Here is a 133,212-nt window from a genome sequence, read left to right as displayed (position 1 = left end):
TCTTGAGCCATCCATTTGTGCTCTGACCTTGCTTGGCACAGAGTAAAGGCTAATCAAGTCGATAGGACTTGAGTCCCAGCACAGGGCTGCCTTCTGGCCGCTGCTGGGTGCCTATCCCTTGCACTCTTCATGCCTGAGAACCAAGAGAAAGACCTTCTTCTTTGGGTGGGGTGGAGATGGGGTCCATGCAGAGTAAAGGAATCAGGCTTCTCATGAGGCTGGAGAAAACTGTTCTGTACCTGTGCTGTTTACTTGTAATCTACCTACCTGGATATTATTTGTACCTAAGATTGTGGTAAAGAAGGTCCTGAGTGTTTTTTTTTTTTTTTGGTGAGGAGGACTAGCCCTGAGCTAATAACTGATGCCAATCCTCCCCTTTTTTCCTTGAGGAAGATTGGCCCTGGGCTAACATCCGTGCCCATCTTCCTCTACTTTACATGGGACGCTGCCACAGCATGGCTTGACAAGTGCACAGTGCATTGGTGCGCACCCGGGATCCGAACCTGCGAAACCTGGGTGGCTGAAGCGGAGCGTGCGCACTTAACTGCTGCGCCACAGGGCCGGCCTCCAGGTCGTGAGTCTTAAATGGCTACCTGTATGATGTGCATGATGATTTCCTGTGGAGGAGGGCCGCTGGCCAGGTATGAAGAACAGAGGAAATAACCACTATTTGGACACAAATAGCCTTCAATTTCAACCAGCCTGGTGGGAAATAGGCAGAAAGCCAGGGGATTCCAACCAGAGGGCTTTATTACAACCCCAAATGACTGAACATCCCACTTCGTGCCATCTACAACTATGGGGTGTCAAGTGAAATAAAAGGAACACACAAACACTTTGAGTGAGTGAGTGAGATTGAACCAAAGTGCCTCCTGGCAGACGGAAACACACATGCTGCTGTCGAGGCATGGGAGCAGCACCTGGTAAGGCCCACTGGGCATTTCCTTCCTGCTGAGGAGGGCGCCAGCCCCATGCTGGGCACCATCCTTTGTGATAAGGACGGGGCTGCTTCCACTGGGGCTCTGGCTGAGGGGCCTCAACGGGATGCAGCGCAAGGGAGGAATTCTCGCCTGAGACAGCAGGAGACCCTTGGGCCAGAAGAGGAGCAGAGCCAACACCTGAGCAGGAATGTTAAATGCCAAAATTCTAGGAGAGGAGTTAGAGTAAGTGATATTATTGGAGAAGGGGGGCTGAGGTGAGTATTTAAGTTAAGAGAGTGGATTCAGGTGTTCGGAGGCAGTGAGATAAAGGGATAACAAATATTTACTCAATTAACAAATGTTAATTAACTCTTATATACAAGCATTGTTCTAGGCTCTTGGGGGTACCTTTGTGAACAAGACAAAGTCAACTGCCATCATGGAGATGACTTGGAGATCAAATTAGATGGGAGGATTGTTTGGGCATGTGTTCAATCCTGTGACATCATCTTGGAGGTTGTTTTTGTGAGCCACCCAGGAAGGTTGTATGGGCTGACTGACCCTGCCTAAAGAACTAGAGGTGGGACAGACACTGGACACTGCAGATAAGACAGTGGGGTGGGAGGGAGCCACTTCTTGGGCCATCGACTGCCTTGTCTCTTGGGATTCTTTTTTTCTTTACACTGGTATTAAAATATATTTTTTTAATTTATATATAGTCCAAATCACTGTTTTCAGTGTATACATCTATGATTCTTAACATATGCATAGATTTGAGGATAGATCAGGATAGAGAACAGTTCCAACACTCCAAAATATTCCACATGTTGCCCCTTTGTAGTCAAACCCTATTCCCACCCCAACCCCTGGCAATCTGTTCTCCATTTCTAAAGTTTTGCCGTTTCCAGAATGTCATATAAATGGAGTCATGTAGTATGTAACTATTTGGAATTGGATTCTTTCTCTTAGTGTAATGCATTTAGATTTATCCATGTTGTTGCATGTATCAATAGTTCATTCCTTTTTATAACTGAGTAGTATTCTATTGTATGGATATACTGCCATTTGTTTGTCATTCACCTATTGATGGACATTTGGGTTGTTTCCAGTTTTCAGCAATTTTGAATACAGCTTCTATAAGCATTCACGAACAGGTTGTCATGTGAACTTAAGTCTTCATATTTCTAGACTAATACCTACAAGTGGCATTGTTGGGTTATATGGTAAGTGCATGTTTAACTTTATAAGAAACTTCCAGGCTTTTCCGGAGTGGCTGCACCATTTTACATTCCCACATGCAGAGTGTGAAAATTTCAGTTGCTCTGCATCCTCACCAGCACTTGGTATTTTTCAGTTTTTAAAGTTTTTGCCATTCTAATAGATGTTGATGGCACCTAGTTGTAGATCTAATTTGTATTTCCCTGATGACTAATGATGTTCAGCATCTTTTCATGTGCCCTTGGGATTCTTGGGAATTAATCAACCTGTACCCCAACTCAGAAACCAACATACAGTGCCAGAGAGACTTATATAGATTCTTACTTGGCCTGACATACTGGAACATTCTAACGGCAACGCTCAGCAGATGACAACTGATTCAAAGCACATATGCCAGATCTGTCAAGCCAGCAAGCAGGTGGCACGAGGCTCCTGGCTGCTAAGCACTTTCTTCTGTTCCAGGTTTTGTGTAAAGGAAAGCATTCTATACCTTTGCCTTCGGGATATGCACCCTGTCTGCCTCTTTATCGTTCTCATTTTTGGTTTTTCTCCTGGACCTCCTATTTATCATTCTCCTTTCCTTCTTTCCTTTGCTGAATAAATGTTTATTGAATGCCTACTGCATGCCAGGCACTTTGCTAGGCTCTAGGGTCACGAACTTGAAGAAGCTGCCTACTCACAAGAATTTCACGTTCTAACAGAGGGATTAATGTAAAGCATATTTTTAATACAATGCAGTAAGGGCGTTGATGCACCCGTGTTCCAGGACTTGGGGACCTAGAGGATGATACTTAACCAGCTAGGAGTCAGGAGGGCTTCCTGGAGGAGAAAACACTGAAATGAGCCCTGAAGGATGGGTGAGTATTAGGCTAAGAGACACAGAGAGGGCATTCCAGGCAGAAGGGACAGCATGAGCAAAGGCCTGGCAACGAGAAATAGCATGCTGCATGTGTATGTGTCCATGAGAAGTTCAGTTTTACTCAGATGTGTGAATGGAGGTGGGAGTGACAGGAGATGGGGTTGATGAGGGATACAGGGGCCAGATCATGGAGAAGCAGATGCTGAAGCATTTGAATTTATCCCCAAAGCAATAAGGTACTTTTAAAAGTTAGCTTTTGGTTTCAGAAAAATGTTCCTGGAACCCTGCCCTGGTCCCTTCCTTTTCTGCCTATCGATTCTAAGTCATCCTTCAAGGTCCAGCTCAAAGGCCACCTCCTCTGGGAAGCCCCCTTTAATTCTCCTAGCCAGAAAGATCAGCTCTTTCCTGGTGCTCTTTGCCCTGCCTTGTACTTACTGGTCAGTCTGCCTGGAGGGTAGTAACTATAATTTACCCCACTGTGCATGGGGTCTAGCACATAGAAGGTGCTAATGAATGTTCAATGACTGTGAATGAGTTTGTGAATGAAGGAAGTTTTCTGGGCAGTTCGGCTCTGGAGTCCTGTCAGATTATGCCAGTGGTTCTCAAACTTGACCATGCATCAGAATCTCCTAGAGAGCTGTGGATTGCTGGGCCCTGTCCTCAAGTTTCTGATTCATAGGTCTGGGGAGGAGGAGGCCAGAGAATTTACATGTCAAACATGCTATGTAAGTTTCTAGGTGATGCTGATGCTGCTGGTGGGGACCACACGCTGGATGATGCATTTCCCTCCTGTGGCTGTGGTTACAATTCAGGTGCTTCTCACAGCCAAGCCCAGGGCTGGGTACTATCAAGGGGCCGTCATTGCTGCGGTTCATCACAACAATCTGACCACCTGGCCTCTCAGGGATTTCCGTGGTCTTGACTAGTGTCCCACTTGCTTTGAGCTGGGGCTGGGGATTACTCTACCCTCTCCTGGTCCTTTTCTCCCAGGGACTCCCATAGGGCTTCTCAGAGGGGCCCTGGTCACATGGGTTCCTTAACTGGCATCCTTCCCGCTGAGTGGTTCCACCATGGAGCCCCAGAGGACAGAACAAATGCTGAGCATGACCTGTGAAGAAGCCCGGGATATAGGAAGGAAGGATAGAGTGCCGGGAGCAGGGGAGTCTGCTGCAGCTCTTGGGACAGCCCCCCAGGCAGACCTGTGACGTCCTTGAGAGGGTCAGAATGGGGTCTTGTCTCCTTTAAGAGCCTCTGCTCCCTGAACCTCTGCAGCTCCTGTCTCGCGGGCTGAGGGACTGAGCCACTTAATCAACAGCTCCACTTCCTGCAGCACCTGGGGCTCCCTCCTCCCCTGAACCCCCACCACCTCCCTGTGGGCTTCCCAGGCCAATTACCCACCAGGCAACAGCCTTCAGTCTTCAGCTCCAGGGGGCTGGAGGCCAGAGACTGGCCTGGCGGGGCCTCAGGGAGAACTGACTGGCTCAGAGAGGCAGCCCTGGGGATGGGGGCAGGAAGGTCTCCGAAGGGTGGAGACCATCATTTGGTTGGCCCATTGTCTCTTCTTCTTTGCCTGTTGGGTGTCTGGGTCACAGCAAGACACCCAGTGACCACCCAGGTGTGAGCCTTGTAGAGCTCAGGGAGGTGGTGGGGTGGGCTAGGGTGGCTCAAAGAAGCCTCAGAACCCTTCTGGGCTCAGCTTATACCTTGGAGGCCTTTGTGCATTTAGTAATGAGAGCTGATTCCTGCAGGTGGTGGCTGCAGAACAGAAGCAGAGAACCCCAGCAAGGAGGTGAGAGAGACTCCGGAGAGACCCCCTCAGAAGAGCACTCCCTGGAAAGGTTTTGTGTTTGGACCCAGCTGGGAAACTGAGCCCCTAGAGAATCCTCCATGGAACCTGTTCTAGACTCCTGTTCTAGACTCCCAGGCCCGGCCCCAGGGAGTCACCTTCAGGAGGCAGGCAGCACTCTGCATTTGTACCAAGGATCCCAAGTGACTTTTGTCTTGATATAAAAAAATATATATTATGAAAATCTTCAAACACACAGAAAAGTTGAACACCCACCTCCTAGACTCTATCATTACAATATAACTCTTCTTATGTCATCACATATCCGTCTGTCTATCCATCCTCTGTCCATCCATCAACCCATTATTTTTTGAGACTTTTCAAAGAAGTTACAGACATCAATATACTTCTCTCTAAATACTTCAGCATGCACATCATTAAATAGAGATCAATATCGATTTCCAAGTTTTTTCTTTTGACATAAAATTTACATGAAGTGAAATGCCCAAATCTTAAGTGTACATTTGATGAGTTTTGACAAATGCATATACCTCTGTGACCCAAACCCCTATCAACACGCCAGAAAGTTCCCTGTGCCCCTTCCCAGTCAGTCCCTGCCCCGCCTTCCACCCCTGCTCTGGAGGTTACCACTGTCCTAATTTTTTCTCATCACAGATTGTTTGCTTGTTTCAGAGCTTCATATAAATGAAAGCATATAGTGTGTGCTATTTTGTGTAAAGCTTCTTCCACTCAGCATAATGTTTTTGAGATTTGTCCATATTGCTGCATAAGTCCAGTTTGTTCCTTTTAATTGCTGAGTAATATTCTTTTGTATGAATATACTATAGTTGATCCATTTTCCAATTGATGGACACCTGGGCTTTAACTGGTTTTTGGATATTATGAATAAATCTGCTATGAACACTCTTTACAAGTCTTCTCGTGGGCGTATGTTTTCATTTCTCTTGGGTAAATACCTAAAAGCGGAATTGCTGTGTTGTCAGGTGGATGTATGTTTCATTGTGTAGACCTTTTCCCCAAGTGATTGTACCATTTTACACTCCCACCAAACATATGTGAGTTCCGGTTGCTCCACATCCTCACCAACATCTGGTGTTGTCAGTCTTTTATTTTCGCTATTCTGGTGAGTGTGCAGTAGTATTTTATTGACATCGGTAGTTTCATACTAATGATGTTGAGCACTTTTTCATGTTATTGACTCTTCATCTGTTTTCCTTTGTGAAGTATCCATTCAAATCTGTTCTTTTCTGCCTTCCCCAAGCAGCTGGATGGCCCTGGCTTCTAACTCAGGGCAACAACTCGCCAATGTCTCTCCATGTGGACTCCTGGCTTTGCCTCTAAGCTGCTGCAGCTCGGTATCCAGGTGAGTGCAGATACTTGTGAGCCAAACCAGTCCGTCTTCCTGTAGCCATATTCATTCATTCACATCCCCACCTGCATTTTTGCCCAGGGAGGAAATAATCGGAATAAACAGACACCAAATGTAACTGTGTGCCGGGCCCTCTACCAGGGGCTTCCCATGGACCACCCCATTTATCCTGCACCCAGCATAGCAAGATAAGCCTTGTCGTGAGTCTTGTCTGTATAGATGAGCAAACTGTCTCTGTTATGTTAATTTACCTAAGGCCACACAGTAAGTGACAGAGTCGGAAATGGAAGCTGGTGTGTGTGGCTCTCCGCTCCACGTCAGCTGCCCCCCGCCCCCGGCATCTGCCAGTTCCTGCAGAGATGAGGGTCGTGGCTAAGTCCCTGCTAGCTCCTATTTCCCCTGGGCCCCGGCCCTGGGCCCCCTGCAGCTTGCTGGAGCACTCTTCAAACCAGTAGGGCTTTCAGAACTCTGATGTAGTCACTGCCTGCAACCTCAATAGCTGTCCCCGGCTTGCCATCTCAGACCCACCTTGGGTGTTGCTGCAGGTCTAGATCAAGCGCCTTTGTGCCCTGGGGCACTCTGGGGAGGAGGCAGCCCTGCAGCTGGGTTAGGTCCCCCAAGGCCCAGCCTACTCCATCCCCACAAGCCTCCTCTCTCTTGTTTCTTGGCCCTTCTCAATGCTATTTCTTCCTTTTGCCTGGAATTCTTTCCTTGCCGTATGACTCCTCACCATCACCTAGCCAACTCCTTGTATTAATTATCTATTGCTGTGTAACAATTTCCCCCAAAACTTAATGGCTTAAAATGATAAACAAGTATTACCTCACACACAGTTTCTGTGGGTCAGAAATCTAGGAGTGTTTTAGCCGAATAGTTTTGGCTTGGAGTCTCTTATGAGGTTGCAGTCAAGAGGTAGGTTGGGGCTGCCATCATCTGAAGGTTAGATTGGGGCTGGAGGATCTGCTTCCAAAGCACTCACTCACACTCCTGGCAAGTTGCTGCTGGCTGTTAGCAGGAGGCCTCAGTTCCTAGTTGCCTGGACCTCTCCATACGGCTGCTTGAGTGGCCTCACAACACGGCAACTGCCTTCCCCCATAAAAATAAACAGACTATTTTAATTGTTTTAATTATTTCCTTTGACTTACTAATTTCCCTTCTGGAAACCTAGCCTAAGAAAAGAATTCAAAATGTAGGGAACCATTTCTCCACAAAGATATTCATCATGAGAGTATTTATAGTGGTGAAAAATTTGAAACAGCCCAGTGTTCAACAAGGGATGGGTGGTTAAGTAAATGACGACATATCCGTGAAATTGGCCTGTTCCACAACTATTACAGTGGTTGTTTTATGGAGTAATTAATGACATAGAAAATGCCTAAGATATTATATTAAGAGAAAATTTCAGGATACAAAATTTATATACAATAGGATCCTAACTGTGTGAAGAAAATAACTCATAGGAAATATGCTAAAATGTTAACAGTGGCGTTTGCTATGCTCTTAAATTTTTTTTATTTTGAAATTATTATAGATTCACAAGAAGTTGCAAAGGCAATACAGAGAGGACTGTACACTTCATCCACTTTTCTCCCATGGTTACATCTTACATGACTTAGCACAATACCAAAACCAGAAAATCATCATTGCTGTAAAGTGTGTACATAGTTCTAAATCATTTTATCACATACGTAGATTCGTGTAACCACCACGTGCAGGATACAGAATTGTTCCATCACCTCAAACATGTAACCCCTTATAGTCACACCCACCCCTCCCCCAACCCTACCTAACCCTTTGCAACCACTAATCTGTTCTCCATCTCTATAATCTTGTCATTTTGAGAATGTTACTCAAGTGGAATCATACAGTATACGGCCTTTTGAGATTGGCTTTTTTCACTCAGCATAATGCCCTTAAGATCCATCGAAGTTGTTACATGTTATCTGTAGTTCATTCCTTTTTTTGCTGAGTAGTATTCAATGGTATGGATAAATTTTCCCCTGCTTTTCAAACTTCCTACTGAGCATGAAATGTCTTAATTCTTAGGAAAAGAGAAAAGTATTGCTGGGGGTGGGGGGGGGGGTCTATGCAGAGAGAAGCAGTTCATGTCTTCAAGGAAATTTTGTGTTGAATTAAATAATAGAATTTTAGGCTTGGAGTACCCTTGACAGTCACCTGGGTAAGTTCTCCATGTTGCAGGAATCCTCCTTGCAATATCCTGTCAGGTAGTTGTGCAGCCTCTGTGTGGATACTCCCAGTGACAGGGAACTCACTACCAAATAAAGAAGCTCATTAAATTGATACAAACAAAATATGCCTCTCTTCCTGGAGCTTAGGGATGACTCAGGAGAGAAGGTCTTCTGTCATAGGTTATTTTTACCCTGCCTGGAGTCTCTTCCCTGTCTCTCCTAACCAGATGAACACAAGCCCAAGAAAGTGAGCAAAGCCTGCAAGAGCCTGAGCAAGCTGTTGGATATACTAGATCCAGGACTGGCCTCTCTAGGGAGATTTCAGCCTTCACTGGCTTGGAAAAACAAAGATCTTCAGACTTTTAAAATGGAATGAAATTCTGCATGAACACACACACAGATACCCACAGTCCCCTAGGAACAGTCTCCTTCCTGCATGTAGGACTGCTCCCCAGAAGGCACTGAACCACTAATCCAAGAGGAAAGGTCTCAGATTCTCTCCTGCCTCAAGTCCCCTGTACCAGACCAGAGATCTCTCCCTTTTCCTCTAGCCTTCCTTGAGGGGAGACTCTGATCTGTCCATGGTTCTGATTGTTAATGGATTTCACTTGGGGGCAAGGCATGGGTTCTTTCATTCATTCCTTCCTTCTCAATAACTAACGTTTGCTGAGCACTTACCATATGCCAGGGACTGTGATATGCTCCTTACATTCACTTCTTTTTATTGAAGTATCAGGCATAACAGAAAACAGCACAGATCACAAACATACAGCTCAATAAAATTTTCATACAGTGACTACATTCATGTAACCATCAAAGAGATCAAGAAACAGAACATTACCAGCACCCCAGGAGGCCCCTTGGGTCCCCTTCCAGGTGCTAGCCTCTGACTGTAACCACTACCTTGACTTTTAACAGCATAGATTAGTGTTTTTCTACTTTCAAACTTTATACAAATGGATCATACAAACTGTCTCCTCTTTTGTGTCTGGTTTCTATAGCTCAACATTATGTTTGTGAAATTTATTCATATTGTTCCACACAGTTGTAGTTTGTCCCGTCTCATTGCTGTGCAGCATTACTTTGTGTAAAATATTCCACAATTTATTCATTCGACTGTTGATGGGGCATTCGGGTTGTTTCCAATTTTCTACCATTATGAATGCTGCTGATATAAACATTCATGTCTTTTGGTGAATATATGCTCTTCTATTATATATATAATATATATTCACATATATATGGATATGTATACACATACACACATATACATAGAGTCAATTGCGGGTGGATGCATTTTTTAATTCCCATTTTTCAAATGAGAAAGTGAGGCTTGAAGAAGTTGAGCCAGGAAGTAGTGGAGCTGGGATGTGAACCCAGGCCTCTTTGGCACTGGAGCTCAAGCTCTCTAACCATCATGCTTTACTGCCTCCCAATCCATGGGCTGTTTCAAAGTACTCATGATGTGCCAGACTGGTTTCTGCCACTGAGGGAGATGAGAAGATAGGAAGGCACAGTCACACAAGAAGGGAAATGGTAGATGCCGGTAACAGGCACATAGGTGTGATGAGGTGCCTGAGGAAAAGGGGGTTGTTTTCATCTTGGAAGATCACAGGAGGCTTCCTAGAGGTAGAAGCATTTGAAGAGGAAGGATGGGGGCAGATTCTGGGTGTGCAGGAGTGATGAGGGAAGGAGGGCCAGGCTGAGAGAACTCTGGGGGCTCAAGAAGAGGAGGCCCTCATGGGTCATCTCACCCAGCCCTCATTGTCCATCCACCCATCTTTATACGGCTGGCTTTCACTTTTATATACCTAGTCTTGACTATTCCTCTGATCTTCAAACTCTTTTCTATCAATTTGGATGAGAAATAGGCATCTCAAATTGAAGATGGCCAAAACAGGACTCTTGATCTTCCCCCACCCCCCACTCCAAACCACTCCTCTCCCAATTGTTCTTGGTCTTTGCTCACCAATTGCTCATGCCCCAAACCACAGCATCATCCTTCCTTCCTTGCTTTCCCCATATCCAATCCATGAGCACTTCCTGTAGCTCTATCTATAAAGCACACCCTGAATCTGACCTCTTCTTACCACCTCCCTGCTACCACCCTGGTCATGGCACAACTGTCGCTCACCTGGATGACTGCAACAGCCTCCTCACTGCTCTCCCTGCTTCCAGGCTCCTTCTGAAGGCCATAGGGGAGAAGCCTTCTTCGCCTCTTCCAGCTTCTGGTGGCTCCTGATGTTCCTTGGCTTGAGGCTGCCTGACTCCAAATCTCTGCCTCTGTCTTCACAGGGCCTTCTCCTCTGTGTCTTCTCTTCCGATTATTGGTGACCTCCTTTTATTGGTCATAGGATTTAGGGCCCACCTGGTTAATCTAGGATGATCTCCTCTTGAGATCCTTAACTTAATTACATCTTCAAAGATCCTTATTCCAAATAATGTCACATTCACAGGTTCTGGGTGGACATATCTTCTAGAGAGCCACATTCAACCCACTACAGAGGTGAATACCAGGAAAAAAAGAGCTAAAGGAGTTTAAATTGAGTTTAAACTTTAGTCCTCCAGTGAGTGATTACTTTTCAAAGCATAGACAACTCTTAGCCTGCACAAACTTGCTATTTCAGCACTGACTGTCCGTGCATCACTTCAAAGGTCATTCTGAGGAGGGAGCGTCTGCATTGCTTGCTGCAAGGCTAATGTGAGGCTGTGAGTCTCTAGCCGGGGGCCTTGCTGCAGCCCCAAACCCACCATATCCTTTCTGCTCACTGCTGGGGGCATGGCTACTGCTGCCAAGGGGCCAAAATTGGGTCCTTCTGAAAAATGGCCTCCCCAAAGAAAGCCAACTGCTAGAGCTGGTGATGAAAAAGAAGGGATCCAAGAAAGTGCTGCTCCTCGCCCAGGACGGTAGGCAGCTTCCGAGATGAATGTCCCCCATAGATCCCCCCTCCTGATTTTTATGCCCTTGTGTAATCCTCTCCTCTTGAGTGTAGGCTGGATCTAGTGACTTGCCTCTACTGAAGAGAATACAGTAAAAGTGACAGGATGTTATTTATGAAATTAGGTTACAAAAAGACCGTGGATTCTGTATTGCTCACCATTCCTCACTCTCTAGCTTGCTTGCTCTAAAGGATGCCTGCTGGCATGTCAAACAGCCTGAGGGAGAGGCCCATGTGGCAAGGAACTAATATCTCCAGCCAACACCCTGTAAGAACTGAGGTCCTCAGTCCAACAGTCCTCAAGAAACTGAATCCTGCCAGAACCTTGTGAGTAGGCTTGGAAGTGGACCTTCTGAGGCCTGCAGACAGCCACATGAATGAGCCTCCAGGCAGATCCTCCCCAGTTGAGCCTTCAGATGACTGCAGCCCTGGCCAACACTTTGGCTGGAGCTATGAGAGAACCTGAGCCAGAGCCACCCAGCTAAGCCACGCCCAGATTCCTGCCCCACAAAAACTGTGAGATAATAAATGTTCATTGTTTAAGCCATTACATTTTGGAGTAATTTGTTATGCAGCAATAGATACACCCAGATATAGATTTCTAGGATATATTCAACCACGGGGAAGGCTTATGCTATAGTGGTAGCTGTGTTTACAAATTTGAGGATTCACAGATATGAGCTCATTTCCCTCCTCAAGAATCTACAACTCCTCCCACTCCTTTGATTCTGTTTGTATTTTTAAACAAACATAATGTCAAATTATAGTGGCACCTACACATTCTATTTTTTCTGCTTAATATGTTGTGAGCATTTTCTCACCTCATTAAATATTCTTCAAAGCTTCCTTTGTTCTTACAGTTCTTTGGTAGTGTGTCATAGGAGCATACCAACATCAATTTAGTCACTCTCTTATTAGTTTTAAGCTTAAGGTAGGGTTTTACCTTCTTGGGTCATGTCTATCAACATGTGTCGGCCCCTCCATGCAGGGCCTACAGGGATAGTATGGGGAAGACAGAAGGCAGGACTGGTTAAGTGCTCCTCATGTTGCATCAAGTCTATACTATCTCCTAGCTATGTGACCTTGGGCTTGTTACTTAACACTCCAGGCCTCAGTTTCCCCTTTTGAATAGTGGGGATAATAACCATACCCACTTCACAGAGTTATTAGAGGCATCATTGAGTTAACCCAAGTAAAACACAGCACAGTGCCTGACATATTTTAGGGTATATAGACACAAGCCAGACCATAGTATCCTCATTCCCCCATCAAGTCCTGGTCCATGGTGCATATATCAACTCTTGTCCCAGACTCCAGCTTTCTTCCAATAAACAGCATCTTGGCTTCCCTCCTGCTACTTCCTTCCTCTCCCTGAACCTGTGGTGACCCCAGCTCGGCCTCCATCGACAATCTTGCAACCATCACACCTACTCTTGCTGTGTGACCCTAGGCAAGTCCATCCCATCTCTGGGCCTCAGTTTCCTCATCTGCAATATGGGAGGGGGAGTTAGATTAGGAGGTCCACGAGGGATTGCCCACTTCTAAGATTCTAGACTATTCCCTCCTCTTTCAAAGGCCCTTTGGTTTCAACAGTATACAGTACAACCAGAGCTTTAAACAACTGGCCAAAGCAAAAAGAATTGGAAAACGCTTTAATTTATTTACCATATGTGCCAAGACTTGTGCTCAGCATCCTGGAGTGTGTCAAACACTTGCATAGTGTCCGCTTACATGTGTTTGAAAATCTGGGTGAAGAGCTGGAGTTTCTCGTCGCAGGCCCCTTACAGTGCTTGTCCTGGGTCTGAAACAAGAACCTGCCTTGGAGCAGACACTGCAGCTGAGTTTCCACCTGGTCCCGGCCTCTGATCTTCCAGCTGCCATCGAACCAAAGAGCAATGAGGGGCGCTGCTCATAGAAGCCGAGGGCAATGGGGGCCAGGGGCTGCCCAGGGATGGAGGTGGTCCCAGAGAAGACACAGGTCTCCCTGCCGCCAGGTTCAGGTCCAGCACTTGCTTAAACATAACCTTGCACCTGACCCTTCTCTTGGTGTTTCCTTAGGCCTTTCGTGCATGACATGAATGGCTCTCAGGACCCTCATGGCTTGGTGGGAGGAGGGAGGCAGGGTGCTATTTGGGAATATCCTGGAGAGCTGACCCCGCAGAATGTCCCTGAAGTCTTGGTATGGCTACAGGTACCCCTTCTGTAGACATCCCAGGAGGACTATTCCAGGCTTCTCACCAATTTCAACCCACAGGTTCAGCTCCTTGGTACTGAAAACACTGCTGGGGAAGAAAGAGTCCACTTCTGGGCTCCTGCTTGGCCTCACCCGCCCCCCAGGCTTGGACTCTGGAGCGGCCCCAGCGAGGGCGAGGTTTCAGGAACAGCAGGGCTCTGTGGCCCTGGGAATCACAAATCAGAAGCGACAGCCCCTCCCTGCTCCCAGCACTTAAACCTCCTCACACCAGTCCTCAGTTTCTAGGACGTCAACCCCTAGGGTGCCTGGGCCATGATCCCACCAGGAGAAAGACAACAGATGGTGGTGTTTCAGATCCCAAGAAAGGCTGTGTGAACTTGGACAAGTCACTTGGCTTCTCCAAGCCTCTGTCTCCTTATCTGAAAAAGTGGAGTGATAATCTGGATTTTTCAGGATGCCCCTGAGGCTGAAATAAGATAGTAGCAGTGACAGGGCCTGGCAGAGAGGTGGGCATGCAGTGATGGCTTCCCTTTCCCTGGTGAAATCCTGGGCCAGCTGGTCAGCCAAGGACAGCCTCCAATGGCAAGGGAAGAGATGCCCGTGTGCTGAGGCTGCTTCCTGAGCCCAAGGAAGGGGCCAGCCCGGCTCCAGGGCCAGGTTAGAAGTGAACTTGAGCAGAGGAGAGCAGGGGGAAGGCCAGGAGGGGGTGGGGGCTGGGATCCACATCCAACCCTTGCAGATCTGCTACTGAGAAAACAGGCTTATGCTCCCTATCCTGCAGACAGGTCAGCCCCAGAGCAGACAAGGGGCTGTGGGGTGAGGACTCCAGCTTCCTCCTGGTGCGGTGCTCCAGCCCAAGGGGCTGTGGAGGGGAAGTTTGGGTTGGGGGGCTGGGCAGGAGGGCATTGAGCTTGGAGGAAGGTCTCAGCAGGCTGGAGCCAGTGAGCGAGGCAGATTCAACAGGGCTGGAGGACAGCTGGACGGAAGACGCAGTGACTGCAGTGGAGCCAAGGGACAGCGAGGGCAGAGGGGACAGGAGGGGGCCGGGGGAACCATGAGGCTGGGGATCTGGAGAGAGTTGCTGAGCAGAGGGAGAGGAAAGTGGGGTCTGGAACAGGCCTGACTGCTCCAGGCAGCCATGCTGTCCGTGGGGCACAGGGCCTGGGGGCTGCTCTGCCTGAGTCCAGCAGCTGGGGGGCATGGGAGCCAAGCAGGAGACACAGTCCATCGGGCACAGGCGCTCGTGCACACACAGGGTCCGACTCCACCACGCCAGCTCAGCTCGCAGAGCCTGGATCTCCTTCCGCAGGGCGTGGTTGTGTTTCTCCAGTGACTCGTGCTGCTGGAGGGAGATGCAGACGGGCAGGGAGGGGGTGTCAGCCAGCATCAGGGGCCCAGCATGAGTCCTGTTCCCCACCCCCAGGGTCCTCAACTTAGGAGTGAAGATACTATCACCATGCGCATGTCCAAGCTGGGGCCCCTTGGTGACTCTCTGGCCAGCTCGACTATCACCAGCAAGTCTCCCCCATTCTACCTCCTAATGGGGCTCAGATCTGCCTGCTCTCCTTCCTCACTGCCAATTCTCTGAGCCAGCTGGTCTCTGCCAGCCTACGATCTCCACTCGCCTGGGAGCTCCACCAGCCTCCTAACTGGGGTGCCCCCCAAAACCACCTCCTTCTCTTGGCCCAAAGGAGCCATTCGGCAACTGTGTCAATAACCAAACAGCACAGCACGACTCCCTGTGTGTGGCGGCCCCAGCTCACACCTCCAGCGTTATCTCTCCAATATCTGCTGCTCCCTCTCACTTCCTGTCCCACAGATGGACTCTGCTTCCTCGCCACATTTCCTGACTCCTCTGCCTGGGCACTCTTCCAGCACCCTCTTCCGGGGGCTAATCCTGATGTTGCCTTCTCATGGCAACTTAGACATCCTTCTGTCCTGGACACCTCTAAGCTGCCTAGAGCCGCTGCCAGACCTCCCCAGCGCCCAGAGCTCGCCCACCGAGGCTCTGTGGGAGGAGTCTGGGGTACTGTTTTACAAGTTGGCAGCATGGCTGTGTTCTATTCAGCATCCCTGAATCAGCATTTGTTAGGTTCTGTTCTGCTGAACACTGGGTTCTGAGAACCTACCAGGACAATCATCAACGTGCAGTTCTAAACAACCATTGATGATGACAACAATGGTGGAAAATGCAGAAAGAACTTTATTTCCACAACTCATCAGGCTGAATGACATAAAAATGTTGCTCAGGCCATGGACTCAAAGTTCTAACAGGCCTCAAAGCCACCAGCAGCCCCACTCTCAGGCTGGTCTCTGCATGTGGAATGATGTTTTTAAAACATGTCATTAGGAGCCGGCCCCGTGGCTTAGCGGTTGAGTGCGCACGCTCCGCTACTGGCGGCCCAGGTTCGGATCCCGGGCGCGCACCGACGCACGGCTTCTCCGGCCATGCTGAGGCCACGTCCCACATACAGCAACTAGAAGGATGTGCAACTATGACACACAACTATCTACTGGGGCTTTGGGGAAAAAAAAAAGGAGGAGGATTGGCAATAGATGTTAGCTCAGAGCCGGTCTTCCTCAGCAAAAAAAAAGAGGAAGATTAGCATGGATGTTAGCTCAGGGCTGATCTTCCTCACACACACACAAAAACAAACAACAACATGTCATTAGGTCACCCTTCACCTAAATTCTCCAAAAGCTTCAAGTCACCTTTAGAAAGTGAGTCACTCACTCACTCATTCGTTCATTCATTCATTCATTCATCTGCCTGGCTCCTCCATGAGAATATGAACCCTGGGGAGCAGGGGTGGGTGGGTGGGTTTTGGTCTGCTGTGTTCACAGCTGTGTCTTCAATGCTTAGAACTGTGCCCATCACACAAGAGACACTCAATAGGCATTTCTGGAGGAAATGACTAAACAAATGCATGAAATTTCTCCCCCTGCCAGGCAGGCACCATCCTGGGCATCAGTCCTCGCTCTCATGAAATCTACAGGGTGCTGCTCTCTCACACCGTGCCAGCGCTATTTCATTTGCCTGCAATGCCTTTTCTTACCTTCGTCCATTTGGAAAACTCCTGTTCATCCCTCAAGACCAGCTCAGACTTCATCTCTATATCACTTTGATGCTACTACCTGTGTGTTGCCCCCACCAATGCGTTCCCAGAGCACTTTATTCTAACTCTATCGTTCGCTCCCCAGGGAATTACTGAGTGTCTCCTATTTGTCAGGCACTGTTCCAGGTGATGGGGAAACAGCAGGGAACAGAAGAGTTCCCTGCCATCGTGGTGCTTACAGTCTGGTAAGGGAGATAAGCAATGAACAACATCTAAATATGTAACAGGTTAGTGCTAACAAGAAAAATAAAGCCGAGTAGCAATAAGAGGTCTCTTTAGATCAGATGGTTTAGAGAGGCCCTTCTGAGGCAGTGACATTTAAGCCAAACAACCGGAAAGAAGTGATGATCTAGCTGGACCACTGTCTGAGGGCTGAGGGAACAGCCAGGGCAGAGCCCCTTAGGCTGGATGCACTTGGTCAGTGAAGGAACAGGGAGAACAGAGCTCAGGATGTCAGGAGAGGAGGGCAGACAGGTGAGGGCGAGGGTTGCAGAGAGCACAGGGCCTTAGGGTGCAGAGCACTGTGACTCTTACTCATCACTCTAAGGACTAACATGTATGCAACCCCCCAAGGGCCAGGTCTGAGCCCAGGTCTGAGCCCAGCTCTTAATTCTCCTGCTGGGACAAACCGGTGGTACACTTTCTATCTACACAGAGGAAGAAGGGACGCTCCAAGGGTCAGGTTACCATCCAAGGTCAACTTGCCATGCCACGTCAAGAAGCAAGTGCAGGTGGAGCCCTCCCCTGCCCTACCGGGTTCCTTTGCCTCCTTTAGTCTCCACAATCCTGCCTGTGGGCCTGGATATCGTCCCCATTTTTGGATGAGGACAGTGAAACTCAGTGAAGGAAGTGACTTGTAGCTAATGAGTGCCACAGCTGTGACTCTAAAGCCAGCCCATCTTCACCCTGAACTAGAGTGTGTCACAGTGTGGTCCTGGCCACCCACATCAGGACCCTGACAGGCAGGGAGGGGGAAGGGGCAGGGATCTGCATTTTAACGAGTGTCTGAGCTGGTCAGGTGCTGGGTTCTCCCCGTTTCCCTCCACCTCCCGTCTCCTCCCCCTAGACTGGGGACACCTTGAGGGCAGAGCTGGCTGCGGAGGCACCTTTGTGTCTCTGAAGCCCAGCATGTATTTGGCACACAATTTACACTCAACACCCAGGAATTTCCAAATCTCAGTCGCAGAGCCCTTCCCTCCTCCCCAACTCAGGTGGCCTGGGAACACACAGCAGTGTAGGGAGAACTGCTCATAGGAGGATGGAGAAGAGGTGGCCGGGCCAGGTGAGTGGAGTCAGGGCCGAGAAGAGAGGCGTCCCCCACCTGATGCAGGGCGTCTGCCTTGTCCGTGTGCTTCCGCCGGCTGCGCTGGGCAGCCGCTCGGTTCTTCTGTTTCTTCTTCAGCTGCCTCTGATGCTCCTTGGGGTCCTGGAGGGCGGAGAGGGAGCTCAGGGTCCAGGCAGGGGCTTGTGCCCTCCCTCCTGGCTGTCTGTAAAGCCACGCCCTTCTGGCTCCCCGCCCCCTGGCGCCCACACACCCCATGGGGCCCACACACCCCATCGCTGCCAACACAGCACACCTGGTTGGAAAGCCAGCCTCACCCACATGTCCTGCTCACAGCATGTTGGGGGAGGACAATTGAGGAAGCTGGGAGCCGATATTTGAACCCAGACAGGACTGACTTCACACCCACGCTCTCCTTACTGGCCCTGTCGTTCTGGGCAAGTCACTCCTCTGAGCTGAGGCACCTCATCCGTATAATGGAGGCACCTGTGCCTTCCTCACAGCCCATAAAGCAGGCAGCCCAGGGCCAGCCACGAGCCAGGGGTTAATAGAGGTCAGCTCCTGCTATTCTGGTTGCTACTATTTCCCTAGCCCTGAGCTCCATCTGAGAGGGCAGGGCTGAGGTCTGATTCAGCTCCACATCCCATGCCCAGCTCAGGCCCAAAGCTGATCTTCATGTCCTCAACAAATATTTATTGAGCACCTACTGTTTGCCCGGCACTGACTGAGGGGACACAGCAGCGAACAAAACAGGCAAACTCCCCGCCTTTGTGTTGCTCACATTCTGGGGGGAGAGCAACCTCGAATGAATGAATCGAGCATCCTTTTGACAGGACAGTGGACTCAAAGTTGACACCTGTGACCCTGGCTGAGGTCGCTATGCTCCTAGGTTCATGGCCACAGCAGGCCCATTCCAGGTGACTGGAACCTCGGGGCAAGACCGGCAGTGAAAGAAGAGGGGTGGCTTCCGTGCCTGGGTCCTGGGAGAGGGCCAGGGCCTCCAAGGGGAAACATGCTGGAGAATTTGGAGAGGGAGACGGCCATAAGGGCAGTGAGGGGAGGACAGGTGGGTTAGGAGAGAGCAGTATTCAGAGGCCGGGTTCTAAGCTGGAGGCTGGGATCTGCAATATGAGACCTGGAAAGCCCTCATTCCAATCCCCTGGGGAAAGTGAGGCCCAGAGAAGGGGTGTGTGGAGCCCACGGTACACAGCTCATGTACACAGAGCTGGGACTAGGGGCTCTGACCACATCCCTCCCTGCCTGGGCACTGGGGACCCTCGGGCACATTCCCCTTCTCATCCCTGTCCCTGGTCCCTGTACTCACTGTCCCAGTCTGCAGCTCATCCTCCCCGCAGAGGCGCATGGCTTGGCCAGGGGTGCAGAGGCTCACATCCAAGGTGTTCCTCGGTGCTGTGACCTCCCAATGCCCTCTGGGGGCCCAAGGAAGTGGCAGCTCTTTAAATCACCAGTGACCACCCCGCCCCCAGCAAGCCAAGTTTCAGTTTCTCCTAAAGCAACCGGCTGCTCAGAATCCCTGGCTCGGGTTGGCTCACGTGGCTGGAATTTCCTAACATGAACTGGCCTTCCGGTTGGGCCCCTTCTCTGGGAGGAGGGCAGTGGAGGGTGGCCAGAGGAGGGGAGATGGAAGGTCAGGTGTGGGGAGGGTGTTCTGGGGGAGGGAGGGCAGGCTGCCAGGGACAGAGCCAAGAGGAGAAGTCAAGGGGGACTGAGGGCTCATGTGGGATATGAGAGCACCTCTAGGCTGTGGAATTGGAGGAGTCCAGGTTCACAGCCCACCTCTGGCACATTGGAGCTGTGCAGCTTTGAGAAGCTGATTCACCCTCTCTGAGCCTTAGGTTCCTCATCTGGAAAGGGTGTGAAGGGATGATACAAATATCCCCTCACAGACTGGATGTAAGAAGGAACCAGCAAGATAGTACAACCACCCCCAAACCCTCTGAGACCAATGTTGAGGCATGTCTGCAAAGATAAGCAATGGCCTTAAAATAGGAGGACAGATGGTTAAATGACTGTGTTTTCATTCAACAGACCACGCAGCAATAGAGAGTGACGTTCACCAATTAGGAGCGCGGCTTCCAAGCTATGTGACTTGGGTACATAATTTCACCCTTCTGTACCTGTGTTTCCAAATCTGTAAAGTGGGGATAAAAAGAATTTTGCTGTGACTATCAGATGAGTTAAGGCAGGTACGACACCTGAAACCATGCCTGGTGCAGAGGAAAGGCTGAACAGATATTCGCAACGTATGACATGATGGAAGATTCAAAGCTGCCCCTAGCATCGCACCTACAAGTCCACAACATCCAATTGTATGAAAATAACAAGCTGCCACAAGATCTGAACAGAACTTCTGTAGGGTTTAATAATATGGATTTGTAAATATGTAATAAAAGTATAAAAATATGCATAGCAATAAGAAACACAAAATTCGGAGAGTGGTGGCCTCAGTGGGGGACTGAGGGTGACACACAGGGACTTCAGTTATGCCTGTGGTGTTTCGTTGCTGAAACTGTGGGAACACAGTTCTCTGTGATGACATTAGTATCTGCACTTTGGGGTATACCTGAAGTGTTTCATAATAAAAACTTCTATTCAAGACCTGGAGAACCCCACAGCCCCAGGCAAACCTGCATGCTTGTATCTCTGAGAGAGACCATGCTGGGGAGGGACATCTGTTTGGGGGATGGAGGAGCCAATAGCCCCTCTCCAAGAACCGTGTGGCAACTGATGTGCAATGCATTCCTGTGGTCTGGTGCGAGCATCTGGTGGTTGTGCCTGAGTCCTGAGGGCTCAAGACTGATGGCGTGGGATCACAGGAATGGCAGATACTGTGGATTTGATCTTCTGATAGGTAATCGTGTCTTGGAATACTGTGTTGAATTCACAGCTGCCTCTGAGCTTATTAGAAAAGAGCACTGCAATTGATTAACAATGTCTGCCATGCCATGATTGATTAGTGATGTCTGTCATGAGCAGGGCATGGAGATTGTCAGTTTCTTGCTATGCCTAGAGCTGGGCATCATACCAGTTTGGGCTTTAGAGTCAGAAGACTTGACTGACTCCTGACACTCTATTTGCCAGGTCTATTGCCTTGAGGTGACAAATCATACCTAATTTACAAAGTTGTTTTGAAGATAAAAAAGAATGATGAAAAGAAAGCACTTTGCATACATTATTGTAAAGTACTATCCGGCTAGAATCCATTCCCATTCCTGAGATTTGTGGAAATGCAGGATTAACGCAGGCTCATAGTTTAAAAGGCTTGAGTGGGTGGGACCCGGCATGATAACCCCTCCTTGCTTGTGAGGGGCCTGGGAACAGAGGCTGAAGTGGGGCACCCCCTGCAGAGAGGCATCCCCAATTTCTCTGAATTATTTTTGTTTGCCAGAAACCAGGAGGGCTGGGGCTCTTGCCTGAGGCGGGCACCTGAGGGGCTCATTAAGCCAGTCCATGAACTCCCCAGGGAAGGATCCAGGGGAGGCAAGTGCATGACATAACCAAGAAAAAACATCTGGTGGGGGGAGTGGCTAGGGCCCAAGTGTTCCCCACTCCACCCCAAGCCCCAGACCTGAACCCCCCCCAGTCATCCCCTCTCAAGACCCTGGCTTCGGGTGGAAGAGAGACAGCCAGCAAGTGTGCCTGTGGCCCCTCCCAGGAGGCTGTAGCCCTGGAGGAAGACGGAAGCGTTCATGGCTTGATCTCCCTGAGGAATGGCAGGGAGGGAGGGACAGGGAGTGGGTAATGTTTAACCATGAATGGCTATGTCAGGCTTCCCCGCAGAGGTGGATGCCCTCCCAGGCTGGCAGGGCAGGCTTCAGGGCCATCCAGTCCAACCTCTCACTTAGAAGGCAAGGAAACTAATGCTCAGAGCGGCTAGGTTGCCCTGCGGGAGCCGGGAGAGCTGGAGGGAGGACACATCTCTCTCCCCCAAGCTCTCAGTCCTTCTCCACACCCAATGAGGGAGGCCTGGTCCAGAAGTTCAAAGCCTGCAGCCCCGGTGGGTGAAGGCTCAGAGGTCTCCCAAAACCAGAGCTGCAGACTGAGCTCCTGGGCAGCAGGACTGTTGCCGGTCTTACTCTCTGAAGTATCCCCAAAGCCCCAAGCACTGCCTCCACATAATAGGTGCTCAACTAATGAATAAGCAAATGCAAGTCCAGCAGGCAGCTTGCCAGGAACCCAAAAAGCTTCTTGGACGAGTAAAGAAAATTCTGCTTTACTCATTCCCACTGGACCTGCCCTGAGTTCCCGGGGGGGGCCTCTCCCTAACCAGCCTCTTCATTTCACCAGCTAGGAAACTGAGGCACGGGAAGCGGACGGTCACACGGCTGGTCTGGGAGAAGCTAGGAGGCACTGATGCATCCTAGCTGTCCCAATTCCTTCCCACACCTCTTGGGGTTGGAGAGATGCCGGGGTCTCCAGCTGCCCAGGATGAGGACCCTCTTTCTAGGTCCCCCATGTGCACTCTTCGTTTGAGGCCTGGTCTCCTCAGGGCACCTCGAGGGAGCTTCAGATGATGGACAGCAGAGAAAGAGGCCAGGTGGCTGCTGGGGGGCTGAGGCTGGCTATCGACTTCCCACTCGCAACTGTGGATGGGCCTGCGGGGGAGCTAAGCCTCAGCTGGGACAAGTTGACAACCCAACGGGGTGTGGGGCACGCCCAGCACATCGACTGGGAGGGCAGGGCAGGAGGGTAATGGCCTTCTGCCTCTGTGGGGACATCTGCGGCGGGCAGGGGGCACTTCCCGTTGGAGAGACCAGAGAAGGCTTTCCAGAGAAGGAGCTCTTTAGGAAAGACATTGAAGGATGGGCAGGCTCGATCCTGGGCCTGGAACTTGATCTTGGGCAAGTGACTTAACCCACCTCTTTATGCCTCATCTGTAAAATGGGGATAACAATGTAAGGAGTTGACAAAGTCATATATGTAAAGGGCTTTGAACAGTGCCCGGCACACAGTAAGTCACATAAACATTTGTTATACTTTTCACAAACGCACTCAATAAATATTTGATGAATTTTTTGTTCACATAACAACAGGCTTGTATTTTATTTCATTATTATTATTTGTTGTTGTTGTCGAGGAAGATTTGCCCTGAGCTAACGTCTGTGCCACTCTTCCTCTACTTTGTATGTGGGCTGCCGCCACAGCATGGCTGCTGACAAGTGGTGTAGGTCCGTGCCCAGGGAACCGAACCCAGGCAACCAAAGTGGAGCACACCGAACTTAATCACTAGGCCACAGGGCTGGCCCCTCATTACTATCAATTTTAAGGAAAAAATGGTGGAGAGCAAGAACAGGAATGAGATTTTTTCTTCTAATGAAATACCTTTCTAATGAAAAAAAAAGTTCATGACTGAGTCCACAGGTAAGAAGCAGCATTTAATATTTGATGTAAATTGCTCAAAATTTCTCATGCTTACAAAGGAGTCTCAATAAGAGATGGGAAATAAGGATTCTCTGGATTAACAGTTTTATAAATGATCTAACTCAAGCTTAAGACACTGATGAGTCTAGAGTGTACCAGCTTCAGGCATGGCTGGATCATGATGCTCAAACAATGTCATCAGGAGTCAGCGTCTCATGCTATCTGCTCTCTTCTGGGCTGGGTACATTCTCAGGCAGGGCCTGCTCATGGTAGTAAGATGGCCGCCAGAAACACCAGCTTAGCTGCCCCAAGAGGGGACACCTCCCTCCACTCCCTGCCACTTTCCCAACAGTTCCAACAAAGGTCCCAGGCCTGCCTCTCTTTGCTCTGGCTTGAGTCATGTAGCTAATTCCTGATATCAGTCGCTGTGGCCAGGAGCTAAGGGGAGAAGGGCAAGACTGGGGTCCCAGACCCATCCTGGAGCCTAGGGGATAGGGTCAGCCCCATCTTAACCATACGGTGAGGAAGGGCAACTCCCCAAGGGCATCAGGTGCTGTTGGTGGGAGATGCAGGAATGGACGCTAGGCTGAAGCCACCTCCCGCTCAGATTCAGATGCGAGGAAGCTGCTGCTCAGCGGTACACCCCGTGGCCGAGTCACAGCCCCAGGTGGGACGGACTCGATGCCCCATGTCTCTCTGACACCAAGCCCGGCACTCTTTCCATTACTTCACAGGGACCTGTGGGCTGGAAAGCAAAGGCTTGCTGAGGGGACAGTTCCAGATAACTGAACGCCGGGCAGGAACCGGGGCCTGCGACATCGTGGGGACTCCCCAGGGCCTAAGGAGGAAAGGACTGACTTTCACTTCAGCACAGCACCTTGTGAACACTCACTAAAGCCGGAATCTGCGAATAGCCGGGCCTCCCAGGAACTGGGTGACTTCACCGGGGCTCTGTGACACCATCAGTGCCATTCTCGGCAGCAGCTGGTGGACGATCCCACCCCCTAGTCTTGCCGGGCCCTCTGCCACCTCCACAGCTTTGTGCCTCTGATTCTCCACTATTCCTTTAACATCACAGCTTTCCAAGAAGCTGACTCCAACTTTTGGAAGTGGGCAGGGAGCATAAATAATAAATAACTGAGCCCTGAAGCGCTGGTGGGCCTCCCGGGCTTTGCGGGATGTGGCAGTGGTGACCACAGCTCCTGGATTTTCCCAGGTGCTCCAAGTCCCAGACTGGCTTGGGTTCAAATCCCTGCTCTGCCACTTCTAGCTGTGTGACCTTGGACAAGGTCCTTGGTTTCTCTGGGCCTCAGTTTCCTTGTCTGTAAAATGGGGATAACACGCTTGCTCTGCCAGGGCTGTCATGACCCCTGAAACCACATATGGAAAGTGGTTACCAGCGAGCTCCCTCCTGTCCCAGTGTCCCTGGCTGGGCCTCCCTTGTGATGTCACATTCCCACTGTCCACTGCAGATGGCAGAGAACCCTAGGCTGGGCACCCTGCTGAGATTCTGGACCCTGGAGAGAAAGGACTGTCACTCCGGCCTTCTAGGGAGCCTTTCCACCCCTCAAATGGCTCTCTCTCTTCTTATCTTCTCTGTGGGTTCTGAGAAGGCAGGAAGAGCTCCGAGAGGCAGGAAGGCCTCACTCAGAGACCAGTGCGGGGAAGCGGCCAGCCAGGGTTACGAGCAAGGGCCTGGAGGGCTAGGCTGGGGTGGGGGATAAAGCCTAATCTAGTGTGGCCTGCAACTCACAAGCAACAGACAAGAGAGTGCTTGCCTTGACAGACTCAGCCCAAGGACCAGACCAAGGGTGCCAAGAGCTTTGGCGAGGCAGGCTGGCAGTCGGTCATGGTCAGAGGATTCTAGAGATCGTCCATCCAGTCTCCTTGCTTTACAGCTGGGGAAACTGAGGCTCAGCGAGAGGAGGGGATTTGGCCAAGTGCAAGGAGGTGGCAGAGCAGGCAGGCCGGGTTCTGCCGCAGCCCCGGCGTGCTCTTCCCATCTTGCTCCTCGCTGATCCAGCTAATGTGTCCCGGTCCCGGAGTGGAAACAACGGGGACACAAGGCATCCTCGGAAGGGCAGGGAGCGTTTGTACCTGTGGTGGCAACTGCTGTGGGTCAGCAGCGGAAGGATCGCCAACCCACGCTGAAGCACCACTGAAGGTGGGGCCTCCCACAGGTTCCTGAAGCCGGGAGGGGCCCGTGCAGAAGGAAGGCTAGGAAGGGGTCCCAGGAGAACGGGGTTCACCGCAGTTCACACGCTACCGTTTCCTCATATGTAAAATGGAGGACTGTGACAACTTACCTTTCAGGGCCCCTCGTGCTGTGGCTGGAGGCTGGGGCCAGCCGGAGGCCTCTCGGGAGATGGACACCTCTGAGCCCGAAGGGTCCGTGCCATTTGAGAGAATAGAGGGGGCTCTTTACCGAACAAGGGGCTGAACATTGAACTGAGGGTGGGTGCGTGGGCACAGGAGACCTGGCTTCCTCTCCTGGCACGGCCACTCACCTGCCTTCCCCTCCAGGCCTCAGCTCCCCTCAGACACCTGCCGGGAGAGGGTGCCTCTAAGATGTCCTCCTTGGTTTGGGCCTGGTCTGGGAGTTGGCATCTGTGGGATGTCAGAGGGTGGGGACCAGGTCTGCCTTGGTCTGGAGGCAGAGAAGTCTGGTGGTTAGAACAAGGCTGACTAGGCTCTGATGCTTTCTGACCAGGTGAGCAGCTAGAAAGCAGTTAAGGGACGCTCTGCCTCTGTCCCTTTTACTCAACAGATATTAACTGAGCATCTACTATGTGGCAGGCCCTGTTCTAGGGGCTGGGAGACATCTGTTTAAAAAAAAAGACCCAATACCAGAAGCGGAGGGTGGAGGGAGGGGAAAGGGAGGAAAGTGATCAAAAGATACAAACTTCCAGTTTTAAAATAAATAGGTAATAGGGATGTAATCTACAACATGACGACCACAACTAACACTGCTGTACCACATATAGGGAAGTTGTTAAGGGCATAAGTCCTAAGAGTTCTCATCACAAGGAGAACATTTTTTTCCCTTCTTTCTTTTCTTTTTTATTGTATGTATATGAGAAGATGGATGTTAGCTAAACCTATTTTGATGATCATTTCACAATATATGTAATCAAACCATCATGCTGTACACCTTAGACTTATACAGTGATGAATGTCAATTATTTTCAATAAAACTGGAAAAATAAAAGATTCAAATCCCTGTCCTCGTGGAGCTTCCACTCTAGTGGGGATGGAGGGGTGGGGAGAATAAATGTAATACATTAAGGGAATTGTAGATGCTGGCAGAAGGCCTTCCATGTCATGGGGGAGGATGGAGCAAAGTAAGAGATTTGGGGAATGTGAGTGGGGGATCGGGCATTTTCAGATTTAAACAGGGCGGTCAGGCTGGGCCTCACTGAGACATCTGAACAAAAAAATTTTTTGAGGGGCCGGCCCCATGGCTTAGCGGTTAAGTGCGTGCGCGCTCCGCTACTGGCGGCCCAGTTCGGATCCCAGGCACGAACTGACACACCACTTCTCTGGCCATGCTGAGGCCACGTCCCACATACAGCAACTAGAAGGATGTGCAACTATGACATACAACTATCTACTGGGCCTTTGGGGAAAAACGAGGAGGAGGATTGGCAATAGATGTTAGCTCAGAGCCGGTCTTCCTCAGCAAAAAGAGGAGGATTGGCATGGATGTTAGCTCAGGGCTGATCTTCCTCACCTAAAAAAAAAAATTTTTTTTGAGACATTGGACATTTGAGTGAAGAACTGAAGAGAGGGAGATGCCAGGGAGGTAAGGGTTAGGGGCGGTGGGAATAGGCAGGCCTGGTGGGTTGGAGGATTGGTAAGGGGAGGGGGAGGAGGAGGTGATTGGGGGCAGAGTGCCTGGGGTGGGGGTGGGGGGCATTCACGTAGGCCACTGGAGACCTGGGGCTCTAACTCTGAAAGATACAGGACAGTGGAAGGCTCTGAGCAGAGGCTGCTGCAGCTGTCTAGGTGACGGGAGGCCCTGGCTCACCTGTCAGGTGGAGATAAGAGTGGTACCTGGCTCTCAGGTTGCTGAGTGAAGGCCCAGCAACTCCTCCTCCTGATTCCCCAGCCAGGACCTGTGGAGACAAGAAGCATCGGCACAGCCGTGCCTTTGAGGACGGCACAGGTACAGGTGAGGTGGACGTGGGTGCAGTTGTTGGAAGAGCTCAGATTTTCGAGTCGTTCCCCACTCCTAAGGTTCTAGAAAGGTCTGAGGATGTCAGGTGCCCGTGGGTGGCTGGCAGGGGTGTGAGTAACAGCTTATTTTGCCATCTGGAAGTTGGAGAGAATACCTCCTCTGCCTCCCACGCGAGGCAGCTGGGCTGAGACCTGTTACAAAGATGCTAGAACACTCTGATACCATCTGAGGCATTCAGCTATGGCTTGCACGGTGGACACACCCACTGGGGACAGGGCCACCCTTGGATACTTAACGCCTACAGGAAGATAGGAGGCGAGATTTTTAGAGCAGGCCAGGGCCAAACTGTGGTCTATAGGCATCTGCCATTTCAGTGATTAGGTTTCATTCAACCTTCCAGTTCTTTGTTTACTAATTAGTAGGACAAAACCTACACTTGGGTATGCTGCCACCAAGTGCTGGTTTGTGCTTCTGTCATGTGCATGTGGTCCAAAAATTAAACTTGTATCACAGATGTGTCTCACCAGAGAAAAACGGGATTTCTCTTATCAAAACTGTAACTGTAAACAACCTCATATAAACATTATAGTTTAAAACAATCAGATAGAAAATGCATCTAGAACAAGTTTAAAATATTTATATACACAAATAAACACTTGGGTATACTTCTTGCTAATGCTCAATGATCAGCAATTATAATTTAAGCAAGGTCTTCCCCCCCGGCTTTTGTTGTTGTTGTTCCAGAATAAAAAGAGTTTTGTTATTTTTCCTTTATGATTATAAAGGTGATACACGAAGTGGAATGGCTGGATCAAACAGGCTCTACCTCTTAAAATTAAAACGATAATGCCAAATTTTCCTCCCCAGACATTGGGAAATCATGCCTTTTAAAAAGCCATCTTGGGCCGGCCCCGTGGCTTAGCGGTTAAGTGCACACGCTCCGCTGCTGGCAACCCGGGGTTCGGATCCCGGGCGCGCACCGCTTCTCCGGCCATGCTGGGGCCGCGTCCCACATACAGCAACTGGAAGGATATGCAGCTATGACATACAACTATCTACTGTGGTTTTGGGGGGAAAAAATAAATAAATAAAATCTTTAAAGATCAAATTTCATTAAAAAAAAAAAAAAGCCGTCTAGAACCCCATCCTCAAGCTACAATCCATTTACTTAGTCCCAAGAAACTCTCCCTTCAAAAGCAGGTTTCACAGCTGTCAGGATTTGGGTATTTTAATTTCATGATTCTTTCTTGTGAATATATATATTCACAGTTATATGTAACTACAGCTCTATACATCTTCTTGCCCAGTTTTCCTCCAAAGGTATTCCCCATAGATTTTATTTCCTTAAGAGCACTCTTTCCTCCTTTCCACAAGGCAAATGAAAATACGCCTGTCGCTAGGGCCTCACACTTGTCTTTAAAAGCCCCCACCCCACCCAGCCCCCTGATTTCTAGCTACTGGCAATCATTCTTCAAAAGTTAAATACAGGGGCCAGCCCGGTGGCATAGCAGTTAAGTGCATGCGTTCCACTTCGGCGGCCCAGGGTTCGCAGGTTCGGACACCGGGTGCGCACCGATGCACCGCCTGTCAAGCCATGCTGTGGTAGCATCCCATATAAAGTAGAGGAGAATGGGCACGGATGTTAGCCCAGGGCCAATCTTCCTCAGCAAAAAAAAAAAAAAAAAAAGAGGAGGATTGGCAACAGATGTTAGCTCAGGGCTAATCTTCCTCACACACACAAAAAAAAGTTAAATACAGTTACTTCCTGGTCTACTGTTTCAGAGCTTCCAGGTTGTTTTTTTAATTGATATTCATTGTAACCCCACTATGTGGCCCCTGGGAAGCTACAAGGGCAGCTTGGACATGGCAGGGCTTTAACCCTGGCATTGAAACAAGGATTTTAGTGCTAATGGCAGCAGTAAAGTAAAACAATCCAGAAGTGCTTCAGGTAATCATTTTAAGTTTCCCTCAAACCAACTCCAGAGTTAACAGTGGAATTGCTCTGATTTTCACACTTTGTGACTGTGCCTCTCAGAAGTACACACATCCATATAAATATCTGAAACAGACGGTTCAACAAATACCACTTATCTTTACTTCATGGGCAAAGGCAGCAATGTTTTCTGTTCCGTTCATTCTATTTAAATTTTGCTCATGCTACTAGGTTGAACCATACGAAACTGGTATCTTTGTAGTCAAAACGGTCGAATATGGGTGATTTCATATGGTTCAACGTATTTGTGACACCAAAGTAATTTCACAATCTACCTAATGGGCTGCATCCTATAGTTTGAAAAACATTCTTTAGTGGGTTATTGTTATTTTAAAATTGAAATTCGCCTTTTTTACTTAACATGGCACGGACATCTTTCCATGCAGGTGCATTAACACTCCTCCTCACCTTTCTCCAAGCTTCATGGAATTCACCACACATGCATACCCCAAGCAGGGTAACTGATCCCCACTGAAGGCACTTCAATTTTTTCCAGTTTCTTGCTATTCCACACCATGCCACAGAGAACTTCCTTGTCATAAATGTTCACTTGCTGGTGCTAGAATTTCTGTAGCAGAGACTCATGGAGATAGGACGGCAGGCACACTGTGATCTCAGTTGTGTCTTAAAGCCTTTGAATAGGAGTTACGCCCACTTTGTTCCCTTGGGTGTGCTTGGTGGAGGGTAAATAGTGCTGTCCCAGGGGGCCCAGCCAGGCACCCCGTTCTGTCCAGCCCTCCCTTGTCCACAACCTTCTTCTGCAGGATGGGAAGGTCCAGACCACTCCAGATCTCTCCCTCTCCAGACCAACACCATGGAGGGACCAGGAAACGCAGTGCACTTGACTGTCGACCAGACCTGAGTTTAAATCGCTGCCCAAGCTCCTTAAACTCTGACTCCACTATCACATCTACAAAAAGGAAATAAACCTCTCAGGGTTGCCAGGGGGATGAAGTAGAAAGCACGGAGTGCTTTGTAAACAACTACACAGAAGTTAGCCGTTATCTTCAGCCGGTGCCTGACTGTTCTTTCCCACGCATCAGACAAAGCCTACTCTGGGCTGCCTACTCATATTTATCTTGTAGAGGGCTGGAAGGAGGGCTCAAAACAAGACAACAAAGCTCACCCTTCTGAGTTTACAATCTGCCTAGTCCCTTGCCTCAGTTTCCTCACTTTTTCTGGACTTGAGCGCCAAGGTAAAGAACCAAACTCTTGGACAACGTCATTCATTCAACAACAAACCACCTACTATATGCCAGTCGCTGTGCTAAGCGCCCGGTGAGCCTCAATTTTCTCAGTGGCAAAATGAATCGTGCTTCTCAACAGAGAAACGATGGGCATCTCGGGCAGGCCAATTCTTTGTGCGGGTCTGTCCTCTGCCCTCTAAAGGACAGGGACTCTACCTTGCCATTGGGACAACCCAATGACGCCCCTGCACAAACGGCCCCTGGGAGGCATTTTCGCCCTCGATGGAGAACCCTCGGCCCACCGTCTCCCATCTGAGGAGCCAGGGAAAGGGGGAGGCCCAAGATGCGCAGGATCTGGACCACGTTTCCGGGGCACAGAGCCCTATGCTGGCCCCAGGATGAGCTGGTCAACATCCTTGGGGCTCTCGGTTCTGACTCCTGAGTTAGAATTTCTCTCTTTGCAGGCAAGATACAACCCAGGAAACTTCAGGTTTCCATTCCCGGTTGAGTCTGGGATCCTGCTGCGGAGGAATGGCGGTGCCCTCGTCCCCTAAGCCCTCGGGATGTGAAGGGTTAACGCAGGTGGCCGCGCAGAAGCCCCCAGCACCGCTAGAGGGACCGCCGCAGCGGCACCGCCGGGCGACTTCGCGGTCACGTGGGGGAGAGGGCGGGACCAAGCAAGAGGCCGACCAATCGGCTGAGCTGCCGGTGGGAGTGCTAGCCAATAGGAGCAAGGAGAGGGGTCCCGGGACTAGAAAGAAACGGCGGCCGAGAGGGGGCTACCGCGACCATGGGGCTTCTGACCATTCTGAAGAAGATGAAGCAGAAAGAGCGGGAGCTGCGGTTGCTGATGCTGTATCCTCCCGGACGCCGCAGCCGCGGGGGTAGCGAGGGCCCCGCCGGGCGGGCGGTGCCAGGCGCCCCCTACCGGGCGCGGGGGCCACGGCCGGCCGGCCCGTACCAACTGCCCAGTGTGCGTCACGCACGTGGGCCCTACCAACCGCTCCTGGCGGGGGGCCGGAAGGGGGCCGTACCACTGGCTCGGGCGGGGGGTCTCCGTTCCCAAGGCCAAGGGTGTGGGCCTGAAGGCCCGCAGTGTAGGGGGGAGGTGGGGCCCGGAGGTGACCCGGACGCCACTGCCCGTCCGTCTGGCCCGAGGAGGGGCCGGTATCCTCCCCGGCTCTGACCTCCTCCCCTCTGTCTGAGGGGGGCCAAGCCCGGCCCCGCCCTCAAGGTCGGAATCCCTGGGGCGTTTGGAACCCGCCCTCCGCCCGGGGGCAGGCGGGTGTGGACTCCGCGGGTCGTTTCGACCGTGGATCGAACTGTCCCTCTCATTGCTGCCGCTCGGCCCGTCGGTGTCCCCGCGGCTGGCGGCCTGTAGGCCCGGGGCCCCGCCGACCTTCTGAGTCCCATTACCAGGCGTCCGCACTGGTTCGCCCTACTCTGTGAGGGACCCGTGGGGGCTCTGCGATCTGAGAGCTGGGCGGGCCTGACCCCGAGCTCCCCTAGCAGGGGAAGGGAGACATTTATGTGCGCAAATAAGTTAAAATAATAGTCACATCGTGTCTTAAAGAGCTCCCAGAAAGGCACAGAATTCACTTATCCGATCAATATTGAGCGCTTACTATGTGCTAGGCGCTGCCCTAGGTGCTGGGGGAAACAGCAAAATAAAAAAATCCTACCTTCATGGACGTTCTATGATGCTGGGGGGAGAAAGATATTAACAAAGCAAATGAGTAAAATATATAGTATGTATGGAATAGAATGCAGTCTAAATAAGCTGGTTAAAGAAGGCCACATTGAGTAAGTGACAGTTGATTAAAACAGAGAGGTGAGGGATGAACCATGTAGGTATGTGGGGAAGATTGTTTAAGCAAAGGGAACAGCACAGGCAAAGGCCTCGAAGGAGGAGCTCAACTGGTGTGTTCAAAGGGACGTCAAGGAGGGCAATGTGGCTGGAGAGAATGGGCAAGGAGAATACTAGAAGATTAGGACAGAGAGGTGGTGGAAGAACCACCTCCTGTAGGGCCTTGTGGTTCATGGCTTTTTCTTTAAGTGCAGTGCAGAGGGGAGGTGTGATCTGAGACCAGCTAGGCCCTTGCTCTAACCCAGGAGAGACAGCCTGGTGGCTTGGGCCAGGATGGAAGCAGTGAGGTGATGGAAGCTGGGGGACATTTTGACAGTAGGGCCCCCAGGAATTACTGCTGGATTGGCTGGGAGTGTGAGAGGGAGAATGAAATCAAGCCTGACTCCTAGGGTTCTGCCCTGAGCAATTAGAAAAAGAGGAGCCACTTGCTGAGATGGCTCCTCTGAGACATCCTAGAAATGTCAGATAGGCAGCTGGATGTAGGGACTGATGTCCAGGGGAGCAGCTGGGTGGGACGTATAAATTTGGGTGTCATCAGCATAAAGATGGTGTATGAAGCCGTGATCCTGGGTGAGAGCACTGAGGATGAGTGTGGACAGAGAAGGGAACCCAGGCTTACCTGGATCAAGAGGTCAGGGAGATGAGGATGGGTGATTTGGGAGGCAGGTGTACAGGCAAGGGCATGTCCTGGAGCAGAGGAAGGGGCAGGCCGCTGTCTCACGTGCTGCTGATGGAGCAGGAAGACGAGGGGTGAGGACTGCCCGGCCACGGGAGGGCTACGTGCGGGTCTTTAGGGGCTGACCTCAGTGAGAGCAATTTCCAGGAAGCAGTGGGAGCCTCACGGGTTCAAGAAAGGGCAAGAGGACAGAAATTGAGAGGGCGAGTATGGACAACGGTTTTTTGTTTTTTTTTTATAATTTTATTTATTTATTTATTTTTCTCCCCAAAGCCCCAGTAGATAGTTGTATGTCATAGCTGCACATCCTTCTAGTTGCTGTATGTGGGACGCGGCCTCAGCATGGCCAGACAAGCGGTGCGCCGGTGTGCGCCTGGGATCCGAACCCAGGCCGCCAGCAGCGGAGCGCGCACACTTAACCACGGGGCCAGCCCTGGACAACGGTTTTGAAGAGATTTGATATAAGGGGAAGGAAATAGAGGAATAAGTAGGGGGGAGAGGGATCAAGGGAGGGTATTGTTTGCTTCTTCTAAGGTGGAGAGACCCCAGCTTCTCAGCTGATGGGAATGATCCAGCAGAGAAGGAAACGTGGATGATGGGGTTGGGGGTGAGGAGATAATCTGGGGCTGAGGCTGGGTCTCATGAGAGGTTCTCTCTCACCCCCATTTCACTGGTTTGAGTCACTCACCCAGGTCAAGTGAGCAGAAAGGCTGCAGAGGCCAGGGCCTGGGTCCCCCTCCCAGCTGCAAGCCCCCTTAAGTGTTGGAAGGAAAGAGGAGGTGGTTCTCTCCAGCTGGTGAACTTACCCATTCGTTTGCACACTCATTCAGCAGCAAAGGGTTTGGAATATTCCAGAAACAGGTGACGGTGGCTGCCACCAGATACTTGGTTGTGCTGTTCCCTCTGCCTAGAATGCTCTTCCCTCAGTCCTTCAAAAAGCTGGCTTCTTGTAGTTTGCCTCAGCTCAAGACCCTCAGAGAGGTGCCCGAGCTAAAGGAAGCTCCCTGATGGCCGTCTCCAAAAGCTTCTTCGTTGTATCTCTGAAGTTTCCCCAGATCCAACAGGACCTGTTTCCCATTTGTTTGCACTCTACCAACTGTCTCTGCACGAGAGTGTAAGCTGCACAAGGGAGAGGGCTTTTACTCTGGGTTTCCCCTGCACAGAAGAGGGCCTTGCATATAGGAGATATTCAATAAATATTGTGAAATGAATTAAGGAGCCTTTGGTCAGGAGGAGATGATAAGATATTTATTTCTTGATACTTTCACATTTATCATGGTTCACATTTATCATGGGCCGATTGTGGGTCAGGCATGTGCTCAACTCATTTTGATACGTGGTGGGAAAAGATTTGTCCCCTAAAGACAGGGACGCTATAATGATGTCACCGCCCTGCATAGCATGGAGACTGCTCCTTAACCTGTGCCCTAGTGGCCTGGACAATGCTGGCAAAACCACCATCCTCAAGAAGTTCAATGGGGAAGACATCGACACCATCTCCCCAACGCTGGGCTTCAACATCAAGACCCTGGAGCACCGAGGGTGAGCGGGTCCCTGTGGGCGGGCCGGCCGAGAGCAGGGCAGAGAGGGTGGACGAGGGGCCAGGCTGACCCTCCAAGCATCCCCTCCCTGTCCAGATTCAAGCTGAACATCTGGGATGTGGGCGGCCAGAAGTCCCTACGGTCCTACTGGCGGAATTACTTTGAGAGCACCGACGGCCTCATCTGGGTGGTGGACAGCGCCGACTGCCAGCGCATGCAGGACTGCCAGCGGGAGCTCCAGAGCCTGCTGGTGGAGGAGGTGGGCGGGGTGCCTGGCCGAGCAGGGGGAGCGGGCTTCCGCCAGAATCCAGGCCCCGATACTTTACGCACACACGTGGACGTGTGGACACCTTCCTCAGCAGATTTCCTGAGGGGCCCCTGACCCCAGAGGGACACCTGGGGTGGGATCTCTTCCTTCTCTGAGCCAGCACCCTTGGGGAGGCAGAGACCACCTGTATACCTGGTCCAGGGAGGCCCGCAGTGCTGCGGACAGGCCACGCTGTGGACCGAGACCTGGGTTCCCATCCCTTTATGTCCCTACTTCACCACCTTGAGTGTCATCAGGTTTTTCAACTAATGGCCTTTCTCTGTTCCAGGATTTGATCCCAGCTACTGCACTGCATTTAGTTGAAAACCAGGACACTTTTAAGATTAAAGAGAGTTGTTAATAATTATGCAGGGACAACAGGTATAAACGGGACTGTCCTGGGCACACAAGGACCTAGGGTCACCTGGTATAACAGTAGCTGCCTCTCTGGGGTGTCGAGCAAGTCCATTGAAATCAGGGCTGTCACATGCCCAGGCCTGGCACGTCAGGCCCTTCATAAGGGCTAGATCCCCACCCACATGGAGGGACTCCCAGGACCAAACACATATATGGAAATAACTAGAATCAGAGGCAGAGGCCTGTCAGGGTGATGGGACAGTTAAAGGGCTACATGAACTTGGAAGAGGAAGGTCACTTCCAGCAGATCCCATGGCCCCTCGGGACACGCATTCTTTGTGCATGTCAGGTTATGAGATGGAGCAGTCTAGAACCACAGAGGGCTCAGGGATCACCCCCTCCCTGTTTGTGGAAGAGGAAACTGAGGCACGGAGGAGAGAAGTGTCCACTGGGTAGTGATTGGGCTGGAACCAGCACCCTGGCCCAGCCCAGGGCTCCCTCCACCCCATGTCTGGCCGGCCTCAAAGGCCATGTCCACACTGCCCACCCCACTTGGGCCTCTCCCACCTCCACGGGGCCTTGCCCTGATCTTCAGGTTGATCTCTGACCGCAGATGCTCTGGGTGATTAGAGGAGGGGCCGGGCTGCCCTCTGAGCCCCCTCCCCTGGGCCCCTCTGTTTCTCTCCCCCAGCGCCTGGCTGGAGCGACCCTCCTCATCTTTGCCAACAAGCAGGACCTGCCCGGAGCGCTGTCCTCGAACACCATCCGTGAGGTGAGTCCAGGCCTTGGCGCGGGCTCACGGAGGAAAAGGGGCACGCATTTCTGTGTTAATTTATTTAAAAAGCATTTATTAGCCCCTGCCATGCAGCAGGACCTATGCTGGGCACTGGAGACTCAGTGATTAATAAGACACGGTGGTGTCTCGCAGCCTGCGGGCGGCAGCCCTGCAAATAGATTATTCCACAGGTTAACAGTAGCCACAAAGAGTGAGCACTTTCTGCATGCCAGGCTCTTTGCATGGATCAACTCATTCAAGTCCCACAGCAACCTCATGAGGCAGGAACTATTATTATCATTCTACGATGGAAGCAGGCTTAAGAGATCAGGTAACTGGCCCAAGGTCACACAGCCAATAAGTAGACAAGCCAGGATTTAAAAACTATCTGATCCCAGTGAGTGCATCTTAACTCTTATTCTAGAACATGAGCACCAATATGAGAAAGAGTGGGGGTAGAATCTTGGTTCTGCCACTTACTAGCTGTGTGACCTTAGGCAGGTTGCTTAACCTCTCTGAGCTTTGGTTTCCTCCTTGGTAAAATGGCCAACACTGGCTCATGGAGCCTTGGGCAGAATGGCTGAGAGGACATTTGTAGGGTCCATAGCGCAATACCTGGATCCTAGCAGATGCTCGGAGCCTGTGTTGCTATTCCATTTCTAAGGGGTAGGCTGGCGTGGCATGTATAGACAGCCCACATGCCTCCGGGGGCTGACAAATATTCACCAGGGACCAGGGGAAGCTTCTCAGAGCAGGACCTTGGGGGAGGCATGGATTTCCCCTGGGCCTGGAGAGGGAGGGGGGCTGTGAGCGGGCAGGGCCTGTGATCACTGGGCCCCACCAGCGCCTTCCACCCTCCCAGGCCCTGGAGCTGGACTCCATCCGCAGCCACCACTGGTGCATCCAGGGCTGCAGCGCCGTCACCGGGGAGAACCTGCTGTCCGGCATCGACTGGCTCCTGGACGACATTTCCAGCCGCATCTTCACAGCCGACTGAGTCGCTCCAGATGCCCCCCAACCTCGAAGTCCAGGACCCCCCAACCAGGCCCTCACCAAGCACCATCCATGGGGGGATGGGCATCAGCCAGCCCAATTAACACTCCCCATTCCCCTCTGTAACCTGCTGCTGCTACTGCTGCCCGCTGCCGCTCCATGGCCAGCCAGCTCCCACGGCAGGAGGGCTGCCACCTTGGCTGTAACCCTGGCTCCTGACCTGGCCCGCCTGCAGCTGCCACACCAAGAGGAGAGGGCTGGGGCTGGGAGGGGGCTGCCTGTGTTGCTCTCAAGGCTGTGGGCCTCGTCCTTTGCTCAGCTGTGAGAATAAACCATTCTTTGCTCCAGTTCCTGGCTGAGTCATTTATTGATTCAACAGCTTTCGAGACCGCCTGGAACCCACAGTCCAGCAGGGGACAGAAAGAAACAGATCATTTCAATCAGAGGGTTAACTGCTGCTGTGTCAAAGAGATGCGCAAAGAATTATAGAAGCACAGGACAGTGTGGCAACTAATTCCACTTGGAAGAATCCAGGCAGGCTTCCCAGAGGAGGTGACGTTAAAGCTGGGAGTGAAGGATGAGTAGAAGTTTTCTGGGTAGAGGAAGGGGGAGACAGTTTACCAGAGCGACTGCTGCCCTCAGTGGTGTGAATTAGAAAAAGGGACACAGCCCCACATCCGGGCTCACGGCTTATTGAATGGAACGTGGGCTGAATTCCAGCTCCCAATTTCCGGCTGCAGCTAGGAGCCCACATGCAGTGGACAACCTGTGCAGCTATACGAGGCAACATTGGCTCAAGCTGAAGAGCAAGGGCTCCTGGGAAATGGGGACGGGTGAGGACTCAGGTGTAGGAGGATGTGAGCACCAAGCAGGGCTAGCTAACAGGGCAGAGCCGGGAAGGAGCCTTCCCTGAAGGCTATAGGGCACTCTCTGAAGCAGGGGCCAGGCTGGGAAAGGAAGGGAACCAGGGTGACCCCAGAGTGGCAGGACAGATGGATGTTTTCACAAGGCCCCCTGCTCTGGTCCCACCAGTGGCTGCTTAGTCTGTAGGGTTCTGTTTGAGGCACTTACCATCTCATTGAAGAACAGCCCTAAGTGGTCCAGACCCTTTGTATTCCCATTTATATGGGAGCCGAGCCTTCAGGAGGTTATGACTTGCTCAAAGCTACTCAGCTAGGAAGTAGGGGACCTGGGGTTCGGACCCAACACACTTAGCCACTACACTCTACTAACTGTTCTCAGTTTTTGTCTCTGCTCGAGATTCAAATGCCAGGGAGAGGAGGCCTAATGTGTCTAGATGAGGGGAGGGCGGTTTTCCCAAGGGAAAGGCAAGGAAGAGACAGAGATTTACTCCAAACTGGCACTAGGATCCCCTCCTGGAGGGGCAGAGACCCGTGCAAAATCTGGGCTCTGTCAGGACGGAAGAAGGGAAATGGGTGTTGGATGGACAACCTTAGAACATAAACTGTCCTTCAAGGTAGAACATTAGAACCGCCCACCCTGTCCTCTGTGCAAGATGGATGCTGGTCCCCCTGTTCCCAAACCCTGGCGAGTGGGTTTGGGTGTGGCGAGTGACCACACCCAGGCTCCAGAGCCAAACCCCAGCTCTGCCACTCACTGGTTGATGCTGAGCAAGTTGCCTAACGTGTCCGTGCCTCAGTTTCCCCATCAGGGGAAAGATGATAGCACCTACTTCCTAGTGTTGGGATGAGGACAAAATGGGAGGGTATCTTGTGTGTCATAAACACTGGATAATGTTAGCTATAATTATTATTTGAAACACTAGGAACTCTGCCTTTTTCAAGCAGATCCAACCAATGTGAGCCCAGCCATCCACTGATCCGGTGAGTCACCCCAGTGTTCAAGTCCTCCTGAGGGCCCTTAGTAAGCAACATCCTTGATTTAAAAAGCAAATTATACATGGTTAGAGACAAACGAAAATAACAAGGTTCTGCTCATCTCAAAGGCCCGTGGCTGAGGAGGATGAGCCACAGCAGGAAGTGTGCAGCCCATGGTCAAGCGGACCCAGGGGGCACGTGGGGAGCAGGCCCCCTACAGCTGTGTATTTGCAGCTCCTCCCTCTCCCCTGCCTTCTAAGAAGGCTCTTCTGTTTGCTTCTCCTAGTGACGGAACTGGTGGAATTGGAGATCTGGAGAAGGCCAGGGACTAAACTGATTTAGATAGGAAAAGGCTTGGAGGGGACAGGGAGAAAGAAGGGGCAAAGGGGAGAACTGGGAGCTGCTGGGCCAGGGAGTGGGGCGGAGATGATGGGCGAGAAGGAGACTGGAGCCACAGCCCTGCCCAGAGAGCTTTGGAGAGAGGAGCCATGTCCAGAGGGCTCCTTTAGAGAAGCCCTGGGGTGTGACATGCCAGGAGACACCACTCCAAATCTGGGCCTCCTCCTCAACACCTCCTGGATGAACTACCTTGTTTCCAGGCTTCCGAGAGTCTGATTTGGGAATCTGCTTTGTGTTTCTTTCTGGAATGCCCACAGTGCCCACACATCTGAGTTCCAGTAACAAGAGTGGCGGTGAGCACTTGAACGCTTCACCCACATGACCGCATTTAAGCCTCACAACCCGGTGGTGGTGGTAGCAATCGAGGTCCTCGATGGCCTGCCCTAGACACAGATTACAACTGCCTTCAGCAGAAAGGACGCTTCTGGGGACTCAAGGCATTGTAATGGAGGCCGGATGTCCAGGCTTGGGAAATAGAATGCTCCAAAGGCTGGGCAGCCAAAAGCACAGCCAACTCTGTACTCCAGGAACAAGTGGTCCCCTTGCCAAGTCCTGTGCCCTCTGTCCCTCACTCAAGATTCAAGACCTCAGGAGAGAGTCCCCCACCCCGACCTGGGACCTGGGGCAAGGAAAGGAGCTGGCACCTTTGGATTCCAGGGTAGGAGGCTGGAGGTCTACACGTACAAGAGAACTACCTCCAAACAAAGATCTGGTGCTCTGGGACTAACAAAGAAGTGGGAGTGAATGCTGGACAGACCAGTAAAGGAGAAAAAGAAGCATCTCCTGCTGTAGATTCTATTATAAACATCTCCATTCTAGAGGTGAGAAACTGAGGCTTGAGTAGTTAAGGGAAATTCAAACAGCTAAGTAAGAAGTCTGACTTCAGAACCGGTGACACCATCGTGCTCCCCCGACCCTTCCAGAAAACATGAATTAGCGAATCCCATGGAGAGAGACAGGGAAATAACTTGGCTACCTCTTGCACATATTGGACACAATAAAAGTTGGGTGGATGGATGAAAGAAGGGAATTGGGAAGCAGTGAGCAGTCGTTTGGATATGTGTGATGAGGGTTTACGCTCGGATACGGTGGGCTTGATCTCTCGGCAGAGATGAGTGATCCAATCTCCCGAATCTTTACTCTCAAATAACCTAGTTTACGCTTTACCAACGACAGAGAACTTTTTAGACGCTCCCTTGGCCATGTGCCTGGGCCGAGAACTGCGCTGTCACTTACGACCAGCTCCCTGGGCCGGAGGATGAAGGGCGCAGGCCCAGGAGAGGTGGCGACTGGCAGAGGCTGACCTCGAGGGGCGGGGGCGACGCGGCGCAGGCGGAGGCCGGCGGTCAGCTCCGCTCCAGCTCGGTTGCCATGTCCCGCCAAGCGAAGGACGACTTCGTGCGGCACTACACGGTCTCCGATCCCCGGACCCACCCCAAGGGCTACACCGAGTACAAAGTGACCGCGCAGGTGAGGTGGGGCCCAGCGGGGACCTTTACCCTTTTAACAAGAGGTGGGGCCGTGTTTTACCTTAAGGCAAAGGAGCTGCTGCAAGCTCCCTTCTTAGACGACAGAAATGTATTTCCCCTTTAAGGGGAGGCTGCTTTATGAGTCTTCGTTTACTTCTTTAGCCGTCAGGGGGCGGGGCCATGGGAGGGTGCTGTCCTTTTAAAAGGGCGTGGATGGCAGGTCCCAGACCCGCCGAGTGTGGGTGCCCACGCCCTGCGTGCAGTATCTGGGCGTCGGGCTGTGAATTTCTTTAAGTTAACGTGAAAACTCCGAGGCAGCCCAAATATTAGTTCTCCAATCTCTTGGAGTAAGTTTTATTTATTGGTTTGTTTGATATTTACATAAAAGACCTTTAAAGAGTTTATTTTTAATTTTTCAAAAATTAATACTTGTCTCTGACTTTAAAAATTAATACAGTTCAAAAGAACTTAAGGAGTAAGTCTCCATCTTCACGGTCATAGCAGGCAGTCAATAGGTAAAGACTAAAGTTGATATATGAAGCGGTAACAGTGTTATAAGCGCATTGTATAGAGACATGGAGGAAACCATGCAAAGAATTTAAAATAGTAACAGTGTAACAGACTATCCCTAGAATGATATACAAGAACTGGTTGGGGGAAGACTTCACTGTAAATTTTTTGTACCTTTAGAATTTTAACGAGGCAACTATTAAACTGATGCATTAGTAACTATTAAGGTGAAGCAAAGCATAAAGACACTTTCAAAGTGATTTAAGCGCAGAATCCTAGATGTTTAAAATGAGCTTTCCCCAAATCTTTTATAATGTCTTTCCTATGCCTAAAAATACAAATAAAAAGATAGTCCCTGGGAAGATGAACTGAAGGGTGGGAAGGGTCTGTAACATTTTCCTTTAAATCTTTCTTTTGGTTTTTTAAACAAGTAACATGCATTACTTTATGTTTTTATAACTTTTAAAGATAAATAATTGTCCCTCCCTTACCGTCCCCATTCATTGTCATCTTGGGAACCATTGCTGCTAGTTTCTTTTTATTCTTGCAGATAAATTCTACATTTAAAAGCAAATATATGTAGTCACTTTATTACTGTTATTTACACACAGCAGCATTCTGCAGCTTGTTTTATTCATTTGCTGGTATTCCTCAATTTTTTTATTGCTTCACTTTTTAAATTTTTAAAACTGAGATATAATATACATAAAGTAATATGCACAAATCTTGTGTACAGCTCAATAATTTTTACACATGTATACATGTGTGCAAACACCAGTCAGATCAAGATATAGACATTTCCATCACCCCAGAAAGATTCTTTGCATATTTCCAATTGGTAGTCCTCTTCCCACAGAGGTGACCGCTGTCCTGACTTCTGTCACCGTAGATTAGTTTTGTCTGTTCTTGAACCTCATGCAAATGGAATCACACAGCATGTACTCTTTTGTGTCTGGTCTTTTTCACTCCATATGGTGTTTTTGGAATTCACCCGTGCTGTTGCATGTATAAGTAGTTTGTTCTTTTTTATTGCTCTATAATAGTAGTCCATTGTATAAAAAACCACTATTTCTTTATTCATTCTCCTGTTATTGGACCTTTGGGTTGTTTCTAAAAAAATTTTTGTTGTTATGAGTGTAGTTGTATGAACATTCATGTACAAGTCTTTTTATGGACATACGCACTCATTTCTCCTTGATATATACCTAGGAGTGGAATAGGTCATAAGATAGGCAGATGTGTAGCTTTCCTAGAAAGTGCCAGTCTTCCAAAGTGGTTGTACCATTTTATACTCCCATTCTTGCCAGCACGTGACGTCATCAGCATCTTTAATTGTAGCTGTTCTTGGTGGATGTATAGTATCTCATTGGAGTATTAATTTGCATTTCTCTGATGGAGAATGATGTTGAGCATATTTTGTAATCTTATTGGCCATTCAAACATCTTCTTTTGTGGGAAGTGCCTGTTCAAGTACTTTGCCCATTTTTTAAAGTTGGATTGTTTGTCTTTTTAATAGTGATTTGTAGGAGTTCTTTATATATACTCTGGATATGAGTCCTTTGTCACGTATACATTCCTCAATGGTTTTTAAACATAGTTTCTTTTACCCAAAATACTTTAGGCAAGTCTGTTCTGAAAAGCAAAGGCCAGGATTTCAGTCCTGTCAGTTCCTCTTACTGAGTGTGTGACCTTGCACAGGTCACGTCCCTCTCTGAGCCTCTGTTTCCTCATCTTTTTTTTTTTTTAAGGAAGATTGGCCCTGAGCTAACATCTGTTGCCAGTCTTCCTCCTTTTTTCCCTTTTTCTCCCCAAAGCCCCAGTAGGTAGTTGTATGACATAGTTGCACATCCTTCTAGTTGTTCCTTTTCCTTGTCTTTTAAATGGGCATGTTAATCATGTCTGCCTCCCTGGGATCTAGGATAATGAACAGGCAATGTTGAAAACTGTCAAGTATTCCCAGCTGTAGGATATTATTTTTTAATTATTGTGAACCAATTATAATGAAAACGAGTCTTCTTTCCACCTCAGACCCCAGTCTGCTTTTCCCGGGGTCACGACCCCGGTGACGGTTTCTTCTGTGTCCAGGAGCATTCGAGCACAGGGGCTTCCTGCTTTAAGGAAGGAGTGGCTCCTGGGACAGAACCTTGTTTCTCTAGAGAACTTGGGGTTCTTTGGTTTCAGAAGGAGATACAGGGACTTGGCCCTTTGAAGGAACTGAGATAAAAGTTGGGCTGAGGATGGACGGGCTTTTGGGGATCCTCCCATTTCACAGATGAAGAAGCTGAGGTGCATTGTAGAAAAAGTGCTCAAAGTTACACTCAACGCCTTTAAGGCAGGACACCTTGATACCAGTGGCCAGTGGCCAACGTGCACTGCCCCTGTGAGGGGGGCTGGGAGGTGCCTGGGGCGTCCTCAGATTTTACGGGGTCCTCAGCAGTCAGATGTCAGTCTCTGGTCTCACCTGGTTCTTGCCTTTTTTCCTCAGTTCATCTCAAAGAAGGACCCGGAGGATGTCAAAGAGGTGAGGCTCCTGGGAGGAAGGGGGACCATTCCCCAACTCGAGATCTGGAAACAGTAAAGGAGCAGCTGGTAACCCTGCCAGGAGATCAGCCCCGCTTCCTCCCTGTGCCCTAATCCGCACACCCTGGGGCCAGGCTGGGGGTGGGGAAGGCCGCTTCCCACCCTTGCTGGTCCGGGTCAATCTCCCGTCCCTCTTAGGTGGTGGTCTGGAGGCGCTACAGCGACTTCCGCAAGCTGCACGGAGACCTAGCCTACACCCACCGCAACCTCTTCCGCCGCCTAGAGGAGTTCCCTGCCTTCCCCCGCGCCCAGGTGTTCGGTGAGTGTTGATCCAAGCATTCAGCCTCAAGATGGAGGGAGAGTTGGCAAAGGGGACCCTGCTGGTGGGGGCTGGATAGAGGGGGCCTGAAGCTCCCAGCAAAGACACGTTTCAGAGAGCTGGAAGGGCCCTTAGAGATGGCCTCACTTTACGGGTGGGGAAACCAAGGCTCAGAGCAGCCTCGCCCTTATTGACTGTCGGGTCCTTTAACATTCCTGTTGTCATTAGCCCCGTTTTCAAGATGAGGCCACTAAGGCTGAGGGAGATGAAGGGGCTTGGCCTGTAAGTGAACCAGAATTCCTATCCATAGCCGATGTCTCCTCTAGACCTGTGCTGTCCAAAAACAGCAGCCATGAGCCACATGTGGCTGAGGAGCGGCGGGGATGTGGCCAGTCTGAACTGAGATGTTGAAAACACACTGAAAAAAGAATGCAAACTATCTCAATAATTTATATATTGATTACATGTTCAAATGAGAATATTGTAGATATGTTGGGTTAAATAGAATATATTATAAAATTAATGTGTTTCTTTTAATTTTGAAAAATGTGGCTATGAGAAAATTTTAAATTACCTGTGTGGCTCATATTATATTTCTCTTGGACAGGGCAGAGCTGTTACTTGGGTCTGGACTCACATGAGATGCCTTTTGTGGCAAGATGAAGGGTCACTCTTGGCAGGTTATGCCAGACAGCAGGGAGTGCAGCAGGCTGCTCCCCCGGTAGCATGATAACCAGGCCAGAGTTAGAGAACTCTGCGTGATACCAAGAACAGAGCAGTAAAACTGTAAAAATGGGGCAACTTGCTGTGTGACTTTGGGCAAGTCACTTTCCCTTTCTGAGCCTCACTTTCCTGCCCGTTGCATCAAAGTCAGCTGAAATTGTTTGGTTTCTTGTTGGTTGCCTGCCTCCCCCTGTCTAGGATGTGATATCCATGAGGGCAGAGACCTTGTTTCTTTCTCATTCACCCCCTGAAGTTAGCACATACTAGGCACTCAATAAACATCTGGTAAATGGGTGAATAGGGAGATTGCAAGTGCCCGCACCCCGGGAAGAGCCAGGGAAGATTGCTGGGAGAATGGGGAGGGGGCAGTGGGCTACTTAGATCCTCTTGGGTGGAACCAGGAAAAGTGGCCAGAGGCCTCTGTGAGTCACTGCTTCTCTCCCCGCCCTTTGTCTTGGGGGGCTGCAGGCCGGTTTGAAGCCTCGGTGATTGAGGAGCGGCGGAAGGGCGCTGAGGACTTGCTTCGCTTCACTGTGCACATCCCTGCGCTCAACAACAGCCCCCAACTCAAGGAGTTCTTCCGGGTAAGTGTCCCTGCTTGGCCTCCCCAGCACCTGGGAAGCCTGCTGCCCGCCAGGCTGTGCCCTGTGACTTCCCCTGGCTGGTCTTTCTCTCCTACAGGGTGGGGAGGTGACACGGCCATCCGAGGTGTCCAGGGACCTGCATATCCTGCCACCTCCTCTGATCCCCACACCCCCGCCTGATGAGCCCTGGTTGCCCCAGCCGCTCCCTGCAGAGAGGAGAGGCCTGGAGGAGTTGGAGGTGCCAGGTACATCGTGGCGGGGGAGGGAGCCAGGGCTGGAGGGTCCGGGGGGTGGGACCACACCTTCCTCAGGGATCTTAGTAAAAAGCCCGAGGTGTGTCCCAGCTCCTCTGCCACCAACCTGCTGAGGAACTCTGCCCAGGCCATATCCCTTCTCTAGGCCACAGTTTCTTAATCTGTAAAATGGGCGCAAACCCTAAGAATGGGCTTGTCTATGCCCCTGATTGGCGCAAGGATTCAGTGAGAGGGTCATTCTGTTTTGAAAGCTGGGAAATGATACGGGCAGGCATGAATGTCCCCCGTCATCTGTTCCTCAGGGGACCCCCCGCCATCCAGCCCTGCCCAGGAGGCCCTGGGTCTCCTCTTTGACTGTGGGAGCACCGAGGAGGCGTCCAGTTCCCCTGCCCGAGGCCCCCTCACTGAGGCTGAGCTTGCCCTTTTCGACCCCTTCTCCAAGGAAGGTAACAAGCTGGTGCAGGGGTGGGGGCGGCGGGAGGGAGTGCTGGGGCAGGAGGTCTTTAGGGGCAGGGAAGCAGGCAGAGCCACCACCTAGCCTGTGTGGTGCCTGTGTAAATCTGAGAATGGCATGCACGCAAATGGCAGCCTCGATGAGAATTAGAAGCAGATGCCCCTCCCTGGGTGCCACAGCCCTGGCTATGGCTTTGCCAGCTGGGTGCCCCTGTACAGTGAATAACAGTGGACAAAGGGAATGAGTCACTTCCCATGATGAGATCTTCTCCCTGAGAAAGTTCTGGAACCAGCAGGGATCACACTGCTCTGGGAGTTTTAGTTCCTTCCCTTGGAAGACCGAGAGGGGGGTTTCCTGGCTGGCTCAGGGTCCGGCTGCAGATCCTGAAGGCAGGAGAGGCATGTTGGTCAAGGGGGTGAGGCCGGGGCTCAGAGAGCAGCAGGACAAGCCCCTGGAGCGGCTGGCATGGGGGTTACCAGAGATGAAGGGCCCCCATGGAGATCCGGGTGCTGAGCCCCCAGCTCTGAGATCCAGAGATCTGACAGTCCCAGGCTCTGCGACACTGGATCTCTTCGTTCTGAAATCTCTGAGTTTATGCTGTTACAGCAACTGGGGTGTTGAAGTGGCTGATCTCACTTTGGGATCGTCATGAAACAGTTTCATTTTTGATTCCTCAACAGTCTTATAAAGCCTGTTTTGTTGGATTCCCTTCTTCGCCCTTTGGTGACCTCCTGGGCAGACCTTTAGCTTTCTGGTCAGTTTTAGGCGTTTGAGTTCTCTCATCCTCAGGTCCAATCCAAATCAGGACTCGGTCTGCCATCCAGTTTTCAGCCTGGACGAGGCTCAGGCCTGACTGGGTGGTGATGAGGCTGTGAGGAGTGCCCTTTTACTCTGCTTGTTGTGCTCCCTCCCCTCCCTGCTTCTGCCCCTCCAGGGTTGGGGAGAGGAAGAAGGGATGGAGGGGAGAAGTGGAGGTGGTGTTGCTGGGGCTGATGTACCTGGCCTCTGAGAGGCAGGTGCCCAAATACTCTGCCTTGCTCCAGCTGAGCCCCCTGGGGTACCCGGTGGGCTGCTGCTCAGGCAGGACCCTGTCCTCCCACGAGACATTCCCTCGGCCCACAGGAAAACTCCCCAAATCCCTTCAAGGCCTGGAAGTGCATTTTGCTCAGATGCTGCTGTCATGAGCAGCTCCAGTGAGCCTCTCGCCATCAGAATTCTCCAGCAAGGAGCTGGCTCTCGTCTCTCTCTTCATCACATGCACCAAACTCCTGAATTTAAGCACTAGGGTGTCCCAAGAACTCTTCTGTCTTCTGCTCCATTATAACACAGGCGGGGCTGTAGGTCCAGCTGGGAAGTGAGGTGTCATCTTCCCTTCCTACATGAGGCCCCTGGTCTCCTTGTGGGGTCACCAGGACGGGGCTGGAGAGATGCCCACCTTCCCTTTCCAGGACAGTGGTGTGCCATGGTGCTTCCTGCTCCTGCACCTTCCTTTCAAATGCTTTTTCACCAAATCTCTAGCCTTCTTGTGTGAAGCTGCAGAAGGGATGTTTGAGCACCTCTTTGCCAGTCCTGGCCCTTCTTTCTGGAATGTGAGGATCCCTACCACCACCGTCTTCACATTCGAGGCCTCAGCTGAGATTTTAAGACTTCAAAAAAGCCCTGAGATTCTCTGAATCCATTATTCTAACATTCCAAGGCTTGGAGCGTTTCTAACCTTGGCCTCGTGTAGTTGGTCTAGCATCCTTCAGTTAAACCTTGTGGAGGAAATTCTTAGATTTGTAGATCAACTGTAGTGAGGAGGGAAGTAGGAACAGTGACCCAGCGCTTGCAAACTACCGTCAATGTGCATCGAAAGAAATTGGATTGCTCAGACACTGTTCCCCTCCACCAGGGTGGGTTGGTACCCTGATGGGCAAGAGAGGTCTGGGGATGAGCAGCAGGCCCTGGGAAAGGGAGGGCCAGTCTGGCCTGAGTCCTCCATATCTGATTGCAGAAGGTGCAGGCCCCACTCCTACCCACATAAGTGAGCTGGCAGCGATGGAGGCAGAGACTGAAAGGCTGAACCAGGAACCTTGGGAGCCAGGAGGGCAGGAGGAGGAAGAAGATGAGGAAGGAGGGCCTGCCCCTGCCTATCTGAGCCAAGCCACAGAGCTCATCACTCAGGCCCTGCGGGACGAGAAGGCAGGTGCCTACCCTGCAGCTCTGCAGGGCTACCGGGACGGCGTGCACATCCTGCTTCAGGGAGTTCCGGGTGAGTAGGGGTGGATGGGGAGGGTCAGGCCTGGGGTCCCAGATGGTGCAGTGAAGGGAAGGGAAAGTAAAAACCCAGCAATTCAAGGATCAGAATTGCTCCTCACTGGCCAGCTGTGTAACCTTGGGCAGTTTCTTTTCCTCTTGTGGCCTCAGTTTTCTTATTTGCAAAATGGGGAGAATACATTCGACTCCCAGGCAGGGGGTAAAGACACCTGTTGATGCTCTGTGAACTGGAAGGGGCTAGACCAGGGGTTCTGAACCTAGGTACCTGGGCCCAGGGGCCTCAGCTGAGCCATTCTCTCTCCACAGGCGACCCATCGCCTGCCCGCCGGGAGGGTGTGAAGAAGAAGGCGGCCGAGTACCTGAGGCGGGCAGAGGAAATCCTGCACCTGCACCTGTCCCAAGTCCCACCCTGAGAGGGAGTGCCTCCCTCCCCAGGACTCCAGCTCCAGCACTGCCAGCCACCCCCCTCTCCTTCCCCTGGTGCCTGGTCCTGTCTCCTGGTCTTGTAACTCCAGGGGCCATTTCTGTATGTAACTGGACCAAGAATGAGAAAAATAATGAATTCTCAGCTCCCTGACCACACCTGCCACCTTGCAATCAGGGACTCACACTTCTGATCCTGCCTGTCTCTATCTTGATGTGTGAGCAGCAGCTCTGGTCACTAAACTCTCCGTTCACCCATGTAGAACCGGGGTCTCCAAACGACGCCCTGTAGCCACGTCTGGCCCACTGCCTTTTTTTGTAAGGCCAATGAGCTAGAATGGTTTTTACATTTTTTAACAGTTGAAAAAAATCAAAAGAATAATATTCTGTGACAGGTGCAACTTACATGAAGTTTAAGGATCTAAAAATAAAATTTATGGGAACACAACTGGGCTCATTAGTTTAGCATCGTCTATGGTTGCTTTCCCGCCACACCAGCAGAGTTGAATAGGTGCAGAGTTGAGAAGTTGCGACCCGCAAATTCCAAAAGATTTACTATTGGCTCTTTGCAGAAAAGCTGGCTGACGCCTGATCTAGAAAACGGGGAGAATAGTCTCCAAAGGAACGGTGGAGAATAACAGGCCGGTTGAGCCGGGTTACCCGTTTTGGCGAGCGGGCAAGCCAAACATTGATGGTTCAGTGGGCTGGAACATGGAAAGCCGTGGCTCCGCTCCTGCCCCGCCCCTCCTGCAAAGCGATTGGTTGCAGAAGGAACTACAAACCGGTGCATCATGGGAGTGGCCAGACTGCGCGCGGCGCTTTATGGGGGATGTTAGCCTCTCCTGGGCGCGCGGAACAGGTGTGGCGACGCTGAACTACAACGCAGTGCATCTCGGGAGGCCTGCTCGAGGCTTTGTGGGAGGCGACAGGACTCGGTGAGAGCACAGCGGCGGCGAGACGGGCGGCGGGGACGCTTAGACCCGGGCGGGAAGGCGGGCCCAGCCGGGGTCGGCCCCGCCTCGCCTCCCCAGAGCCTCCGCCTGCCTCGGCGTGCTCTCCCGCAGAATGGGGCGAGTGGCGGCCGCCGTCCCCGGGATGCTGAGCGCCCATCCTCTCCCCGCAGCCCACCCATGCCCGGCTGCGAGCTGCCCGTGGGCACGTGCCCGGACATGTGCCCGGCCGCCGAGCGCGCCCAGCGCGAAAAGGAGCGCCGCCTGCACCGCTTCGAGGTGGCGCCGGAGTGTCGCGGGGACCGGCCCCGTGCCGACCCGCAGCGCGCGGTGAAGGAGTACAGCCGGCCGGCCGCCGGCAAGGCCCGGCCCCCGCCGAGCCAGCTGCGGCCGCCGTCCGTGCTTCTGGCCACCGTGCGCTACCTGGCCGGCCAGGTGGCCGAGCGCGCCGACGCATCCCGCGCAGAGGTGGCCAGCTTCGTGGCGGACCGGTTGCGCGCCGTGCGGCTGGACCTGGCCCTGCAGGGCGCAGGCGACGCTGAGGCAGCGGTGGTGCTAGAGACGGCTTTGGCCGTGCTGCTGGCCGTGGTGGCGCGGCTCGGGCCGGACGCAGCGCGCGGGCCTGCGGACCCGGTGCTCCTGCAGGCCCAGGTGCAGGAGGGCTTCGGTTCGCTGCGCCGCTGCTACGCTCAGGGCGCCGGGCCGCACCCCCGCCAGGCCGCCTTCCAGGGCCTTTTTCTGCTCTACAACCTGGGTGAGTCGGGGTCCCGGCGGCGGGGCAGAGCGCGAAGGCGGAGGGCTTCCCATGTAGACAGTGGAAGTCGGGGAAGGAACGAGGAGCTTTAAAATCTCACCGTTAGCTCCCTCCCTTTCCCTAAAGGGACACACTTTTCCTAAATGTGTGTCGAGTCAATGCATAAGATCCACCAAGCCCCGACGTGGGCCTTCTGGCCCTGTCTCTTCCCATCTCTGGGTCTCGGTTTTCTCGTAACAAGAGTGGAGGGGACGGGGTTGGAACGGGAAAGTTGGCCTAGATGGTGATTTTCAAACTTTTTTTAACTTCCAGTTCAGTCAGTGTTGCAAAGCAGCTAAGAACACGTGTGCCCACGAATATATCTGAGACAGAAGTTTCAAGACTTTAGATCCTTTCTATGGATGGTGGATTCTAATAAATTCTATTCTATATTTAATAAAATGCTGTTGACTTCACAACCCACTAATGGGTCAGAAGAATCAGTTTACGAAAGTGGCCCAAGGTTCCAGTGTCCATGATTCTCCTGGAAGGGAAGCGGGGGCAGAATCTCCACGAAGAAATGGCCTTACCAGGCAGACTGGGGAAGGTGTGGCAGAGCAGGCTCCCTAATCTGTGGGTCAGCGGCGGAGAAAGGGCTGGGTTCGAAGTCAGAAAACTTGCATTTGGTTGGTTCTACTACATACGAACCCTAGGACAGTCTCAAGCAAGTCGTTAAATTATCTGGGCCTGTTTCCCTCATCTGTAAACACTGCCTCAATTTATTATGACGATCCAGACTGTTTGAAGGAGCTCTGGAACCTCTGGCATCTCATTCAGATTTGGCTCAGGAAGCTGGGGTGGTGGGGAAAGGGGGAGGGAAGGTGGGCGTGGCCTAGGGGAGGGGCGTGGCCAGACCGGGAGAGGTAGGTGGGACCGAGGTCGGGAGAGGGCCCGAGGAGGTGGGCGTGGCTGAAGACGAGCCGGTGGGAAGGAAGATGCAGGGAGGGGATAGGATGAAAGGCGGGCCTGCTCCAGGAAGGACTGCGGTTCTCATCCCACCTTCCCGCCCTCACAGGCTCAGTGGAGGCCCTTCACGAGGTGCTGCAGCTGCCTGCTGCCCTGCGTGCCTGCCCGGCCCTGCGCACGGCCCTGGCAGTCGACTCGGCCTTCCGAGAAGGCAACACCGCCCGCCTGTTCCGCCTGCTCCGGAGCCTGCCCTACCTGCAGAGCTGCGCCGTGCGGTGCCACGTGGGCCGTGCCCGCCGCGGAGCCCTGGCCCGCCTCGCTCGTGCCCTGAGCACCCCCAAGGGCCAGACCTTGCCCCTGGGCTTCATAGTCCATCTTCTGGCCCTGGATGGGGCCGAGGAGGCCCGGGACCTGTGCCAGGCCCACGGACTGCCCTTGGACGGACAGGAGAGAGTTGTGTTCCTGAGGGGTCGCTACACTGAGGAGGGGCTGCCACCCGCTGGGACCTGCGGAGTGTTGGTGGGGAGCAAACTCGGAGGGCGCACCCTGGAGGAGGTGGTGATGGCAGAGGAGGAGGATGAGGGTGTGGACAGACCCAAGTCCCCAGCGTGAGGAGGGGCTGTGCAGTCTCCCAGAGCCCAGGACTCAGTGTGAGCACTCAGGTTTCTTTTTTCATGATTCCCACCCAATAAAAGGAACTTGTTTTGTAGAGACAACAGCTATTGATTTATTTGGGGGAAGGCAGGGAGGAGTTGAGACACGCCAGGGCTGTGGGGGTAGAGGAACCCAGACTGGGCAAGGCCCTGTCCACCCTGGGCCTCAGTTTCCCTGCTGGTCCCTGAGAGGTGGCCCTGGTAATCTCTGAGTTGGCATCTAAGGTTGGCATTATGCATCCCTTCCTCACCCACCCCCCACCAAGAGCAGTTGGTGGTTTTGCCATTTCCCACTATCCCCTGCCAACCAAGAGCTAGGATGAGGGACTTGTCACTCCCTCAGGTGTTCACCACTGGTGGGACCCCAAGCTGTTGCCTTAAGTATGAGAGGGTCCCCTTGTTTTGCCCTCTCCTGGCATCAGGGAAGACTGGGACACACCTAAAGGAAACTGGAGTGGGAGGGGATTAGGATAAGGGGGGGGGAGCTGAAGAATGAGGGCTGGGGTCAGAGGTCAGCCACAGGCCTCAGGGTGGCTGCTGCAGCCTCCACAGCTGCCACCACAATGCTGAGCTGCCTCTGCACCTCAGCCCAGGCTGCAGATCCGGCGTCTGTGTTCATGGCTGTGGAGTAGGCAATGGCCAGGCCCGGGAACGTGGTTATGGAGCTGGTGAGGGGTGCCCAGAGCACGTGGCTGACAGGAGAAATGGAGGAGGATCAGGGTCATTTGGGGGCCAGGAAAGAGGGGAGCTTCAGCCTGGAACGGGCTCAGCTCCTGTATACAGCTAGGCACAAAAGCACCGCCCCACTGCCTCAAAGGTGAGGCCCTTACAGCAGTGGAGATGTGGGTTCTAGTCCCAGGGTGACCTTGACTGATTTGCCTCCCCTCCTTTGAGCCTGATTTTCCAACTGTCTCAAGGGATGGCATGTGCTCTAAAGGCCAGCGAAACTCATATTCTCCTCCCTCAGGCGGGTGCCCATTGCCCAGCCTCACCCCAGCACACCTCCCCAGACTGGGGCAGGCTCACCTGTAGTAGCGTTCCTCTGGGAAGGCTTGCGGGTTCAGGAAGGACCGTTCCAAGAGCATCAGCTGGTCATTGATCATCCGGACCTGCAGGGGGCTGGAGGTGGCAGGACCTGTGGGTCACCCTGGAGCCAGTGGCCCAGCTGCTAGCCTGCATCCTGCCCTGGAAGCCACCCTTCCAGACACCTCTTTGCTGCCCCTGCTCACTCGGGGGTGCCCTTCTGCAGCTCTGATATCTGTTCATCCAAGTCCGCGGCTGCCCCCTGGAACTTGTCCACTGCGGTCACCAGAGGCTCTGTGGGGAGCAACCGGCATCTTAGCCCTGGCGGTGCAGGGTCCCCCATACCTCAATGTCAGGGGGACTCCGTACCCAGGCTGATGCCGTTCTGCTGCAACAGGTCCCCAAAGTCCTCCTGGGCAGCCTGCAGGAAGCTGTGGAGGGTCTCGCTGTAGTCAGTGATGTTGAGAGGCAGGAAGAGGCTGTCACTGAGCCGAAGAAGTACATTCCCCACCATCCGGGCCACGGCCTGGTGGCTGCTGAAGCCTTCAGGGAAGGTGACAAGGTCAGGGCTCCGTCTTCAGCCCACACTCCTCCAGCCCCAGGATGCCGCTTGGCCCTCTCCTCACCAGGGTCCACAAAGTTCTCCACGTAACCAAAGGTGTCGAAGGCTGTGTGGTAGGTGGGGTAGATCCGGGCTGAGGTCTTGCTCTGGGGGAACAAGGCCCAGAGGTGACAGGCTTGGGATGGGAAGTGAGAGGAGGTGTATTATAGTAAGCTACAATGTAGGGGCATTATCTCGAATAACTCATCGCCACATCCATGAGGAAGGTTCTAGAATTCCCACTTTACAGAGGAGGAAACTGAGGCTCAGAAAGGTTAAGTAACCCTGCCTGACATCACACAGCTAATAAGTGGCAGAGCTGAATTCAAATCCAGCTCCACCTCCCAGGAGCAGTGTGGCCAGGCGGGGAGAAAGGGCATTTTGGAGCATCAAACAGGGAGACACAGGCTCCCTTATCTTATCTCACCCTCACACCAATGCTGTGGATCATCCCTGTTTTATACTGTTATTTATTCTGAGATAAACATTTCTTCACATTTTAAGATCTCTGGAGTCAGATGATCTGCTTCTTACAGTCCGTGTCATCCTACAACTAATTGGCAGTGGTTTTATTCCTCCTGAATAGTGCGTATCATAATAGTGCATCTTACAATCAGTAGTATCTTAAATTTGATAAAATAACGTCGATGACCGTAAACAGATGCACAGAGAGGTTAAGAAACTTGGCGGAGGTAGTGCAACTACTGAGGGACGGCGCCGGGATCACTCTGCACTAGCGCAGGCCGCAGGAGAGGAGAGGGCTGGTGGAGCGAGGTACCGAGCTGGGGGAAGGAGGGGTGCCTGCTCACCCGGTCATAGGTGTAGGCGAGGTCCATGGAGGAGATGCCCAGGAAGTGGATGAAGGGTGCGTAGTCGCTGCCAGCAGCCAGAGTGCCCATGCTGGGGGAAGAAGGATGGTCCTTCTGGAGGGCGCTAGGCCAGCCCGCCCTCCCGGGGCCCCCGTCCCGGCCCTGGGCTCACCTGGGGATCACGCCGTACACCGGGCTGCTACGGTTGTAATATCGGATCCAGTTGTCGTAGATGCTGAGGCTGCTGTGGCCTGGTGCGGAGATCTGGCCGGGAGGGGAATCTAGTCTCGGGCTGGCCCCTCCCTAGGGCCAACAACCTCGCGGGTCCTCCTCCCGGCCCGCCCGAGTCTCCAGCCCAGGCACTCTCGTGCAGGTCCTACAAGGCCCGCCCCCAGCCTCAGTCCCACCCCAGCCCCGCCCACCCCGTGTAGCCCCGCCCCTTCCACCTGTTTGGCTGCGGTGAAGATAACGCTCTGGACCGGGGGCGTCCCCTGCCCCCTGAAGGAGACGTTGGCTGTGGGAGGATCAGAGAACGACTCTCTTCGAGCTCCAGTCCCTTCATGTCCCGCCTTCCCCAGTCAGCCCAGGCGCGCCCCATACCAAACACCGAGATGTCCACGTTGATGTAGGCCACGGTGCGCTCCTGCAGCTTGCTAAACAACTCCTGCAGGTTCGAGAGGCGACATCAGCTCGGCGCTGCCCCGTCCCGGGAACCGTCCCCCTATCCCCTACCCTGCGGGGTTCACTCACCTCCGTGAATTCTGTGGAGCCAATGAGCCCAAACTCCTCTGCGCCCCAGCTTCCGAATATGACTGATCTGCGGGGACGCCAGGTGCCTGCGGGGGGAGAGGGGTGATAAAAGGCTGGAGGACAGGGTCCCCGGCTCCTCGGGTGGCTTAGGGAAAAGGTTGGGGACGTGGAGAAGAGGGAAGGGCTGGAAGGGGTGGAGCAGCTGGTGACAGGAGGTAGGCACCTCTTCAGCCAAGCCTTCCTGGAGGCTTCATCCTCCTTTACCCAGCCCCCCTCCCCTGCTGTGACACTCGCCCCCCAAATTGTCCCCAGCACCAACCTCCCTTGGCCAGGCGGTCCCTTCTGCAAGAAGGCCCTGCCTCCCTCTTCTCTATAGGCATGCTTTGAGAAGACCTCCTGACCCTCCATTCCCACTCTCTCCTCCGCGCAGTCTGTGCAAACTCGCCCATAACCTTCTTCACTTGGTGATAATACATGAAGTTTCTCCTTAGGGCTTTATCCATATTGAGCCAATCCTTACAGCAAGGCATAGAGGGAAAGACTATTATTGTCTCCATTTCACAGTTGAGTAATCCGAGCCACAGAGAAGTTAAATGTCTTGCCCAGGGTTACACAGCTGGTAGGCAGCAGAGCTAGGGTTCAAGTCCAGGGTCTGGCTCCAGAGTTCGGAGGCTTGACCAGTGCCCCACACTGCCTCTCAGAGCCTTCTGCAGCCTGGCTTCCATCTCCAGCCTCTGTGCTCACACTACTCTGGCCACCGTCCCCAGCCACCTCCGGGAAGCGTTGGTGCCCCTGGCTTGCCCCCTCACCTCCTCCAGACTCCCCCTCGCCCTCCACGGCCACATCTTCCTGGTTGTGCCCCCATCTCTGGCTGCAACTCAGTCCCCTTTGATCATTCCTCATCTTTTTGTTGTAAATGAAATTTCATAATGTATAAAATGATTACATTCTTGCAATGACAAATTCCTATACTTTTTCCTGCCAAAAATGCATAATCTGAATCTAATCAGACAAACCCAAATCAAAGGACCTTCAAGAAAATAAAATCAGGATCATGAAAGACAAAAGATGGCTAAGGAACTCTGACAGAGGACACGTACAACTACCGCACATGCAGTGTGTGATCCTGGATTGGATCTCAGACCAGAAAATTATTTTGCTCTAAAGGTCATTATAGGAACAACTGGCAAAATTGTTAATTTCCTGTTTCTGATCATGGGACTGTGGTTATAAAAGAAAATGTCCTTATTTTCAGGAAATATACAGTGATGTGTTTACAGATAAAGAGACAGATTTCTGCAACTTTCAAACACTTCAGAAAAATATATAAATAGAGCAAAAGATGGTAAAGCATTAATATTAGGAGTATCTGGGTGAAGGGCTTATGAGGCTTCTTTGGACTATTTTTGCAACTCTTTTGTAAGTCTGAAATTATTTCAAAATAAAACACTTCAACAGGGGCTGGCCCGGTGGCATAGTGGTTAAGTTCACGTGCTCTACTTCGGCGGCTCAGGGTTTGCAAGTTCAGATCCCAGTCACAGACCTATGCACTGCTCATGAAGCCATGCTGTGGCAGGCGTCCCACATGTAAAGTAGAGAAAGATTGGCACGGATGTTAGCTCAGGGCCAATCTTCCTCAGCAAAGAGAGGAAGATTGGCAAGAGATGTTAGCTCAGGGATAATCTTCCTCACCAAAAAAACAAACAAGCAAACAAAAAAACACTTCAACAACAAGAACAAAGACAGACATTTCTGCACTACCAGAGGCAATACGTCAAAAGCCTACCCTCTCTCCACAAGATTCTCCCCCCACACCCTTATCAGTTGATCTCAACCACACCTGTGGTGTTACAGACCATTTATGCCACCAGCTCCCCAGTTTATCTCTTTTCTGACCTGGAGAAAACCAGCATCTTCAACTGCCTGCCTGCCCTCTCCCCCAGAATGTCTCCTGGGCACCTCAAAATCAATACGTGAAAGGGCACACAATGTATAAAGATGTAATTGGTGACATCAGTAACATAAAGGGGAAAGACAGAGCTTTATAGGAGTAGAGTTTTTGTATGCCATTGAAGTTAAGTTGCTATTGATTCAAATTAGATAGTTATAATTTTAGGATGTTGTGTGTCATGGAAGATGAAAAAGTTCTAGAGATGGATGGTGGTGATGATTGCATAACACTGTGAATGTACTTAATGCCACTGAATTGTACACTTAAAAATGGTTAGAAGGGTAAATTTTATGGTATGTATATTTTACCACAATAAAAAAAACTAAAAAAAAAAAAATCAACATGTGAAGAACCAAATTCACATTCTTTCCCCTAGATCTGTCCTCTGACTCTGTTTCGTTTTTCATAAATGGCACCGCCATACACTGGGTTGCTCAGACCAGAAATCAGAAATCCAGGAGCCTTCCACTTGTCCTCTCCCTCACCTCTGTCGCTAACAGACCCCAAGGTCTTCACACTCTCTCCTTCCCACTGCCCCTGCCTGGTCCGAGCCCCACCATCCCTCCTGGCCTGAGGCTGACAATACCTCTGACTGGTCCCTCCACACAGGGCTTGCCCTGCCATGCCCTTTCCCACTGTAGCAGAGGAAGCCATTTAAAATTGTCCTCTATCACGTCACTCTGTTGATTAAAGTCCCTCACCAGCTTTCTGCCACCCTTGGATGGAACAGCAAACTCCTCGACTGGGCTGCCGGTGGCCTGGCCCTGCCAGCTCTGCCACCTGGTCCAGCCCTTCCATCCCGCATGCCATGCCCTCTACCGGGATCTGCCCCCTCCCTTCCTGAACTGCCGCCTCCACAGAGAGGCCTCCCCCAGCTCTGGCTTGCACCTGGAAAGCCCCTTAGATATTTTTCTTTATAGCACCTAGCACAATTGTCATTTCATGCAGGAACTGGGGTGTTCACTGTGGTATCTCTGGGGCCTAGAAGTGGCCTGGCACATAGTAGGCACGCAGGACATATTTGTTGAGACAACGGTTGTCTGTCATCCCCGCCTCAGCTGACCTCCCCGAGGACAGAGCCGGGGCATTGCCTTGCTCTCAGCAGCATCCCAGCTATGCTGCATTCGAGGGGCACAGGGGGCTCTCAGAAGCTATTACACGAGTTCCCTGTGCCACACTGGGCTGCCGGGGGGAGGCCAGGGCTGGAGTCCATGGATGTCTGCCTCCAGGGCCCTCACTCTGGGCACAAGTGGACACTGGAGAATGAGAGTGAGGAGGTGGGACAGAATGCCCACAAGCTCAAGGAAGAGTGGGCTGGAGGGGACTTCCTGGGGGAGAATCCCTGGACCAGGGGAGGGGGGCCTCCTCACCCTTCTTCAGCAGGGTCCCCAGGGCGCGGGTGACCTCCAGGAGGACAGCAGTGCCGCTGCTGGGGTCCACGGCCCCGTGTACCCAGCTGTCCCGGTGGTTTCCATAGAACACATAGCGGTCTGGCGGGAGGAGCAAAGTGAGAACCCAGAGAAGAGGGCGGAGGGGGAGTGGTCAGGAGCAGGGCCGGTCCTGGGGGCGCAGGAAGCCGTGAGGCGGCGCTCACCAGGCTCTACAGCCCCGCGGATGATCCCCACGACGTTGGAGGCGTTGCGCAGCTCCAGCCGGTTGTAGACACTCACGTTCACCTGGCTGGGGCGGGGTGGAGGGGGGCAACAAGAGTCTTGGCCCCACCCACTCCCCCCCAATACAGGAGAAACTGAGGCTGAGAGCGGGAAAGGGACATGGCAAGGTCACTTGCCCAGAAGTACCAGGAGAGGCAGCAAGGCTAGAGCCTGCTCTTCTGGTTCCAATTCTCCTTTCCATTCACTCATCACTCCGTAAGCACTATTGGATGCTTAGTGTATGCCAGCAGCGTTCTAGGCTGTGGGCAATGACTGAGACAGACGTGGACCCGGCCCTTGTGGGCCTCCGTCTCCTGAGTGAGACAGGCCATGAAGAAGTGAGCAACTACCTGCAGGAGGTGAAGGGGCCTGGGGGACACTAACAAGTTGACGTGTGAGAGGATACCTGGTGGCAGGTAAGGAGGTTAGTGCAGGCTAGGAATGGCAGGTGTGAAGGGAAGGGTGTTTCCGGCAGAGGGAACAGAAAGTGCAGAGGCCCTGATTTGGGAACCAGCTTAGCACGTTCAAGAGAGGGGGTGGCTGGAGAGTGGAGGTCTGAGATGAAGTGGGGGGACCCCACAGGGTCTGTGGGCCACACAGCTGTTTCACCGGCCTCCCCAAAGACAAGACAGATATTTTGGAGTCAGGGGAGGGGTTGGAGAGAGAAGAAAGAGAAAGGCCAGGCCTTGAAGTGGGCAGAGGGGACCCAGGGTCAGGGAATCATAACAAAGGAAGTAGAGAGGAGGGTAGGGAGACGGGGCCCCTCTTACCTGTCTGCTGGGAAGTCGCCATCAGACCGGAAGCCGGGCCCCAACCTGTACTCACAGCCCAGCGCTCCCTGCCAGGTAGCCGGGGCCGAGTTTCCCTGGAGGTTACTGGGGAGGAGGGGAAGGCTCTTCAGAGCAGGTATGGGTGTGGGGGTTGAAGCTTGGAGGCCATTGGAGGGTGGGCAAGGAGACTCCAGGGCACAAGCTCACCAGAGAAGAACTTTTGCATCCTCGAAGCCAATGGGCTGAGTGGGAATTGGGGGAAATCCGGTGGCATTGGCAGGGTCCAGGCGGAAGGAGGAGGGGTTGGCTGGAAGGTAGGGAGTCAGGGGGTCCCCAAAATACTGGAAGTAGGAGCCTCGCTCCACCCCCGAGGGAGGCAGGCCCCAGGAGTACGGGAAGGTCTGGTTGGGCAAGCTCTGCCCGTCATTGATGTCGCCAGGGTCCGTGTACACCAGCACCCCAGCCACCCCGTGCTTTGCGGCATTCACAGCCTGTGGGAGGCAGAAGAGGCTGTGTTTAGGGGAGGGGCGAGGAGGGGATACATCCTGTTCCACTCCCTCCCTCACTGTGGAAGCCAAGACAGATTGACCTTCCCACGCACAAGACGATGCTAACACAAGGCATTTCTTGCAGTGCTGCTTGAGACAACAAAAGACTGTTGGGCATTGGCAAGCCAATGCTTATCAGTGGGGGCTGATTAAACACACAGAAGATCCTAAAGTGGAATACTATGCAGCTGTTTAAAAGAACGAGGATGGGCTTGTACACCCGTGTTCACAGCAGCTCTGTTCTCAATTGCCAAAAGGTGGAGACAACCCAAGTGTCCATCTACAGATGAATGAATAAGCAAAATATGGTGTATTAAGCAAGAGAATATTATTCAGCCTTAAAACGGAAGGAAATTCTGATACGACATGGATGAAACTTGAAAACAGTACGCTAAGTGAAATAAGCCAGACACAAAAGGACAAATATAGTATGATTCCTCTCATATTAAGTCCCTAGACTAGGCAAAGTCATAGAGACAGAAAGTTGAATAGAGGTTACCAGGGGCTGGGGAGGGGGAAAGAGGAAGTCAGAGTTTAATGGGTACAGAGTTTCGTCTGGAATGACACAAGAGTTCTGGAAATGGATAGTGGTGATGGTTGCACAATATTGTGAGTGTTCTTAATGCCACTGCATTGTACACTTAAAAATGGTTAAAATGGTAAATTTTGTCACATGTATTTTACCACAATGAAAACAAAACAGTACCTTAAAAAAAAAAAGAACAAGGACAGAGTTTAAGTACCAATCGAGAATGATCTCCAGGGTGTATTAAGGTGAAGAAAGCACATCTCAGAACAGCGGGGATAGTAAGCTACTTTTATGTAAAAAGAGCAGGAAATAAGACTATACTTATATGTGCTTCTTCCAAAAGAAACTCTGGATCAATACTCCATAAACTGAAAAAAAGTCGTTACCTTTTTGGAGGATGGCATTACAGGAGGACTTTTTCACTCTCTACTTTTTTTTTAAACTGGATATTCTATAATTCAAATAATTCCACCATGCCTTCCTCTTTCTTTTTCTTCTCTCTCTCTGTTTTTTTTTTTTTTTTTTTTTTGCAGCTCTTATCGTGGGCATTTCTTTAAAAATTGTGATAAAATACACACAACATAAAATTTACTGTCTTAACCATTTGTGTGTGTGTGTGTGAGAGGAAGATCAGCCCTGAGCTAACATCTGTCGCCAATCCTCCTCTTTTTTGCTGAGGAAGACTGGCCCTGGGCTGATATCCGTGCCCATCTTCTTCTACTTTATATGGGACGCTGCCACAGCATGGCTTCACAGGCGGTGCGTCGGTGCGCGCCCGGGATCCAAACCTGCAAACCCCGGGCCGCTGAAGTGGAGCGTGCGCACTTAACTGCTGCGCCACCGGGCCAGCCCCCTGTCTTAACCATTTTAAGTGTACAGTTCAGTGGCATTAATTACATTCACATTATTGTGCAACCAACACCACCATCCGTCTCCAGAACTCTTTTCTTCTTGCAAATCTGAAACTCTGTACCCACTAAACACTAACTATCTATTCCCTTCTCTCACTCTATGGCCTTTTATTTAAAAAAAAAAAATTTTAAACATAGATATGTAATACTTAGTCAAAATTTTGAATTGAAAAGAAGCAGGTTGGGGGGAGGGCAACAGGAGGACTTTTAAGTTGAATATTCAGAAGGATTACTTCACAGGAGGACTGGACTCCCAGAATATCAAAGCCGAAAATTTTGCTGATTCTTTTCTTTCCTAACACTCAGAGAGGTTAGGGAAGTCATCCAAGGTCACACAGCACATCAGAGGTACAGCACAAATACAGCTTGCCTTTCCTGCCCCCAGCCCAGGGCACAGCCCCCACCCAACCCTGCTCCTTCCCCTCCCCCTCACTTCCTCCTGTCCACTGCTGGGCCCCTCTCCCCGCCCAGCCCCCTGCACTGGGGGCTGCTTCTCACCTTGTCCCCACGCCCTACACCCCCATAGCGGGTCAGGGCGATGGTGCCCTCGAGACTGATGCCCTGAGTCTGTAGCTCCTCAAAGTCGTCTTCCGAGCCCTGGTTGGCGTAGACGAGGAGGCCCTAGTCCCAAGAGGAAGTGATCCTTAGAGCCAGGCCCAGAAAAGGTGGGGTGGGTCAAGAAGAGAGAAGGCTGAGTGGCAGGAAGAAGGATTAGATTCTTCTAATCCCCACCTCACTCAGAGCTTATAAGCTCCCCAAAGACAGAGTCACACCTGGTTTCCTCTGTGTCCAGGTACCCTGTCACAGGACTGGCTTTGAGTGGGGGACATTAGTGTTTGTTGAACGACTAAGTGATGGGTGAAAGGCGTAGCAATGGAGTGTGGGGGTGAGTAAATTCTGGGGGAGGCTGAGCCTCACTGGGTCAGGATGGGAGAAGCTGGGGTAGAGCCTGGGGGAGCTGGGCCATGGCGGTGGGGGGGGGTGTTCCAGGCCCACCTGTGGGGTTCCGGGGGGAGCGTAGGCAGCGTAGGGTGGCACCACATCGGGACCCGCCTGCTCCCCTGTCAGGTTCTCCTCACTCTGGCGGCAGGAGAAGAGGATGTCCCCAGTGGGACCCACTGTGGAGGGGGGCAGTGTCAGGGCTGGGCCCCAGCAGCTCCCCCACCCCACAGGCATCCCCAAACCTGCACAGGCCCTCACCAACGGTCACGCTGTTGGGCTGCTCCTCGCTGGGGAGGGACAGCAGCACTTCGTACTCGAAGGTCTTGGCCAAGTCCAGGCCTGACTCCTCGTCCTGCCAGCGCTGCAGCAGCAGCTGCACCAGCGCCTCATCACGGGGCGTGGAGGACAGGTGTGGCTCTCTGGAGAGTTCTCTGCAGGGCAGGCAGAGGGCGGCCGGCCAGGGTCAGGGAGGGGCAGCAGGCAAACAGGAGGGGTGGGTAGACAGGCCTCTCACCGAAGATTCTCCCGGATCCTGCTGGCATCCAGCTGTCCCATAACGGTCTCAAGGATCTCCAGGTCCAGGTCCTGGGAGGCTGAGATGCTGGAAGCTGTCGAGTCAGCCCCTTTGGAGATGGCGTAGTGGCCCAGGATGATGCCCACTGCCAAGAGGGCAGCAGCCCCCACCACCACCCCAAGCACCTTCACCCACTGCATCTCGTGGAGTCTTGGCCACCTGGGGTGGCTCCTTATAGACGGGATGTCAGGTCTAGTTAACCATTACCTCCTGGGCGGCCCTGCTCTTTGGCCCCTAGCTGGCAGGGACAGCGAGGGAGCATCCTGCAGGGAGGGCCGGGAGCTGTTCACATCCACCTCCATTTCGGCATCATTCACCTGGAAGGGACTGCCAGGGGCATCAAGTCCACACAGGGACACTGAGGCCCAGAGAGGGACAAGGTCTCATCATGGGTCTCGCGGTAAACCAGAGGCCAAGCCAGGCCAGGAACTCAGAGCCACCACTGCCTGTCTCCTCGGGGTCATTTTGTCTCCAGCACATCCCGCCCTGGCTGCATGAGCAGATTTTAAGTTCAAATTCCATCCTTGCTAGACATAAGCTATGTGACCTTGGGCAATTCACTTAGCTTCTCTGAGCGTTTTTTTAGCTGTAAAATGGGGATAATAGAATGTATTTCACAAAACAGTGGTGCTGTTTTCATTAAACAAGACAACACCTGTAGAAATAAATAGCTCAGTGGCTGACACACAGTGGGAACCTGTAAATTTTAGCTTCTCCTGCCTCGTCTGACCCTCTAAAATGCTAAGCCTGGAGCTAAAGGAAGAAGAGGGACCCAGAAGAATTCTCTGTATCTGTCCCGCAGGGGTCTCAGCGAATGGGAGGAAGAGGGACTCTTAGAAAGGGAAGCTATTCTGGAGGACAGAGAGGGGGAAGCCCATACTTCCTGGGCAAGGTGACTTCCTCCTTCATTCCCTGACCCTGTCTGGAATCCACTCATCTCCTCATCCATCGCTTCACTTATTTGTCCACCCACCCTCCTCACCCATCCACCTACCCTCCCATCAACCCATCCATCTATCCACCCATCCATCCATCCATCTATCCACCCAGCTATCCACCCATCCATGCATCCATGCATCTACCCACCCACCCACCCATTTATCTACCCCCTCTCCTATCTACCCATTCACTCCCCCTCGCATCCATTCATCCATCCATTCATCCATCCATTCATTCCTTCACTTATACCTGCAAGCATCATTCATTCATTCAACTCTATGCCAGATCCATGCCAAGCCTTGGGGAATAAAGGTGCCCAGGAACTCAAGTCCAGCAGGGGAGACAGACAGCCTTTGGGTTCCACCATGTGGTAAGTGCCCCTATAGAGGGAGCACCAGCGTGTTCCCAGTGGGGAGAATGAGGAATTTTCTCGAGGAGGGAACATTTGAGGGGATCTTCCATGGATGAGAAGGCATTCAGCATGCAGAAAGGCAAGGGGCAGGCCATCTGTGCAGACAGCCCAGCATGGGCGAAGGCTGAGAGGGAAAGGGAGACGTCAAGTTACCAGTACACGTATTGAGCCTCTTCCAGATCTCATAGAGAGCCAGGCAGGGCTGGGAAGGCCCCTGGGGCTCAAGCTGCAACTCCTCCCACGTCCCCCGCCATGGCCTATCCTGCCTTGGGACTCTGCCCAGCAGGCTGCAGCCCATTCACTGGCCAAAGACGCCTGAAGAGCTGGGGGAGCTGGGCCATGGTAGACGTTGTGAGTAAGTGGAGTGTGTGAGTGTGAATGTGTGAGTGTGTGTGTGTGTGTGTGATTTCAGAGCAGCCCCTTACTGCCCACAGCCCCATTTTGCCAGCACCATCTGCCCCCCGCCCGCCACGCCCATCTCCCCTTGTGCTGGGGAGCAGGAGCGGCAGCATGCAGCATGGGAGGACTCGTGGGGGGTGTAGTGTGACCAGTGACTTCAGGGAGGTGCGGCAGGAAGCCACAGTTCTTGGCAAGGTGACTGTCAGCACCCAGGATATGACCTTGGATCTTATCAGAAGCTTGTCAATGTGGGAGCGTACACATTCCTTATGAGGACACAGAAGGACAGTCCCCACCAGACAGGCAGTGAGATTCCAAGGTCATCTGATAAGTTGAGGAACAGATGTGGTGATGGCACCATGAGGCAGCAGCCCCATGGTCCCACTCCACCCCCTCCTGGAAAGATTTAGCCCCTTGGACATGTGAAGTCACGACGTCTGGACAAGAGTGAGTGACACGTGAGTGGGCGACTCCGCCTGAGTGTATGTAACATCTGCGTGTGTGTGACACCTGAGAACTCGGGCTCATGCTGCTGGAGTCAGCTGCTGTCTACACTGCTGTAGTGCGGCCCCTCCCTGAGCATTTTGGACTGTGGATGTCGATGGAAGTCACTTAACATAGCTAACGCATTTTATGTCCCTTTTATCTTCCCACCTCACTCCCTCAGTCACTCTGACTCCAGGAGTTCTTCACTCCCCCCAGGACCTCCAGTCCATTGGTGCCAGCTCCTTTCCACACCCTCTCCCCTCCCTTCTTGCCCAGCCCCGCCCCATCCTCTCCATTTTGGGTCACATTCACTGAGAAAAAACCCCGACCCTCCGCCCACTCTGTATTTGCACCCTTGACCCTGAATGTGCCTGCAGAGTCACATGACCTCGCTGATCTTGCTTTAAATTTATGATCCCAAACCTCCAGCAGGCCCTCCGTCCTGCTGGCAATCCTTCTATCTTTCCTGTTCCACTCACTCTCCCACGCTCCAGGATGGTGATTTCACATCCTCTCCTCACGCCTCCACTACATTCTCCTCCACCGTCACTCTCAGCTGATGGCCGTGCTTCCTATTTCCTATGAAAATCTAAGGGAACTTCACCGCTTGAGCTAGCTACCCCAGCCCATCTCCTTAGCCCTCTCTCCTACCTCGGGTGAACGGCCCGCGCCACTCTCGGAGGCCAGCCTCTACCCTCTGCACTAGAGCCCATCCCCCTCGCTGTTCAAGGATGTGTCCCCAGCAAGTCTCCCGGCTCCACTTTTTCTTTAGTGGATCCTTTCCATCCACTCAAAGCACCCATTGATGGTGTTTGACATCGTCTTTTTAGAAATCTCTCAATTCCACTTGCTCCTCAAGTAACTGTCCCGATTTTCTCTCTCCTTTTGTGATAAAAGCCCTTGGAAGAGTCGTCCATGCTCGTCTCCAATTCCTCTTCTCCCGTTCTCTCTTGAGGCCACTCCAATTCAGGCTTTACCCACTACTCCACTAAAACTGCCCTTGAAAAATTCAGCTTTGCTCCATGTTGCTAAATCCTGTGGTGGCCAGCCTCCAAGATGGCGCAAAAGATACTGTGGAAATTACAGGGTGTGGCTTCCAAGGTTAGGTCATAAAAGACATCATGGCTTCCGCCTGGCTCTCCTTTGCTGGATGCCATGTTGTAAGGCCATTCAAGAAACTCTGTGGACAGGCCACATGGCAAGGAACTGAGGGCTCCTGCCAGCCATGCGAGTGAGCCACCTTGGAAGTGGGTCCTCCAGCGCCAGTCGAGCTTTCAGAAGATGGCAGCCTTGGCTGACATCCTGACTGCAAACTCATGAGAGACCCCGAGCCAGGCCACCGGACCAAACCACGTTCAAATTCCTAACCCATGGAAATGGTGTGAGATAATAAATGTTAATGGTTTTAAGATGCTTAGTTTCAAAGTCATTTGTTAACACAGCAATAGAAAACCAATACAAATGACCAAATGTAGATTGAAACCCACAAATTCGTGTCTCTAATCCCACCCTGTCCCTGAACTCTAGTCCTGTATTTCGAGCTGCCAACTTTACAGCCACCCTTGGTGACCCAGAGGCTGCTCATACTGAACATGCCCCAAACTGACTTAGCTCCTCATCTTCCTCCTCAAATTTCCTCCTCCCGTAGGCTCCATCCTTCTAGTCACTCTGGCCAAAACTCTGGGAGTTACGTTTTTACTCTTCTATCTCTCCCACTCTGCCCCAAGTCTATCCGTAAATCCTGTTGGCTGGGCCTTCAAAAGAAATCTGGAATCCATCCTGGCCCAAGACTCCATCGTCTCTCCCTTGGACATTAGCCTCATAACTCGTCTCTCTGGTTCCATTCTTGTTCCCTCTAGTCCATACTCAGCACAGCAGTCAGACAATCTTTGTAAAACACAAGTCAGGCCATGACTGTGCTCACAGCCCCCATGGCTCCCGTTTCACTCAGAGTAACAGCCACTATGGAGGCCGCAGACCCCTTCAAGTCTCTGACCTCACGCCCCACCCCCAGCTCACTGCTTCAGCCACTCTGGCCTCCAGCTGCCCCCTGAACCTACCAGGCACGTTCCTGACTCAGGGTCTTTGCATCACTGCTCTCGATTCCCGGAACGCTGTTCCCTCAGCTCTCCGCAGGGCTCCTCCCTCAGATCCTCCACGCCTGTGCTCTAATATCACCTCTCCACGAGATCTTCCCTGCCACCCTGTCTAAACTGTGTTCCTTCCCCTCCCTCAGGCTTCCTCTTCCCTCCCCTGCCTCATTTTTCTCCATTGCATCTGTCACCATCTGACTTATTATTTCTTGTCTCTTCTCCTAGAACGTAAGTTCTTCCAAGGCAGGGGTCTTGGTTTTATTCACTGCTGAATCCCCAGGGCCCAGAACAGTGCCCAGCACATAGGAGGCACGCAACAAATCTTTGTAGAATGAATGAAAAGCTGACTTGCATCAGCACAGCTCCTCAGTGCTAGGTCTTCATGCTCCAGCTGTCTGGTGTTGAAGGAGTGGGCTCTAACAGACCTCCGGAGAGGGGTGTTTCTGAAGGATGATGCCCCGGAATGGAGGGTGATACTGCCCGGCTGCAGGATCCGGCCACCCTCTCAGGCAGGTATAGCAGGGCCTTTAGGCTGGGCAGGAGTGGGGAGTCTGCTGGGAGCACAGGTACCCAAACCTGCTTCCACTGTGCCTCTGCAGCCAGGTCGGAGGCGTGAGTTGATCCGCTGGAGCTCTGCCAATCACCAACCCTCGCTGAATGCTAACAACTCGCCAAGCCCGCACGAAATTGCCCATCCTCCCAAGAGCCTCTGAGGTGAGCACTGTCATCAACCCCGTTTACAGAGGAAGAAGCGCATCCAGTTGCTTGGTCAAGTTCACACAAGCTGGCATGTGTGATGCTGAGATTAGAATGCAGACGGCCGGCCCCGTGGCATAGTGGTTAAGTGCACGCGCTCCACTGCTGGCGGCCTGGGTTTGGATCCCGGGCACTCATCGACACACCGCTCGTCAAGCCATGCTGTGGCAGCGTCCCACATAAAGTGGAGGAAGATCGGCACGGATGTTAGCTCAGGGTCAGTGTTCCTCAGCAGAAAGAGGAGGATTGGTATGGATGTTAGCTCAGGGCTGATCTTCCTCAGAAAAAAAAAAAAAAAAAGAATGCAGAGAGTGGGGCCGAAGCTCCCTGCAGTCTCATCCACAAAGCTGTACCACCTCTCAGTCACTAGTCAGGAGGGAGGCATCACATTCTGCCCCTCACAAGAGAGATGGAATCATGGGGACACAGGAGACTGGTCTGCCAACCCAGCCGCAGTGCCTCGATGACAGAGAAGCCTGGAAGATCTGGCACAGCTTGTGACTGACACAGTAGCCTGTGACTAGCAGTTCTGGAGGAAGTGTGTGTGTGCGTGTGTGAATTACAAGACCTGGTAACACCCTGGGGCCCACGCAGCTTTGCTATGGGACCTCCTCTTGAAAGGGCCTTCCTGGTGGGATATGGCGGCAAGGAGTGGCTATAGAGACTAAGCTTTGGGCAGTGCCATGCTGGGGTCCTGGGCCACTGGGCCTTGGCCAGGATGTATTTGGGACATCTGACAACACTTACATGGTTTAGAGATAACTGGGGAGGGGCTCTGTACTAGACTGCAATTCCTGCAGCTGAGCGGTATGAATGTAACTACACGTGCTTCCTTCCTCGGGCTGGAAAAGATGCTGGAGTCTTTTCGAAGAAGGTTTTTTTAAAAAAAATAAATGGTGGAATATTTATGCAATGGAATATTACACAGCAATAAAAAAGAACAAACTACTTTTACTTACCTTTACATGTAGCAACATGGTTGAATCTCACAGACATAAAGATCAGCAAAAGAGGGGCCGGCCCACTGGTGCAAGCAGTTAAGTGCACGCACTCCGCTGCGGCGGCCCGGGGTTTGCCGGTTCTGATCCCAGGCGCACACCAACGCAGTGTTTGTTGAGCCATGCTGTGGCGGCTTCCCGTATAAAGTGGAGGAAGATGGCCATGGATGTTAGCCCAGGGCCAGTCTTCCTCAGCAAAAAGAGGAGGATTGGCAGATGTTAGTTCAGGGCCGATCTTCCTCACCAAAAAAAATAAAAATAAATTAAAAAAATTGTTAAAAAAAAAAACTCATCAGCAAAAGAAGCCAGACACAAAAGATAACATATTGTGGGCTTCCATTTATATGAAGATTCAATTTACGTGAATTTGTATGAAGTATATTAGTTATAGACTGTTGGAGGAGGTCATTGAGAGGACGTGGTCGATGGTTGACCTGCAAGCTGGACCCGGGCAATCAGAGCCTCCTCCCCTGTCCTTGGAATGTGCGATCTGCCCGCTGATCCCACATTAGGAGCTGTTCCAAGGACATAACCTTGAGAGAGCAAGGTAGCGTTGAGACCATTTGGACTGAATATGCGACTGAACCCAGTTAAGGCCTCTATATAAACTTTAAGATTCTGGCGGGCTGGTGTGGAGATCTGCTCGTCTCGTGGGCACCCCAGACAAGCCTTGTAAGTTCCCTTGCTTATTAAAACTGCCACTGACCAAATGGGACTATGCTGATGACAGTATCTTGTTGACAGAAGTTCTTAAGTGGTTAAACTGATGCAACCACTTAGCTGTTGGTCTGACTATTCCCCCTTGATCTCAGTATCAAATGATTCCCTTCAGGAAAATGGCAAGACAGCTGTTTGTCTGTTTGTACAAGCAGACGGTCTTTGGGTCACTGGTCAGCTGGGCCACTGATCAAGAACTGGTCAGGAAGTGGGTGGTGGGGATACCTGGGACCCCTGGAGCCATCCAGGGGATGACCTTGGGAGACTGGGGCTGCTAAGTCAGAGCTCAGCTCAGCCTGAAGCTGTGACAAAATCAAACCTTCACAAATCAAGTCTGCCATCAGTTATGGGCCAGAGCGTGATCCCCCGGGGTCTGGTGTAAGTCACACCAGGTCTGAGGAGGGGCCATGGACCTGAATTTCCATCCTCTTGACTAGTGTCCCCTCCATGCAGTGGGTATAAGGCAGAAAGATGGTCACGGGTCCTTTCCATGTCATTCTAGAGGACTTCTGCCCAGTAGACAATATCACTCTTAGGGTTATGGGGCTTTGAAAAAAGTCGTCCTGTAGGATATTGACCAATTTTGTATCTAATTTAGCAATCGTATTTCAGGATTCCTTCCTTTTTTCCCTCTTAACTATGTATATGTGTCAGTTTCTTGCATCCTCCTTTAAACCAGCTTTGTCATCTTGCTCACTCGGTCATCTCCCTCATTAAGGAGTTTAAAACAAATAAACAAACAAAAATATTGAAACGTGCTCTTTCTCTAATTGTATGGGAACTATTTCTAAGTTTTTGAATATTCTACCTATACATTTTCTCTCTCTCTCTCTGTCGCTCTCTGTCTCTCTTCCTCTCGTTACATCAGGAATCATGGGACTCCTAGAAAGGCCCCCCAGGGCTGGACAGATGCTGAGGGCAGCACGGCTGATGGGCATAAGCCCTGAGGCGGGGTAAGGGGTGCTCAGGTCCATGGGTCGGGTGAAGGAAGGAGCTGAGGCCCAGGGCAGGGAGAGTCCCACTGGTGAAGGGGGTGAGGTCTCAAGGGAGGCCCCAGGAGGCCCTGGCTAGAGGATGAAGTGGGGGAGGGGTAGGAATTCAAATTCCAGATGCATCTCCAGGCCTGGTCAGGAAGTGGCCCTTGGGGAGCCCCCTCCCCCTCCATAACTTGACTAACAAAGGGGAAGAGACCTATCCAAGGTCACAAGGTGGGTAGTGGCTCTTCCGGCCCCTCCCTCGTCTCTTTCTGCCCTTTGGAGTTAGACCAGGTACATCCATCCTCGCCAGGAGGGGGTGCGGCCCCCTTCCAAACCCGCCCCAGCGCTTATCACAGGGACCTTGACCTTGAGGCTGACACCAACCAGACCTGGAACCTCCTCTGGGTTTGGGGGAGCTCAGGGCCAGTGAACCAAGGGAGCTGGGGTGATGTCAGATGGCGGCCCAGTGCAGCTTGGAGCTGGTGGCCTCCTGCTCCCACCTGATTCCCAGGGCCCACAGACACGCGGGGAACTGCGCTCAGCTGCGAGAAGTTTACTGCAGGGACCTGGAGAGGAGCACTGGAGGGGCTTCCCGAGGAGAGGTCCTGTCTCCAGCCTCGGGCCCGGCCAGGGCTGACGTGGGTTTCTGTGGTCCTGGGGCACGTCAGGCTGCAGGACGAGCAGTTCTGCCTTCTGGGAGCTGGGTTGCTGCAGTAAGGGTTGCTGAGTGAGGGGCACTGGGCAGGCAGGCCCTCCCTCCCGCTGCACCACTGCAAGGAGGCCCACGCACCGGGAACAGTGCCACCTCCTGGACGGCCTGGGCTCCCTCCTGGGCAACCTTCTCTTCCTCCTGGACAACCTTCTCTTCCTCCTGGATGGCCTTCCCTTCCTCCTGGATGACCTCCTCTTTCTCCTGGACGACCTCCTCTTCCTCCTGGACGACCTCCTCTTCCTTCTGGATGACATTCTCCTCCTCCTGGATGGCCTTCCCTTCCTCCTGGACGACATTCTCTTCCTCCTGGACGACCTTCTCTTCCTCCTGGATGCCCTTCCCTTCCTCCTGGATGGCCTTCCCTTCCTCCTTCAGGCTCTTATACAATGAACTGGGCTGGAACAAAGGGTTGTGGGGGCCAGAGGTGGGTAGCGGATCTAAGCAGGACTGCCTGAGTCCCCTGTAGGGAGCTGGGCTGGGAGGCAGGAAGGAGGTGCAACAATGGAAGGAGGTCCTGGGCTGAGGGTCTCACCAGGCTCTGCAGCTTCTCCCCCAGGGCCAGGTTGTCTGCCTGGGCAGCACTCAGAGATTCCCAAAGCCTGGGGTTGAAAGAGAGACCTCCTTAGCCCCCAGGCTCTTGTCCTAGGCAGCCCCTCCTCCCAACACACGCCTCCTGCATGAGCCATGCCACCTGGCACAGCCACCTGGGACCCGGGTTTCACCAAGATTATCACAGGGACGCTGTCCTGGCAAAGCCACACCCAGGAGGGAATTGTTCTCCTCCAGTGACTCGCAGCAGGGGACCCAGACAGGGACGAATTGTGCTTTTTCCCTTCTTTAGCAGGAGAAGGGCAGGCTGCTTCATCGCACAGGCTGGCCTAGAAATCCTCGAAGGCAGCATCGGGTAGCCACCCCACCCCATTGGGCGGCCGTGGGGGCCATGACAGGATTCTGCGTGGTTCCTGTGTGGAACTAGCCCTGATCGAGCTCTGGGCTGGCTGTGTATGAAAGCGCTGACGACTCAGACTCACGGCCGTGGGAGCCCAGTGCAGCCCTGGGGGGACGATGTCACACTCCCCCCACTAGGACCTCTATCTCCAGGTGGGGGTCTGACCCAGGCATCACCATAGAGGGGCAGGCGGCCATGAGATTGTGCAGACCTAAGCTCCAGAGCCCGACATGGAGAGAACACACCCCCTCCCCACAGACCGAACTACCCCTCAAGTTCTTGAATGATTAAAGGTGGGGGTCGCTTATTGGCAGCCTCATAGATGCCCGATAACCAGGCACGTGGGCACGCAGTTGATCAACAGGCAAGAGCTGAGGCCCCCACACCCGTGGGGCAGGTCCCACTCACACATGGGGAGGACACTGATGCTTGGGAGGGAAGGGACCTGCTGGCCAGCGAGGAGGTCATCCAGAGTAGAACAGGGAGGAGGCAAGGCAGGGAGGGAAGGAAGAGAGGAGGGAGGGAGGAAGGAAGGAAGGAAGAAGGAACAAGCAAAGGTGCAAACCCACACCGTGGGAGGAAGCCCTGTCACCCTACCTGCCCCCACCTGCCCCAGCCTAGCTCACCTCATGCAGTCATTCTGCAAACGGCTGATTTCCTTTGAGGTCCGCCGAGGGCCCCAGTCTTCCTTATCCAGGAATCGGCCCTCCTGGATCTCCAAGTCCCTGGGGTGAGTGCTTAGTGAGGGTTGGAGCAGAGGGTCTAGAGGCTAGGGGAGGGGTCTGGGGGATGCAGCCTGAGGCCAGGCTCCTTCAGTCCTGTCTGGGCCTCCCCTCTGCTCAGCGCAGGGCTGAGTCCTGGCCCAAGGCTGAATGTTGATGGGGATGAGAAGGCCCCCCTGCCTCCCTCCCCTTCACACACTCCCACAACCGTACTCTTCAGGGTCTTTGGGCTCGGGGGGCTCTGCTGTGCTCAGGAGTGTGAACAGGAACTTGGCGGTGGATTCTTGTTGTAGGTCCAGCTTCTGTTCTGAAGGAGGTGGCTTTGGCAGAGAAGGGGCCATAGGAACTGAAGTGGCATGAGGCTGGCAGCCCAGGAACCTGGGGCCTCCCACACCCTCCAGCAAGACAGTGGGGTGCAGTGGCTGGGAGTTCAGGTCTCCACCCAGGTAGGAGAAGAGGAATTTCTCTAGCCCGCCTACCACCCCTGTCCTCTGCCTTCGGAGGCCCTGGTGCTTCCTGTCACCTCTGTGTCCGGCTCCCTGGAGACCTGAGGGGCTTCTAGGTTCTGCTCCTCAACAGGCTGCACCACTGGCTTCTCCTCGGACATGATGTGGGCTCTTTGTCTGCCGCTGGGAGACTGAGGGAGACAGAAACCCGGCTGATGAGCCATGCCCACCTTCCTGCTGGCCTCCCCTTTCCAGCTTTGCCTGGTTTTTTCGGGCAGCCTCCTGCCTCGAGAGCCTCCACTACCAGCTCTGTCTAGCAATCCAGATCCCTCAAAGTTAGGGCTGCTGGATTTAGCAGATAAAACACAAGACACCCAGTGAAATTTGAATTTCAGATGTAAAACAAATACTTTTTAAAGTACACGTATGTGCCATGCAATGTTTGGGCTACACTTATACTAAAAAATGATTCATTGTTTATCTGAAATTCAAAATTTACTGGGTGTCCTGTATTTTATCTGGCAACCTTACCAAATATTTTGTAAACCAAATCCCTTGTAAATGCAGGGGTGGGGAGTCAGGGGGGGATAGAATGGCACTATTTAAAGGAATCCTATAGAAGCTTGTAAGAAACTGGAAAATCCCTCCCCTTTTTGGTGTAGAAATCATCTATCAATTGGATGTTGAGAAGTAAATAGTGTGGCAGTGAAGACCCTCCGCTACGGACACTTGTTTCTAACCCACCAATATTCCACCTGCCTTGAACAAGCCTCTGCTCAGACCAGCCAGGAGCCTCACTTCTTGACATCATCCCAGACTACCCCGCTCTGTCCCCACTACCACGCTCTTGCCCATGCTGTTCACCCCTCTCCCATTCCCTCCCCACTCTGCAATCTGAACTTGGCCCACTCTTTCATCTGCTGAGCAAAGGTGCCTCCCCAGGAACCCCTTGGACGGGTCCGCAGTGGAGCCGGAGCTGGGCTAGCCTGGGGTGCTCCCATCTCTATGAGGTGGGGTGAGATGTCCCACCAAGCAGGCTTGAAATAGCAGCTTCTACCCAAGTCACGGAAAGTCTAAGTCAACAGATGGAATTGTCACGATTGGTCCCTCTCAGACTTTTCAGAATCTTGTGCATCTGCTGGCCAAATGATGGAGGACAATCCAATTGGAGGACAAATAGTAACCTTGGATGTGTCCTTCTCCATACGGAGCTCCAGAGGGGCTTCTGACAGGTCCATGGGTTGTGGCAGGGATCCTGTGTAATGTGCTCTCTGCATTACATCAGACCTTTCCAGATGGCCTGAACTATCACAATTCCTGTCCATATGACGTAAACAGAATCTCGGTGGCCTGCAGTGCCCTGCAGAGGGCCTGTAGCCTGAGGGACTCGCCAGGCTCCAGGGTAGAACCGATGCTTGGAAGCAGGTAGCCCTGTCACTGGGTTTGACCTGTCCCTGGGGAACCTGGCAGGTATAACAAGATCTACAAACCTTGCCCCCAGTAACGTCGCTTTGGAAACTAGGCCTAAAGAAACGACTCCAAAGGAAATAGAAGTAATTCACACAGAGGGCCACAGCAGCCGATGTACACTAAGAAGAGAAACTGGAAGCAGCCTAAAGGGCCCAATATAGGAAAAGGTGAGTAACTTATTGTCTTGACGTGAGTACAGCCATGTTTGGCCGCTCCATTGACCTACAGCCACCAGCACAAAAAAGAAATATAAAAGCTGCTTTCTGTGTGGTGGGAACCAGCCTTTTCCCGGGAACTGGCCTTTCTCCCACGGAGAGAGTTGCAAGTTGTAACATTTCAAGGCTCTTGGAGCGTCGTAGCCCGGAATGGACTGGCCATCTGTGCCGGGCTGAGACGATAACCAAAGAGAACAATGCACGTACACAACTACTGGGCTGGGACGGTAGCCAGGGGGCTCAGTGCACATACGCCACTGATAACCATTTGTGCATGGGAACACTAAATGCTTGCTCTGCAAACTCTGTAATTGCTTACTCTGAAAATTACTGATGGTATAAAAACTGCTGGAAACTGAGCCCTAGTGAGAGTTCCACCTGTGGAAGGGACACCTTGCCCAGGACATGTGATCCTTGCCCAGCCGCGTCGATTGACAGGGCTCTCCCGGCAGTGGGGCGTGGATGTTGTGAGTAACTGATTTGATGTGAAGTAATTGATTTGATGTGAAGTAATTGATTTGATGTGTTCTCTTTTCGGTCAACCTGGTGTTTCTCTTTCCGGTTGATTTGTGTCATTTCTCTTCAGCCGATATGGGTGTTTTCCCTTTCCAGTCGGGCTGATGTTTTTTCCCTCTTAATATTTGACCTATTTGGATCTGTTTGCAGACTGTCGCCTTTACTATCCTCTATATAATAAAATATACCTTCGGTCCATTTGTTTGGAGTGGAAAGTGTCTTTTACGTCTCCGATCGAATCCCCGAACCTTTCATAACACTTATGAACATGAACTTATGAACAAAGGTAAGGACTTGTGATCATGAGAGACTACAGTCCACTCTGCAGTCAATGGTCCCCAGTAAACACTGGTTGACCAACCGCTGTCTGTGGGACAGGCCTTGGGCCGGGTCCTGAGAACACACAGATGATCCAGACCCGGTTCTGTCCAGGAGAAGCTCCTGGGGATGGGAGGCCCGGGTTCACAGGTGACCACAGTGAGAGGAGGCGTGCTGTACGGAGGCCTGTACAGAAAGCCCCGGCTGCGAGAGGAGGGAGCCATGCACGCGGCTTAGGAGCTCCAGAGACTCCACCGAGGAGGTGCTGCTGGATCTTCAACAACAAGTGGGGTGTCTTGGCCAGAGAAGAGTAATCCAGAAGAGGGAACAGTCTGGGCAGGACGGTGCCGGGGCATGGTGTGTCTAGGTGTGGGGGCTCCCGCTGGGCTGCAGGGTGAGCTGAGTAAGAGTGAATGCACCTCATGGAGAGTACAATACAGTCAACCTTGAAAAGAATCCCCAGGGCAACTCTGTAAGAGGAGTGGGTTGGCCCCACTTCTCATCAGAGAAAACTGAGGCTCAAAGACTCGCCTATGACCTCTCAGAAGAGGCAGAGCTGGGGCTCAGACCCAGCGCTATCTGAGTCCTAACCAGATGGCTGTCAGGGAGTTTGACAACCTGCCAATCACATGGTAGATGTACATGAAGGGAAGGCAGCTTGCTCGAGGCCCGGATGTTGGGAGGAGCACCCAGGCCTTGGGCCCAAGCCTCATCCAAAGAGGTGGCAGGTCATGGGGGCTCAGGACCCAGGCTCAGGGGGCAGGGGGCCCATGGGCCATGTGGGAGCTGTGCTGCAGAAGAGGGAGGGTGAAGTCCACTCCCAGGGGCACAGGGGCAAGTGTGAGCCCTGTGCCTGGCTCCAGTGCTCACGTGCACAGTGGCAGGACCAGAATTCCTGCTGCAGGAGGCAGGTCACCGAGGCTCCACTGCTCCCAACTCTACCTGCGCCTCTCCACCTGGGCACACAGAAGCTCTCATCCCCCAGCTCCTCCAGGAAGGGTGTGAGCTGCTGGGGACAGAGGGGTGCGACCTGACCCTGAGCTGGAGGGAAACCACCACATCTATTCACCCATGATACGCCTGGACGCTGGAGGGACAGAGACAAATACAATTCTCCTCCACCCTCAGGGAGCTCAGACTACTGTACAAATGTGTGTGCAGAACAGACTAGAGCTTAAAGGTACTACGATGGAGGTCTCTGCAGGGTTCAGGGAGTTAAAAAGAAGGGGAAAGTGATCAGTTCTACCAGAAAATAACTATTGTTCATTGAGCACTTATTATGCAAACCACTTTACTTGGATTAGTTCATCTGACTCTCACCAAAACACTCTGGGGTAGGTACTATTATTGTTCCCATTTTACTGATAAGGAAACTGAGGCACAGAGAGGCTCATTAGCTTGCCTGAGGTCACACAGCTGGAAACTGGCAAAGCCAGGATTCAAACCCCCTTGGACTTTGCAATCTGTGCTCTTACCCATCATACTACCACTGCGGAGGGGACAGGCAGGTGGGGAAGGGTGAGCAGAGGTGACACTTGAGTCAGATCTAATTGATGCAGGACTCACCAGGTGCGACAGGAGTGGGGAAGAGCAGGCGAGGAGGAGAGCAGTCTGAGAAAGGCCCGGAGGCGTGGCCCTTGTAGCAGCTCAGGCCTGAGGGGGTTCTGTGGGCCTTAAGACTGGGGACAGGGCCAGCTCCGTGGCTTAGCGGTTAAGTGCCTGTGCTCTGCTGCTGGCGGCCTGGGTTCGGATCCTGGGCGCGCACCGACGCACCGCTTCTCCGGCCATGGTGAGGCTGCGTCCCACATACAGCAACTAGAAGGATGTGCAGCTATGACATACAACTATCTACTGGGGCTTTGGGGAAAAAAAAAAGAGGAGGAGGATTGGCAATAGATGTTAGCTCAGAGCCGGTCTTCCTGAGCAAAAAAAGAGGAGGATTAGCACAGATGTTAGCTCAGGGCTGATCTTCGTCACACACACACAAAAAAAAGAGTGGGGACAGGGGCCGGCCTGGTGGCGCAAGCGGTTAAGTGCGCGCGCTCCGCTGCGGCGGCCCGGGGTTCGCTGGTTCGGATCCCGGGCGCGCACAGACGCACTGCTTAGTAAGCCATGCTGTGGCGACGTCCCATATAAAGTGGAGGAAGATAGGCACAGATGTTAGCCCAGGGCCGTCTTCCTCAGCAAAAAAAAAGAGGAGGATTGGCGGATGTTAGCTCAGGGCTGATCTCCTCACAAAAAAAAAAAAAAGAGTGGGGACAAAGCCACCAGCCTTGCCCTGGAGTCCCCATGAGCCCTGCGGGGGAGTCTGGATCAGCGGGGCTCTGGGTTGTAAAGAAGAGAACACAATGCTGGCTAATTTGAACAGAAAAGGAGTTTATTGGAAGGGTCCTGGGGAGTCACAGAACTCATAGAAGAACAGACTCAAAGGGCAGGAAGTGTGGAACGCTGGCTGCCTGGACCACGAGAGGGCCTCGCCGCGGGAACGAACCATAGTGCTCCACCATCTTCACACCGGACAACGGAGGCCCGGGGCCGCTGGACACATGGGGCTGCCAGCTTGCTGAATCCTCAGTTGTCCCTCCCTCTTCCCTGGCCCTCACTCCAGGTGGGAATCTGATTGGCTGAGGTCAGGTCAGGTGCCCACATCCTGGTCGCCAGGATTGGGGGAGCAAGTGTCTGCCCTATTCACACCCATGGAGGGAAGCAGGGTCCTGCAGCCAGCCCACTTGTAGAGGTTGAGATGCTGGGCAGCCAAAACCTGATGACCATCTATTATGCCACCGCATCGACAATGGGAAGTTACCAAAGATTTTGTTTTTTAAAATTTATTGTGGCAAAATACATCACATAAAATTTACCACTTTAACCATTTTAAGTGTACAGTTCAGTGGCATTAAGTACATTCACATTGCTATGCAACCATCATCACCATCCATCCCCATAACTCTTTTCATCTTCCCAAATTGAAGGTCTGTACTCATTAAAAACTAACTCCCCATCCCCTTTCCCCACCGCCCCTGGCAACCATTGTTCTACTGTCTGTCTCTATGAATTTGACTATTTTAGGTACCTCACATAAACGGAGTCATACAATATTTGTTCTTTTGTGTCTGGCTCATTTCACTTAGCATAATGTCTTCAAGGTTCATCGATGTTGTAGCTTGTGTCAGAATTCATTCCTTTTGAAGGCTGAATAATATTCCACTGCATGTATATCCTGCATTTTGTTTATCCATTCATCCATTGATGGGCAGTTGTGTTGTTTCCACCTTTTGGCTACTGCGAATATGCTGATACAAATATCTCTTCAAGACCCTGCTTTCAATTCTCTTGGGTATTACACCCAGAAGCGGAATTATATCCGAGGGTTTTAAGCAGGGGAGAAACAGCATCATATTTTTTCTCTTAGGAAACTCATTCTGGCTGCCATGTGGATAGTTTAGAGAGGTGAGAGATTAAAGAGGAGACTCACTAGGAGGCGGGGACAATTGTCCAGTGGTCGTGGGGGTAGAGGGATGTTGAGGTCGGGGTGGATGGGATGGGGTGAGGGAGAGGGTAGAGCCGCAGATGACCTGGTTCCTGTGTGACTGGGTCAGCTGGTAGTGACGCTAACGGCATAGGCAGCACAGGAAGAGGCGAGCTGGTGGAGGAGCTGAGTTTGAGGTGACTTCTGAATGGACATACAGTTTGAGAAGACAGTTCTGACTTCTAGTTTGAAGCTCAGGAGAGAGGTATGGGTTGGAGATAAAGACCGGCAGTCTCGAGCGAGGAGGCAGCTCAGAGAGCCTGCGGCCGTCCAGGGAGAGCAGGCAGATTGGAAAGAGGGTCCAGGACTGAACCTGAGTGTCCTGGCATTTCAACAGAAGCCAAGAGGGACCAGCAGTGCCATGGCCCCAAGAAGGGGGCAGAGGCCCAAATTTTCAACATTGAGCATTCGGGCGTCACTGGTTACTTCTGCCTGAGCAGTAAATGGAGTGATGAGGGCACCCAGAGCAAATGCCCGGAGCAAATGGAACAGAAGCAGAGAGCAAGTTCGAACATTATTTCAAGGAGCTTAACCTTGAAAGGAGTAATCATAGTAGCTAAAAACAGAAGCTGGTCAAGACTTTTCTGGGATAGGGTTAGCATGGTTGTTTTAACAATAAAATGAACATAAGTCTATCTAGGACTTGTAGGAAAAAGTGCACAAGGTCTCAGAGATGAGAGAATTGGATCAACAGCCAAAGTGGAGAGCTGCCCTTGAAAAGAGGCCCGCCCTCCGCTGGGTGGGGAAGGAGGTTGAAGTGGGGAGGCGTGGGGAGAATTTAAGAATTTAAAGGCCTTGACTTGTTCTAAGGACTAGGACACAAGGACAAGTATAGAGGATGAAACAGGAGACAGGTCTGTGCCACTTGCGTGGAGCTGCACGGATGTCCCGGGGCCTCCTCAGGCCGAGAGGGAAAATTCCCGGAAATCCGCATCTTTGCCTGGCTCCCCTGGGGATTCTGCATCTACTGCTGTAGAGCATCCAGGCTGGGCCAGGGAGGAGCCGGCTCCTTCCCAGGAGCCCAGGGAGGTGGAACAGGGGAACAAGGCTGGACCCAGGACAGGGGAGAGAGGGTTGGTTCCCAGGCCCTGGATGAAGCTCTTAGCAGCCTCACCCCACACTCGACTTCTTTCCTCCTAGGACAGGAGGGGATGGGAATCCCCTTGAGGCTTCCTTTCCAGGTGGCTCTGCCTTGGGGAGTGGGTGGTGGACAGAAGAAATAGATATGGGGGAGGGGGCAGTGATTCACAACAGGGCTACTGGATCCCAGGCTGGCAGCCCCCTGCACAAAAGGACAACCGTGGTGACACAGCCCAAAGAAGGCCTGGCTTCCTGGGCCTCACACCTCGGCTCTGCCTTTGACCCACTAAAAGAAAACAGTCTATGAACAGGCAGAAATTCTTTAATCAGGTTTTTTTTTTATTTAAAAAAGAAACCCCAATTTTTCCTTAAACTCTACATTCTTAGTTTTCCAGGGACAGAGAGAAGTTTGCAGTGATGACATCAACTCGACATAGTCTGGCTACTCCTGATTCTGCAGGACTAAGACACCCCCTGTGAGTTTGGCCCCGCCAGACAGCGAGGACAAGGATTCTTCAGGTGTGGTCCAGCTCGAGGGCATCTGGGCCCACTGGGCAAGGGGGCTTGCATGGTCTGACAGAACGCGAATCGTGGAACAGGTGGCCTGGGGCTCCCAGGCCTCATAAAGAGTTTCACTGGCGCCCACCAGGCCTGCGTGGTTTCAAGTCCCCTAACCGGCAAGCGCTTATCTTCCCTGACGTTCTCTGCTACCCACAAGCCCCTCCACACCCCTTAGCCTCTACTTCTAGGAACCTGTGAACATCAAAAGGTGCATGGGCACGGTGGAGGTCATGGCTGGGCAGCCTCTGAAAGCACACCTTTACCAGTATTGAGAAAACAGAAACGGGGTTGGGGGGAGTGGGGTTCCCCGGAGACAATGAGATGACCCCCTTCCCCCCAGTTCAACTCCTACCACCTACCTCAGGCGGTGTCCTCATGGGAGAGGACATTACAGAAGCTAAAAGTTAAAACTGCTATCAACCCTTGTCCCCTTCTGCCACTTGAGAAAAGCTTCCTAGAACTTTACAGGTGAAGCTGCAAAATGCTAGTGGGAACAGGACCGTTCAACCCATAAATTTTTCTTCTAGAGCTGAGGAGACGCTGTGCACTGTGTTTGGTAAGAAATAGGTGTGAGCGACCCAGCCCGTGCAGGTGTCCTGTCTGGACATCCTGAGCCTCAGGTTCCCCACGTCTGGAGCCTGCGGCACCTGGCGGCCACACCCTGGAACGCGCCCTCTTTGCCCCCAGCAGCCAGAGCTCTGTCAGCCTGGCATCTAACCGAACATCTCAACAGCAGAACATAGAACTATAAAACACAGCTTCTGCGGAGTAAAGGCTTGTGGTCTGAGATCCAACCAAGGCTTCCTTCTCTCCTTCGAAACTTAAGACTCTATAGGCTGAGTATCCAGCTTCTTCCTCACAGATAGAGCTGGCCCCAATCCATGAATTCTCTCCTGGACCATCTACAGAATCCAGAGGAAACCCAAGCCTCTTTACAGAGACGGGCTCGTGGCTGGGAACCAAGCAACCAACAGAAGGCAACTCAGGAGAGAAAGCTTGAGGCCGGCTATGGCCCTCGGTGTCTGTTTCTGTTGGGGCTGGGCAGAGCAGCCACATCTCCCAAAAAGAGCAGAGGGCAAAGGTGCTCTCTCACCCAGAGTCTCCAGCCCTTTAACTTCCTGTGGCTGGAATACTCTGGGAGGTAGGAGGAGAGGATGGTGGGCCTCAACTAGAGACAGGACACCAGCAGGACAGCAGGCAGGCCCCACTTCCTGAAGCTGCACAGGCCCTCAGAAGAGGACAGGCCTCATGTGTATCAACAGCACACGCACAGGTAACAAGACCAGGGGAGAGGACTCCAAGTGTCTTCTCCACAGGGAGAAGGGACTATGTACAGGGGGAGGAAGGGAGAGTCTGGCCAGGTACACCCCCATTTCATCTCATTCAACCAGGAGATCAAACTGTTCAGCAGCTTCAAACTCAGCATTCATGGCCGCGGCCCACTCATCCAGCTCCAATTTCTGGGGGAAGAGAAATGGGGGGCAGGTGAGTGGGGAGGGGGGCATGTTAGCTGGAGCATCTCTACCCTGCACCTTGCAGGTGCTGCCTTTCCCCCAAAACAGCCAGAGGTGAGCCCCAGCCTGGCATGCGTCCCTGTGTGTCTGATGTGACAGTGGAGGAAGGCCCCTGCCCCTCACTCACCAGGATCTCTGGCGCCTTCTTCTTCTTTCGTTTCTCTTTCACGACTGGCGGGGAGATTCCGGGGAGAGTCGCGTCAGGGGCCCAGGGCTGCGCGGGGACCCTGGGGACCTCGGGTAACTTTGAACACACCACAGGCGAGACTCCGGCCAAGTCTCCCGCCCTCAGCAGCCCCTCGAAGCCGAAGCAGGAGCGGTGGCCTGGGGTGGAGGTGGAGGCAGCGCCAAGGGTCTCCAGCCGGCTGTAGGACCGCCTGACTTTCTTGGACATCTCTAAGTCTCTAGTGTCCAAGGCTCCTTCCCCTGAGTGGGACTCGACATTCAGGGGGTGCAGCACAGGAGTGGTGGTGGGGGTGTCGGGGACACTATATTTCTTGAAGAGGTCCTCCTTCATAGGTTCCTTGCTAGGAGGGTTGTTTTCTTTCTCCAAGAAAAAAGCAATCTGTACCAGGACAGAAGAGGGGATGCCTCCCTGTTACTTAGCTGTATTACTTGCTTCCAGGAAGGCCCGAGGAGATGTAGGGTGGAAAGAAAGACCCATAGGACAAACACATAAAAGGAAAAGAGGAGACAGGTCAGGCGACAACAAATCAGACCCTGAGACAGATGTGGGGAGGGGAGAAAAGAACAATCCATCATCACTTCTGAGGAGTCTGCTTTTGTGACACAAAGACTTGCCACCACCCGCTGGTGCTGTCAGCACTGTCTCCAAAACGTTACCGGAATCTAGCCACCTCTAACTGACGCCAGCCCCCATCACGTCACCCAGATGAGCTCAACAACCTCCTAACTGCTCTTTCTGCTGCCATCCTTGTGCTCTGTGGGCCACCTGCCACACAGCTGGTGATGATTCTCCTAAAATGTCCATCCAGTCCTTAAGTACTTACTGGTCACCCACCCCGCTCGAAGCCCTGGTCTAGACACTGGGAGAACAGCAGGGAACAAAAGAGAGAAAACCCCTGTCTCCATGGAGCTTCCAGTCTAGTGGGGGAACAGAGAACAGGGAAAATCATGTGGTACGTTAGAGGTGGTAAGCACTTTGGAAAAACAGAACAAGACAGAGCACTGGGGGTGGGCTGGAATTTTAAGTAGGTGAAGGTCAATGTAGGCCTCACTGAGGTGGCATTTGAGCTACAACTTGGAGGAGGTGAGGGAGTGAGTTATCCAGAGGAAAAGTGTTCTAGGCAGAGGGAACAGAAGGTGCAAGAGTCCTGAGGCAAGTGTGCCAGTCAGGGGCAAAGAACAAGGCCAGTATGGCTGAAGCACGAGGAAGTGAGGCGAGGAACTGAGGATGGGGTTTGAGAGGTAACGGGGGGTGTTGTAGGTCGTTCTGTAGGCCGCTGTAAGGGGACACCCACGGAGACCCCTGTTCTGAGAGACCCAGGGAGCCACGGCAAGGCTGTGAACAGGAAAGGGCTTACTCTGACATGTGGAGTAAGAGGTTTACATACTGGCTCCTCAGAATTCCGCTCTCAGCTCCAATGCTGCTTCCTCAGGGAGGCCGTCCCTTACCGTGGCATCTAGATCAGCCCATCCTCACTTCTGCTAGTTACTCTCTGTCAGTGACCTCTTTCCTGTACAGCAGCCATCACTATCTGAGAGTACTTGTTCACTGGTTAACTGCCACCCCGACTAGAATGTGAGTTTCCTGAGAGCAGGGGTCTTCATCTGTCTGGTTGACCTTGCCCATGCTCAGCTCCTACAGCAGAGGCCTGCATGGAGCAGGTGTTGATGACTCAGCGAACTAATACACAGTCGTCCCCCCTTATCCGCCGGGGAGACGTTCCAAGACCCCCAGTAGATGCCCAAAGCCACGGATAGTGCCGAACCCTATATATACTATGTTTCTTCCTATACGTATATACCTATGGTGAAGTTTAATTTATAAATTAGGCACAGTAAGAGAATATCCGAACTGCCAGCATCACTGCTCTTGCACTTTGGGGCCATTATTAAGTAAGGGTTAGTGGAACACAAGCTCTGTGATACTGCGACAGTCGGTCTGATAACTGAGACGGCTACTAGGTGGCTAACAGGCGGGGAGCATGTACAGCATGGATCTGCTGGACAAAGGGATGATTCATGTCCTGGGTGGAATGGCGAGGGTTTTCATCATGCTACTCAGAATGGCGCACAATTTAAAACTTATGGATTGTCTATTTCTGGAATTTTCCATTTAAAATTTTCAGACTGCAGTCGACTGCGGGTAACTGAAACTGTGAAGAGCAAAAGTGTAGATAAGGGGTGACTACTCTACACAAAACTTGGCACTGAGCTTTCTGGCAGCCAAGACAAGGCAGGAAACAGGACAAATTCGACACCCTTGTGGTCTAATAGAAGGAAGTATGTCAGTTATCAAGGGAGACATTTCCTGGCTACAAGCTCTGGGATCTGCCCCACGAGTCTTAGTAAAAGGGATGCTGAATAAAATGGGGGTCACCCCTGACTACTTCTTTCTCATCCCCTACAGGCAAGCAGTCATCCAAGTCCTTGCAGCTTTTCTTGCTCGCTATCTCATGAATCTATCGTTCAACCAACAAGGATGAGCGGCCACCATGGGGGAGGCAGAAGTCCCTGGCCTCAAGTCAACAAATATGCAAACAAATCCTCTCAGCTATCGATGAGGCCCAAGGAGAACTACATTGAGAAATGTGACAGTGATAGGATGGAGTGGTCAGGGAAGGCTTCCAGGAGGAGGTGTCGTTTGAGCTGAGTCCTGTGTGATGGGATGGTCATGTGGTGAGCCGGGGTGGGGGTGGAGGGGTGGCAGAGCAGCACTTTGCCATTACCTTACTTCAGGCCCCCACCATCTCACTTCAGGATATCCGTCAAGTCCTCCTATCTGGTGTTGGGGGCCCCAGTGGGCTTTCTCCAACCTATTCTCCACTCAGCCCCACGAGGGATCTTTCTAAAACACTCAAGCTTAACTCAGTCACTACCTTGCTTAAAACTCTCCAAAGGCTGCCTGCAGAGCCAAGGGTGAAGCCCAAGCTCCTGAGCCTCTGAAGATCTGTTCTGGCTTAGCATGCTCCCCGCCCCGGACAAGGTCTGCTGCAGACACACCAAACAAGCTGTGGTTCCCCAAACCTGGTGATTTTCTGTGGACTCCAGGTCTCTGCAAACACAGCTTCCTTTGCCCCGAACACTCTTACTTGTCTTTAAAGACTCAGTTTATGGGCCGGCCCCGTGGCTTGGTGGTTGAGTGCACGTGCTCCGATGCTGGTGGCCCAGGTTCGGATCCCGGGCGCGCACCGAGGCACCGCTTCTCCAGCCATCCTGAGGCCGAGTCCCACATACAGCAACTAGAAGGATGTGCAGCTATGACATACAACTATCTACTGGGGCTTTGGGGGGAAAAAATAAATAAATAAAATCTTTAAAAAAAAAGACTCAGTTTAAACATTTCTTCTGTGAAATGTTCCCTGAGCCACCTGGTCTGGGTTAGGTGCCTTTATAGCATCTAGTTCTTTCCTTATCATGGTCCTCAGCACACTATGCTATCACTTGTTCATATGCCTTTCTCCCCACTTGACTGGTCACCCCATGAGCTCCTCAAAAGCAGTTAGCATTTCTCATTCATTGTATCTTCAAGCCCAGATTTTGCCAATGAAACATCTTGATTTCTGCTAAAATAATAAAAACACTGTACATGTAACTTATCTTACAACCATAAGTAAAAACTGAGGAAAGATGGAGTAGAAAAAAGATAGAGTAGCTAGGACATAGCTCAAGTTTTAAAAGAAAATGGTAGAGAATATCAAGGAACTCAAGAGCTAAATGTATTAAGTCTACAAAGAGTAAGCAAGATTGGCAATGCACGCAGGCCTCCGAAGGCAAACTGTTTCAAAATACTGCAAAACAGCTCCCTGGGCAGATGTGAGCAGCCAGTATGCCCCTCCCCAGCTCTAGAACGTCCTGGATTCCACTCAACCAAGCAGATGAAAATGAACTCACCCTAGGGCTCCTGCGAGGCGAGTTGACAGATGGGATCTGTGGAGACAACATTAATTGATCACATGGCCGGCTCCCATTTTGGCTCCCCACCCACAAGCTCTCTCAGCCCTCACCTCTGCAGTGTGAGCAATGATCTTCTTCAAGACGATAGGCTTTCTGATTGGAGCCGCATGGGGTGCCTGGAGAAGAGGGGTGACCATGAGCTCTACATTAGCCCAGGGGCCCCTGGGGTAGGAACCGAGGAACCCGGGGCTCACCTTTGCACAGATTTCAGGGAGGGTGCTCGGGAGATCAGAGCCTGATTTCCGCTGGGACCTCCGCAGAGACTTAGGAGATGGGGCCGCGGGCCCTGGAAAAGAGAAAAAAGTTAGGAGGTATAGGAGACTCTAAAGTCTAGAGAACAGGTTCTGATGAGAGCGAGAGAAGGCTCCCAAACAGGCCCTTTGGGGGCGTCTTCCGGGAGGGACGAGCCTCCTAGAGCGGCGGGGGAAGGTCCTTCCTCACGGGACTGCATCCCTCAAACGGCCCGACCCCATCTCTCCCGCGCGCCCTCCGCTCACCGGAGCTCCGGGCGGCCCCTCCAGACCGCGTTCGCCTCTCTGACATATCTAGCCGGTCTCGATCTCCGCCGCCGCCGCTGCCGCCGCCGGGGCTCGCGCCAACCGGAGCGCCGTCTGAGACAGAAACGTTCGAATTACCCGCCTTGCCCGGGAGGAAGCGGAAGTGACGTAAGGCGGGAGGGCCACGGTGCCCGGCTCACGCCCTCCTCACCCGTCTCCACGTCTAGCGTCATCAGGGGCGGGGCCGGCGGCGCTCTGGCGTCATAAGCGCGCGCCGCACCCGGAAGAGACGTGGCAGCGGAGGGATAATCGGAGCAGCCCGAGGGGAGAGACCAGAGTGGTGGGTTGGCTGAGTGCGGCGTCCGTCCTTCCGCGCCTCGGACCGGCGCTCGCACCCGTCGAGACCGGTACCGCAGCGGATCAGTAACACCGAGAGTGGGGTTTGTGGAGGAGGTGGGGGCGGGGCTTGGAGGGGGTGGGGTTCAGGAGGGGCCCGTGGGGGCGGGGTCGGTGGTATCGCAGAGTAGCTGATGGAGGGGTCGGCCGGGGGAAGGATGCAGGAGGAATGAGGGGTCTCCAGAGGCGGTATTTATGCAGGGGGCGTGGCCCAGAATGAAGAGGGGCAGTGGACAGGAATTTGGGGTTGGGGCGAATACGAGAGTGTCTAGGGGAGTTAAAGAGTAGAAACAGACTGGGCTGGTGAGTGTGTCGTGGCGGCCAGCAGGACCCGGCTCCCTACCAACTCAAGCCCCTTCCGCAGGGCCTACCATGGGGCTTTGCAAGTGCCCCAAGAGGAAGGTGACCAACCTGTTCTGCTTCGAACACCGGGTCAACGTCTGCGAGCACTGCCTGGTAGCCAATCACACCAAGGTGGGCCTTCAGGGGAGGGGCTGCGCGGGGCGCTGGGTGGGCAGGCCGTCTTGGCTTCCTCCAAATCCCTGAAGGGCCGGCGCTAGAATGGAAGCTCCAGGAGGGCGAGGACTTGGTCTATGTCGTTCACTGCTCTATCCCCAGCCCTTAGGACAGAGTCTGGCACACAGTCTGTGCTCAATAAATGTTTATTATTGAGCAAATGAAAGGATGAGTCTCCTCTGTGATGAGGGAGAAGGCAGTTGGGCCTTGGAGAGATGGGCTGTGGAGCCCCTGCTCCAGTTGTGACCTCTCTCTCCCACTCCAGTGCATCGTCCAGTCCTACCTGCAGTGGCTCCAAGATAGCGACTATAACCCCAATTGCCGCCTGTGCAACGTCCCCCTGGCCACCCGGGAGACGACCCGCCTCATCTGTTATGGTGAGGCCTGGGCACCTTGGGGGGATCAGGACAGGCCCAGCTTGGTGACCAGTTTCCAGGCCCTCCCTAAGCATGTGGACAGTGAGACCCCCAAGCCTGGGAGGCTGGAGCCCCAGATTAGTCCTCCTAGGTTACTTACCTTCTGTGTGAGCTCAAGCAAGTCATTTTCCCTTTCTAGGCCTCAGTGTCTTTCCCTAAAAATTAGAGCTCCCTCAATCTTGAGGGTTGAGCGAGAGCCAGTCAACCTTGTGGGTGTGGTTGTGGCTGCGAGCAGTAGCTGGCTGGCCCAGCAGTGAGCTGAAAGCATGGGGCTTTCAGACATTCAGGATCCATTACTGATTCCAAGATTAACCAGAGAGGAAGTGAGTTTCCGCAGTCAAGTCAGCTAAAAGAAGTCAGCAGACACGTGTCATGACCTTGACCTGACTGCTGTAAGAACCTTAGCTCCACTTTTTGAAGGAGCTAGCAAAAAAATGGGCTCCCCTTGTGCTTCTCAGTATGAGTGCATGTGTATATGTGCGTGAATTTCACATGCATTGTGTCTTTACATAAGTATTGGTGTGTTCCTTAGTACCTGTGGGTGAGTGAATGGGTAAATATGTGTGAACATATGAACACGTGTGGGGTGGGGTTGCAGGAGAATGCGTGGGTGAGAGTTCTCAAGTGTTAGCAAGCGTGCGCGTGTAGATGTGGATGTGTGAGAGTTAGTGTGCCCGTAAGTGTAGATACAAGGGATGGCATGTGCGTTTGATTATGTGTAAACACATGTACCCTTGTGCTCCTGGATGTGTACATGCGTGTGTGGGCCTGTGTATGTCTAGGAACCTTTTCTGAAACTGTCCTTGATTGGCTGTCAGTTGAAGGAGCTTGTGATGAGAGCAGGTCCAGAGAGGACTCACAGAAAGGGTGGGTGGCATCTTCTTCCCACCCACCCCCATCCCCTGGTGGGCTGGGGAGCTTGGTAGTATCTACCTTGACTTAGTTGGACAACAATGGCCAGGAATGCCAGAGTCTTAGGGAACACTGATGAAATGGACCTGGGGTGAGGATGGCGGGGAGAGGGCTCTGGGCTTACATATATCTGTGCATATATCCCTGTGGTGGGCTGGGGGCTGTTGCTGTGTCGTCTTCCTCATGCTTCTTCTCCTGTTTTGTGGGCTCCAAGATCTCTTCCATTGGGCCTGCCTCAATGAACGTGCTGCCCAGCTCCCCCGAAACACAGCACCTGCTGGCTACCAGTGCCCCAGCTGCAGTGGCCCCATCTTCCCCCCAGCCAACCTGGCTGGCCCCGTGGCCTCCACGCTGAGAGAGAAGCTGGCCACAGTCAACTGGGCCCGAGCAGGACTGGGCCTTCCTCTGGTGAGAGTTCCTCTGCCCTGGGTCCCACCTGGGCTGATGGGTGAATGGGGACAGCACTGGGCAGGCTGGTGACATAGGTTCCTTCCTCCAGATCGATGAAGTGGTGAGCCCGGAGCCTGAGCCCCTCAACACCTCCGACTTCTCTGACTGGTCCAGCTTTAATGGTAAGTGGTGGTCTCCCCTGCCTTTGGGACCCTTGCCTCCCTGCTCTGCTGACAGCTCTCTTCCTGCCCACAGCCAGTGGTACCCCTGAACAAGAAGCGATAGCCAGCGCTTCTGCCCCAGCTTTCTACAGCCAAGTCCCCCGGCCCCCCGCTTCCCCGAGCAGGCCCGAGCAGCACACGGTGATCCACATGGGCAATCCCGAGCCCTTGACTCACGGTGAGCCGGGGAATTGTCCAGGCCAGAGGAGGATAGAAAGGGAGTGGGGTGGTTTGTGTGGAGGGAGCTCAGGGGTCCAGAGACCCACCTGGCGGGACCCTTCCTCACTCCGAGCACAGACCTTACCTCCCCACAATTCCGAGGTGCTCTGTCAGGCTGAGAAGGGCAAGGAGCTGGCCTCCCCTCTCCCCACCCCACTACCGGCCAGTTTCTCTGAGCCTGTGGATGCTGGTGGCTCTGTCCCTGCAGCCTCAGCCCCCAGGAAGGTGTATGATACGCGGGATGATGACCGGGCACCAGGCCTCCATGGGGACTGCGATGATGACAAGTACCGTCGCCGGCCTGCCCTGGGCTGGCTGGCCCAGCTGCTCAGGTACACAGGGTCAGGTGGGGCAGGAAGCCAGGAAGGGGCAGGAGAGGAAGTGAGAGCCAGAGGCCCCAGGCAGGACGATTTCATGACAAAAGGGGCTTGTTGTGGGTAGTGAGGGTAGCTGGTACTGGAGCTGTGCAGAGAGGCCTGGGCCTGGCAGTAGAAGTCTTGGGTCTACCCCTCTCCGAGGCTGTTTCCTCAACTGCTACATAGGAGGTTTGGACACGAACACTTTGAGGCCACTTCCTGCTCTGACACTACCTGACCTTTGTGACTCTCCCTGTGCCTGACACATTCCAGTTTCCAGAACAGTTGTTGCTTCAGCTGGTGTGAGTGGCGCAGTCACCCTTGTAGTGGGCAGGTGCAGGGGTGATCCCTCCCACGGCACACTCGCGGAGACGAGGCTCAGGGATGGTGGTGCTGGGGCCAGAAGACGAGTGTCATGACTAGGGCTCCGCTACAGGCCACAGGGGCCTCCAGGGACTGAGGCCTGATCTGACTTTCCCTTCGTCCCTGCAGGAGCCGGGCTGGGTCTCGTAAGCGGCCACTGACCCTGCTCCAGCGGGCGGGGCTATTGCTGCTGCTGGGGCTACTGGGCTTCCTGGCCCTCCTTGCCCTCATGTCTCGCCTGGGCCGGGCTGCAGCTGACAGCGATCCTAACCTGGACCCGCTCATGAACCCTCACATCCGTGTGGGTCCCTCCTGAGCCCTTGCTTGTGGCTGGGCCAGCCTGGGACCTGGCGGCCTAAGGAGGGGAGCTGGGGAGATCTGGGGGCCCTTCTTCTCTGCTCCTCTCCCTCAAGCCTGAGACACTAAGATCCCAGGCCCAAAGCTGAGTCCACCAGAGTGGCCGCAGGCTGGGCCTGGGGTCCCTGTAGGTCAAGCATTTTCTTGACCTGTTTTTCCTGGGTCTCCAGCCTCCCATCCCCCACTCCACAGAGGAGATGACAGGTGGAAATAAATGACAGACTTTATTAAAATACCCGAAGCAGCCTTTTCCTTCCCCCTTCTCAGCCCAGTCCCCAGTCCTCAGTGGTTCTCCTCCCGGTACTGGAGGGCCATGAACTCGAGGGACAGGCGGTTGAAGAACATGGCTCCGTTGAGCACTGGGCAGAGGAAAGAGCCCCCGTCAGCCTTCCCTGCCCCCTCCTTGCCGTGTTTCAGGGTTCCAAAGCTCCCCCTCTCCCTTCATGCACCCCTCTCCCACTCACTCAGAATGGTCAGGGAAAAGCACCGAAAAAACTTGACATCTGTCATCTCAGCGTAGAGTGACCCCATGGCGGCCCAGCAGATGCTGATCACCTGGGAGAACTGTAGACGGGAGAACCGTCCAGGGGAGAGTGGCCCACTGACACAGCAGAAGGGTTTCCCTCAGCCCCTGGGCCTCCCTGACCAGCCCTTGAGCCCTGCCCCCGGCCTACCATCAGGACCACTGTGTAGCGGAAGCTCATGCGGTCGTAGTGGTGGGTGACGCAGAAGTGGTGCACATCGCTGGCGAAGATGCACAGGTGTATAAAGAAGAGCATCATTGCAGCCATGGTGAGCATCATGCCTTGTGGGAAAAAGAGCACAGCCACGCGGTCCCGCCACCGCATCCTGGCGGCAGCAGAGACTCAAGTCAGACGGTAGAGCTGAGTAAGCCGACACTGCCCAGCACAAGCAGCTGAGCCTCTGGTTCTAGAGTGCACAGTCTGGAATAGCAGTGAGATTCTAGAACCAGGAGAACATTGGAGGGGGCAAGAGTCTAGAACATTGGTTCCAGCCAATACAGGAGTGTTTCATGGGTGGCCAGGGAGCTTGGAATTGTGGAGGAGTAGTGGACTAGAGGTACAGGCCAGTGGTCTGACCACTGAGTCCTCTCAGCCTCCTCCCTACCAGAGGAGGTAGTGTGGGCACATTCTACAGATGAAGGACTGGATCTCAGAAAAGTGGAGGGGCATGTCCTAGGTGCACCCCAAAACTTAGGCAGATGAGAGATTAGGACCCAGATGTATAGCTGGAGGGCATTCCCAGGTGAGGGAGGCCTGGGCTGGATCCCGAGCTCCAAGCGTTTGCTCCAGCCTCTAATGGGGAGGAACTGAGGGAAGGGAAGGGACAGCAGATTCCCCATAGCTGGCCTGGGACCTTCCCCATGCCCTCCCCTGTGTGGCCCGGAGAGCAACTGGCTTTTCCATCCTCTCCCCAGATGTTCCTCTAGGACCTGATGCTGCCTGGCTTTCCCTTCTGGCCCTCAGAGCATTTTCACACCCATCACCTCTGTCACTCCAACAGTCCCAGAAGGAAGCTGGGGCCGGTGGCATAAATCCTGTGAGTCAGAAGCACAGAGAGGGGTTGTCAGCTCCAGCTTTCACAGCCAGTGAGCGAGGGCACTGGTACTGAGACTGGGATCCGATTCCACCTGAGGCTGTGCAATGGGCAGGGACGGTTAGAAGCCCAGAAGAAAGCGTTTCCTCTGTGCGTGTGAGAGGTGAAACCTCCAGGACTGTCAACAGATAAGCCAGAACAACAGCCAGAAATGGTGTGGAGGGACACGCAAGCTCCCGGGAACTAAAGCAGACGAAGAGGGCGGCCTTGATGTTGAGCTCGGCCGCCTCCACTGCCTCCTGCCTGCCTGTCTGCCCCGCAAGTTAGGTCCCGGGTCACGCCAAGACCCGAAGGCTCCTGCCTTGAAGTGGGAGGGTTAGAGCCTGACCCCACCACCCAGGCTTGCTGCCCAGTGTCATTGATCACAACAGCCCCTCACACCCCCATCCTAACATATTAGAGGGGTGATGCCCCAATGCCCAGCCGTGGTCCTGCTGTTGAAACAATTGTTTGCACCTTAGTTCTCATTTGCATACAAATGAACTTTTATACATTAGGGCTCCTAGCTCAATGCCATTTTAAAAATTATCCAAGTAGTGTATGAATATCTTCTTGTAAAAGAGTTGCATAATACATAGCATTCAGAGGGAAAGGTAACCGTCTCCCTCGTCCACCCCCACTCCTCCAGAGGTAACCCCTTCAACAGTATGGTGAATGGGTGTCTTTTGGGTCACTTCTTGATATAACTTTATACACCTACACGTACATACACATGCATAATTTTAAAAACCTGAAAAAATCACCATATGTGGTTGTCAAAGTTTAATTTTCAAAAAGTTAAAAACAAGCTATGTAAGTATGGAAGGAACATGTAACTAAAGTGTATTAACTCACCAGTGAGGGGGTTCCCCCTCAGTAATGTGGTCCTGCATCTTTTTTTTTTTTTTTTTGTGAGGAAGATCAGCCCTGAGCTAACATCCGATGCCAATCCTCCTCTTTGGAAGGATTGACAAGAGATGTTGCCAAGAGGAAGATTGGCAACAGATGTTAGCTCTAACGGGTTACTCTTTCTCAGCAAAATAATAATAATAATCCTTCGGTGGGCTTGTGAGATAATGCCCCAGTGTGACATTGGAAGGACATGTTACACTCTTGGTCTTATTTCCAAATTTTGGATTATTTTTCTTGACAGTATTCTACAACTTTTTTTTAAGTTTATAGATTTCTTGGAGTAGATCTAAATTTTTCTGCTCTTCATTTTCTTAAGATTATAGCCTCATAGGCTGAAATCTTCATGTGTATTTTTTTATTCAGCCTCTGAACATCTCATAGACTTAGGGGTCAGCAAACTTTTTCTGTAGAGGACCAGATAGTAAATGTTTTAGGTTTTGCCAGCCATAGAGTCTCTGTTGCAACTACTCTACTCTGTTGTAGTGCAAAAGTAGGCATAGGTAATATGTAAACAAATGGGCATAGCTGTGTTCTGATGAAAGTTTTTGTTTAGGGACACAAATATGAATTTCATATAATTTTCAGTGTCATTAATCACAACAGCTCCATAAAATGTCGTTCTTATTTTTTTTCAACCATTTAAAAATGAAAAAAAATCTTACTTCACAGGCCATATGAAAACAGGCAGTGGGCTGTGTTTGGCCCACAAGACCCCTCCCAAAGAAGAATTAAACAAAGTCATTTCCATCCCACCCTCAATGCCTCAGCCCGTCATAAGTAATGTTTCAAGGACCACATTGATAAAGTCTTTATCTCCTTTTCAGCCATTCAAACTCAGCGTGTCTCAATTTGAACTCCAAGTCATTACTTGTCTTCAGCTCTTCACCTCGTTTGTTCCAATCACAAATCTGAGAATTATCCCCAACATCTTGGCCCAGCCCTTCACTCAGCACATCCCATCAGTCACTTAAGATCTGCTGAGTCTGTCTTCTAAGCGCGGTACAATAGGAGTTCTCAAATTTAAATGCATCAGAACTACTTGAGGACTTTTTAAAAAGAAGCTAGGTCTAGGGGAGCCCAGAGTCTCATAAGGCGCCACAGGTAATTCTGAAGGCAATTCTGATGCACCTCAGAGGATCAGGCCGTGAGAACACTACGCTAGAGGCACCATCCGGCGAACTGTACGTACATTTAATCCTCGCAGCGCCCCTGTGAAGTATGTACCCCAATTTTAGGAATAGGGGAAACTGGGCCGCTGTCCAGGTAACGAGGCAATGGCAGGATGCCAGGCACACGCTCTCGGGCTCCGCGGCCCGCGCTCCGTCCTCTGCATCTAGGGGCATGATCCGCTGACCCTTGCCTGCAGTCGTGCAGGGCTGGGAGCCACGACCCGCCCTCCTTCTGGGAGGGCAGCAACTCTACCAGTCCCACAACATCCTTCCACTTGAGTAGCTGTGGGAACCCAGGCTTTTCCGGAACCTCTTCGCTCGGGGAGGAAAGGTGCAGGGGAACTCTAGCCTCGAAGGACCCAGGCTGCAGGGGGACGTTTCACATGAAGGACTGCCTCGTTTCAACAACAACTTTATGGCTCCCGGAAGTGCCTCCTCCCCATCCCCTTCCCAGCCTCACGCCTGTGGGCTGCGGTTGGAGCGATGGCGGCGGCAGCCGCTGGGCCCGGCCCGGGGTCTGCACCTGGGGACTCCCCGGAGGGGCCCGAGGCGGAGGCTCCGGAGCGTCGGCGGAAGGCGCACGGGATGCTGAAGGTTTACTACGGCCTCTCGGAGGGGGAGGCGGCGGGGCGCCCCGCGGGGCCCGACCCCCTGGACCCGATAGATCTCAACGGGGCGCACTTTGACCCGGAAGTGTATTTGGACAAGGTATGTGCATGGGGGGGCCAGGCCCCCGATGTATTGCACCCCCAGATCATGCCTCCGACTTTGTTGCGGGGGTGAGGGAAGCAGGAGTTCATAAAGACGACCCTCGGCCAGGACGACCCTCGCTGGACAGCAGGGGCAGAGCTGGATCTAAGGGGGCGTGGGCAGATTTGGAATGGCCTGGGGGGGTGCGGAGTCTGAGGTGTCCAGGGCTGATGTTCTGATAGGCCCGGGAGAGGGGGCGTGGCCCAGGCGCTGACAGGCGCAGGACCCGGCCTTGGCTGAGTCCGAGTATTTCAAATGTTGATAAACCCCAAATAGGGTCGAACCCAGTAACTCCTGAGCTGTGCTACTTATAGGCTCCATGTCTGGGATTCCTGACAAGGATGGGATCAGGGTTTTCTTGCACTGAAAGCCCACCAGTTAGGGGCAAGCGGGGGGACATGAGTGCCCTCTGACCTGAACACTAACCACCCAGTTTCCTCCAGCTGCGTAGAGAGTGCCCCCTGGCCCAGCTGATGGACAGTGAGACGGACATGGTGCGACAGATCCGGGCTCTAGACAGCGACATGCAGACCCTGGTCTATGAGAACTACAACAAGTTCATCTCAGCCACAGGTGAGCCCACTGGGATACACTCCCCACAGTCCCACGTCCCCCAGGTCCTCCTCCTGTGTTGGGGAAACCAGCAGGGGATTTAGAGGGAGAAGACCCAGATTCCTACCCTGCCGTGTTATTAATCCACTCTCACCTCTCTCAGAGCTTTTGTGATCAGACGACTACAGAGGTAATAACTGCTCTCAGAGGGTCATTTTGAGGACCAAAGGGGAGAAAGGACAAAGTGAAATTTTAAAATGAAATGAATTTATCTGAAGCACTTAGAATCTCTGACACTAAGGATGCCTCCTCAATAAGTGTTAGTGTCTCTCATTAGTGGTAGCCTTCTTCTCTGGTCCAAGTCTCTCTTGAGGATGGACTTGTCTCTCTCTTTCTCCTTTCGTTCTCTTTTTTTAAATTAAGCAAAGAGACAGAAAATTTATGACATTAAGATCATATAGGGGCCGGCCCGGTGGCGTAGTGATTAAGTTCATGTGCTCTACTTCGGTGGTCTGGGGTTCACAGGTTCGAATCCCGGGTGTGGACCAACACACTGCTCATCAAGCCATGCTGTGGTGGTGTCCCACATACAAAATAGAGGAGGACTGGCACAGATGTTAGCTCAGGACCACTCTTCCTCAAGCAAAAAGGGAAGATTGGCTACAGATGTTAGCTCAGGGCCAATCTTCCTCACCAAAAAAGAAAAAAACAAGAAAGATCATCATGTAAAGGGTTTTTTCCCTTCTGTCCGCTTTATTCTCAATTCAAGACAGTGCTAGAAGATGTTCAGCCATCATCCACACTAGCTTCTGACTTGTGTTGGTGAAATGCACGACTCAGACTTTTGTAATAGTTTTGGACCCATGTGTACTTAGTCCTAGAGGCAGATCCCAAGGGTCTACCTGCAATCCCTGGGAATGTTCCGTGAACCTCTGGCCTCTCTTACTCTGCTGGTGTCACAATGCGGGGAGGAGGGGTAGTAACACATAGTTATTGTTTTTTTATCTGATTTGAAGCAGGTTCAATGAGTAGGTGCCTTTCTATTTGCTAATACCGTCATCAAACAGCAAGAAATAATTTTTTTCTTTTTTTTTTGTGAGGAAGATCAGCCCTGAGCTAACATCCGTGCTAATCCTCCTCTTTTTGCTGAGGAAGACTGGCTCTGAGCTAACATCTATTGCCAATCCTCCTCCTTTGCTTTTCTTCCCCAAAGCCCCAGTAGATAGTTGTATGTCATAGTTGCACATCCTTCTAGTTGCTGTATGTGGGACGTGGCCTCAGCATGGCTGGACAAGCGGTGCATCAGTGCGCGCCGGTGATCCGAACCTGGGCCACCAGTAGCGGAGCGCGCGCACTTAACCGCTAAGCCACGGGCCGGCCCAAAAAATAATTTCTTTTAAAATTTTTTTTTTTTTAATTTTTATTTATTTATTTTTTTCCCCCGAAGCCCCAGTAGATAGTTGTATGTCATAGATGCACATCCTTCTAGTTGCTGTGTGTGGGACGTGGCCTCAGCATGGCCGGAGAAGTGGTGCATCAGTGCGGGCCCGGGATCCGAACCCGGGCCGCCAGCAGCGGAGCGCACACACTTAACCGCTAAGCCATGGGACCGGCCCAGAAGAAATAATTTCTATGCTGAGAAATTTCTCACAGGAATTTTGCAAACATTACATTTTCCATTCCATAGAATATGTACATATAATGTTTTGACGCTTAGCTCTTGCTTAATAGAGTTGGTTTGTTATTTTGTCTTTTTCCAAAGAAAGAGGGAGAAAATTATAAAGTGGGTGTTGAAGTCAGGGATTCTAAATCTATAAAGACTATAAAGTCTTATATTCATTGAAGGCGTCTCCTTTTTTTTGGTGGGAGAAGGAGGGCCAAGGGCTGTTCTGCACGTTGGTGATACAGCAATGAGCCAGCTGGATCAAGCTCCTGCCTGGGGCCGAAATTCTAGTTGAGGAGACAGACAATAAATGAATACACAGGGCCGGCCCGTGGCTTAGCGGTTAAGTGCGCGCGCTCCGCTACTGGTGGCCGAGGTTCGGATCCCGGGCACGCACCGACGCATTGCTTCTCCGGCCATGCTGAGGCCGTGTCCCACATACAGCAACTAGAAGGCTGTGCAACTATGACGTACAACTATCTACTGGGGCTTTGGGGGGAAAAAAAAAAGGAAGAGGATTGGCAATGGATGTTAGCTCAGAGCCGGTCTTCCTCAGCAAAAAGAGGAGGATTAGCATGGATGTTAGCTCAGGGCTGATCTTCCTCACACACACAAAAAAATGAATACACAAATAAAAGTGTAGTAGGTGCTATAAGAAAAAAATAGAGTGAGAGGAAAGAGTAATGTTTGTGTGGGATCCGCCTTTGCCAGGGTAAGTATGAGAAGGCCCTCTGAGGTGGTCACATTTGAGCGGGGCCTTGAGGAGCAAGATGCAGCGTCAGGGAGAAGAGGGTGGGGGAGGAACAGCAGGGGCAGAGGCTCTGAAGAGGGAGTGTGTCCCGTGCATTCACATCGCTGCAGGGAGTTGAGAGAGGAGGCGGGGAGCAGGAGGGTGGTAGGCGATTATTTCTCCCCTTATTTCTTACTTTATCTTTTTTCCATTCTTAAAAATTAGGTTAGCTAACATTTTATATATTTTATTTTTTTCAGTGACCCTGATCCTTGATTTATGTATCAGTTCTCCCACTTGAAAAGTGTGTTAATTTCTGCTTTTAGCTGTATTAGTTCCTTCTTTCTGTTTTCTTTTGATTTCTTTTGTAGTACTGTTTCTAACTTCTTGAGTTGAATGTTTATTCTAAGTTGTTACTGTAGGGATTTCAGACTGATTTCCTCTGACCATTGCTTTAGCTGTATCCTATCACTTCTGATCTAGAGTGTTTTCATTGTTATTATCATTCAAAGAGGCTGCAATTTCAATTTTGATTTCCTTTTTTTTTTTTTTTATAATTTTATTTATTTATTTTTCCCCCAAAGCCCCAGTAGATAGTTGTATGTAATAGCTGCACATCCTTCTAGTTGCTGTATGTGGGACGCAGCCTCAGCATGGCCGGAGAAGCGGTGCGTTGGTGCATGCCCGAGATCCGAACCCTGGGCCGCCAGCAGCGGAGCGCGCACACTTAACCGATAAGCCACGGGGGCCGGCCCTGATTTCCTTTTTGACCTAATAGTTGATTAAGAATGAGGGTGAGGGTTTTTTCCTTCAAATAATGGAATCTCTTTGTTTTCTAATGTTGTTATTAATTTCCACTTTCATTGCATTGTGACCAGAGAATGCTGTCTGTACCATTTCAATTTCTTTTCTTTTGTAAATGTATTGAGATTTTCTTTATGAGCTAATATGTGGTAAGGTTTTGCTGTACTCTACGGAATCTTGAAAAGAATTCAATATAAATCAAGTAGGTTGACCATATTAATTACGTTGTTTAGGACTTCTGTAGCTTCATTTGGTTTTTGTCCACTTGAGCTGTCGTGGATTGACAGAGGTGAATTCAAGTCTCCTACGATAGGTGTGTTTCTGCTCCTCCTCCTTGCTTTCCTTTATGAATATTGAAGGTAAGTTCAGGAGTGGAATTAGAGGAGTTAGTTGGGAAATGTTGGCAGTAGTTGGACGCAACTTGCCGATGGGCTGAATGTGGGTGAAAGAAAGATAAGCATTGGGCCAGCCCGCCCGGTGGAGAAGCGGTTAAGTGTGTGTGCTCCACTTCGGTGGCCCAAGGGTTTGCAGGTTCGGATCCTGGGCGCACACCGACGCACCGCTTGTCAAGCCATGCTGTGGCAGCGTCCCATATGAAAAAAATAGAGGAAGACGGGCACGGATGTTAGCCCAGGGCCCATCTTCCTCGGCAAAAAAGAGGAGGATTGGCATCAGATGTTAGCTCAGGGCTGATCTTCCTCACAAAAAATAAATAAATAAATAAATAAATAAACGTTTAAAGAAAGAAAGAAAGATAAGCATCAAAGATAACTCTTGGGAAATGGCCAGGAGCCAGGATGGCAAAGATTAGTGGAGGAACCGGTTTGGGGAAAGTCAAGATTTCTGTTTTGGACATCTCGTACTTAAGCTGCCTGTTTGCCATCCACATCCGGGTATTCAGTAGGTCGGTAGGCAGGGCCCTGGTCAGGACTGGAGGCAGAAATGTCTGAGTCACCACAGCCTCGAGACTGAATGAGCCCCTTGGAGAGGGAGAGGGAGAGCGGAATGCACAGCTCTTTCCGTTCACCCTGCAGATTTGGAGAGCCTTGATCTTTGCTTGTATTTTCTCTGTGAAGTGTGAAACAGTTGAGAGTTGGGGGCACATATTGGAGTTCTGAGGACTGAAGAGAAAATGTTAGTTTGGAAAATGGGAAAGCAGACCCACGAGAGGGTTTGAAGAGCAGCTGGGTGGTGTGGAGTGCCACCGTGGGACTTGAAGTCCTCAGTTAAAGGGAGGCCAGTTGGCGTGATCTTGTGACCTAGGTTCCGCTGTTCAGGTGTGCGGGGTAGGTGGCTAGTCGGGCTTAACCTGCGGTAGGGTTTCGCTGACAAGTAGTGGAGGGAAGGGAACAAGAGACGCAAGGGGGTTTGTAAATGGGCGATGATCTGGTGGAGGACCACAGATTCTAAGACGAGTGAGGAGGGAAGGCCGCCATGAGCGGTGTTATGAGTAGTGACAGATGCTGGGGGCAGTGGGTCTGGAGTTCCTGAAGAGGCCAAGGGATGGTTCGAGTGGTTGACAGGGTGAGTGATGGGGATTACAGAAGGTGGCGAGGCAGGAAGCCGGGATTTGAGAGGAGTCAGTTCTTGCTGAGGAAGGAGAGGGCGCCACAGAGGAGGCAGAGGCAAGAATGGATGGAATTGAGGTCAGAGAACAGAGTCAAGAGTGTCCGAAGGCTTCTCCACGTGGATGTTGATGTTCACAGGGAGGTGATAGTGATAGGAACCGAGTGGCGTGGCAAAGAGGATGGTAGGATGACAAGAGAGGTGTAGTTTGGCGGCATGGTCTTCAAGAAGCTGGGGTTTTGTAGGGAGGAGCAGTAGCAACTATGGAGAAGTGTTAAGGGGCCAGGCCCTGAGGCTCCTTGGGTGTGGAAGGAAGAATGGCTTCCTTAAGCAGGTTTCTGTCAGGACAAAAGGGAAAGGTTGACCGTATTCCAGAAGGTGGAGTGAAAGGGTGTGGGAGGTTTGGGAAGGAGATAAAGGTGAACAAGTATTTATTGTCTCCCCGTGCCACAGTGCGCTGGGCAGGAGGATGCCCCTGGGGATGAGCAGACAGGTCCCTGCTCAGTGCCCTGAGCTCTCCTTTGGATCTGGCCGTCTTCTGAGGGCAGGGACTGTGGTTCCGCCTGCTGTCTCTGCACTGAACCAGGGCCAGGGGCACACAAGCGGTGCTCAGAAGATGCCTGCTGCCCTGACATAATGACCCCTCCCCCCGTTTACTGGGACCGAGCACCACTGCAGCCTTATCGCACCCATCATCAATGCGACCCTCAAGGAGCCGGCTCAGGCACCTTTGGGAAGGGGCGCGTGTGTGAGAGCATTCAGACCGTGGCTCAAGCTGAGTGCTGCACCTGCGCGTCTAGTCATCTCCTTGTCCCTCTCCTGCGCCCTTGCCCTCCCAGACACCATCCGGAAGATGAAGAACGATTTCCGGAAGATGGAGGACGAGATGGACCGGCTGGCCACCAACATGGCCGTGATCACGGACTTCAGTGCGCGCATCAGCGCCACGCTGCAGGACCGCCACGAGCGCATCACGAAGCTGGCAGGTGGGCCCCAGCCCAGAGCGGGTGCTAAAGTGGGCCACCCTCAGAGCTTTGGGCCTAACACCACTTCCGTCGGTCCCCCAGGGGTCCACGCGCTGCTGCGGAAGCTGCAGTTCCTCTTCGAGCTGCCCTCGCGCCTCACCAAGTGCGTGGAGCTGGGCGCCTACGGGCAGGCGGTGCGTTACCAGGGCCGCGCGCGGGCCGTGCTGCAGCAGTACCAGCACCTGCCCTCATTCCGCGCCATCCAGGACGACTGCCAGGTCATCACGGCTCGCCTGGCCCAGCAGCTGCGGCAGCGCTTCAGGTGCGGCTCCGGGGCCTGCATCCCACCCCCGCCGGGCTCCTGCCCAGCGCTTTCCTGTCTCCCCCACCCCCAGCCCCACCCGCCAATTCTCTCTTCCTGCCCTTCACCGCCCTCTCCCTCGCCCCAGGGAGGGCGGCTCGGGCGCCCCCGAGCAGGCGGAGTGCGTGGAGCTGCTGCTGGCCCTGGGCGAGCCGGCGGAGGAGCTGTGCGAGGAGTTCCTGGCGCACGGCCGCGGGCGGCTGGAGGAGGAGCTGCGAAGCCTGGAGGCGGAGCTGGGGCCCTCCCCTCCGGCTCCCGACGTCTTAGAGTTCACCGACCGCGGTGGCAGCGGCTTTGTCGGCGGCCTCTGTCAGGTGGCGGCGGCCTACCAGGAGCTCTTTGCGGCCCAGGGCGCGGCCGGTGCCGAGAAGCTGGCAGCCTTCGCCCGGGAGCTGGGCGGCCGCTACTTTGCGCTGGTGGAGCGGCGGCTGGCGCAGGAGCAGGGTGGCAGTGACAACTCGCTGCTGGTGCGGGCGCTGGACCGCTTCCACCGGCGCCTGCGGGCGCCCGGGGCTCTGCTGGCCGCTGCGGGTCTCGCTGAGGCTGCCACGGAGATCGTGGAGCGAGTGGCCCGCGAGCGCCTGGGCCACCACCTGCAGGGCCTGCGGGCCGCCTTCCTGGGCTGCCTGACGGATGTGCGCCAGGCCCTGGCAGCCCCTCGCCTGGCTGGGAAGGAAGGCCCCGGCCTGGCCGAGTTGCTGGCCAACGTGGCCAGCTCCATCCTGAGCCACATCAAGGCCTCCCTGGCTGCCGTGCACCTCTTCACCGCCAAGGAGGTGTCTTTCTCCAACAAGCCCTACTTCCGGGTACGGCCTGACCCTGGGCATTCCTTTTTTTTTCTTTTTCTGGGTGTTCCTTTTTTTTATTTTTCTGGTCATTGTTTTATTCATCCTGCATGTTGGAAGCTACCAGGGCCCACAGTCCTTGCCCCAGGCACTGTGGATGTGGTTTCAGGCTGTGTCAGGAGGAAGGCCAGCTCAGCCTGGAGGGGTGTGGAAGGCTCTGAGGACCTCTGCAGGCAGGGTCCAGTGCTGGCTCTGCCCCGTCCCTCCCCCAAGCAGAGAAGCTGCCCTAGGGGACTGGAATGTAGGATGAAGCTGTCCCTTGGAGAGGGACCAGGGCATTTCAGGTCCCAGCAAAGGGTCACTAGCAGACCCTGCCTGGAAGAGGGGACCTGCTGTGTACCCGGGCGCCTCCTCCTCACAGGGCGAGTTCTGCAGCCAGGGTGTCCGTGAGGGCCTCATCGTGGGCTTCATCCGCTCCATGTGCCAGACGGCTCAGAGCTTCTGTGACAGCCCTGGAGAGAAAGGGGGTGCCACGCCACCTGCCCTGCTCCTGCTGCTCTCCCGCCTCTGCCTGGACTACGAGACGGCCACCATCTCCTACATCCTCACCCTCACTGATGAGCAGTTTCTCGTACAGGTGAACTGCTAGCTCATAGCAGGGAAGGGGCTGGTGGTGCCAACCCAGGAGGCTGGGCAGTGTCCTCATGGGTAGACCCAGGCCAGCTGCCTGTGCCCAACCCAACCTCCCCCTTGCCCAGCTGGTGCCCAGCTCCTGGTTGGCAGTGGCCCCTGAGCTGCCCCCAGTACCCACCACCTGTCTGACCTCTGCGTCGCCTGCTCAGGACCAGTCTCCGGTGACGCCCGTGAGCACACTGTGTGCGGAGGCCAGGGAGACGGCGCGGCGGCTGCTGACGCACTACGTGAAGGTGCAGGGCCTGGTGATATCGCAGATGCTGCGCAAGAGCGTGGAGACGCGGGACTGGCTCAGTACCCTGGAGCCGCGGAACGTGCGTGCTGTCATGAAGCGGGTGGTGGAGGACACGACAGCTATCGACGTGCAGGTGCTGCCCCAGGCTGGCCGGGGGCCCTGATGTGGCTGGGGTGCTGGGGGATCTAGACAGCAGCGGCTGGGCAGCACGTGCATCTACGGCCTCGTTCCTCCTCAGCCCTGGATTGTGGCATCATCGCCCGCATTTCACCTATGAGGAAGCTGAGGCCCAGAGTCACCCAGGAAACCAGAGCAGGGTTGGTGCTGAAAATTGGGCCTCAGTACTGACTCTTGTGGCCCACTTTTGCCCCACTTCACTGGTTCTATAAATAGTGACTGGGTACTACCAAGGTACCAGGCCCGGGCTACCCTGTGATTCTGGTAACAAATGTGATTCTTGTAACAAATGAGTATGTAGCTTAGGGCATCCTTGGCTCTCCTCCAGGGCACCTGGTGGGCTGGAGGTTCCCCAGGCTCTGGCCTCATTGCAGTGCCTCCTTCCACCACCAGGTGGGGCTCCTGTACGAAGAGGGTGTGCGCAAGGCCCAGAGCAGCGACTCCAGCAAGAGGACCTTCTCCGTGTACAGCAGCTCTCGGCAGCAGGGCCGTTATGCACCCAGCTATACACCCAGGTCTGGCTGGTCAGGGTAGCTCCAGGAGGAAAGCACAGAGGAGCACCAGGGTGCAGGGCAGGCTCTGATTGCTTATCTCCCCCAATCTAGTGCCCCAATGGACACCAACCTTTTGAGCAACATCCAGAAGCTGTTCTCTGAACGTATTGACGTGTTCAGCCCTGTGGAGTTCAACAAGGTCCGAAGTCCCCAGTGACCCCTGCCTTCCAGGGGCCCTTGGGAAGGCTTGCTGAAGCAGCCCCACACTGGTCCAGGGAGCCCCAGGACTCTGTCCTCCCAGTCTCTGTCTGAGGGCTGTTTTCGTCCAGAGCCCCACCATCACCATCCCATGGCCCTCTGCTGCGACCTTGGCGTCTGGGTGCTGGTCTAGTATGCCTCTTTGGTTCTTGTCCTTGTCCCCACAGTAGTCCTGGGTCCTCCCCGGGGATTCCTATTGACCCCAACCCAGCCCACCCTCAGGGACATGGTGGTCTTCTCCCTCTAACTTAGTAGCCTCCCCCTCCCCATGTCAGTGCTGAGCCTCATCTCTGCCTCTGAGTGCTGGGCCCTCTGTGTCCGCTCCCCTCCAGATGATGGTTGTGACGTTGTCTCTCCCCCTCCCTCTGACGGGCTCCTGGGACTTTCCACCCCATCACAGCTACTGGCATCTTATTGTCTCTCAGCCCCTGCCCAGAACGTGGGCACCCTTCCTCGGGGATCCAGTGCCCCTCCCTAACACTGCTGTCCGGAGATGCATCCCTGGGTCCCTCCCTGCAGGTGTCCGTGCTGACCGGCATTATCAAGATCAGCCTGAAGACGCTGCTGGAGTGTGTGCGGCTGCGCACCTTTGGGCGCTTCGGCCTGCAGCAGGTGCAGGTGGACTGCCACTTCCTGCAGCTCTACCTGTGGCGCTTCGTGGCCGACGAGGAGCTCGTGCACCTGCTGCTGGACGAAGTGGTGGCCTCAGCTGCGCTGCGCTGCCCGGACCCAGTGCCCATGGAGCCCAGCGTCGTCGAGGTCATCTGCGAGCGCGGCTAGGCCCGGCCGATGCCATGCACGGGCTTGCCCGGTCGCCCCAACCCTATCCCCTGGCCTCCCGCCCGCCGGCCCTTCCCCCGCGGCCTCGAGTCCCGCCCAATAAAGTCGTGTTGTCTCCTCCTCGCTGTCGCTCGCGGGGCCGGGACTTGCGGGGGGAGGAGTCGTGAGACTGAGGCTACAGGCGCGCGCCGCCTTGGAGCCGCCCGTGTCGGCCTCGCCCCCGAGAGCCGATTGGCTGATGCGCTGGGCCCAGGATGGGCCGGGGGCGGGTCCATTTAAAGACCTCGGGACAGGAGCGGGCGCTGTCCAAGCTCAGTGCCGAGACAGGTGCAGGCGCAGCGGGGTCGGATCCTCCGCGTCACCGAGGCCATCTCCTGGGTGATGGGGTGGGCTGTGTGTCCTTGACGGACTTTTGTGAGCCCCCAACCCCCGGCGGACCTGAGACCATGGCCCCTCCTCAGAGCTCCCGGGCCTCGCTGGATTTCGGGGGACCCCTGGGTAATGGGGCAGAGAGGGTGGGGACTTGGGGGCAGAGAGGGTGGGGACCTGGGGCCAGAGGCTCAGCGAGGGAGACTTGGAGGGGTGAGCTACGAGCGGGGATGGGGGCAGGATCTAAGAATGGAAGGCTTTAAGGAGTATCCGGAGGCAGAGGGATCTGGGGGTTTGCGGGGGAGTGTCTGGAGAGGGAGCTGAGGAGGGGCCAGTTCTGGGGGCTGCAGAGCGGGGGATTTGTGGGGTGGAAGCCAGGACGGAGCAGGAGGGTCTTCAAGGGGGACTGGGGGCGAGGACCAAGGTGAAAGTCAGGGAAAGGGGCTGAGGGCTGAGGACGGGATATGGAAGAGGACAAATGGGAATGCTGAGCGGGCCCTGGAGGCGACAGGACGCCTATGGGGCTCGGGGGAGAATTGCGGAGCGGACGCCCGACGCGATCGCCCCCCTTCCCCAGGCGCTGCGGCGCTGATACTGCTGCTCCCTGCCACCATGTTCCACCTGCTCCTGGTGGCCCGCTCGGGCCCAGCGCGCCTCCTGGGCCCACCCCCCTACCTGCCCGGACCCGAGGCGCTGTGGAGCCCGCGGGCGCTGCTGCTCTTGCTCACCTGGCTCGGCCTGCAGGCGGCGCTCTACCTATTGCCGGCGCGCAAGGTGTGGACTCGGCTCGCGGGCGCGCGGGGGAGGCGGTCGGAGGGAGGGGGCTCGGCGAGAAGGAAGGCTTTCTCGACTCTTATCAGAGTCCCTTTGTGCCTGCAGGTGGTCGAGGGGCAGGAATTGAAGAACAAGAGTCGCCTGCGCTACCCCGTTAACGGTGCCTGGGGGATGGGTCCTTGTGCTGGAGTTGCGCGGTTGGGGGTGGACCTCCAGGCCCAGTGGGATTAGCTCCCAACCCCAAGCTCCGTTATGTGACTCTCTTCCGCCCAGGACAGACGTGGCGGGGGGGGGGGGGGGGGGTGTCTCACGATCCCTCTCTACACCCCTTGTCTCTCCACCCCCACCTACAGCATTTGCTGCTACTCTCTGCACCAGAGCAGTGGCTGGGGTGAAAGCTGAGGTCTCAGCCTAATGGCTTGGCGTGAGGTCTGTGACCTCCCTGGGCTTTGGGCTGTGTGTGTGTGTGTGTGTGTGTGTGTGTGTGTTGGGGGACTGGGGGTGGAGGGGCACAGCCCCCAGGACTCACTGTGTACTTCGGTTCAGGCTTCCAGGCCCTGGTGGTGACAGGCCTGTTGGTGGGCCTGGGGGTGTCAGCTGGGCTGCCCCTAGGGGCACTCCCGGAAATGCTCCTGCCCTTGGCCTTTGCGGCCACCCTCACCGCCTTCGTCTTCAGCCTGCTCCTCTATCTGAAGGCTCTGGTAGCCCCTGCCTACGCCCTGGCTCCTGCCGGGAACTCAGGTGAGAGGGGACCCAGGAGGGTGCAGAGGGAGGCCGATGGCGTGCTTGCTGGCACCCTCACCCTCTGTTATTCTCCAGGCAATCCCATTTACGACTTTTTCCTGGGACGGGAACTCAACCCGCGCATCTGTTCCTTTGACTTCAAATATTTCTGCGAACTGCGGCCTGGCCTCATGGCCTGGGTATGCTGGGCATGGCTAAGTGGGCCTCAGGCCAGGAGGAGGGCTAGGGTGGGTGAGCAGGGCTTGGGCAGGGCAAGGCCAGTATGTGCAGACATAAATCATTATTCGTTCATCCCACAAATATTTGTTGAGTCCACCATGTGCCCAAGGTACTGGGAGACAAAAGAGAAAAAAGTTATATGAAAGAAAGAAAAAAAATCTCTGTCCTCATGGAGCCTACATTCTAGTGAGACAGACAAAAAATTAGTAAAATATATATAGCAGGTCAGGGGATGCTAAGTGCTATGGAAGAAAATGAAGCAGGGAGGGAGTTAGGAGAGCAGGTGCAACTTGAATAAAGCAGCCCAGCACAAAGTCTACTTCGAGGAGAGACAGTGATAGATGCTGGTTGCTGGTCAGAGCGGCGCAGAACCTAGAACTGATCACTGGTGGACTTGACAATGTGCCCGCTATGTTTTTGGTTATAGTCACCCGTGCTGGACTGTGGTTAAGATTTCCAAAAGGGAAATCTTGGGCATGGTCCCTCGTGTCACCCTGGAAACTACCTCATCCAGAGGCAGGGGGAGTGCCAGGTGCCCCCCATGGATCTGGATCCAGCCTCCGAGGTCATTTCCTCCTGTGAAGTGGGGTAAGGAGCGAGCTTCCTCCTAAGACTGTGAGGATTAGAAGTGGTCACCTGAATGACAGCCCAGTGCTACCAGATGGAGGTGCTCAGGGCAGGCTTGCTGCCCGCTGACCCTCACGGAGCACTGACTGTGTGCCAGACACTGTGCTGAGTGCTTCACACGCGTTGTCATGAGCTCTCACACGGCTCCGCGAGGCGGGTCCATGATTATCTCCATTGTCCACATGGGGGTGGGGAAAGTAGGCTTCAGAGAGGGTAAGCACCTTGCCCAGGTGGCTAAGCTGAGATTCACAACCAGCTGTTTTAACTCTCAAGTCTGAAGCGTCTGACCGCTCCCTACGCTGCTCTCCCAAAGGGAGCACTACAGAACAAGGCAGGAGAAAACAGGCGGGGAGGGGGTCCACTGCAGCCTCTCGTTCCCAGGGTCCAGGGCTGGATCCATTCCACAAAGGGCTGGAGAGTTAGTGATTGACAGCAGAGAGGAGGGGAGAGGTGGGCCGCTGCCCCACCCAGGCACTGCCGCCTCTGTGGAGACGGGCAGGGGACAGACTGCTCCGTCTCCCCCATACCCCCTGCCCCCAGGTCCTCATCAACCTGGCCCTGCTGCTGCAGGAAGCAGAACTCCGGGGGAGTCCCTCACTGGCCATGTGGCTGGTCAACGGCTTCCAGCTACTCTACGTGGCCGATGCCCTCTGGCACGAGGTGAGGCTGGACTGGGCAGGGGAGATGGGAGGGTGTCTGGGGACCTCGTGGGGACTAGGCCAGTGGGTCCTGTCCCTGCAGGAGGGTGTCCTCACCACCATGGACATCACGCATGACGGGTTTGGCTTCATGCTGGCCTTCGGGGACCTAGCCTGGGTGCCCTTCACCTACAGCCTGCAGGCCCAGTTCCTGCTGTATCACCCGCAGCCGCTGGGGCTGCCCATGGCCTCCGTCATCTGCCTCCTCAATGGTCAGTCGGGAAGGGGCGGCTGGCTGGGCCAGCCTTCTCCCTCCCCCTTTCACTATTCACTGTTCAGCACCACTAGGTAGGTGCTAAGCCTCAGGCGCTTCTCTAAAGCGGGGGGGCTGGGTCCTGGGTCTCTGGGCAGACTGAGTCTGGGCCTTGGGTGGATGGTCAGGGTCAGGCAGAAGGCTATGCCCCTCAACCCCGACCGCCTGCTCACGCTTTCCCCCAGCTGTCGGCTACTACATCTTCCGTGGAGCCAATTCCCAGAAAAACACCTTCCGAAAGAATCCTTCTGACCCCAGAGTGGCTGGTGAGCTGGGTTGCTAGGGTGCTCTGAGTGAGATGGGGCAGCTGGGCTTCCTAGGGGTCCCCCATCCCACTATCCCTCTCTCCCCAGGCCTTGAGACCATACCTACAGCTACGGGGCGACAGCTGCTGGTGTCTGGGTGGTGGGGTATGGTCCGCCATCCCAACTACCTTGGAGACCTCATCATGGCTCTGGCCTGGTCCTTGCCCTGCGGTGAGTGGCCTGGGTGGGCATGGGTTGGGGGCCACATGTGTGAGGGGCAGAGGTGGAGTGGTGCCGACAGGATGCCCAGTCTGGGTGTGTAACGGAGAACAGGGATGCCCACGAGTACAGGGAGGAGTTGGAGTTGGGGATGGACACGGCATGTGGCCAGGGCAGACCCCCGTGCCACCAAGCACTGCCAGCACCTTGCTGCAGACCCAGGACGTTTCACCATTGAGCCCCGATGCCCCCGTGAGCCATTAGGTGTGGAAACCTTTGTGAACTGGGGGGCAGGCTGAGTGGTCACAGAGCCTCCCCCTCCCCACAGGGGTGTCCCACCTGCTGCCCTACTTCTACCTCCTCTACTTCACCGCGCTGCTGGTGCACCGGGAGGCCCGGGATGAGCAGCAGTGCCTGCAGAAATACGGCCTGGCCTGGCACGAATACTGCAAGCGTGTGCCTTACCGCATTGTGCCCTACGTCTACTGACGCAGCTCCGCCCACCCGACGTCGGGCACGTGCCCGCCCACCCACCAGCACACCCAGCACCAGGAGCCGGGGCGCACCTGCGACCCAAGGGCCTGCACCCTACCCTGCCTCGAGCTCCAACAGGCAGGGATAGCAGCCTCAGAGAGGTAGTTTGAGGCAAGGAGCAAATGAAGCCAGTGCCTAAAAATGGAGTGGATGGGCTGCTCTTCCTCCTTGGATAAACATCTGGAACCCTTGGTGCCGCTTCTCTCCCTCTCTGGGCTGTTTAAAAAGTCGCTGGGTCAGGCCTCATTAGGGAGAAGCTGAAAGCTGGTTTGCGGCCGGAGTCTGGGGGTGGGTGGGACAACAGCTGTCACTCAGAAATGGGCAATGCCGACAAGGCAGACCAGTCACAGCTTTATTAATGACAAGGGGTCCCCAGTTCAGCCAGGGAGCTCCTCAATGAGAGTCCTCGGAGCAGGTGGCAGGGGGCCTCCCCAAAGCTGCTCCAGCTCCCCAGTGAGGGCGGCCACCTCCTCGGCGGCCACAGCATGGGCTCGGTGGGCCCTGGTGCAGTCTAGAGCCAGGGGTGTGAGGGCCGCCTCATTTTCGTTGGTCCAAGCCAGCAGGAACTGGCACTTCTTCCGGGCCCGGTAGAGGCGATCTCGCTCTTCGGTAGCCACGGCCTGTTTCCGGGCCCGGCCCAGGGTCTGCGCCAGGTGCCCCAGTGCTGCCAGCGTGTAGGCCTTCTGATTGGCCGGGCCCTCGCCCAGCAGGAGGCGGGCGGCCTCGCGCATGGCACCCCTTGTGCCCAGGGGCCCGGGCGGATGCTCGCCTGCTTCCAGCACGTGGGCTGCGGCCTGCAGAGCCTCCTCGGCAGAGGCGAAGACTTGCTGGGCGCCCAGGGCTCCGGAGACGCCGAGCAGCGTGGCACAGAAGTCGGAGAGCAGCGCCTCGTCCCCGCCGTGATACAGGGCAAGAGTGTGTGCATAAGCGAACAGCACGTTGGGCAGCTGGAAGCGCACGAGCGGCGAGGCCCGGCCGCGGCTCAGGCTGGCCAGCGCGGGGATCCGGGTGGGCACGGCGGGCGCGCCGGTCCCCGGGGCGTCTCCGAGAAGCGGCTCGGCGGCAGCAGCATCCTTCCCGGGTTCTGGCGGCGTCCGGGCGGGTGGGAGCTCCAGCTCCGCGGCCTCCCCGCGGGGGACATCGTCCAGCTCCTCCAGAAGCCGCGGCCCGGCCCCGTGCGCCCACCACCACGGCCGCCACGCGGGCAGCAGCCTCCCGGCCTCGCCCCGGCTCAGCAGCCGCTCGAAGGCCGCCTTCTCGGCCGGGGTCAGCCGCTCCCAGAGTCCCGAGAGGCCGCCGGGCGCCGGGCCCGGCCTGAGACCTGCGTCCTCGGGCTCGTCCTCGGTCTCGCGTTGCTGACGCAGCCGGCGGAGGGCGCCGGCCAAGCGGCTGGGCGAGGCGCTGCGGCCGCGGAGCTCTCCCAGCACCTGGTCTCGGTAGAAGTCCTCGGCGCAGGCGCCGTGCGCCCGGTAGCACCGCAGCGAGCAGTAGGGCACGTTACAGCGCGGGCAGGTGTAGCGCGCGGGCTGGGCCTCCCCGGCCGGGCAGAAACCGCACGGCCCAGCCGGCTCCATGGCAACTGGCGCCGCAGGCCGCCACCGAACGCACACGGATTCCCGCCCGGCGCTTCCGGCGCTCCTCGAGTACTTCCGCCTGTGCGGGGCCGAGGGGGCGCTTAGTCAACGCACCCCGAGGACTCTCGGCAATTTCCGTCCACATTCGGAAGCCAGACCCCACCCCTCTCTCTAGTCTCGCTCGGGCAGGCGCAGGAGCCGCTCGTGACGTAAGAGCCCCGCCCCGCGCGGTGAGAGAAGCAGGAAAAGTGCGTCGGGCGGGCGCTCCGCCAGTGCCAGCTCGCCCCCTAGTGGTTGCCTTTTGGGCACTACAAATAGGTTCGGCAGAAATGGATCTTTGCTAAGCAGCTACCCTGGGCCACTAATTGTGCCAGGTCCATAGGAGATGAGATGCCTCCCCGCGCTGCAGGGGCAGCCATTCTGCTGGGGGACACAGACAAATAAAGGGGAGTGGAAGAAGGCCAAGGTGGAGTACCTAGCCTAGACTGGGTGTGTGTGTTGGGAGCATTTCCCCTTTTCAGAAGACAGCATTTAACAAGTATCTGAGCTCCTGTTTGATTTCCACCTCCAAACCTATCGTTCATCCAACTTTAAAGAGCAGACTCCGAACTAGGGGCCAAAAACACAGGAGCAAAAAGAGATGGAGTCCCTATCCTAATGGAGCTTAGTTTGTGGTAGAGTGGGGGTGACCCACAAACCGTGCCAAGCACTGTGAAGACTTGGTCCATGGCACCCCTGAAAGTAAGCTCTGGGTTCTTTGGTTCCTCACTTAACTCACATTCAGCCCCACCTACAGTCAGTTTTGCTTTCAAAATACCTCATCTCAATATGGATCATATATTTCCCTACCAAGATCTGGATGGATTTGACCACCCTCAGGTCTGCATCCCCACTACCACTGGTGGTTTAAGCTACTTGCCCCTCAACTGGATGACACCACCTTAACTGGTTTCCTTTCTTGCCAGCCCTCCAAAAAATCAGCCAAAGTATTAGATCACAAGTCAGATCACATCAGGTCCTTGCTTAAAACCCTTCCCTGCACTTAGTGACCCTCCATTGCACTTGGACTCAAACCCCAACTTCTCTGCATGTCTGCCAAGACCCCGCAGGATCTTCCTGTAACAGCTACATCTCACGTTAGCATGAGGGAAGCCATCTTAGGGAAAGGAAGCAAGATTTAACTATGACCCTGACTCACTAGTTTCTAAGAATGCACTCTGGCCTGCACGTAGCCTAGATGATTAAGCACCTTTCCCTTTTGCAAAATACATGATCTAGTTCTGTGACTCTTGCTTACATATATCTCCCAGCTGTGATAAGATGGTAACTTTTTTCTCCAAGTTGCCGAGGAACATGATGACCTCCAGAAAGAAAAACTCTGCGTTGGTACCCATCATGAATGACACAAGAGATACTGAGGTGACGAAGTTTGTCACACTGGATGGTCAACATTCCTAAACCTCCTCCTTCCCTGCCCATTTCTCCTATGTAACAGCCTCAAGATTCTGTATCACTTTTAAGATGGTTCTTTAGGACACTAGTCTGCCATCTTCCGATTATGCTAGCTAATCGTATAAATTTTCCTTTCTCAACCACCGGCTTGTTTGCAATTGATGGGCACCAGATTGTGGCAAGCAGAATGAGCCCCTTTTTGCTCGATTACAATCCCATCTTCAGAGGCCTTCCCTAGCATAGGGTGTGTGTCCACCCCCACTCCGACTTTCATTACTGCACTGCTTCCTTTGAGGCTGTACCACTTGTAACTAGTGTTCTCATTTTCCCCACAAGAATCTCAACTCCTAGAAGAAAGAGGGCCACATCTTTCTAAAAAGATCCCTACAGAGACAAAAACAGCCAATATATTTGCACACTTACTACGTGGTAGGTGCTAATCCAAGTTCTTTACACCCTTCGTTTAATCCTCACGGCAACTCAAGAGATTACGGCAGAGATTAAATAAGTAGTTAATTCAAGGTCAGCCAGACAGTAAATGGAGCAAGGATCCAAACTCAAGGCAGTCCAAGTCCAGAGCCCAAGGTCTTTACCCCGTGGCATGCTGTACCCCAAGAACCAGCAGGTTCAAAACTCTTAGCAGAATGAATGAGGGAGTATGCATGTGTTGCTAGGAGGGAAACTTCAATCAGCCTCAGTGAACTCCACTTCCGGGAACACTGACTCAATCAACTGACCAACCTCAGCTGTTATTAGGTTAACAAGGCTGCCACAGTTCCAATGTAATCAGGCAATGCTTTCCACAGCTGGGGCAGACCAGACCCCCTGCCCTAGACTCCATCAAGGCCACAGCTGGTCCAGGGAAAGGCCAGACTGATGTTCCCTGATACATCTACTTGAACTCCTCCCCTCCACTGCTGCCTCCATAAAACCTCCCACAATTCCTGCTCTCTTGTTTAAAAAAAAAAAAAGAACAAAAATGATTTGGGGGAATTATCAAGTCATTTGGAAATCAGAAATTGCCCCAATTCTCCCTCTGAAGGGCTAGCATCTGTGGTTACCCATTTTCACCAGAAACCTTTTCTTGTAGTTTACCAACCCCTCCTCACCCCGCCCCCTACCCCTGACCAAGGGCCTCTGCCTCTTCCTAACTTGACACTGCCAAGAAACCAGAGACGCCTCACTAGTGGACACACCAGCAGCCCGAGAAGCCATATCTCTCTCTCTGCAAATGAAGATCAAACAATGAGACGACTAGGCTAAGTGGCTTTATTAGAGAAAGCCAGGATTACAAAGAATTTAAGAGTTGGCATTGGGGCCCTTCTTCTTGCCAAAGGTGGGCACAACGTTGACAAAGCGCCGGTTGTACTGCATCCGCCGCTTGGCCCGGCCTGTCTTCTTCTTCTTTTTCTCCTGTTTGGCCACCTGGGAAAAGCGAGGGCTGATCAGACCCTGGCTCACCTCTTCTAAGCCTTCCCTCAGACTTACCTCCAGGGAGGGAGAAGGCAGACAGGGCAAGGGCCAAAAATCTTTAAAACAAAGTCCAAAGGACATCACTAACACTGTCACTTACCTTCGGAGTCTGACCTCTTACTTTCCCAGCACGGGCCAGGGAACCATGGACTTTACCTGTGGTGAGAAAGGAGACCAACAAGTGGTTATCGAGCAGGAAGGGCCCAACGGGGAATGAGAACAAAGTTGCAGAGATTTGACTTCTGACCAAGAATGTCTAGTCTGTACGTTCTGGGGTTTCACTTCAGGATATTTCAGCCCCTGACTTTCAACAAGAACTCAAGAGCACGCTAAGGATCTGCTCTGACCTAATTTTAGTGAGAAAGCTGGGAAACAGTCAAGGTTCTAGTAAGTGACTGAAATAGAACTATACTCCGGCTCAGTCTCCCATGGACGTCTCAAAAGTTCATCTGGAGGGAGGTAAACAAGAAGAACCACCCCAAATTGAGGCCACCGAACGCCACACCCCACACCCATTAAGTGATTACGAGCAGTTTAAAGACAGTCCTCACCAACTCACCTCCAAGCATGCGGCCGGCTACTTCCAGAGTGGTCAGAGCCTCCACCCCACACTGGCCCAGAGTAGCCTCATCCTCTAGGGGCGTGCCTGCCAGGAGCAAAACTTGATCTTCTGGAGCGATACCCTCCAACGAGGCTACATGAGCCTGCAGAGAAAAATGAGGCTCATGAGCGTTCCTGCGGGGGCCGAAGTTGAAGAACACGGGCGGATGGAGCCCAGGGAGCACCACGCAGCCCTACCTTGATCTGGGCGACCGTCTCCTGGCCGGTCACCTCGAGGGTGTGTAGCTCCTGGGTGCGGACAAAGAGCTGCATGTCGGCGACTGAGAAAAGACAGACTCGTAAAAGAGACGCTCTGGGACAGAGGAGACCGGGGAATGGGTGGCGGGCTAGGGACGGTCGCTCCGGGAGATAGGTGGTCGCGGGGTCTCACGTGGGCGAAGCCGGGCCTGCCAGGGAGCTCGGGTGGGGACGGGAGCCCGGCCACAGGGCAGCCCCTCTTCCTCTATTTCTCCTGCGCTCTCTGATCTCGCGGCCAACCTGCTATTAAGCTCTCCGGATCCAGCCGTGGCCCAACTCTTACCTGAACCTCGGCCACCGCTGCCGCTACCGCGAAGATGGAGTCGAGAAAGAGGAAGGAGCGAGGGCGCGCACGTCCTCGCCGCCTGCTGCGTGCTACGTCACTGCCGAGCGACCGCCAGAGCCTCTCATTTTTGTACCGCCCACGACCGTTCTAGCTCCGCCTCCTTTCGTTCCGCGCAGGCGTCATTTCGGTCCCGGCGGCGCGCGCAGGAAGGGGCGGGACCAGGTCGGTTGCGCGCGCAGAACGCTTGTGTACGGGGGCAGTTCAAGATGGCGGCGGCCATGTTCCGGGCTGCTCTGCGGGGCTGGAGAACCGGCCTCCAGCCGGGCTGCGGGCTACGGCGGCTGGTGAGAGCGCTGAACCTGGAGCTGGGGGCAGAGGGCTGGGTGTGAGGCTCACTGTTATTCCTTGTAACCCTAAAAACCGCGACCCTACTTGGGGGCTTAGTTTTCTCGTCTGATCGGGGGCTCTTCTGGAGCTCAGATGCAAGATTGAGAGGGATGGTGGCATTGCCTGGAGCGCGCTCTGGAGTGTGGGGGGTGGAACCTGATTGGAGAACATCCCAGGTTAGTCAGAAGTGGGAGGGGCTGCTTATCGACTAATTTTTTTGGAGGGGAAACCGTTCCACAGGGTGGAGTCGGCCCTGGATCATTGGCGACACTCCTGGGAACCTAGAGCCCATGATATACAGGCCACTTTACCCTGTTGCCCTGTTCTCATTGTAAGCCTGGGGCCCACCAGGACTCGGGAGTATCTATGGGGAGAAGTGTCCAAGACTGATTTTTAAGCTGGAGGATGGGAGGACAGACTTCGGAGTGTGACCTTAGCTAGATTGTTTATTGACGTTTTAATCTTTGTTGGGTGTAAAAAGGGGGTATAAAATAAAATACATAACTTGTCGCGTTATAAGAATTAAGTGCAAACGATACTCGTAGAGCACTAGTGCAGTGCCTGGTGGTGTCTATATGAGGCTGAAACGTTCCAGGTAAGGGAGGGCCACATCGGATGAGTGTGAGTGGGAAATGATCACGATTGCAACAGGTGCCTAGCCCAGAACTAGAATATTTTAGTGGAATGTTCAGAGAAAACTTTAAAATACCGGAAAATGCTGCATTGGTCAGACTTAACGGTTAATCAGCTTTTCAGAAGTATACACACACTTGTTATTTGAGTCCCAAGAAAATCCTGAGAGGCAGGCCCTTCAAAGTGCCTCAAATTCTTTTCCACTCCACCTGTACCCTGCACTCTGGCAAACTGAAGCCTGGTGCTTTCCCACCTCCAGCCTTTTATTTATGCCATTCTCCCCACCTGTGATGTTTCCTTTCTCTACCTACTAAAGTTCTGCCTACCCTGTGGTGGGTGGGCTGATGGAGAGACGGTTGTTTTGTTTTTGCTTCAGAGCCAGACCCAGGGGCCTCCCGATTACCCCAGTTTCGTGGAGTCTGTGGATGAATACCGGTTTGTGGAGCGCCTGTTACCTCCCACCAGCATCCCAAAGCCCCCAAAGCATGAACATTATCCCACTCCTAGTGGCTGGCAGCCCCCCAGAGGTGAGCTGGGTGATGAGGATGGCTTGAAGGCTGCAGGGACGCGTCCCCTTCTCTGGTGGTCGACCTGCCCCGGCTGAGGCTCTGGACTCCCCAGTGGGTTCAGGACTTGTGTTGAGGTCTCTCAGGGCTAGCATCTGTCTCATGTTCAAGGAAGAGCCCAGGAAGAAGCCCTGTTTCACTAGTACCCATCCATCCTCACTATCGGGATGAGATCTTCCCATGCGGGAAAAGTGAAGCATAGAGAGAAGACCCAGCAGCTTGGATCCCACCCCCCAGTAGGCCATGTACCATAATTGAGAACATAGCTTGGGCGTCAGGCAGTTCTGGGTCTGAATTTGGCTCTGCTCTTCATGGGGAGTGTGATCTTCAGTTAGTCACTTAGTGCAGAGCCTGGCATGGGAGGTGTTCCATGTTTGTAAATCCCCATCTCTTTGTGCCAGAGATTGATTCAGCCTCCCTGAGCCAGTGCAGAAGGGCAAGGACTGGCCCCAGAGTGGGGCCCAAAGATCCAGGGAGGCATGGCCCTGACTTCATTTCTTCTTGAGCACCTTCTGGTGCCAGGCGCCGTGCTGGGCCTTAGGACACCAGGGTGAACCAGCTGGTCCTGGCTCTAAGCTGAGGGAAAGAGCAGGTCTCCTGACTCGAAGTCTGGAGATGGCTTTGCTGTTGGGAGCACTGTTCCTCTGCAGATGCTGTGAGGGGAAAGGCTTTGGCTGAGGTGGGATGAAACCTAGGAAGATTTGGCTTATCACCGTTCCTCCCTGTCACAGACCTTCCACCCAACCTGCCCTACTTTGTGCGGCGTTCTCGGATGCACAGCATCCCTGTCTACAAGGACATCACGCACGGGAACCGTCAGATGACTGTGATCCGGAAGGTGGAGGGGGACATTTGGGTAAGTAGGTAGATGGGTCAGGGTCTGACTCTGTCCCTTTGAGGGCTGAAGGGATGGGAGTCCTCTAGAGGGGAAGGTCTCCTGACCAGGCTTGAATTGTCATCTCCCCCCAGGCCCTGCAGAAGGACGTGGAACATTTTCTGAGCCCACTGCTGGGGAAGACACCCGTCACCCAGGTCAATGAGGTGACAGGTACTCTGCGGATCAAGGGCTACTTTGACAAGCAGCTCAAAGCCTGGCTCCTGGAGAAGGGCTTCTGAGGCCCAGCTGAGCAGCCTGCATGACAGCGTCTCCCCCAGACTGAGTCCAGGGGATCTCAGGAGGAGGGAGGTGGGTGTTGGAGGAACTAGGACAGTGCTACAGGACCAGGGCTAAGGGCTCAGAGTGAGGGTTAAAGGGCTTCAGAGCAGGCCTTGCTTGCACAGAGAGGGAAATGGGACCCTCCGCACAGGAGCCAGTACTGGGGGAGACCTGTCTAACACTGGAGACCCACCAGGAACAGCTGAGCTAGTGGGGGGCATTCGTTACTGTCCCCCTACCCCCACTCCCCGCTCCTGCTTTCTCTTTATTGGAGCTCCTTAGCTCAGCTCTTCCAGTTCTGGAGGTTGCTGACTGCTCCTCTGGTGGAAGCACAGCCCAGTCCCATTTTGGGGAAGGCAGCACAGGGTGGACGCATTGGGCACATTCCTTCCTGGCCCTCAGACCCTGACCGCTGCCAGCGCTCCCGAGCCCCTGCTCTAGGCCAGACCTGGTTTGGTGGAGCTACACACGACACAGATGATTCAGACGTGGCTCCTGGAGGCCTTCAGTTCCGAGTGCGGGGCTGGGCTCAGGGGCACAGCATGCCCGTGTCAGCCCCCGGCTCATTCTTTCTGTCCATGCGGAGGTAGAAGGCCCTGTCCCTCTGCTCCATCCCAGACCAGAGTTGGTCTGACTGGGTTTCCAGCTCCACGAAGCAGTCCTTAGCATTAGCTGGCCTGCCCACAAGGGGGTGCTAGGGATCTTCTAGCGGCCCTGCACAGGGGCCTTCTTCCCAGCTTGCTGACCTGGTCTCAAGGCTGGACAGAGGTGTACAGGCTGGAAGATGCTGGCCTTTCACCCCTGCCATCCATCCCACCTCCAGGCAACGAACCTTCACACTCGCCCCATCCTTGGAGTCACGAGGGCCAAAGGCCTGAGTTCCCACCTCCACCCCAGCATCCAACTGGCTACAACAGGGTTCAGGGCTTGGCTCCCCTACTTGGTCTCCTGGGGGCTCAGTTTCTTCATGTGTAAAAGGGGTATATCTTCCTAATATTTAATAATCAACAATGTGCCCAAGAACAGCGCTGGCGTCTACAAATTAACCCTCACCCCTGGAGATTCCAGGCCATTCTCAAGTCTACAGCCTGAGCGAGAAAAAGGAGCCCAGCGCGCTGATCCTAGGACACCAGCTCCACCAATCGTTAATGCAAGTTTTTATTCGGCTGTATATACAATTTAAGCTATTAAAATTTGTACAATATTTACAAATTAAATAATCATCTGAAACTGTCTCCAGCAACTCTTGTAACACAAAACCAAGGGGGAAAAGACAGGGACAGGCAGGCCTCGGCTCCTGTGGTCCCTACCTGGCCCAGAGCCTTTTCTGAACTGGAAAGACCAGGGGCCTGGCACTCCTGCTTCTCCTTCCTGGGCTCAAGCGTTCAAATTCAAAGACAAAATTTAAGCCAAAAGACAACAGCAAGGAAGTAATTCCAATTCTAAACTCAAGAAAAGTTCTCTAAGTTGAGAAGTGGCCTTCCATGGATTATGGGGCTTACAGTGGTTCAGGAGCAGAAACACAAGCCCTCAGCCTGGAGGGAGGCTGGGCAGTGGCTGCTGCGTGGGACCAGGGACAGTCTCATCTTAGACAAACTGCAGGGAGAAAGGGGCCTGGGGGAGGGACAGGGCCAGGTCCCTCAGCGTCGCGGCCTGCTCCTCCATCCCCAGGCCCTCCCTTCCCTGAGTCGTGTGGTTGCCAGTAAGACGTGTAAATGCCACAGGGCATAAGGGGCACCACCACCACCACAAAAGGCTTCTGGGGAGTTCAGGGTAAGAAAAGGACATCGGTACCAGTCTTGGAGGGTGGGCCAGGGAGCAAGTTCCCGGCCTGCCTCCAGCCCCTTGAGTCCACACTTGGGAACGGGAGGGAGCTAATACTGTTTGGCACTGCAGCGTGACTCCACACACACAAGTGCGGCTCAGAGGGGCTGCCCCTTCTCCCAGAGCGGGGGCAGGGGGGCAGAGGGCTTCTCAGAGGCTGCGCCTTTCTGCCTTCACAGCCCAGCAGAACTCGGGGCTGAAGGATTGGAGGGGAAGGCTGGAACTGACCCAGGATCTCCATGGCTGCCCAGGACTGTAAGGGCTAGAGTCACTGGGGCCTCAGGCCTCTTTCCACTTGGCCTAGGGGATGCCACCTCCTCTGTCTCAGAGCTGGGGGTTACTGCTCCCTGGTGCAGATAGAGAGGGAGCTGGCACTTGGTGGCAGGACATGTTCCAGCAAGGGCTGCTCAAAAGAGTGGGGGCAGGGGCCAGGACTGGGGCAGTGTCAGTGGGCAACAGGGGACTCCAACTTCTGCAGGCGACGGCGGCGGAGCTCTGCTGCATCAGGCTCCCCATCCTCAGGTAGCTCCTCGGCGCCCACTGACTCAGGAGCTGGGGATGGAGAGGTCAGAAGTGGAACCCAGAGAAGCCCCATGCCCCACCCCCTGTGGGCCGACCACAACTACCTGGAGCCTTTTCAGGTTCAGAGGCTGGTGAGGAGGCCCCTGGGGATGGGGTGGTGGCCTCAGAGCTGGGGATGCTGGTGGAGGAGGAGGCAGCAGCGACAACAGAAGGGGCAGTCTCCTCAGTGGGGCTGACTGAGGTGGCAGGCCGTGGGGGCCTAGGAAGAGAAGGGACAAGAGGTGGGCCTGGCCTTGGCATCCTGGCATGACTGGGCAGAGTCTCCTGCCCTGGTGAGCCTTGCAGGGTAGAGTCCAGCACCAATGTGCCTCTGCAGCCCCGGTGACCAGCAGATACAAGTGAACACGTGCTGTACGAATTATCCTGATTCTATACCGTAGATGGACTGTAAACCATCGTAGGCAGGACTGCTGGCCTTGTACATTGCCGTCTCCACCCGGGGTGCCAGGCCCCTTAACAGGGTATCCACCTAGGACATGTCACTGAATAAAACACAGCACTCCAGTCTCAGACTCGAGCTCCCCTCCACGCCTATGCTGTCAGTGCTGGGTGCACTTTGTTATGTGACCTGTGAATAGGAATTAGAACCCTTCTATTCACACAAGGTAATTCAAACAAAGCAAGTGAGTGATGGGACCAGGACTTGAACTCGGGCTGGGCTGGCTCCAAGTGACTTGTTATTCGCTGTCTCAGATCCAGGGCAGTGATTCCCGGTCAGTGTCACCATATGTCAGGAGGGTGGACGTGATGAGCTCAAGCACTGAGAATTAGGAGTAATTTGATTTTAGAAAAACATAAAGGAACAAGATTCAAGATCAGCTACACATCACTCCTACTTAGATCCAGACAGGCCTTCTGCAGGAGGAGGATGAAAAGGCACCAAGAACCCTGAGACCCTGGGTGTGCCTACAGATGGGTGGCCTGAATCAATAGGTGTCGCAGGGTGACAAAAGAGAAAAGGCCAAGAATCCCTGCTGGGGGCCTCCTCTTGGCAGCTCCACGCCCCGCCGCCCGCCGCGGTGCCCCGTGGAGACGCACCCCAAGGAGGCAAGCACGGTGAGGTACTGGTTGATCTGCAGCATGGCAGCGTCCAGCAGCGTGTGGATGTTGCGCAGGCTCTGCAGCCGGGCCTCCAGGTGCTGCCGCTCATGGCCTTCCAGAGCCCGCAGCTCCTCCGGGGTCAGCCCAGCAAAGCCCGCAGGGGGCACAGGCATCGGCGGGAAGGCTGGAGAGAGAGAGGCTCAGCCTGGACTGCCAGGGCCTGACACCTCCCACCCTCCAGAGCCGCTCCGAGAGTGGCCCACCTTACCAAAGGGTGGGGGCAGTGGCATGCCCATCCAGGGAGGAGGGAAGGGGAAGCCTGGGGTGGGGCCGGCCTCAGGGGCGGGGGCAGAGCCAGGTGCCGCGGCAGAGGCAGCAGCAGCAGCTGTGGTTGTGGCTGCTCCACTGGGCCGAGAAAGGGCTGCTGAAGAGCAAGAACAGGAAGTCAGTGAGTGTTGATAGCCCTCTGCTTCCATTCCTCCCACCCCAGTGCGGTCACGGTACCCAAAGGGCTCACCTGCACTGGTGGATGGAGGGGCCACGGCCTCTCCTGAGCTGGGAGGAGGTGGGACGGGTGGAAAGGGGCCCATGGGGGGCCACAGCGGGAACATGCCTGGAGGAAAGGGAGGCAGGAGGCCCTGGGGGACTGCAGAGAGAGGACAGGGGCTGGTGAGAAAAGGTCCAAACCGCAAGCAAGGGGCTGGTTGTTGGGAGCTCTGTCCTCTGCTCTCATAGGCCGCTCGGAGCTCAGCACTGATCACACGCCACTGCAACCACCTCTGTCTCTTCCTGTGACCCCTCCCCCACCCAGACTGAGCTTCTGGAGGGCAGGGACCAATTCCCCTCAGTATTTCCCACCCAGCCCAGAGCAAGTACCCCACAGTGTGCTGCACGGCCAAATGAGGGGGCCACTCACAGTTGGGGGCCTGGGGCAGGAGTGGTGGGGCATGGGGGGCAGGTGGTGGCCCCTGATCCGCGGGTTCAGGGGGCGGTGGTGACTGGGTCGGCAGCGATGCACGAAGAACATCCATTCGGCAGGTGGGGCAGGTCTGCTGCCGCTGGAACCAGGAGCGCAGGCAGCTGCAGGGCAAGACCAGCCAATGGTCAGCAGGTCCCGAGAGGCCTGCCTCCCAGCCTGCCCCCGACGTGCAGGGCCCCGTGGCCCCCACCTGGTGTGGAAAATGTGGTTGCAGGGCAGTCTCTTGGCACCAGTCACCATCTCTTCCCGGCAAATGATGCACACGTTGTCCATCGCCTGGAGTTCCTCTGGGGTGGCATCCGGATACCTGGTTAGGACAAGCCAAGGACATGTCAAGACCAGAACTGGAGGCAGGGGGACCTGGGGCAGAGCTTGCGAGAACAGCTGGGACAGGCCCACGTACAGTGTGTTCATGTTGCGGATGGCTCGGCGAGACATGATGGCATCTGTCACAGCTTTCTTGAACTGCCTAAGAGCACAGTGTCAGTGAAAGTTAAGAGAGGGAGAGGAGGGATGAGATAGGGGGCAGGGGCAGGGCTGGGCTCACCTCATAGCCAGGTACATAGGCCGGATGGCAAAGAGAGGAAAGGTGTGCACCTTGATCATGATGGTCATGAAAGCCATGTACAGCAGAACCTTGATGAAGCCTGAGGGTAAGCAGGGTGCAGAGAGCAGGTCTTAGGGCCTGGGAGGCAGGGCCGGGGACGCTGGTCTAGGTCAGGGGAGGCCCAGGCTCCTCTCACCTGTAAACAGCTCCGTGTAGAGCATGTACACGGCCTTATTGTCCCAGGGGTTCTCGCTCTGGAGGTCCACGGAATGCAGCACGTACTTGATGAAGATGGTGAGCACCATAGTCATCAGGATGGCATACTGGAGGGAGGGGACGGGGGGCCGTAAGCACGCAGCCCCTCCCCCTCGCTCCAGCTACATTCTGCTACTACCATGCGTGGTGCAATGGCACAAGCACAGGCTGGGACACAGCCCGGGACACAGCCCGGGTCCTCCTAGGTGCCCCACTCACTAGCTGGTGTGACTTTTGGCAACTCGCTAGACCTCTCTGAACCTCAGTTTGCTTGTCTGTAAAACGACAGAATTAACTCTTCCTTAATACCAACACTGCTTTGCTAATTAAGAGAGATACAGGTCGAATGCCCAGCACAGGGCCTGGCATAGAGTAAGCACTCAACAAACGTGAGCTGTTGTCACTGAACAGTTTCCTCTGTGCCAAGGACACACCTCCCCAGTTGTCCATCACGCTAATTCCTTCTGGCCATCAACAGCCAGCTCTTCTGGCATCAACTTTCAGGAAGACTTCCCTGAGCACCAGGTCAGGGCTCTGCCCCCACACGCTCCTCTTTCTGTGCCTTCCCCACTCTCCTAGGGAGGGGGGAGCTGGGACTGACTGATGGCTGCTCCTTGGTGGCCCGCACAGGGATGGCCAGAGAACAGGTGCTCAGTAAGGGTGTGTGGCTTAATCAAGACACATGAGGTGCCACCTCACGCTTGTCCTCCCGACCTCCAAAGCCCGTTTTACCTCAAAGCCAAACACCAGCTGCACAGAAGCCCCACGGGTCAGGATGCTGTGATAGGCGTGGCTGACGAAGAGGAAGTCCAGGATGCCCAGGAGGAACATAAGGGCTGTGGGGAGCCCCCAATGGGGGTTGGTGGGGTCAGCCCAGGGCCTGACAGCCACTTCCTGCTCTAAGACAGTGCCCACCCTCAAGCCCACTATGGCCCCAGCCGTCAAGTTAAGAGGGCACACTCCTGGGGGCCAGCCTCATGGCTTAGCGGATAAGTACACGCGCTCCGCTACTGGCCGCCCAGGTTCGGATCCCAGGCGCGCACCGACATACTGCTTGTCCGGCCATGCTGAGGCCGCGTCCCACATACAGCAACTAGAGGGATGTGCAACTATGACATACAACTATCTACTGGGGCTTTGGGGAGAAAAGGGGGAAAAAAAAAAAAGAGGAGGATTGGCAATAGATGTTAGCTCAGGGCTGGTCTAAGCAAAAAAAAAAAAGAAAAAAAAAGGAGGATTGGCATGGATGTTAGCTCAGGGCTGATCTTTCTCACCAAAAAAAAAAAAGGGTTTAAAAAAAAAAAAAAAAGACGGCACACTCCATTGAATCCGGCCCCCTGGGAACTCCTGTTCTGCCTTGGGGGGCACTGAGGCAGCCCAAGCTCCAGGTGAGGAGGCAAAGAGCTAAGGGGCCAGGCAGTTGAGAAGCCCTGGAGTGGAACAAGGCACAGACAATGATGCAAATTAACTTCCTAAATTATCTTTCCTGTACAGCTGTGAGCCAATGGGCAGCCTGTGCTCTAGGGTGCAGGCCCATGGTTAGGGACTTTTCCTGTTCCAATTCTCCATGGTGCCTCTTCTCCCTCGAGCTCCCTCCTCTCCCCTCGTGTGGGTCTCACTCACAAATAATGCGGCAGTGAAAGAGCCAGGAAATATTGGGGCTGCGTTCCATCTAAGGCAGAGCAGAGAGAAGGTCTGTCAGGAAGGTTGGAGCTCACCCCACATCCCCAGCCCAGCCCTCACTCCACCAGCATGCCCATCGGCCACTCCTTGGCTTCTGTCTGCTCCAGAGAATCCCATGACCCAACTCACAAAGTCCACACGGTCCTCAGCCAGCCAGTGAAAACACTTGAGGAAGAGAAGAAGAGTGAAGAGCGCGACAAAGCGGGGGCTGAAGTCATCCCGAAAGACGGTGAAGGCCAGACAAGTCTCAGTGACAGCATACCAGGAACGTTCCAGAAGGTGCTGGGGTTGAGCGAGGAATGATGCGGAACTCAGACTTTCTGCTTGCCCAGCTCCCTGCCCCTCACTTTTGGGGCCATGAACATCTTACCTCCATCTCTGCTGCCCTCAGCTGTCCAAAGAACACCTTGCCCATCACCTTGCCCAAGAGGAAGACAAGGACGAAGGCCTGGATGTACAGGACCTAGAAGTGAGCAGAGGCTATGGTTTGAAGTCACCTTCTGCTTTGCTCTGCCTGCGGCTCACCATTCAGGAACCTAGCCACATCCCCATCACCATGTATTCAAAGTTAGGCAGCTACTGGCTACTTCACCTCTCTCCTACTTACCTGACCTCTAGCCCCACCCCTGTCTCAAGCAGACTCCTCCTTCCCTCCCAGGGAGTCCCTCCCTCCCCGAGCCCTGGACTCACTGCCATGCTGGGGCTGGACTTGGTCAAGTACACCACAGTCGGGTAGAACTGGTGCTTGAGGTAGTAGGCATGAGCCACCACAGCCCCGGTCAGCGCCAGGCTGGCCGCCATCATCACCGCGGTGCGGAACATTGCCCTGGCCTGGACACCTGCACGGGGAAAGGAAAGAACCGAACCTGTGTGATGAGCACACCGTGCAAACCCAGCACGGTGCCTGAAACACAGTGGCAGAAAATAGGGGAAAGAAAAGAAAAATCTCACTTGGCCCTCACAATCATCACATCAGGAACATCCTGTGCTCCCCCACGTTACAAACAAGGGAACTGAGGCTCAAAGGGGTTAACTGATCACACTGACGCAAGGCCTGGAGCCCGGGTCAGCCTTGTTTCAAATCTAGGGCTCTGTCCACGCTGCCTGCCAAGCCGCCGCCTCCAGGGAGGACTAAGGACAGGCAGCAACGTCGGAGGAGGGCGGAACTGGTACCGCCGACCCTAAAGTGGAGCTGAAGGGGTGGATGCAAACGCAGAAATCTCCAGAAGCGGGAACGCGCGCCTGGGCGGGGAGAAGCCAAGGCGCTGGGGGGCGCATCCGGGCAGGCGACAGCGCCTGTGACAGCCCCGCCGGGGTGGGCGGCAGCGACGCGCACCCCGCGGGAGCGGGCAGGGTACGTCAGCCTGGAACCCTGGCGCCCCCAAATCCCCGGGCGGTGTCAAGTCGGGGCATCGGAGAAACGGCCGAGCGACAGGAGGCGGTGGGGGGGCTGACAGGGGGCCGGGGCGGCCGCGCACCTGTAAGCGCCAGGAGCTGCGAGCGTCGCAGGCGGGGCCCAACCTCTGGGAGAGCGGCCGCGCCGGCGCCTGAGGTCTACGGCTACTTGACAGGCCGAACGCGAGCGGCGGGGCTGAAGGGGCGCGCCGACCCCTGAGACCTCAACGGGAAGGTCCAGGTCCCGACTCCAACCACACCCCGGGCCCGACCCCCGCCCACTCACCAGGAGCCCAGCGCCGCGAGCCCGCTCAGTCGCCGCGACTGCGGAGGCGGCTCCAGTTAACAACACTCCCCACCCACTGCGAGCCGGAACTTCGGGGGTGAGACACCTCACTTCCGGCGGCGCGGAGCGGGGCGTGGATCGTACCAAGTGCATCAGTCCCGTGCCCACAACCGCGCACCCTCCGTGGCGCCGGGAACAGTAGTTCCACCACCGTATCTGGATTTCGTGCCTCCTTGTTGAGCAAGAGATGCGAGAGGTGGTCGGAGCGGAATAGGGCACCCGGGGGGTTGGATAGAGTCCCCCTATTTATTAGTCACAGATGGTATGGTCCCCGCCTCTGAGTGTACTGAACCTAGTGGTGGACTCTAGCTCTCAAAGTGCCTGGAAGGTGGAGCCTCGTGCGGGCCGTACCACTTGGAGGGGGGAGTATGCAAGGGACAAACTTTACAGGCCTAAGAGAAATAAAATGTTTTAGAGCCTCGTTCCAGGGGAATTCACAACAATCTGATGCTTTCACAATGCTATTCACAAATAAGTGCTTTCCAGGAGAAGTGGATTCCGACAAGGAAAATTTGTCGCCTCCATGATCACCCCAAAATTGTGTGGGAGTGAGTCGGGTCCGTGGCTGCTATTGATTGGTCGAGATAGAGTTACGCGGACCAATAAGAAAAAGAAAGGAAATTTGCTGGCCTATAGGAAGAGAAAAGCAGGTGAGCGGTTGCTAGGGGCGGAAGGCAGCGTTGCCTAGGACTATGTCCAACCCTGGTGGGCGGAGAGTGCAGAAGGCGCAGTCCGTGGACGGGTTATCAGTGTCTGCCCTGGGAGAATGTTTGCTGCGCCAGGAAGGGGTGGGGCAGCCCGGTGTGCCAGGGCCAGACCTCTAATTCGGGCTAATTTGGGGGTGGGAGTGTTCTGTGCAAAAGGATTGGCTTCAACGCCGCACACCCGCACCCCTCCCCATGCCGCCAAGTTTGCTGTCCTTGTATTGTTCAGTTCTGGGCCATAGCCACAGCTCGCCTGGTCCAGGGCTGCTGTGTATTTCAGTTTGTGTCTCGGTCGCAGCCAACTCAGTCTGCTCATTGACAGAATGGAGGTAATGCACCTACTTTGTGCCTTGCGTTTTCCTCTGTCAACTCATTCAACCATCAATCACTAGTTTGTGAGTTAGGTGGTGCTATCCTCATTTTGTACGTGGGACAATCGAGGTTCAGAGATTGAGTAAGACCTGTCCTGGGATTGGTATCCATCGGGTCTAACTCTAAATTCCCGTACTGTTGGCCTCAGCCACCTTCACCACCACCTGTTGACCTGAATTGGCCTGACCACTTTAGCTTGTAACCTGTAACTGATTTGGCTCCCCCATAAGGCCATCTATGACTTTCCAGTGACTACATCTCACCATCAACTTTCAGTTCTTGCGTGACTTGACCTCTCTCCGCTTCTTAAAAGTCTCCTCTCTGAGCTTCTGTGACCCCCACTTGCCTCTGCTTTTCTCTCAGGCTATACGTCTGATCCCTTCCTCTGCCCATCTTTTAATTTAAATGTTGGTGTCCACATTTGCCCCTTCTATTTGCTTTCCCTGCATGATCCTGTTTGCTCCTGTGGTTTCAATACCTTCACTTAGTTGCTGATGACTCCCATGTCTGGTTTTCAGCTGAGATCTCGCTTACTTTTAAAACAATTCAGTATCTCTAGTCCTTCACCTCAGCCCCAGCTCCAGAAACCTGGGCATCACACTTACCATGTCCCTCTCCATCTGTCTCCGTATCCAAACTGGTAATTAACTCATTTATTTAGTTGTCTACAAATATGTATCCCATGCCATGTGTTCTAGGAACTTAGGATATCAGTGAACAAAACAAAGATCTCTGCCTTTGTGAAGTTTCATCCCAGTAGTCATGATGGGCAATAGACAATCTACATAATATAAGTGAATTATCTAATATGTTGGAAGGTAATAAGTGCTATAGGGAAAAAGTAAAACAGAACAAAAGAGATTAGGAGTGTGGTGGGGTGCTTGAAGTAGGTTGCAGGATTGGCGAGAAGGTGACATCTGAGCAAAGACTTGAAGGAGGTGAGGGCATGAGCCAAGTGGATGTCTGGGTAAAGAGTTGCAGCTAGGTAACCTGGTTTCTTGGAGGAGGTGAGTGTGGCTGGAATGAAAATAGCAAAAGGGTGAGTAGTAGGAGAGGGGGCCAGGGCCAGATGGTGCTGGGCATTACAGGGACTTTGGCTTTTACTCTGAGTTACGTGAGGAGCCATTGAGTGTGTTGAGTAGAGGTGTAACATGCTCTACTTAGGTCTACTCCAGCTTTTGTGTTGGAATAGAATCTAGTGGGGTGGGGAGCAAGGGTGGGAGCAGGGAAACGAATTAGGAAGCTCTTGTGGTCCATTAGGGAAGAGATGAAGTCCTATTGATTCTACCTCCTGAGTCTCTAGAATTCATTCTTTCTTTTCTGTCTTTGTCTCCTTGTCCTAGTCCAGACCATCATCATCTCATGCCTAGGCAAATGCAACAGCCACCCAACTGGTCTCCTTCCCTATACTCTCCTCCTTATCTGTTGTCCATACAGTGGCCAGAAAGATCCTCTGACACCTCAGCTTATATCTTGCCTCCCCTCCCCACACTCTGCCCTGTTTGTGGGGGTCCCAGATGTATCATACATACCATGGCCCAAGTAGGACCCTCACCTTTTGTATAGCCCTTTCCTCCACCAAGGAATGTCTTTCTCCTCAAATATCATCACAGGAAGCATTGCCTAACTCCTCAGGCTGGATGGGGGCCCCTTCCATGTGTTCCCACAATGCTTTGTGCTTCCCCCATCATGGCACTTAGGACCGTGTGCTGACATTGTCTATGGGCTTAAATATCCCTTACAGAGGCCCTGAGCTTAAGGAGGGAGTCTGAGTAATTTTTCCTCACTCTGAACAAAGTACATTTCCAAGCCAAGAATATCACTGGTGTTAAAGAAAATCATTTTATGATGATAAAGGGGTCGATCATCAATAAGATATATAATAATCCTACATATTTATATGCCTAATAACAAAGCTCCAAATTACAAGAAGCAAAAACTGATTGAACTACAAGGAGAAATAGGGAAATCCATAATTAGTCAAAGATTTCAAAAATCCTCTCGGGGTTGGCCCCATGGCTTAGCAGTTAAGTGTACGCACTCCACTACCGGCGGCCCGGGTTCGGATCCTGAGCGCACACCAATGCACCGCTTCTCCGGCCATGCTGAGGCCGCGTCCCACATACAGCAACTAGAAGGATGTGCAACTATGACATAAAACTATCTACTGGGGCTTTGGGGAAAAAAACAAGGAGGAGGATTGGCAATAGATGTTAGCTCAGAGCCGGTCTTCCTCAGCAACAAGAGGAGGATTAGCACGGATGTTAGCTCAGGGCTGATCTTCCTCACACACACACACAAAAAAGTATTTCTATGACCACAGTAGAATGAAATTAGAAAACAGTAAGAAAAAGATCCTCGAAAAATCCCAAAATATTTGGAAACAAAACAACATACTTTTGGGGCTGGCCCAGTGGCGCAAGCGGTTAAGTGCGCGTGCTCCGCTGCAGCGGCCCAGGGTTCGCTGGTTTGGATCCCGGGTGCACACTGACGCGCTGCTTGTCAGGCCATGCTGTGGCAGTGTACCATATAAAGTGGAGGAAGATGGGCATGGATGTTACCCCAGAGCCAGTCTTCCTCAGCAAAAAGAGGAAGATTGGCAGATGTTAGCTCAGGACCGGTCTTTGTCACATACACGAAAAATAATAACACACTTCTAAATAACCAGTGGATGAAAGAAGAAATCAAAAGGGAAATTAGAAAGTATTTTTAACTGAATGAAAATGAAAACATGACATATAAAAATTTGTGGGATTCTGCTAAAGAAGTATCTGGGGGAAATTTATAGCACTAAATGCTTATATTAGAAAAGAATAAAGGTCTCAAATCTGTGACCTCAGCTTCCACCTTAAGAAACTAAAAAGAGGGCCAGCCCCGTGGCTTAGCGGTTAAGTGCGCGCGCTCGGCTACTGGCAGCTGGGTTAGGATCCCGGGCGCGCACCGACTCACTGCTGCTCCGGCCATGCTGAGGCCGCGTCCCACATACAGCAACTAGAAGGATGTGCAACTATGACATACAACTATCTACTGGGGCTTTGGGGAAAAAAAGGAGGAGGATTGGCAATAGATGTTAGCTCAGAGCCGGTCTTCCTCAGCAAAAAGAGGAGGATTAGCATGTATGTTAGCTCAGGGCTGATCTTCGTCACAAAAAAAAAAAAAAAGAAACTAGAAAGAGAAGAGTGAATCAAACCCAAAATAAGCAAAATAAAGGAAGTAATAAAGTCCAAGAGGAAATCAATGAAATAAAAAACAGAAAAGCAATAGAGAAAATCAATGAACCCAAAAGCTTGTTCTTGGAAAAGATCAATAAAATTGATAGACCCACCCTCAACCAGCTTGATCAGGAAAAAAAAGAAAAGACACAAATTACCAATATCAGGATTGAGAGAGGTGACATCACTATAGGTCCTACAGATATTATTATGGAAGTATTAGGTATTAGGGCAGTATTAGTAAAGCAGATATTAGGGAGTATTATGAACAATTTTATTCCAATAAATTAGACAACTCCTAAGACTAGGAGCAAGGTAAGGATGCCTGCTTTCCCTACTCCCACTCAATGTTGTACTGGAGATCCTGGCCAGGGCAATAAGACAAGAAAAAAAAAATACATATGGATTGTAAAAGAAGAAATTAAACTGTCTTTATTCACAGATAACATGATTGTTTAAGTAGATAACTCTAAGAAACCCACAAAAAAGCTACTAGAACTAATAAGTGAGTTTGGCAGGGTTGCAGGATAGAAGGTCAATATGCAAAAAGCAACTGCATTTCTAATTTTTTTTTTAATTTTTACTTATTTATTTATCTTTTTTCCCCAAAGCCCCAGTAGATAGTTGTATGTCATAGCTGCACATCCTTCTAGTTGCTGTACGTGGGACGCGGCCTCAGCATGGCCAGAGAAGCGGTGCATTGGTGCGTGCCCAGGATCCGAACCCGGGCCGCCAGCAGTGGAGCATGCGCACTTAACCACTAAGCCACAGGGCCAGCCCAACAACTGCATTTCTAAACACTAATAGCAAACAATCAGAAATCAAAATTTTAAAACTACTACTTACATAGCACCAAAAATATTA

At 53.4% G+C, this 133,212-nt stretch overlaps 14 protein-coding genes across 28 annotated transcripts; 7 read left to right on the top strand and 7 right to left on the bottom strand.

Annotated features, from left to right (window-relative positions):
* Positions 1–12,494: 12,494 nt before the first annotated feature.
* Positions 12,495–28,405, bottom strand: BATF2 (basic leucine zipper ATF-like transcription factor 2). 2 transcript variants are annotated; one of them, XM_058526473.1, is made up of 4 exons: positions 27,303–28,405; positions 25,783–25,882; positions 17,933–18,037; positions 12,495–14,837 (listed from the first exon to the last, which is right to left on the bottom strand). In XM_058526473.1, exons 1-4 carry the CDS (start codon positions 27,407–27,409, stop codon positions 14,154–14,156), a joined length of 996 nt encoding a protein of 331 aa, XP_058382456.1. In that variant the 5' UTR covers positions 27,410–28,405; the 3' UTR covers positions 12,495–14,153. The 2 variants fall into 2 exon arrangements, with proteins under 2 accessions (XP_058382456.1, XP_058382457.1); XM_058526474.1 differs by lacking the exon at positions 27,303–28,405 and adding an exon at positions 19,218–20,045 and having other exon boundaries at positions 25,783–25,841.
* A 2,966-nt stretch (positions 28,406–31,371) lies between these two features.
* On the top strand, positions 31,372–37,495 carry ARL2 (ADP ribosylation factor like GTPase 2). Its single transcript, XM_058526475.1, has 5 exons — positions 31,372–31,487; positions 34,607–34,717; positions 34,813–34,975; positions 36,072–36,152; positions 37,018–37,495. Exons 1-5 carry the CDS (start codon positions 31,423–31,425, stop codon positions 37,150–37,152), a joined length of 555 nt encoding a protein of 184 aa, XP_058382458.1. The 5' UTR covers positions 31,372–31,422; the 3' UTR covers positions 37,153–37,495.
* A 3,146-nt stretch (positions 37,496–40,641) lies between these two features.
* Positions 40,642–49,405, top strand: SNX15 (sorting nexin 15). 2 transcript variants are annotated; one of them, XM_058526470.1, is made up of 8 exons: positions 40,642–40,855; positions 43,850–43,885; positions 44,083–44,203; positions 45,395–45,510; positions 45,608–45,755; positions 46,067–46,210; positions 48,212–48,469; positions 48,781–49,405. In XM_058526470.1, the coding sequence occupies exons 1-8, from the start codon at positions 40,757–40,759 to the stop codon at positions 48,885–48,887; spliced, it is 1,029 nt and encodes a 342-aa protein (XP_058382453.1). In that variant the 5' UTR covers positions 40,642–40,756; the 3' UTR covers positions 48,888–49,405. The 2 variants fall into 2 exon arrangements, with proteins under 2 accessions (XP_058382453.1, XP_058382454.1); XM_058526471.1 differs by lacking the exon at positions 46,067–46,210.
* Positions 49,406–49,802: 397 nt separating this feature from the next.
* SAC3D1 (SAC3 domain containing 1) lies at positions 49,803–52,262 on the top strand. The gene is made up of 2 exons (XM_058526469.1): positions 49,803–50,601; positions 51,656–52,262. The coding sequence occupies exons 1-2, from the start codon at positions 50,028–50,030 to the stop codon at positions 52,156–52,158; spliced, it is 1,077 nt and encodes a 358-aa protein (XP_058382452.1). The 5' UTR covers positions 49,803–50,027; the 3' UTR covers positions 52,159–52,262.
* A 265-nt stretch (positions 52,263–52,527) lies between these two features.
* Positions 52,528–63,399, bottom strand: NAALADL1 (N-acetylated alpha-linked acidic dipeptidase like 1). Its single transcript, XM_058527689.1, has 18 exons — positions 63,200–63,399; positions 62,944–63,116; positions 62,740–62,861; positions 62,242–62,364; positions 59,963–60,246; positions 59,756–59,860; positions 58,928–59,013; positions 58,704–58,823; positions 55,383–55,468; positions 55,233–55,296; positions 55,079–55,146; positions 54,805–54,896; positions 54,633–54,723; positions 53,849–53,930; positions 53,592–53,765; positions 53,429–53,516; positions 53,226–53,318; positions 52,528–52,891 (listed from the first exon to the last, which is right to left on the bottom strand). The coding sequence occupies exons 1-18, from the start codon at positions 63,397–63,399 to the stop codon at positions 52,705–52,707; spliced, it is 2,238 nt and encodes a 745-aa protein (XP_058383672.1). The 3' UTR covers positions 52,528–52,704.
* A 17,853-nt stretch (positions 63,400–81,252) lies between these two features.
* CDCA5 (cell division cycle associated 5) lies at positions 81,253–87,849 on the bottom strand. The gene is made up of 6 exons (XM_058526467.1): positions 87,706–87,849; positions 87,403–87,494; positions 87,259–87,324; positions 87,146–87,181; positions 83,196–83,633; positions 81,253–83,014 (listed from the first exon to the last, which is right to left on the bottom strand). The coding sequence occupies exons 1-6, from the start codon at positions 87,749–87,751 to the stop codon at positions 82,934–82,936; spliced, it is 759 nt and encodes a 252-aa protein (XP_058382450.1). The 5' UTR covers positions 87,752–87,849; the 3' UTR covers positions 81,253–82,933.
* A 119-nt stretch (positions 87,850–87,968) lies between these two features.
* On the top strand, positions 87,969–92,088 carry ZFPL1 (zinc finger protein like 1). 5 transcript variants are annotated; one of them, XM_058526465.1, is made up of 8 exons: positions 87,969–88,045; positions 88,466–88,575; positions 88,883–88,994; positions 90,160–90,353; positions 90,445–90,517; positions 90,591–90,734; positions 90,984–91,107; positions 91,624–92,088. In XM_058526465.1, the coding sequence occupies exons 2-8, from the start codon at positions 88,474–88,476 to the stop codon at positions 91,808–91,810; spliced, it is 936 nt and encodes a 311-aa protein (XP_058382448.1). In that variant the 5' UTR covers positions 87,969–88,045; positions 88,466–88,473; the 3' UTR covers positions 91,811–92,088. The 5 variants fall into 5 exon arrangements, with proteins under 5 accessions (XP_058382448.1, XP_058382449.1, XP_058382446.1 ...); XM_058526463.1 differs by having other exon boundaries at positions 87,996–88,112; XM_058526461.1 differs by having other exon boundaries at positions 87,996–88,145.
* Positions 92,089–92,114: 26 nt separating this feature from the next.
* TMEM262 (transmembrane protein 262) lies at positions 92,115–92,699 on the bottom strand. The gene is made up of 3 exons (XM_058526468.1): positions 92,526–92,699; positions 92,316–92,415; positions 92,115–92,210 (listed from the first exon to the last, which is right to left on the bottom strand). The coding sequence occupies exons 1-3, from the start codon at positions 92,697–92,699 to the stop codon at positions 92,134–92,136; spliced, it is 351 nt and encodes a 116-aa protein (XP_058382451.1). The 3' UTR covers positions 92,115–92,133.
* Positions 92,700–95,665: 2,966 nt separating this feature from the next.
* Positions 95,666–106,463, top strand: VPS51 (VPS51 subunit of GARP complex). The gene is made up of 10 exons (XM_058526457.1): positions 95,666–96,236; positions 96,722–96,851; positions 102,433–102,579; positions 102,661–102,880; positions 103,008–103,725; positions 104,126–104,341; positions 104,547–104,765; positions 105,203–105,324; positions 105,415–105,502; positions 106,081–106,463. Exons 1-10 carry the CDS (start codon positions 96,012–96,014, stop codon positions 106,339–106,341), a joined length of 2,346 nt encoding a protein of 781 aa, XP_058382440.1. The 5' UTR covers positions 95,666–96,011; the 3' UTR covers positions 106,342–106,463.
* A 47-nt stretch (positions 106,464–106,510) lies between these two features.
* Positions 106,511–111,216, top strand: TM7SF2 (transmembrane 7 superfamily member 2). Of its 2 annotated transcripts, XM_058526458.1 has the most exons (10): positions 106,511–106,839; positions 107,288–107,484; positions 107,590–107,644; positions 108,031–108,225; positions 108,304–108,407; positions 109,615–109,734; positions 109,816–109,984; positions 110,211–110,291; positions 110,379–110,501; positions 110,818–111,041. In XM_058526458.1, exons 1-10 carry the CDS (start codon positions 106,596–106,598, stop codon positions 110,976–110,978), a joined length of 1,449 nt encoding a protein of 482 aa, XP_058382441.1. In that variant the 5' UTR covers positions 106,511–106,595; the 3' UTR covers positions 110,979–111,041. The 2 variants fall into 2 exon arrangements, with proteins under 2 accessions (XP_058382441.1, XP_058382442.1); XM_058526459.1 differs by lacking the exon at positions 109,816–109,984 and having other exon boundaries at positions 110,818–111,216.
* Positions 111,217–111,362: 146 nt separating this feature from the next.
* Positions 111,363–113,769, bottom strand: ZNHIT2 (zinc finger HIT-type containing 2). Its single transcript, XM_058526460.1, has one exon. The coding sequence runs from the start codon at positions 112,595–112,597 to the stop codon at positions 111,401–111,403; it is 1,197 nt and encodes a 398-aa protein (XP_058382443.1). The 5' UTR covers positions 112,598–113,769; the 3' UTR covers positions 111,363–111,400.
* Positions 113,770–115,302: 1,533 nt separating this feature from the next.
* On the bottom strand, positions 115,303–116,768 carry FAU (FAU ubiquitin like and ribosomal protein S30 fusion). Its single transcript, XM_058526456.1, has 5 exons — positions 116,664–116,768; positions 116,321–116,403; positions 116,082–116,226; positions 115,623–115,678; positions 115,303–115,474 (listed from the first exon to the last, which is right to left on the bottom strand). The coding sequence occupies exons 2-5, from the start codon at positions 116,393–116,395 to the stop codon at positions 115,349–115,351; spliced, it is 402 nt and encodes a 133-aa protein (XP_058382439.1). The 5' UTR covers positions 116,396–116,403; positions 116,664–116,768; the 3' UTR covers positions 115,303–115,348.
* A 133-nt stretch (positions 116,769–116,901) lies between these two features.
* On the top strand, positions 116,902–120,643 carry MRPL49 (mitochondrial ribosomal protein L49). 3 transcript variants are annotated; one of them, XM_058526454.1, is made up of 4 exons: positions 116,902–117,010; positions 118,063–118,213; positions 118,984–119,108; positions 119,222–120,643. In XM_058526454.1, the coding sequence occupies exons 1-4, from the start codon at positions 116,933–116,935 to the stop codon at positions 119,366–119,368; spliced, it is 501 nt and encodes a 166-aa protein (XP_058382437.1). In that variant the 5' UTR covers positions 116,902–116,932; the 3' UTR covers positions 119,369–120,643. The 3 variants fall into 3 exon arrangements, with proteins under 3 accessions (XP_058382437.1, XP_058382436.1, XP_058382438.1); XM_058526453.1 differs by having other exon boundaries at positions 116,913–117,010; positions 118,039–118,213; XM_058526455.1 differs by lacking the exon at positions 116,902–117,010 and adding an exon at positions 117,051–117,229.
* SYVN1 (synoviolin 1) lies at positions 120,549–128,269 on the bottom strand. 6 transcript variants are annotated; one of them, XM_058526448.1, is made up of 16 exons: positions 128,001–128,269; positions 127,010–127,158; positions 126,690–126,782; positions 126,449–126,601; positions 126,260–126,308; positions 125,369–125,472; positions 124,578–124,704; positions 124,382–124,481; positions 124,238–124,303; positions 124,025–124,141; positions 123,772–123,935; positions 123,373–123,501; positions 123,124–123,276; positions 122,853–123,039; positions 121,856–122,013; positions 120,549–121,784 (listed from the first exon to the last, which is right to left on the bottom strand). In XM_058526448.1, exons 2-16 carry the CDS (start codon positions 127,139–127,141, stop codon positions 121,678–121,680), a joined length of 1,839 nt encoding a protein of 612 aa, XP_058382431.1. In that variant the 5' UTR covers positions 127,142–127,158; positions 128,001–128,269; the 3' UTR covers positions 120,549–121,677. The 6 variants fall into 6 exon arrangements, with proteins under 6 accessions (XP_058382431.1, XP_058382428.1, XP_058382432.1 ...); XM_058526445.1 differs by having other exon boundaries at positions 123,124–123,279; positions 128,001–128,268; XM_058526449.1 differs by having other exon boundaries at positions 121,859–122,013; positions 128,001–128,268.
* Between the last annotated feature and the right edge of the window lie 4,943 nt (positions 128,270–133,212).

This window comes from Diceros bicornis, chromosome 31, assembly GCF_020826845.1.
Source record: "Diceros bicornis minor isolate mBicDic1 chromosome 31, mDicBic1.mat.cur, whole genome shotgun sequence".
In the NCBI taxonomy this organism is placed as follows: Eukaryota; Metazoa; Chordata; class Mammalia; order Perissodactyla; family Rhinocerotidae; genus Diceros; species Diceros bicornis.
Note: the sequence above shows the minus strand (reverse complement) of the source record. Positions and strands in the feature narration are given on the sequence as shown.

Excerpts from the sequence above, each read along its gene's own strand:
- BATF2 (XM_058526473.1), bottom strand. The coding sequence starts at position 27,409 with ATGCTTCTTGTCTCCACAGGTCCTGGCTGGGGAATCAGGAGGAGGAGT. Across the intron at positions 25,883-27,302 it reads CTCTTATCTCCACCTGACAG|ATGCCAACTCCCAGACCAGG; the intron begins GTGAGCCAGGGC and ends GACATCCCACAG. Across the intron at positions 18,038-25,782 it reads AGGCCTGGAGGGGAAGGCAG|GACCCCAAGGAGCATCAGAG; the intron begins GTGAGTGGCCGT and ends TCCGCCCTCCAG.
- ARL2 (XM_058526475.1), top strand. The coding sequence starts at position 31,423 with ATGGGGCTTCTGACCATTCTGAAGAAGATGAAGCAGAAAGAGCGGGAG. Across the intron at positions 31,488-34,606 it reads GAGCTGCGGTTGCTGATGCT|TGGCCTGGACAATGCTGGCA; the intron begins GTATCCTCCCGG and ends CCTGTGCCCTAG. Across the intron at positions 36,153-37,017 it reads CCTCGAACACCATCCGTGAG|GCCCTGGAGCTGGACTCCAT; the intron begins GTGAGTCCAGGC and ends CCACCCTCCCAG.
- SNX15 (XM_058526470.1), top strand. The coding sequence starts at position 40,757 with ATGTCCCGCCAAGCGAAGGACGACTTCGTGCGGCACTACACGGTCTCC. Across the intron at positions 45,511-45,607 it reads AACTCAAGGAGTTCTTCCGG|GGTGGGGAGGTGACACGGCC; the intron begins GTAAGTGTCCCT and ends TCTCTCCTACAG. Across the intron at positions 45,756-46,066 it reads GGAGGAGTTGGAGGTGCCAG|GGGACCCCCCGCCATCCAGC; the intron begins GTACATCGTGGC and ends TCTGTTCCTCAG.
- SAC3D1 (XM_058526469.1), top strand. The coding sequence starts at position 50,028 with ATGCCCGGCTGCGAGCTGCCCGTGGGCACGTGCCCGGACATGTGCCCG. Across the intron at positions 50,602-51,655 it reads TTTTCTGCTCTACAACCTGG|GCTCAGTGGAGGCCCTTCAC; the intron begins GTGAGTCGGGGT and ends CCGCCCTCACAG.
- NAALADL1 (XM_058527689.1), bottom strand. The coding sequence starts at position 63,399 with ATGCAGTGGGTGAAGGTGCTTGGGGTGGTGGTGGGGGCTGCTGCCCTC. Across the intron at positions 55,297-55,382 it reads GCTCCACAGAATTCACGGAG|GAGTTGTTTAGCAAGCTGCA; the intron begins GTGAGTGAACCC and ends TCGAACCTGCAG. Across the intron at positions 55,147-55,232 it reads CGTGGACATCTCGGTGTTTG|CCAACGTCTCCTTCAGGGGG; the intron begins GTATGGGGCGCG and ends ATCCTCCCACAG.
- CDCA5 (XM_058526467.1), bottom strand. The coding sequence starts at position 87,751 with ATGTCAGAGAGGCGAACGCGGTCTGGAGGGGCCGCCCGGAGCTCCG. Across the intron at positions 87,182-87,258 it reads TCATTGCTCACACTGCAGAG|ATCCCATCTGTCAACTCGCC; the intron begins GTGAGGGCTGAG and ends TTGTCTCCACAG. Across the intron at positions 83,634-87,145 it reads CGCCTCGCAGGAGCCCTAGG|ATTGCTTTTTTCTTGGAGAA; the intron begins GTGAGTTCATTT and ends GTCCTGGTACAG.
- ZFPL1 (XM_058526465.1), top strand. The coding sequence starts at position 88,474 with ATGGGGCTTTGCAAGTGCCCCAAGAGGAAGGTGACCAACCTGTTCTGC. Across the intron at positions 90,354-90,444 it reads CAGGACTGGGCCTTCCTCTG|ATCGATGAAGTGGTGAGCCC; the intron begins GTGAGAGTTCCT and ends TCCTTCCTCCAG. Across the intron at positions 90,518-90,590 it reads TGACTGGTCCAGCTTTAATG|CCAGTGGTACCCCTGAACAA; the intron begins GTAAGTGGTGGT and ends TCCTGCCCACAG.
- TMEM262 (XM_058526468.1), bottom strand. The coding sequence starts at position 92,699 with ATGCGGTGGCGGGACCGCGTGGCTGTGCTCTTTTTCCCACAAGGCATG. Across the intron at positions 92,416-92,525 it reads GCTACACAGTGGTCCTGATG|TTCTCCCAGGTGATCAGCAT; the intron begins GTAGGCCGGGGG and ends TCCCGTCTACAG. Across the intron at positions 92,211-92,315 it reads CTTTTCCCTGACCATTCTGA|TGCTCAACGGAGCCATGTTC; the intron begins GTGAGTGGGAGA and ends TCCTCTGCCCAG.
- VPS51 (XM_058526457.1), top strand. The coding sequence starts at position 96,012 with ATGGCGGCGGCAGCCGCTGGGCCCGGCCCGGGGTCTGCACCTGGGGAC. Across the intron at positions 104,342-104,546 it reads ATGAGCAGTTTCTCGTACAG|GACCAGTCTCCGGTGACGCC; the intron begins GTGAACTGCTAG and ends TCGCCTGCTCAG. Across the intron at positions 105,325-105,414 it reads GCACCCAGCTATACACCCAG|TGCCCCAATGGACACCAACC; the intron begins GTCTGGCTGGTC and ends CCCCCAATCTAG.
- TM7SF2 (XM_058526458.1), top strand. The coding sequence starts at position 106,596 with ATGGGCCGGGGGCGGGTCCATTTAAAGACCTCGGGACAGGAGCGGGCG. Across the intron at positions 108,408-109,614 it reads GGCCTGGCCTCATGGCCTGG|GTCCTCATCAACCTGGCCCT; the intron begins GTATGCTGGGCA and ends CCCTGCCCCCAG. Across the intron at positions 109,735-109,815 it reads CCGATGCCCTCTGGCACGAG|GAGGGTGTCCTCACCACCAT; the intron begins GTGAGGCTGGAC and ends CTGTCCCTGCAG.
- ZNHIT2 (XM_058526460.1), bottom strand. The coding sequence starts at position 112,597 with ATGGAGCCGGCTGGGCCGTGCGGTTTCTGCCCGGCCGGGGAGGCCCAG.
- FAU (XM_058526456.1), bottom strand. The coding sequence starts at position 116,395 with ATGCAGCTCTTTGTCCGCACCCAGGAGCTACACACCCTCGAGGTGACC. Across the intron at positions 116,227-116,320 it reads AGACGGTCGCCCAGATCAAG|GCTCATGTAGCCTCGTTGGA; the intron begins GTAGGGCTGCGT and ends TTTTCTCTGCAG. Across the intron at positions 115,679-116,081 it reads AGCCGGCCGCATGCTTGGAG|GTAAAGTCCATGGTTCCCTG; the intron begins GTGAGTTGGTGA and ends TTCTCACCACAG.
- MRPL49 (XM_058526453.1), top strand. The coding sequence starts at position 116,933 with ATGGCGGCGGCCATGTTCCGGGCTGCTCTGCGGGGCTGGAGAACCGGC. Across the intron at positions 117,011-118,038 it reads GCTGCGGGCTACGGCGGCTG|ACGGTTGTTTTGTTTTTGCT; the intron begins GTGAGAGCGCTG and ends GCTGATGGAGAG. Across the intron at positions 118,214-118,983 it reads TGGCTGGCAGCCCCCCAGAG|ACCTTCCACCCAACCTGCCC; the intron begins GTGAGCTGGGTG and ends TCCCTGTCACAG.
- SYVN1 (XM_058526445.1), bottom strand. The coding sequence starts at position 127,141 with ATGTTCCGCACCGCGGTGATGATGGCGGCCAGCCTGGCGCTGACCGGG. Across the intron at positions 126,602-126,689 it reads TGAGGGCAGCAGAGATGGAG|CACCTTCTGGAACGTTCCTG; the intron begins GTAAGATGTTCA and ends GCTCAACCCCAG. Across the intron at positions 123,040-123,123 it reads GCCACTGCCCCCACCCTTTG|CCTTCCCGCCGATGCCTGTG; the intron begins GTAAGGTGGGCC and ends CTCTCTCTCCAG.